Below are 121,896 nucleotides of genomic sequence, written 5' to 3'. Positions count from 1 at the left end.
TCAATAGAATGGCTTGTGGTAGGTTAGAGATCCATATGTGTTGTCCTGAAGTTAGAATTAAGTTAAGTTAGAGTGCTCTCTTTTTATAAGGAAAATTAGGAAAACAGTTGCTTAATAACCACTATTCTAAATTGTCTGACAATGTCATGGTGTCTAAAAAAGATACCCTCTCGATTTAGGGTATTCATGTAATGGTCCGTTTCTACCGTGAAAAAAACACCGTCATGCAGTACAATTTTCGTGTTAATGGGACAATTGATAATGATGCTCTTACAGCAACCTCAACATATTCCTGCCCGAAAAACACACACTGATGACGTAGCTCAGGAAAGCTCCCAGCAGAACGCGCGCGCCCCCGCGGGAGGGGCCGATAGAAAATGGCGAGTCTGTGCAAAAGGCAGCAATGTACCATCCAGAGGCGCGGCTTTCGGCAGGAACTTGACTCATGGCGGCATAAACTAATTCACTGTGTAGGTAAGCTCATTGTACATTTCAAGCAGAAAGGTTCAGAAGGCATGTAGATAGTGTCTGTTTTAAAGATCATAACTGAGCGTGGCTGGGAAAAATCAGTTTCAGCTCTGAAAAAGCGCCGTAGCTTTTTTGTTTGTTTCGCAAAACCGGTGGCCTCACTCTCTGGACCTTATCCGAAATTGCAGTGATTGTAGTACAACACATTAATGCGGTCGATATGTACATCATCAATTATAATACATTTTTGTTGGTATTGTTATTATTTGACGGATATGTTCAAGCGGGCGTGGTCACGTGTAGAGAGGGAATGGTTTAGGGACCAATGAAAACTCAGTCCTTTCGGTTTTCCTCATTATTGTAGGCCTATACTGTTTTTTTAATTAATTAATTAATTTATTTATTTATTTTTGTGGGGGAGGGCTGTTCCATCTATTATCCCAGTATGTAACGTGGTGCGTGTTATTTTTTATGTCCTCAGTTTCGTATAAAAAGGGGCGCACTTTGCTGCAATGGTGAAATATCACTGAAAACAATTGCGGGTTTTAGGGTGTGGGTTGGCAAAGACATGCACACAATTGCTAAGCAACCACTATCTTGCTCTCAGGTCCTTTTTCGAATGCAGTTCCTGCCGAAACAATAACGGTAATTTATGAATGTGAAATATTACTGTTTAAACATCTTGGTCAATGGGTCAGTGTATGTTTTACGTTAGTGCAGTATCTATAAAGACGTCAAATGTCCCACGAATAGCTTGTGATTTGAATATAGTTTACGTGTGTTGGGCTATGATAAAGGTAACGCCTAGGGATTTTTCGATTATGGTTATGGAAGCTTTTTTTATGCTTCCTAAATAAACCTTGGTCTACCCCTCCCACATGGTACGATTTCTTTAGCTTTGTGTAATACATTTACATAGGAATATCAGATGTATTGAAGAAATGCTATTCACGCACCCAAAATCCTCTTTAAACCAAGGTTTTTAACGCCACTTTTCACTTTGAATGTGAAGCCCTTTCCTTAAATCACCATTTAAACTGTTGGTTTAATGATTTACAGTTGATTAGCTTTAATCCATCTGTTTCCAATTAAAGTCAGCATTTGCATGCTTCAGTCGCTGTCCCATTGTTTAAGCGGTCATCCTAATAAGAACAGTTTTAAATATGTCATGGAGTGAAGTGATTCATATAGTGAAAAATACAAAGATGAGATTATACAAAGAGATTAGGTTTTAAGTGAACCCTATAGCTTCCTGATATTTTCACACGAGAGTCAGAATTAGAAGAATTAGATTCACTTTATTTACCATTGTGCTTGCACAGAGGAAATCGTTCTCCACATTTAACAAAGCCCGTGCAGTGAAACACACACTAGTGAACACTAGGGGGCAGTGAGCACACATTCATGGAGTGGTGTGTTTTAAACAGTTATGTGCAAATTCAACTCGGGCTTTGAGTAACACGGATTTCACTGATCTCCATCATTAGTCTTTTCTCTAAAAATGTTTCTTGGGTTTATCACATGATGTGCACAAATCCCGTTTTACTGAAAAGTAGTTTTTCTTTTAAAAAATCCTGCTCTTGCTTTAACCAGTCAGTCTTGTTGTTATAATTTCTATTAATTGTACAGGACCTTATATTGGATGATTGATCATTATAGAGAATAGACCTAAGATTGGTTTCAGTCCCAGAATTGAAATTCTTAATTTTTTCTAGCATTTAGTATTTTTGATATAATTACTTTCGCTGACAAATATGCTGTAAACAAAACATGATATTGGGAAAAAATAAGCAAAGCCTGCAGTCATATGCCAAGGTTTTTTCTTGTTTCATGTATACAAACATATTCTTTACAGACAGTATATTTCAGCACATTTTAAATACAAACTTGTTGTTTATTTACTGAATATTATGAACAGTTTGGAAAGAGGTGGCCTGTGCCTTTATTTATTTATTTATTTTTAATAATAATGTGAAGTACTCAGCTATAAATAGAAATGTACAGATTGACAATTTGTTTTGTGCAACAAACTGATGTAGTTTATAAGTTCTCAGGCATTCTCCCGCCCTGGTTCTTTAAAAAATGGTCAGCTCTGCAGTTTTTATGAGAACATGCACCGTCCCATGCAGGATTATAGTGCTGCACATTGATTTGTGGAATAATAATAGTGCATAACTGGTGTGTTTGTCAGCAGTAGAGTGATCTGTTTGGAACAGTTAATTTAGCTGTTAGTGAACTATTGAAAAATAACACATATTACATAGTGGTCACTATACAGTGCTACATGCTAAAAGTATCCCATGTTTGTAATTGACATTGAGCATGGTGGTGTGGTTGTGAATTCAGTTTGAGTAGCCAAAGAACTAACTAGCTGATTAGCATCAGCTAACAACAACAACATAAATATGATCATAGAGTCTCCCACCCGTTATAATATTATGTATCTCTTTATTTACAGCTAGGGAGGACGAATGGTGATGACATATCCTGCTTTTGTTTAGAAACGGTTAAATGTCGAGTTTTTAGCCTCCTGAGCAGAGTCTGCACACTGAACTGTGGAGATGTGTATGATTTAAAAAATGATACAGATTACATTTTTTTATGATAAGAGAATTGTTTTTCATTGTCTGGGCAGGAAAATAAAAAAATATATATATTATGTGTCTAGTAAAATCTTTCTTTTTATGTATATTTGTATAAGTTGCATACTGTCCATGTATATTGTGTTCTGATAAATATTTTAATGCATTAAATAAGTAGGTCCCAAGCCCCTATTGTAGATTAAAATATTTTCAAGCTTTCCCACTCGGACACAATATTTTTAAGCTCCCCCACTAAGACACAATAATTTAAACATTGTAATTCATATAAAATTGGACCATTTTTTGAACAAAAATGTGACAAATCACCTTTAAAGTGGAATTATTACAAGTGACATGAATTAAATATCTCATTAATTTGCTTTACTTACATTAGCGTTAGCATTAAAAGCCTGTGTTGTATTCATTCCACAATTTTCAGAAGGATAATTTTGACAGTATTACATTTCATTTAGATTAGTTATTGTTATAATATGTTATAACATGTATATATTTTCAATTAAATGTGAACACTTGTTACATTCTTAAAAGCATTTTTACATTTTAGACGTGCTTTCACAAGAAAGAATGAGAGAATAAAAAAGTTATAAAAAATTCCAAATATGTGTATTAATATTAATAATAAGTAAAGGTAACATACATATATAGGGAAACATTTTTCTGGTTTAATTACCTTCAGAAACTTGGTGTCTGATGGAATGGAATGGTAAGTTTGAGGAAGATGTTATTTGTATGTGCATGAATTTGAAATGTTCTGTACATTTTTAATTCTCTGTTTGAATTACAGTGGAAACTCATTTGTAGCTTGAGTTGTTTAGTTTTGTAGCTTTCGGTTAGTGTTTACTTTCATGTAGTTATCCGTCTCCCGAATTTGGAGATTTTTCCACTTTAGGTAATCCAAAACAGCAAAAAATAGTCATTATTACTCACCTATGTAGGAAGAATAAAGTAATAGCCTTATCTCTGCTCTCATTTTGGCATTCACTCTGTTGTCTATAATAAATATAGATGCATTTTCTCTGCCATGAGAAAAGAGGGAGAGAGAGAGAGAAGGCCTACCATACTGATTTTTGTTTTTTTACCCATTTACTCACACCAGGTCTTTATAAACATATTTGACTGGTTTTGAACACACAAACAGACTTGTGAGCTAACAAATATTAACATCCACAGAATTAGAATTAGGCATGGTCAGTATCTGCATTTTTCATATTGTCATACAGTCTCAAAATATTATCACAGTATAAGGTATTACAAGGTGGTAAGTCGAGTTAATGGTTTTCTGAGTGTTTGTGCTGTTTAGCTCAGCACAGCCAGATAGTGCACACAGACACACATGTTGACGATAAAAACTCTGCTTCTGAGAGCAAAATTCAGCGACTGGTGCTGGAGGAACTGAAAGTTGTGAAAAAAGCAAAATAAGATGGCTCTACATTGTTTAGAAGTTGACATTGCTGGCCAACTAACTGTTACTTAGCAGACCAGTTAACAATTACTTAGCACTCAAAGTTTTATGTCAAATAATGTTCACTGTTTACTGATGATGCAGAGCATAGTATGGTTATGATAATGAATTTATTTGACTTGAAGAGTGGAGACACTGTCTGGAGGGGGCCAAACATCCGTTTCTAGCATGGACTGACCATAAAAACCTTTTATATCTCCAGGGGGCCAAACGTTTGAATCCCAGGCAAGCATGATGGACCTTTATTTTTTATTTATTTATTTATTTTTTAAGTCATTTTGACTTCACCCTGTCCTACCGTCCAGGTTCTAAGAACATCAAACCAGATGCCCTCTCAAGACAGTGGGAAGAACCCTCTGTTTTGCCTCACCCTCCTATTCTCCCTCCTGAACACATCATTTCGCTGCTATGGTGGGAGATTGAAGGAATGGTAGAAACTGCACTACAAAAAAATGAACCTGATCCAGGTGGAGGTCCTGTGAGCAAATCATATGTACCCTCTGCAGTCCGAGGTCAAGTTATGCTTTGTGGACATACCAGTCCTGTCTCAGGACATCCATGAAGCACAGACAGAATTCCTGCAAAAATGGTTTTGGTGACCCAACAGGGCAAGAGATGTCCGGCAGTTTGTGACAGGATGCAACAGGTGCTCGCAATAAGGAACCCAGGGTCAAACCAACAGGATTGCTCCATCCTCTTCCTATCCCACATCGTCCGTGGTCCCACTTATCCCTGGACTTCATAACTGGTCTACCTAATTCTAGGGGGTACACCGTTATACTAGTTGTCGTTGATTGATGTTCCAATTCGTCCCGATTTATCCCTCTGCTTAAACTCATCTCAGCCCGTGAAACTGCCCAACTGATCCTCCTACATGTGGTACGTTACCGCGGGGTACCTGAGGACCTAGTGTCAGACAGGGGTCCCCAATTCTAGAAAGCCTTCTGCTCTTCTCTGGGGGCTTCTGTTAGCTTGTCGTCTGGGTATCATCCTCAATCTAACGGTCAAACTGAAAGGGTGAACCAGGACCTTGAATAAACCCTCCGGTGTTTAACATCCACTAACCCTGTATCTTGGGCAGATCACTTATTGTGGGCAGAATATGCCTACAACACTCTCTGGCACTAATCTCTGGGTATGTCACCATTCGAGTGCCAGTTTGGTTATCCACCTCCCTTATTTTCAGATCAAGTCTTCAACACTACAGCCCTGTCAGCCGCCCAGATGCTACATCGCTGCAAGACGCCCGTGCCACTTTGCTTAAGCAATGTAAGGCGCATAAGATTGTGCACCACGGGACCTTCATGTAATGTTCCACCTCCTCCACGCATGGTGGATGCTCCCTGTCCTATACGGTCAACAAGATATTGGACTCCGGCAGAGTACAAGGTTGAGTCCAATACCTGGTTGACTGGGAAGTATATGGTCCCAAAGAACGATTTTGGGTCCCTGCGAATCGTATTCTGGAGCCAGATCTCATTCTGACCTTTTGGCGCGATTGGGCAGCTGGTCTGGGTACTTCCGGAGCCGTCCTTCCGGGGGGGGTCGGGGGTCCTGTAGGGGGTTGTCCACACCGTGGTCCTCCCACTAACGGGACGACCACACCTCAGGACCCGTGTTAATCAGCCCGATTGACAACAGCTGGGGCTTACACTTTATTAAGCCTTCAGTCCGTGTCCTCAGCACAGAGTTTGTAAAAGCCAGACCTTGCCGGTAATTGGTATTTCCTCTTTGCTTAAGCTCTTTGTGCTGTTTAAATGTTGGGTTTAATCTTCCATGATATATCTTTTCTCTGTTCTCCAGTTGTCTGGAGAACACTGCCCTATTGGGACTCTCTATCCCACTGCCCCCCCCCCCCTTTCCTTTTAAAAAAAAAATCCTATTTTTCTCTCTCCTCTCCTTTTCCTTTACATGTGTTATCCTCCACTTTTGGTCCCCACTCTCACCACATCAAACCATCAATATCAATATTTGGTTAAGCCCCAATACATATTTAAGTTAATCTATATGCTTTTGGGTCAGTGCAACAACTATCTGTATTCAGATAGCTGTCCCATTACAAAGAGAGTTTAAACATTTTATACATTTAATAATTTTATATATATAATATCTTTTTTTCTGATTAATGTATCCTATAGTAATTTAGGAATAATAGAATAGACTTTAGATGACCGATACTAGTTTATAAATTTCTTCCTGGTGTAGTACCACCATATTTATCAGGTCTGCTAGAGAACAGAGCAGAACTCTCAGATCTTTAGGAAGTTTAGTAGACTAAACATAGAATCAGCATTTAGCTGCTCTGCCACTTTCAAATGGAACCAATTGACAGAGAACATTAGAATGACTCTGATTTTAGACACTTTTAAATCCAGACAGAAAGCATTTTAGAGTGTGTCACAGCTAGAATTAAAATACTGTTCACTTTAACATTTGTCTTAAATTCTAATTAATTGTCTTTTTGCTTTTTATGCTTTAATTTAAAAAAATGTTCTACTGTTGTGCACTAATAGGCATGTTTTAATTCCTGTGATTTCTAAAAGAGGAGGGTTCATTTAAATACTCCCGTGCACCATAGTTGAAAGGATTTGTTTCATTGAAATGCCTTCTGTTTAATTCCTGTGTTTCCTAAAACACAAGGATTCCTTTGATTATCTATTTGAGTGTTTTACGAAATGCAAATATCTATTCCTATGTCCTGTTCCCTTTATATGTGTGATTATCCATTGTTCTGTCCATGTTTAAGGACAAGACGTTGTTGCTCCAGTTTTGTGTCAGAAGAGAGACGACCCCTGCTTGCATTTGGGGTCTGGGGAATTCAGCTTGAGATGAAAATATTAATTTTTTGGTAAGCTCTTTGCTAGTGTTCCAGTCGGGCACCCACACATTTTTAACTGTGTTTTCTTTTAATGTTAATTTGTTCTTAATGACTTTAAATTAGATTAGTTTAGATTCAACTTTATTGTCATTGTGCAGAGTACAAGTACAGGGCCAATGAAATGTAGTTAGCATCTAACCAGAAGTGCAATATATAACATTATTTACATAATTTACATAAAGCGCAGTTGTGAAATGACATTATGATTATGGAAGTTAAGTAACCATATATACATATTGAAATATAAAAAATGTAAACAAAGTAACATTGTGTAGGTGATGCATTAAGTACTGAGGGATAAATTAAATACAACTTTACAGAAGGTGCAATGTAATGATTGTGAAATGTTTGTTTAAAGTGCCTGAATAGTGTTCATCCTGATAACAGCCTCAGGAAAAAAACTATTACGAAGCCTGTTAGTGCGGGAACGGAGGCTCCTGTAACGTCTGCCAGATGGTAAAAGGCTGAAAAGTCCATGATTTGGGTGGGTGACGTCCTTGACGATGTTTCTTGCCCTGCCCAGGCAGCGTTTGTGGTAGATATCCTCGATGGTGGGTAATTCGGTGCCTATAATGCGCTGTGCTGTTTTTACCACCCGCTGGAGAGCTTTGCGGTCTGCAGCACAGCAACTGCCGTACCACACAGAGATGCAGTTGGTAAGTATGCCCTCGATGGTACAGCGGTAAAAGTTCACTAGTATCCTGGGAGACAAGTGAGCTTTCTTCAGACTCAGAAGAAAATAGAGGCGCTGCTGCGCCTTTTTGATGAGGACGGAGGAGTTCAAGGACCAGGTGAGATCATTGCAAATGTGGAGACCAAGGAACTTGAAACTGGACACCTGATCCACTGCAGTTCCGTTGATGTAAATGGGGGCGTGAGTTTGGTTCCTAGTCCGTCTGAAGTCCATGATGATCTCCTTTGTTTTGAGCGTTTAGTACCAGGTTATTGTTGTGGCACCACAAGGACAGATGCTGTACTTCATCCCGGTAGGCTGTTTCATTATTATCTGTAATCAAGCCTATCACCGTGGTGTCATCTGCGAATTTGACAATGGTGTTTGATCCATAGGCAGGTACACAGTCATGGGTGAAGAGAGAGTACAGAATCGGGCTCAGAACACAACCTTGTGGAACGCCAGTGTTCAAGGTGATGGTTGATGAGTGAAGGCTGCCTAATCTAACAGATTGGGGTCTGTTAGACAGGAAGTCTAAAATCCAGTAGCAGAGTGATGTGCTGATACCCAGTTGGTTGAGTTTGGATATCAGCATAGACGGAATCACTGTGTTGAATGCAGAACTAAAATCGATGAACAGCATTCTCACGTATGAGTTCTGACAGTCCAGGTGGGTTAGTGCAGTGTGTAGTGCTGTTGAGATAGCGTCCCCGGTGAATCTGTTGCTACGATAGGCAAACTGGTGTGGGTCCAGCGTAGCAGGTAGGCAGGATTTCAAGTGGGAAAGAACTAGTATTTCAAAGCACTTGGAAATTATTGGGGTGAGTGCAACAGGTCGAAAGTCATTTAACTCTGAAGCAGTAGAGTGCTTAGGCACAGACACAATGGTGGCAGACTTAAAGATGGATGGTACAGCTGCCTGGGCAAGCGAAACATTAAACATTAAACATTAAAAATGTGAGTGACGACACCCGCAAGTTCCACAGCACAAGCTCTTAGCACACGGCCAGGTACACCATCAGGGCCAGCTGCATTTGGAACAGAGTTGGCTGGTTTATAATCAGTCAGGGTGTGAATTCCCTGCCACATACGCCGAAGGTCAGAGGAGGTAAAGTGCTCCTCAATCCGGCGTTTGTAGCAGTGCTTGGCTATAGCTATTCCTCTCCTCAGGTTAGCTCTGACCAAGCTGTATGCTTCCCTGTTTCCTGATCTGAAGGCAACATCTCTGGCTTTGAGCAGAGTGTGAACCTCTCTGTTCATCCAGGGATTCTGATTAGGGAATGTTATTATTGTCTTTTGAGATGTCACTCTGTCCACACAGTTGTTGATGTGTTTCAGGACAGAGTTAGTGTAGGTGTCCAAGTGGGTATGTGAGCCTGTGGTGGCTCGGGCAGCATACTCACTCCAGTCGGTGTGCTGGAACTGTTGCTGAAGGAAGGAGTCAGCCCCATCCATCCATATCTTTACAGTTCTGGTTGAAGGCTTAATCCTCTGCATGACTGGAGTGTATTTGGGAAGCAGGAACAAAGAAAGATGATCGGAAAGTCCAAGATGGGGGAGGGGTGTTGTTTTGTATGCATTTGCCACATTTGTATAAACTTTGTCCAAAGTTTTTTGTCCCTTTTTGGTGCAGGAGATATTCTGAAAAAATTTTGGTAGTCCGGATTTTAAATCAGAGTGGTTGAAATCTCCTGATACAATAAAAGCTCCGTCCGGGTGTGTATTTTGCAGTTTGGTGATAGAAGCACAGAGACACTCCATAGCCGAGTTAGCATTAGCGTCAGGAGGCATGTAGACTACGGCTGAAACAATACAGCTGAACTCACGGAGCAGGTAGAAGGGTCTGCATTTAATGATCAGGAACTCCAGGTCTGCAGAGCAGTGGGTTTCCACAACAACAGGGTCCGTGCACCACGCTTTGTTTATGTAGATACAGTTTCCTCCACCGCGGGTCTTGCCCGTGGTCACGCTTGACCGGTCAGCTCTGAACAGCGTTCGTCCCTCCATTTCCACCACGCTGTCCGCCACATCGTCCCTCAGCCACGTTTCCATGAAGAACATTAAATTACAGTCCCTGAGCCAGCTCTGTGTGAGGGTCCAGATTTTTAATTCATCCAGCTTACCCGGCAGCGAGTGAACATTCGCGAGAAAAACGCTAGGTAATGCCGGCCGGTGTGGGTTTAGCCTTAGCTTAGCACGTAAGCCACCGCGCTTACCTCATCTTTGTTTACGCTGGCGTCGCCGATATCTGGTCCTTCCAGTCGGCAAGATTGACTCGCTTGGTCCCGGTGTTCGGGTCATCTCTGATGGAAGCTGGCAGAAGTTGAAATGATGCGTGAATCCGGTGTTTGTGCAGTGAATGTTAATTTCCAAAAGTGTCTGTCTGTCGTAGCTGTAGTTCACAAGAGTTATTTGCGCAAGAAAACTGGAGATAGCTAAATAAATAAGTATAATATTACTAAAACTGGTAAGACGCTGAGCCTCGCGGTGTGATCGCGACGCCGTCTTGGTCTTGCCTGGTTAAATTTATATTTAAATGTTCTGTGACTGATAAATGCCATTTGTCCTCGATAGGTATTCATTTTTAATATTGCCTAACATGGATTTGAAAGCTTGTACAAAATCAATGGTTAAATAAGGCAGTAAGTCATTGCATAAAGCAATGACTCCCAAAACATCAGGCTGGAATGGTACAGGATAATTTATTTAATATGGTCAATGGTCAAATTACTATATTGTTCTATAATATCCTTTTAAAAACACAGATGTATGTTTTGCATACAAGTATACAGTTCACTCAGATGACTTACACCAAGACCACTCCCAAATGTCACCCATGATTGTGAAGCATCAGGATCCCAGGAGAAATCTCAGCCTGTTTAGGGAAAGTATAAAACCAGGGTGAAAAGAGGCTAAACAAAGTATACAAAGAGGTCACCATAATGATATGGCTACATGTGTACTTTAAGTAGAATTGCTCAGTGTTCATATGTCTCTCAGAATGCTTTATTAATGCCTGGATCAGAATACACAATATTTCACTTTGTGCACAACGTTCACTATGTCAGATTAGTGTTATATATTCATGCCGTGTCTTGGTTGGGAGACTGGCAACACTACTCATTTCACACGGCGCCCTTGACGCTCATATTCGGATCTGACACTGGAAATTTGTCAGATACGACAAAGTCATTCCAAAATTGGGCTAAATTTGTGTAGTCTGATCCCAGCATAACACAACTCTTAAAACACTCAACGGTACATTTATTATAACTCTATAATCTTTGTTTATACACTGATCTTTTTTTACTTGACAGCACTAGAAATACTAAGCTTTTATAAATTGAAATGAATAAAGAAGCGAATTATACATAATTATTCGATAATGGTATGTAATTATATTACACACATTGGTAGGTGGCTTGGCGACTCAAAAGTGTGTGTGTGTGTGTTTGTGTGTTGCCCTGTGAAGGTCAGGGTCAATTCCAGGGTGTATTCCCGCCTTGCGCCCAATGACTCCAGGTAGGCTCTGAACCCACCGCCATCCTGAACTGGATAAGCGGTTACAGAAAAACACAGTGACCATCTGTATGGGACACAACTGAGTCAGTTTTGTTCCAAGTTCTTTCTTTGAAGATCTATTTGATTACCAAATATGGTTCTTCTCTGGCTTCATGCAAAGAACATTAATTGGGACACCCAGCAAATGATCTCAGGTGAATGCCTCTTACGAACTTCCTGACTAATCACAATTGTTGTAAATTTCATGTGCGAATGCCACCGGAGACGTGGTGCTGTATGATATAAAATGTTACTCTAATACTGGAGTTGGTTCGAGTACAATACCTTAATATTATTTATAGAATTTTTTCTGTAAAGGATTTATGACTGGAATTCTAGGACCCTGTAAAAATTAGGAATATGGACCTTCATAAAATTTAGTTTTTAAGTCTTATTCCACCCAAAAATAAACGTATAGTTTAAATGCTTATTCCGCCCAAATACTAATTTATGTGACTTTATATATAGAGTGACCAGACGTCCTCTTTTCGAGACCTAAAACATGCGTTAGGTTTCTCCAAAGTCTTCCACAGTCTTCTCCATGTCCCAAATTCTTACAATGAGCCCTAATCCCTTTCTTGAAGTGCACACTTCAATGACATTTGATTACGTTGTTGTAGGTGAGCAAAAGGTGTGCGCCGGGATCAAGAACTCAGAGAAGAAATGGGACACACTTTGCACCGCTTTGTGCTTACGTCACTTTCAGCTGAACTCCACTCCACATTAGTGTTTTAATGTAGCCTCGAACAGAAATGTGTTGCCAAATTGTTAATGTAATTTATCATGTTCTTCGTATTTGGAAGCGTCTCTGTGTCACACGAGCCTTTCACTTTCTGCACTATATTTTAAAAAAGTCCCTATAACGGCACAAATACATGAACACACCTGACCGTTGTTGACTTTCTGACCAGTTAATCAAGTTACATCTGCGCAATTTTTCTGTTTAACATTAACTTTAAAAGAAAACAGGCCAACTCTCCAAATCATTAAAGCTGGAACAGTGGAGAGACTGAATTATAGCTATCACATACAGCACGTTTTATCAGCCAGACCTTATGAAATATAAGTAGTTTTACATAATGTCTGGATCCCAGCGATGCTCTGATCATTTATCAAGTTTATATTACTTCTGGTTGATAAAATGTGGGGCTTTATTTTAGGGATGTTTAAAAAACACAGTTAAAAGGTAAACTCGTCAGTTTCTGTCATGATCATGAGTTTTCTGATGTAAACAAGTCGCTTTAATACAGGGCTTCAATTTTGAAGTTTGGTATGAACAGAAAATAACAGGCTTTCAATGATAATAAACTTTCAAGAAATATGGTTACCCTACCAAATATAACTTGATCTACTTAGTTTAAAGGCTTTTTCCGCCAAATACCATTTTATCTAACTTCCCGTAATTTAAGTTGAAAGGCCTACTCCACCTAATATGCTATATACTTGCTTATAGTTTAGTTTAAAAAAATTTGAAAAATTTTACCTCATGAAAGCCTTTGTCTTTTTGAACATATGTAAACATATGAGCTTCATTTGAAATGTACTGAGAGATTGAGCTTATTTAACTAATCAAATAAAACTGAAGAAATTAATTATAAACATAAGTGGTAAAATGTCATTTTAAAAAATAACATTTATTGTGGGGGAAAAGTTAGGACACCCCACCACCACCACTATATTTTACTATTTAAAATGTCTATATTTAGAATCAGATTAGTGATCGACCGATATATCGCCCGGCCGATTTTGGGCATTTTTTATATAATCTGCATCAGCCAATATATTAGCGCAAGAGGCCGATATTTACACAATGCACACAGGCAATGCTGTTGGTAGCTCCGTCATTTTGGCTGTTAGAGCGCCCCTTGCATCCATTGTAACCTAGAAACCCAGTGTTATTTAGCCTTTTATTTAGCTCATTGGTTGGCGGCGCCTATAAAAAAAAGTCACTCGTTGTTTTATCCTTCAGTATATCTCAAGTAGTACAGGTCCAAAGTCGACAGTTAATGTACCAAATTAAAGCTTAAAGTCACTCATATTCATTGATTTAATCATTTTATATATAATCCCACTCAATAAATAAGTATTTTTGCTGTTGTTGGAAATTGTTATGAAAAAAATATTAGTGACAGTACAGATTTTCAGATTTTTCATGGTGCCATATTTGAGTCAGTGTGTACATATCATACACCAATCGAACGGGCAGACTCTAGGGATCATGAGGATAAACGCTAAAATGTAGGGCTAAGGAATTAAAGCCGAAAAAATAAGATATTCCAAACTTCAGGTTTCTTCCTCATCAATGACAAAGTTACACAAATTTAGCACAGCAGCGCATACGTTAGATAGTCCCCTTCAAAACGAGACTAGATCTGAGTCAAACCTCTCCGTCAAACTATTTGAGTAATCCTCATGTTTGTGTCAAGAGTACTGTTAGAAAATATAGTAGACATTTTCAAAAAATAATTAAAATATGATCCCCATGGCTGCTGCATAGCTTATGCTCTCAGCTTTCCAACGACATGTCAATCAAGTCTGTAGACCAATCAGGGGCAGAGTTATGGCGATGGGCACCCAAGGAAGAGCGACAAACACACAACAGAGCGCATATGTTTTCAGCGCCTAACAGACCCAGACACCGCGAGAGAGACTCAAATTTGGCAGCCACAAGCTCGACAAACAATAATCAAGTCAATAAACATGTTTCAAAGCTTGGATGTCTTTTAGAGAAAGTTGCCTTGCTCTACAGCCAATCAGAGTGCAGCTCTCGCCTTTTAACACATCCGTCATTTAAAGGAACACTGTACTCGGTGAGAAACACGGGTAAACAACAGAAATAAACTCAGTATATCAGAATAAAATGCACCATAACTAAGGGTTTTTACTGTTTGGCACCACATCAGCTGCAAATGATTAGACCATGGTTAAAGAGGACATTGGAGGAGGCTGTCTTATTTAAACCTCAGACATTAGTTTGATTTACCCTTGACTGTTGAAGTGAGTGGTGTCATCATCGCAAGAGCTCTCTGAGGCCTTCAGAAAGAAGGTTATAGATGTATATGAGTCTGGGAAGGGATGTAAAAAAAGATCTCAAAACAATTAGAAATCACCCATACCACTGTCCGGAAAATAATTTACAAGTGGACAACATTTAAACCAACTTTAAACCAGGTTAGGCCATCCTGACAAGTTCAGTCCAAGAGCAGACCATGCGTAAAGAAATCTCCAACAATCCTAAAAAGTGGTTCTTGCCACAGTTGATGTCAAGGTACAGAAATATACCATCAGAAAAAGAGTGCACAAAGACATCAGGGCAAGACTAAAGTTTGCCAGAGAGCACCTAGACAAAGACCGGGATCTCTGGAACAATGTGGCAGATTAATCCAAAGCTGAATTATTTGGGCACAGTAACAGAAGACACAGCATTTCAGCACAAGGACCCCATTTCAACTGTGAAGCACATAGGTGGAAATGGTTTGGGCCTGCTTTGCTGCACCAGGGCCTGGCAAGCTCTCCATCATAGAACCGGGTGCTTGAGGAAAATGTCCAAAAATGGAAGCTGAAGTGGACGTGGACCATGCAACATGACCATGACTCAAAGCATTCCAGTAAATTCACAAGTAATGGCTCAAAAGTAAGAAATTGAGAGTTCTGGAATGGCCAGATCAGAGCCTTGATCTTAATCCTACTGAGATGCTGTGGAGTGATATTTGCATTCAAGAAGCCCTAAAATGTCACACAGCTGAAAGAATTCTGCATGGAGGAATGGGAAAAACTCTCCCCCAGTCGATGTTGGAGACAGGTAGATGATTACAGGAAACATCTAATTGATGTCATTTCAGCCAAATGGGGAAATACCAGCTATTAGAGCATAGGGAATCCTAACTTTTTCACATGACTGATATTGCAGAAGTTGTAGTATAAATATAATATTCCAACACGTAGAGTTTAATTCATAAATGTGAGTTTGTTTAAACACTGAATGTCAGTGTGTATATTCATGATGTCTAGTTATTGCCAATATTATTATATTCTTATTTTTATGACATTATATAGCAATTAGTCAGGTTGCCTGGCAACATATTAAGATAAAAGAGGGCCTTAAACATGAAAAAAAATTGTGAAGACAACAAGAATTTGTGGTTTTCACCTGAAAATACATCCCACATAGTTAAAGTACCTCAGATTTTATTTTGTTACATATATTAATGAAGTGTGCTCTGAAGCAGGAATTAGTACGAGGCTTTAGGCAGCTTGGCTCAGTGAGGCTAAACAAGACATCGATAAGATTAGGTTTGCCTAAGACCTAAAGCTAAAATGCAAGGAAGTTTATTTAAAGTCCATAATTGACCATAACTGTATAGAAATCTTTAAAACTGTGAAAATATCATTTGATTAGATGATTTCACAATTTTAAACATTTCTATAAAATAATACTCTGATTAGGGGTGTTCAAATGTTGGTCCTCTCGAGAGTAGCATTTGACGGCACAGATCTCACGGCTGTTTACATCGCTACAAGAAGAATCTAGCTCACTATTTCCATTATGGACATTATGGCAGAGAGAGCAAGGAGTAGAAAGAGCAGCTGTACATGCTTTAATACTGGACTGAACTTACACAGTAGAGTGAACTGCAACAGTCATGATCAGAGGCATCTGCTGGGGATGTAAAAATCAGGGGCTCAGCCAGTAAATTATATTATTATTATTATTATTATTTTTTGTATAATGCATTGTTTTACTTTTTTATTTAATGGATTTACAAATGAAGTAATCATGATTTTTGCAGGTTTACGTTGAATTTTGCTAACTGAAACAAATTACTGTTAGTTGTTGTCTGTTACAGGTAATTAGCCACAAGCTGCCTTTCATTGAGCGGACAATGCATTTGATTAATGAATTGTGATTTGGAGACTTGTATTTTTAATTAACTAGCCATCATTTAACTCCAGAAACAATGGCATGAATTTACATGGTTAGTTACCATTACATTTCTTCCTGGAAATAATCAATTTTGGTGATGTGTAGACCGAGGCCCCCCTAGTCGGCCGGAGTTTATTTCCTGAATACAAGTTCACCTGTGTGGACACATTCTATCTGACAAACACACCTTCCTGCGAGTTGCATTCAGACCATTCTGTATTTATGAGGTTAGGGAGGGGCAGTTACTCCACGGCTCCCAAACTGAGAATGCATTTCTCATTGGTTGTCACTTTTATTTAGCCAATCATCTGTCGCTGTTAGCTGTTCATCATTTAGTGCTACAGCCCCACATTGTGCCCACCCACTTTGCACAGGCTCGTCCAAATATCATTTTCTGGCTTCGCAACTGGTGTAGAGGTATTCCTGCTGAAGCGCAAAGATTTCTGCTCAGAAATCAGAAAGGTGCATGCGTGTTGCTCCCTCCTTACCTTCTAGTTCTTGTTTTGACTGTTGTAGTGCCATGGGGCTGGGGTGAAATGTGTACATCCTGTTCGGGGCTCATTAAAAAAAAGTTTCAGGGCTATAGCCCAAGAAGCCCAGGCCAGGCGACACCCCTGGACATGAGTACACAAGTTGGAGTAGTAAGTAACTTGCATTGTAACTTGTGGTGTTTTTTTGTGATAGGTTTTGTTTATGAAAGTGCAAAAATCAGCCTGGCGTGCATTATGCAGGACAATATCATTCACTGTCACAATCTGCTTCTACGGGGTAGGAGAATGGGAGCCCTTCTCCCAACAACTGTTTGCCCATATTCTCCATGAGTTCTACCTGGTAAGCTGAGAGAAGGGAAGAGACATTTAATGCTTGCACTGACAGGGATGAGCCTTTTTAAACAGCTTGATGGACTTAGGCAGAGAACCTGTCCATCGTATTGGGGAGGGAGGGCTTGGGTGGTGCCAGCAGGCCCCACTGAGAGGGGTTGAGGTGTCTGGCTATGGAGGGCTCAGTAGTTGGGGCGTCTCCCATGCCCACCCCCGCAATATCTTTGACTTTGAAGTCCTGAGAGACCGTGCTTGAAATAGAGAGGGTCACTCCAGTGCAGTCTCGTGTTTGGCGGATGCTTTGAGGACCAGGAAAAGCTTTTTTCTAGGGCCAGGAGGGGGACCTAGCTTACCATGTTACATGTCTCTCTCCTGAATGGCAGGATTTATGATCCCTAAACCTAGCCAGTCAATGTTGAGACGTGCAGTCGCCCGCTCACACACCGGGCAGCCTATAAACCAGCGAGCATGGGGGGCTAGTGGATAAAACAGCTGACAACCCTAATTACCTGATGAATCATGCCCGGTGGAGGCTGATCCTTAGAGTATGTGTCCTCCAGTGGACAGTTGAATGAAGCGCCAGGAAAAAAGGTTGAGCTGTGAGAAGTAAAACGGGTTGCTAAAAGTGAATGTCAACTGGAGATATGGTGTGAAACTGGGTCCTATTTGCCTGTGGGGGTGGGCAGGGCATCCCTTGGCATTGGATGCGCCCCCCTGTCTGTCAAGCTAGACTTGGTGCAATTGGATGCTTCTATAGAAGTCAGAACGGAAGCCCCTCTCATAGATGGGTCTCGAACATGAGAAGATGAAAGAGAACATAGGTCAGAACGGAATTCCCTCCTATAGGTGGGTCTCGAACATGAGGTGATGAACATGATATAAACAAGCATACACATGAATTATTTAAAGAATTTAGGGAACCTAATTTATAAAAAGGATAATTTAGGGAAAAGTGAGGAAGGAGGGTTTCTAGAATCCTATCCATTGCAAACAGCTGTTTACTTTGAGTTGCTGAGGAAAAATTACTCGTGCTTTAGGAATGCAGTGAGATGTCAGTTTCCTTTTTCTCATTCTCCACATATGGAGTGATAGCCACTACACCTGTAGAAACAGCTGAAACAATGCCATGTTTTCTAGTCTGGTTTTATAATAAAAACATAAAAAACATGCAATGACAATGTATGTATACATTTTTTTTTTGTCAAGCTACTTTTATTTAATTGATTAAAACATTAAAATCACATAGAAAAATTATTACAAAGCATATTATTCTCTGAATACAATATTGGTACACAAGTATGTAAACAAAGTGTAGGTAAAAACTTACAAACCGGATTCCAAAAAAGTTGGGACACTAAACAAATTGTGAATAGAAACTGAATGCAATGATGTGGAGATGGCAAATGTCAATATTTTATTCGTAATAGAACATAGATGACAGATCAAAAGTTTAAACTGAATAAATGTAAAATTTTAAAGGAAAAATATGTTGATTCAAAATTTTACAGTGTAAGTCCAAGCTGGAAGACCAATTAACACTAATTAGGTCAATTGACAACATGATTGGGTATAAAAAGAGCTACTCAGAGTGTCAGTGTCTCTCTGAAGCCAAGATGCCTAGAGGGTCACCAATTCCACCATTGTTGCGCAGAAAGATAGTGCAGCTGTAGTGGAAATAGTATTCACACGTTGCGGTGGCATTTGCTCTACATAGTGGAGTCAATGATAATTATTATTTTATTAATAATTAATTATTTAATTCATTTTGCTAAGCTCAATGTTTGGGAGCCATTAACTAATATGTAGTGTCCTTACCTGTCTTAAGTTTAGCTTAGACAAGTAGGTCATCTTCACATATTATTCAGCAGAATTAGCTAGAATTAACTATTATTAATGAATTATGCTCATTGACCCGTCGTGGGTTCTTGACTCTGAAATGGAATCTGAAGTAGAAGTTATAATTCCATACAAGAAAGGTGCACACACAAACAAATAACCAAGGATTGGTTTTATCACACAACTGGTTTATCAACTGTAATATCAAATAATGAATATTAATTAGACGTTCATATAATAAAATGGATTACAGCGATATATGAGGGAACAGGAAGATTAATATGAGGGAATTTCTCTATGATAATTATTGTCCTAAGTTCTAAGAAAGGTTATTGTTTATCCCAGCAAACTTTCAGTACCAACCCATGAGCCATGAGAGACATGAGACCATGTGACCTTACGTATCCGGAGATCGATAGGGAGCTTGCCACTGACGGTGCCTTCCGGCACGACTTCCTGGAGAATTGCAGATGTGGGCCTTGTAGGTTGCAGCCGCGGGCGTTCATTTTCACCGGAGGCTTCCAAACGCAGCCGTCGGAGCTGGTGGTGTTCTGAAGGTCTCTGTGGGGATTCTTCGTCATTGCTGATCTACCACCTTGTGAGAGAGAGACATGTCCATGCAAGTCTCTCCTGGGCAGGTTTCCGCATCTCAGAAGATCATTCAGAGGGTGCGTGCAGCAGTTCTCTTCGTGGCGTTGTCGTCGTTTGGAGGGTCAGAGGTCTAAGGTTTCCTTCATGCTCTGGGTGTGGCATTGAAATTTTGCTAGGGTTAAACTATAGCTTTTCTTAATCTGTAGTTTCTATCTGGACCACGCTTTAAAGGTCCAAGACTTTTTAAGGAAGCCATGAGTCTGACGCCTGCAGAGTAATTTCCAAAACTCAGGTCATTTTACTCTTTTAGCCTTGAAAAAGCTAAAAGGGACAACACCCCAAGTGTCTGGAGGCTTGAAGTGAAGAGTTGAACATCGGAGAAAAAGGGGCAGAAGCCCAAAAAGCTCAAAAAGCTTGAAAAAGCTCAAAAGCTGGAAAAAGCTTGTGTCATTTGGCGTCACAGGTTTTTAACCAGAGTTTAGAAAACCCGCCCCGAATACCTGATTCGTCCTCAATGAGGGAGAATTGGAGCCTTTCTTGTTCCTGATTGGCTGTTTCCTGTACCTTGGGAGTGGCATCACATAGAATTTATGACACTTGACAAGACAAAGACTTGACCATCCCTGAGTGAATACTTTGTAATATTAAAGATTGTGTTAACACAAAGTAATATCGTTAAGACAAAGACAACCATGTTCTATATAATTATTAACCAACTAAACACATAGTATGTGGCTACCTTCTACATAAATTCATATAAAACAAAAATGACTTTAAATACATGTAAATTAGTTCCACCTATTTTGATTGTCAAAACAGGATTAATCCCAAACAGTTGTGCACATATGTAACTTCAAATTGTTTTAAACCAATGGGAATTAAAGTTTGTGATTGTTTTGTTTAACAATCTTTCAAAAGGTGTGAGAGAACAGTTTTAATCAAATTTGAGTCTGTTTGTCTCTCTGCCCTTTGCTGAGATTCTCCTCTTGACCCTGGGACCTTGGGTCGTAAACGTCCTGGAGTGAGGTTTTACGAGCCTGCTCTGGATGCTAATCTTACATTCCGATCTTTGTTGGAGATGTCTCTCAAAACTAGCGAAAACTTGGGTATTTAAAATCACATCTTCAGAAAGTCAAAATTTCTTATTAGAAATTAATACACATCATATCCACTACATATCCCCCCTTTCAGATCATGCTTTCTTTCTAGAAGCATTGAGCTGATAATGCAGAGATGAATGTGAACAACAAGGTCAGGAATCATTCATTCATACACTCAGGGTTGATACCTTTCTGGGATCATTTAATATGAGAATAAACCTTTATTGGACTTGATCCATTATGCTGGTATGAGTGTTCCTCTTACTTTAAAAGTGTCTGTTAACTAGGAAATATTTTTTTTATCAATTATGCATGAAGTTATTCATGCAAATACTTAAAAACATATCATTGCCTTAGTGAAAATTACTGGATAAGCAGGGTGTTCCTCTATAGTTAAGCTAACTACTAAGAACTCTGATTTAACATGACTAGTGGGCATAGGCCTGTTAGGCATTGAATGTGAGCATTATCACCTTAGATTGCTGAAGAAATAAAGAAAAATAAGTTTTCCAGAGGAAAGAACAAAATTTAAAACAGTATTGTGTGCTGACTGCGTCACCACCCTTTTGAATAGTTCGTCGTGGCTTAATGAATAAGCTGTGCGTAGTGATGGACAGCGATACACAAGTTAGAATGGAATACAATGCTTGAAGTAGAAATTAGAATTTTTAATTCTAGATTTATATACCACGGATTACTTTATCAGGTGGGCACAACGTAAGTACAGATGAAAGTTTGTTTGTTTGTTTTTTATATATATTCGGTTGTGGAAGATAACGATTAATACCATTAAAGGTCTTCTGGGTGTCTGCTGCTCTTTTATGACTTAACAAGGGTGTTGTTTTTCCCTACACGTCTCATGGTGATTTGGTGAGGTTCCATCTGGTTGTGAGGAACCCATTTGAAGTCAGCACTTTGCTGACCTTTATTCACATTCCTGAACAGAGGATGACTGGTGGGGGAAAGATTTAGGACCCTGTGTGGGTCTGACTCATGTGTCAGGAGATTGTGAGCCTGCTTCTCACCTTTCATGAACATTTGGGCCAGTTTAACTGAGTTGTACTTTTGCAACTTGTCCCGCCTTTTCAGCCTTTTCAGGTCATAACCATTTTTGCATCCCCTTTTTTCTCTTTTCCAGTCTCTGCTGGCTGACTGCAAATGCGGCTCTGAGGAGTTTTGCAAGCTGCCCTTATCTTGTTGTGTGTTGTACGTATTTTGCTGGACTATGTGATGTTTCACTTTAATTCCTTTTTGTCCTGCACTTGAGAATTGAATGGAATCAAAATCATATGGGAGGTTTTTGTGGTTACCCCGGTTTGTCAGGTCTTTTAATTTATTTCTTTCTGGAGGCCATTTGGGATCCAAATGGGTGTTAGCAAAAGGGACTGTTATTGTGTGGACAGTCATTTGTTCATCATGAGCTGAGATTCTCTGGCTCATGGCATCCTTTGTCATTGTTGGAGTGTGAAAGGTGTTAGTAGTCTCTGTAGACCTGGTGTTTAGGTGACAGGACTGAGCTTCAAGGTGATGTTAGTGTGAGATGGGCAGGGGTTTGTGAACCTGGGCCCAGATCTTCAAACACTTGAAGTCAATCAGTGGCTCAAGCCTGTTGAGCAGGTCCTTGCCAATAAGGAAGGGAATGTTTTCAATAGGAGACACATATAGAAGATGAACCAGACTTATGGGTCCTATTGTTACGAGCACTCTTGCCACAGACCTTATGCTGATACCAGTGTATGAATAAGGCAAAATTTGGAGGGAACAGTTTTGTAACTGTAATCTCCGTGGGGCATGGTCTGCTGCAGCCCACACTTCATCAAAGAGTGTGGATGACATCAGAGTGATGTCTGATGCAGTGTCCAAGAGAGCTTCTTGTACAAGCTTCTTTTCCAAGACTGTGGTCAGGTTTACTCTATGAGCACCCCCCTTTTCTGTTAAATGGCCAAGGAACTGTGGTGCAGGTGGATCACATTGAACAAGCGTGACATTAAGAGGAGTCTGATTTTCACCCCCCCTTATTAAACTGGTCAGACGTGCAAGTTTGAATTGCAGGGGTCCTTGGGACATGCTCAGTTTCACCTGAGGTGTCTGAGAAGAGGTCAGCTGTCTGACGCTCCTCTTTACACAGGTGCGAAAACACCTGTTCAGCGGATACTGGAATTTCTGTGCTAATTCCGGATACTTCAGACTCATTCGCATCATCTGAGCTTTCACACTGGTGCCAGTTCTCATCCCTGTCTTCGTTAGTCGAGTTAGGACAGGGGCTTTTGTCAGGAAGATTAATATATGAGGGAATTTCTCTTTGATAATTATTGTCCTAAGTTCTAAGGTTATTGTTTATCCCAGCAAACTTTCAGCCAAATGGGTTACCAACCCATGAGCCATGAGAGACATGAGACCATGTGACCTTACGTATCCGGAGATAGACAGGGAGCGTGCCGCTGACGGTGCCTTCCGGCATGACTTCCTGGAGAATTGCAGACGCAGGCCTTGTAGGTTGCAACCGCGGGCGTTCATTTTCTCCCGATGCTTCCAGACGCAGCCGTCGGAGCTGGTGGTGTTCTGAAGGTCTCTGTGGGGATTCTTCGTCGTTGCTGATCTGCTGCGTTGTGAGAGAGAGAGAGACATGTCTATGCAATTCTCTCCTGGGCAGGTTTCCGCATCTCAGAATATCATTCTGAGGGTGCGTGCAGCAGTCCTCTTCGTGGCGTTGTCGTCGTTTGGAGGGTCAGAGGTCTAAGGTTTCCTACATGCTCGGTGTGGCGTTGAAATTTAGCGAGGGTTAAACTATAGCTTTTCTTAATCTGTAGTTTCTATCTGGACCACGCTTTAAAGGTCCAAGACTGTTTAAGAAAGCCATGAGTCTGAACTTCTACTTCTAGAATGCATTGTCAATGAACACAATCCACCGTTGCCAGCTGAAACTCCACAGTGCAAAGAGGAAGCCATTTCTAAGCAAGCTCCACAAGCTCAGATGTTTGCAGTGGGCGAGGGCTCTTTTAAAATGGAGTGTGGCAAAATGGAAGACTGTTCTGTGGTCAGATGAGTCACGATTTGAAGTTCTTTATGGAACACCGGAACGCCATGTCATCCGGACCAGAGAGGACAAGGATACCCCAAGTTGTTATCAACGCTCCGTTCAGAAGCCTGCATCACTGATGGTATGGCTTTGCATGAGTGCTTGTGGCATGGGCAGCTTGCATGTCTGGAAAGGCATTATTAATGCAGAGAACTATGTTCAGGTTCTAGAACAACATATTCTCCTATCTGGACGTCATCTCTTTCAGGGAATACCCTGCATTTTTCAACAAGATAATGCCAGACCACATTCTGCAGCAATCACAACATCATGGCTATGTAGGAGAAGGATCCGGGTACTGAAATGGCCAGCCTGCAGTCCAGATCTTTCACGTATAGAGAACATTTGGCGCATCATAAAGAGGAAGGTGCGACAAATAAGGCCCAAGACGATTGAACAGTTAGAGGCCTGTATTAGACATGAATGGGAGAGCATTCCTATTTCTAAACTTGAGAAACTGGTCTCCTCTGTTCCCAAACGTCTGTTGAGTGTTGTAAGAAGAAGGGGGGATGCCACACAGTGGTAAAAAATGGCCTTGTCCCAACTTTTTTGGGATTTCTTGACGCCATGACATTTTAAACAACATATTTTTCCCTTAAAATGATACATTCTCTCAGTTTAAACTTTTGATCTGTGTTTTGTGTTCTATTCTGGATATAATATTAGATGTTGGCACCTCCACATCATTGCGTTCAGTTTTTATTCACAATTTGTTTAGTGTCCCAACTTTTTTGGAATACGGTTAGTATTTACAATTTAATGGCTGCTTTGTTAAACTGAATTTCAGCATTAAAAAGTTCATGCAAACATAGTTAATTTCTAAATAGTTTGTATATATTGCAGATGGTCATATTCCTTCCCTACTTCTCTTTGTATTCACTAGAATTAAAAAAAAAACTCATGTTAGTAGAGTGTGCTTAATATTCATGGTCATGCCTAATGTAATTATTATACTGCCTAGATAAAGGGTTACACAATTTCTTGTGTTATTGAATCCATACAAGGACACATTTATTAACAAACAACATATAAGAGCAAGTTTGTCCAGAATAATATTTTATATTTTAACTGTTTATTTATGGAGGACAAACATACATCAGTAAATAAATGCACCAATAAATCATGAAATAAACAAAGTAATAGATATTACTTAGTTTCTATATTTATTATTTTATCTTTTCTTTGTATATTTATATTTCCACATTTATATCATACATTTGGAATTTAAATAAGTAATTTAATTGTACATTACTAGTGTGTATGTGCATTAGTAATATCTACAGTTTATTTATTAATTAAATTATTGAATGCACAATGAAAGCGAAGACTGGCAAAAGAAACTTCAAATGAAAACTAGAGGGTGAAATTTCAAGAACGTGAATTTGGCTTGTCACGTATTGCTAGCATCGTTGCCCCATTAGCTTATATGCTGCTTAATAGTTATGAGTAAAAATGTATAAAACCTTTAAAATATCACCAGCTTAAAGAGACTGCCAATATACTTTGACTGACACCTTGCTAAAACTTCCAGTTTAAAATAAATCCCATTTAAATTATTTAATCCCCATTTATTTGATTTCCACCTCAAAAAAATGACCACTTCAAATAACCCTTAAAACGACCGCTAAAACATTTTGATTGCCACCCTTAAAAACATTCCACCTTAAGAAACCCACAATTTCATTAAGACATCCACCTTGAAAACAACAACGGTATTTGGATTTCCACCTTAAAGATGACCTTTAAAATCTTAAAGAATGCCTATGTATTCCCCTCCCCCTCCCCCTCTCTTTCTCTCTCATACACGCAAGCAGACACACAGCCAAATCCAGAATTCAATTCATTTCTAGGGGGTCCACCCTCCAAACAAATGCTTATAGCTTAAAACTTTTTCTTGCTCATTTTATAAACCAAAAATATGACAAGGACACTCTGGGGATTGATATGGTGTAAAAAAAAAAAAAAAAAACCTCCCTAGTGTATTTTGTTTTCAAATTTGCAGGTGCTAGAAAGGGGAAATTTCTCTACTAATGTAGAAACTAAATTAAACTAAATTTTTAAATGTCTCTAGCTGAAAGGCTGAAAGTGTAATGAGGTTATGGGGAAATGTTTGGCTGACAATGGAGTAGTTAAATGGGTTCAGAGATATTAATTTCAGTGCATTCTTATGGGAGTGTACACACCCTCCAAACAAATGCTTATAACTTGGAAAATATATTCAAAATGGCTTAACTGAATATAGTGTTACGACAATGACACTGGGGTTCAATTTGGTGTAAAAAATTAGTATTTTGGGCAAGAATTGCTTGCGTCATGACGAGTTAATCACAAATTTTTGAAACTGCGTGCTGAGCCGCTCTGAAAATACATTCAACTCTATGGAATCCGAAACCCTCCCTAGTGCCAAACAAATATTCATAACTCAGGAACTGTATTTTCAAATGACCTCAAATGTACAGGTGCTGGAAAGGGGAAATTTCTCTACCATTTAAATTTTAAATGAAGTCTCTAGATGAAAGTATAAGGAAGTTATGGGGAAATGTTCAGCTAAAAAGTGAAAAAAGGCTTTCTGGGCAGAGGAGCTAGAGTGTGATGACGTCACGAACTCTAGCCATTCCCCATTGAAGATTATAAATGTTATTTTGGACTGTTCTCAAAGTAATTAAAATTTAAAAATATTCAAAAGGTCCAAAATACACCCCCCACACACGTGCTCGTTCCGGGAGCTTTGCAAAACCAGTCGAGTGAAGTTCAAAGCAAATCAAAGTATTTATTGGATCCAAGAGAACTAATACATGAAAAGAGTCTAATGGCCTCCCCAGTAGAGTTCTGAGGTCTTCTCCCATCTGACTCCACAGTTATACCCCAGATGACGTATAGCCTGGTGGTGAGGCGTTTCTAGCTGATTAACGTATATTAATATGCATAATAAGACATGTTAGTACTCAACTTTCTCGCGTGCAAGTTTCCCATGCACCTGTGACCCCAAAACACTCATCATGCCCTTCTGACAAGTACCTTTTCCTTTCCCAAGCCTCCTTTTCTGTCACCAAAATTTAGAGGAGTCACTAATGCACTTCAGGTCAAAATGGCCCTAAAGTTCAGCTGTCCTAGCTAACACTTGTAATTTATATGTGTTTCCTAAAAGCTTGGTAAAAGCCTAAGTGCAGATCTGTTCAATGTTAGAAGTCTAAGAATTTAGAAAGGTGTAAATACTGAGTCAACATGCCAGTTAGTGTGCAGATTCTAAACTGTTTAAATGCATGGTTAAATACTGGTTAATCATTCATATGAGTACATATAAGATACAAGATTTCACACAATTATAAATGCTTAATTTTAACTAATCATTTAAGGATATTTGTCCACTAACACAAAGTAATAAAATTATTTTCTACAACACCATTCAAGTGAATGGAGGGATAAAAACGGGACGGATGAGTGTGAGAAGTCCAATGTGATGAGTCTTGGTGTGCCCAGGTCTGACATCTCATGGCTGTAGCTTCAAAATTGACAACAAAAGGTTGAAATTTCAGCCAATGCATTCCTATGGGAAAAATTCCCACTTTGGAAGCTTGTATTCCGGAATCCGTAAGTCGGATCACTCCAAAAAGCACAAGCAACCCGAGTTGGCATAGGATCTATGACCATTTGAAGTTTCGCGGCTGTAGAATGAAAACCCTAGGAGGAGTAGCATTTTACATTTTGTGCGTAGAATAATAATAAGAACTAGAGGGGGAAAGTTCGTGAACGAACTTTGAATTTGGCTTGTCACGTATTACTAATATCGTTGCCACATTATCTTATATGCTGGTTAATAGCTATGACGTTAAAATTTATAGAAACTGTCACATAAGAATAAATACCACATTAAAAAAGATTCCCATTACATTTTGCAGAACACCTTGAAAAATTCCACCTTAAAAAAACAGCCTTTATATTTAGACTTCCACATTAAGTAGATGACTTTGGCAAATAAATGGTCACCTTAAAAAGACCCTACCATCTTAAAAAGACTTTCATTAGACTACTTTGTTCAATAAACTGCTGCTGGAATTTTAAATTCCACCTTAAGAATCAATCCACATTTATCTGTGACTTCCTTAAGTGAGTGAGATATGCTGTTATTCCTGTATGAAAATTAACCATGTATCAATTGATTTGGTGCAGGAACTGTGTAGATTGAGCAAGAATTGTTGGTGTTATGGCAGTGTAAAAACACAAAAACATTTTAAAGAAAAGTGTGGGTACCCAGTCAAGAAATATACTGATGTCTATGGGGGCCTGGGACACTCTCTACTGCGGAACAAACACTCAGAACTCAAAATCTGTACCGTGAAATGATTTCATATTTATAGGTGTTAGAAAGGTGAAAGAAAAAAAATTCCACCTTAAAAAAATTCCTATTTAAATTAGACCTCCACATTAAATAAATGACCACTTCAAATAACTCTTAAAACCTTAAAAAGACCACCAATACATTTTGATTGCCACCTTAAAAAATTCCACCTTAAGAAACCCTGGATAATTAAGACGTCTCCCTTAAAAATGACCTTTAAAGTGTTAGAGACTGGCTGTGTCCTCTGCCCCTCCCCCCTCTGTCTGTCTCTCACACGCACGCTCACAGAACACAACTGACAGACTCAGGATTCAATGAATTTCGACCGGTGGGGCACCCTCCAAAAAACCTCAAATATCTCAAAAACTTTTCCAGGTCCAAAAATGAACGAAACATACCGTAGCGACAAGGAGAGTCTGGTGCTCGAGATGGTGTAAAAATCTTTGCACTTTGAGCGAGAATTGATGGTGTAATGACGAGTTAAATACGGTCAAAGTTTTGAAAATCTGCGTGCCGACCCGCTCTTAAAATACATTGAGTTCTATGGGAGGAAACCCTCCCAAGTGTCAAACAAAAATTAATAACTCAAAAACGGTATTCTCAAATGGTCTGATACAAGTTTGAGAAAGGGGAAATTTCTCTAGCATTTAAAATTTAAATGAAGTCTGTAGGTGAACGTATAAGGAAGTTATGGTGAAATGTTCGGCAGAAAATTGAAAAAGAAAAAAAAATCATTTCAATGGGTTCCTATGGGAGCGTACCCACCCTCCGAACAAATGCTTATAGCTCGGAAATATTTCCCCACATCACTTAACCGTATATACCGTTGCAACATGGAGAGTCTGGGGATCAATATGGTATAAAAAATATGCAGATTAAGTAAGAATTGAGCATGTTATGACGAGTTAAAAACAGGAGAAAAATTTAGAAACCGCACTCTGAGCCGCTCTAAAAATACATTGAACTCTATGGGAGCCAAAACCCTCCCTAGTGCCAAACAAAAATTCATACCTCAAAAACCGTATTATCAAATATTCTCATATTAACATGTGCTAGAAAGTGGAAATTTCCCTACCATTTAAAATTGGAATGGAGTCTCTAGGTGAAAGTATAAGGAAGTTATGGGGAAATGTTCGGCTGAAAACTGAAAAAAAGGCTTTCCTGGCCAGAGCCAGAGTGACGATGATGTCACGCACTCTAACCATCTCCCATTCAAGTGAATGGAGGGATATTGAAGGAGTGATTAAACAGAACGGATGAGTGTGAGAGGTCTGATGTTCGACGTGGTGGGTCTCGGTGGACCCAGGTCCGACCGTCTGAAATCCCGTGTCCGTAGCTTCAAAATTGACCGAGTTAGAGCAGGTTGAAATTTTGGCCAATGCAATCCTATGGGAAAAATTCCCACTTTGGAAGCTCGTATTCCGGAATCCGTAAGTCGGATCGCTCCAAAAAGCACAAGCAACCCGAGTTGGCATAGGATCTATGACCGTGTGAAGTTTCACAGTTGTAGCATGAAAACCCTAGGAGGAGTAGCATTTTACATTTTGCGAATAGAATAATAATAATAAGAATAATAAGATTTCGAAGAACAATAATTTGGCTTTGACAAGCCAAATTAATAATAAGATTTCGAAGAACAGTAATTTGGCTTTGACAAGCCAAATTAATAATAGGATTTCGTAGAACAGTAATTTGGCTTTGACAAGCTAAATTAATAATAATAAGATTTCGAAGAACAGTAATTTGGCTTTGACAAGCCAAATTAATAAGATTTCGAAGAACAGTATTAATAATAATAATAATAATAAGATTTCGAAGAACAGTAATTTGGCTTTGACAAGCCAAATTAATAATAAGATTTCGAAGAACAATAATTTGGCTTTGACAAGCCAAATTAACTAGAGGGGGAAAGTTCGTGAACGAACTTTGAATTTGGCTTGTCACGTATTACTAATATCGTTGCCACATTAGCTTATATGCTGCTTAATGGCTATGACGTTAAAATTTATAGAAACTGTCACATAAGAATAAATACCACATTACAAAAGATTCCCGTTACATTTTGCAGAACACCTTGAAAAATTCCACCTTAAAAAAAACAGCCTTTATATTTAGACTTCCACATTAAGTAGATGACTTTGGCAAATAAATGGTCACCTTAAAAATCAAATCAAATTTATTTATATAGCGCTTTTCACAACTGATGTTGTCACAAAGCAGCTTCACAGAATTCCAGTAAGACTAAGATTTGACATGAAATGTAAAAACAAATGTAAAACCCTCAAGTGAGCAAGCCAGGGGCGACAGTGGCAAGGAAAAACTCCCCCAGCTGAGGAAGAAACCTTGGGAGGAACCAAGGCTCACAAGGGGTGACCCATCCTCCTCTGGTCAATCTACTGGTGATGATAGTTAGTAGTCCATGAGAACTTCAGTGTAGGGACAGCTTCAAGGCACTTGGTGGTTGCTGGAGCGTGGGCAGCTGGTCTGAAGCGTGGAGGAGGATCTCGACAGTCATCCATCAGTGTCCAGACAGACAGGTGGGCAGTCGTTTACTCGGAAAGATGTAAAGGGATGGAATTAGTTTTGAACTGTTTTGTGTTTGTAAAGTAGAAAATATGAACATATCCAGAGTGTGGCTAATGACTCCGGCAGATCTGACTATGACAGCATTAACTAAAAGGAGAGAACCAGGAGGACACACAGACACGGGAGCATCCTGAAACACTGGCATCCCTCCGCTCCACCGTCAACAAACCTGAGTGATCGCGAGAAGCGGCGGGACGACAGCACCAGCGTCTCAGTATACTATAATTCCCTGTGTCCATGGACCCCCCGGATCTGCCGCCTTTATCTATGGGGGAGCATTAGCTACCAAATGATAAACTAAACACCTACATTTAGCCTACATTTGAAGATTGCGACTGTGTCTGAGTCCCGAACATTTTCTGGAAGATCATTCCAGAGTTGGGGGGCTTTATAAGAAAAGGCTCTTCCCCCAGCTGAGGCCTTCTGAATTCTGGGAACAATTAAAAATCCAGTATTCTGTGATCTGAGTGAACGTGGAGGCTCATAATAGGAAATTGTATCTTGAGGATATTCAGGAGCAAGCCCATGTAGAGCTTTATATGTTAATAACAAAATTTTGTAGTCAATGCGGAATTTAACAGGCAGCCAATGAAGTGATGATAAAACTGGGCTGATATGTTCAAATTTTCTAGTTTTAGTGAGGACCCTAGCTGCAGCATTTTGAAGTTTTCTTAAATTGCTGCTGGTGCATCCTGACAGTAGTGCGTTACAGTAGTCAAGCCTTGAAGTAATAAAGGCATGTACTAATGTTTCTGCGTCCTGGAGGGATAAGGCATTTCTAATCTTAGCAATATTGCGAAGATGTAAAAAAGCTGTCCTAGTGATACTACCTATGTGTTGATCAAATGATAAATCCGGGTCAATTATGACACCAAGATTTTTTGCTGCTGAACCAGGTTTAACTGGAAAGTTAGCTAGATTTAAAATTAAGTCTGATAATTTATTTCTTGTCACTTTTGGACCCAAAAGCAGGACCTCTGTTTTGTTGCTGTTTAGAAGGAGGAAGTTACGCAACATCCAGCCTTTCACGTCTTTCACACAGTCCTCTATTTTCTTTAATCTGTGTTTGTCATCGGGCTTGGCTGAAATATACAATTGTGTGTCGTCTGCGTAACAGTGAAAGTTAATGTCATGGTTTCTTATAACTGTGCCTAGCGGTAACATGTATAATGTAAATAATAATGGTCCTAAAATAGAGCCTTGTGGAATTCCAAATCTTACTTTAGAATAATTTGAATTTAGATTGTTTACTTTTACGAATTGATAACGTTCCGTTAAGTAAGATTTGAACCATAATAGGGCTGTCCCTGTGATTCCAACCATGTTTTCTAACCATTCTATGAGAATATTGTGGTCTATTGTATCGAAGGCTGCGCTTAGGTCAAGAAGCACCAACAGGAATACGTGGCCTTGATCAGAGTCAAGAAGAAGATCATTTGTTATCGTGACTAGAGCTGTCTCTGTACTATGATGTTGCCTGAATCCAGATTGGAATTTTTCATATATATGATTCTTATGTATATATGAACTTGTTGGGCCACAGCTTTTTCTAAGATCTTAGACAGAAATGGCAAATTAGAAATAGGCCTGTAATTAGACAGTGTACTAGCATCAAAATTTGGTTTCTTGATCATAGGTTTAATAACTGCTAGTTTAAAAGCTTTGGGTACATGGCCCAGACTAAGCGATGAGTTTACTATAGTTAAAAGAGGATCAATAATAGCTGGTAGTACTTCTTTGAGCAACTTTGTGGGAATTGCATCAAGTGTGCAAGTTGTACAGTTTGCGGAGGTGATAATCTTCTCTAGTTCTAATTGTGGGAGTGGGTAAAAGGTTTCAAGTCTTTCTTTTACAGTTATATTATGTTTTATTTCATTCACATCAGGTGGCAGCCAGGATGGATTTGATCTTGTGGCTAGAGTTTGTTGTCTAATATTCTCAATTTTATTATTAAAAAAGTCCATAAAATCTTTACTGGTGAGAGTTGCTGGAATTAGTTGTTCAGAACCTGCTTGATTTTTTGTAATTCTAGAAAACACACTAAACAGTGCTCTCGGATTATTTTTATTATGGGAGATCAGCGAGGCCAGATATGCTGAGCGAGCTTTAGTGAGGGCATTCCTATACTCTATAAGGCTGTCCTTCCAGGCAGAATGGAACACTTCAAGCTTGGTTGATCGCCATTTCCGCTTTAGTTTTCGTAATGTTTGTTTTAAAGTACGGGTCTTATCGTTATACCATGGTGCGAGCTTTTTCTGTCTTATACTTTTATGTTTAAGTGGTGCTACCTTTTCTAAAGTAGATCGACAGGTATTTTCTAGGTAATCAGTTAGTACATCTAGGTCCATTGGGTCTGATGGAGTTGGAACTGGGGTCGATAGTTCTGGTAGGTTTTCTATAAATTGTAGGGCGGTAGATGGTTTTATTATATGCCTTGTAGAATAGCGAGGGTTCTTACATATATTATGGATAAAACGTAGCTCATATGAAATTAAGTAATGATCGGAGATTGCTGAGGATTGCGGTAAGAAATTAATTTTGTCAATGTTAAGACCTAGTGTCAGAACTAAGTCTAAAGTGTGGCTGCAGTAGTGTGTAGGCCCTGTTACATTTTGAGTAATACCAATAGAGTCTAAGATTGAGGTAAATGCCTTTTTTAGTGGGTCACTTTCCTTCTCAAAATGGATATTGAAATCTCCTACAATTATAACTTTATGATTGCACACCGCTAGGTTTGTAGCAAAATCGCTGAATTCTTTCAGAAATTCTAAGTAAGGCCCTGGTGGTCTGTAAATGTTGCATAATAAAAATGCGTCCTTTTTTGTGACCGGATTTGTAATAATAGTGGAGAGAACCTCAAAAGAAGAGAAGGTGTCACATTGTTTAAGACTAATTTCTAGGGTATTTTGGTAAATTACACATACTCCACCTCCTTTGCCTGATATTCTTGGGCTATGTGCATAATTATAGCCTAGGGGGGTGGCTTCATTTAGTGCTAAATATTCATTTGGTTTAACCCACGTTTCCGTGAGACAGAAAACATTGAATTTATGATCACTTATAATATCATTTACGATGAGTGCTTTTGAGTTTAGTGATCTTATGTTGAGTAACCCAAATTTTAGTTCTGAGGTGTTGCTGCTAGGTGTTGTGTATGATTTAATATTGATTAGGTTGCTGAAACAGGCTGATTTTGTTTTTCTACTTTTACATTTAGTTCGGGGGAAAGACACAGTCTCAATACAGTTGAACCTGGGTGACGTCTCAAGACAGTTTGCTGACGGTCGGTTTAGCCTGTCTGTCTGCGGCCTGGTCCCGGCTCTGGATTGTCAGCAGCTATCTACACTACTCTGCTGACTAACTAAAAGACTATGTGCTATACTGCAAGAAAGTAAGGCAGCACCCTCCCGCGTGGGGTGGATACCATCCCTACCTATAAGACCAGGCTTGCCCTCAAAACGTAACCAATTGTCTATAAAGCCCACTTGATTTTCGGAACACCACTTGGACATCCAGCAGTTTAACGCCCAAAGTCTGCTGTAAGCTTCGTCGCCACGCCGCATTGGTATGGGGCCAGAGCAGATTACGGCATCGGACATCGTCTGGGCCAGTTTAATCACCTCTGTAATATTATCCTTAGTTACCTCAGACTGCCGCAGACGAATATCATTGGCCCCTACATGAATGACTACCCTCGAATATCTCCTATTAGCTAACAGTCTAAGGTTGCCACTAATATCCGGCGCTCTGGCTCCCGATAAACAGCTAACTGTTACTGCCGGCGCCCCTAAAGGAGTAGCTAATTTCACGTGCCGAACAATAGAGTCTCCTATAACCAGAGCACTCTTAACAGGCTCCTCAGCGGGTGCTTCGCTGAGCAGGGCAAACCTGTTTGACACGCGAATCGGAGGAGCGTGGTGTCCCGGTGGGCTAGCTTTGGCCTCAGCGTTAGCATCAGCCTTAGCTTTCCGGCTATGACGCCGAGACGTCACCCATTCACCCCGCTGTGAGGGCTCTAAGCCGGAGTCGTGGGGGTGCTAACTCTCCCTAAGGCACCCGGAGTTGCTAACACTGAATCTCGCTGTTTATCCCTCAACAATAATAAGCTCCGGATGCGCACTTCTAGCTGGTCCACTTTATCCACCAGAGAGCTAACTAGCTGACACTTACTACAAATACAACCACTATATTTATCGCTAGAGGTGGAAAAGGGCGTTAAACTAAACATGCCACACTCTGAGCAGGCAAAACAGCCAGTAGTAGCCATGGAATTGCAGGTACTTACCGCTTTTAGTGAATTTTAGTAACTTACACCAAGAACGTTACTCCAGGGTCCGGTGGCAGTTTTAGTGCCTCTGTAATGAATATTCCTGCGGAGACAATCTAAAAGATAGATCTATGGATGGTTAGTAGGTTATAAAAACAGATATAAATATAGAAATAACAATGGAAACGAGTAAACAGGAAAACCCGAGCGATCAAAACAGCTTCCAAACGGGTACAGAAACAGCCAAACGGGTTGCCAGATCTCCACTCAGTGAGCCCCTACCATCTTAAAAAGACTTTCATTAGACTACTTTGTTCAATAAACTGCTGCTGGAATTGTAAATCCCACCTTAAGAATCCAGCCACATTTATCTGTGACTTCCTTAAGTCAGTCAGATATGCTGTTATTCCTATGTAATTAGACTCTGTGGCAGTTAAAGGTCAGTGTTCTCGAAGGTTCTGCCATAGGTGTCTTAGGAGAGGACCATGTCCTGTTTGAAGAAGCGCTTTACTAAGTGTAGGGTTAGTTTGACAAGCCAAATTAATAATAAGATTTCGAAGAACAGTAATTTGGCTTTGACAAGCCAAATTAACTAGAGGCGTTAGCTGCTATCTGCGGGTTCAAGCACTAACTGGCTTAATATGGCAATCAGGTCAAATCTGACAACTCCTGTACTATGAATTGATCGGGAGAGGATGTATTGACATTTGTGGCTATGGCAAAATTGTTAGACATTGAACCAAGTAGGTATGTGCGGTGTTTATTTGTAATAGGTGCTTGTGTTTGTGGCATGTGTTCTACAGTCTCTGAGGTGTGTTTGTTTCTGAGTGATGTGTGTGATGTCAGAGGGCCTTTGTGTGATGTATGTAATGTGTGAGCAGTGCTTTAAACGTCGGACAGACTCCTTCAGAATAGTAATATTGTATATTACTATATGCAATATATACTATAAACTTGTATATTACAGGTGCTGATCATAAAATTAGAATATCATCAAAAAGTTGATTTATTTCAGTAATTCCATTCAAAGAGTTAAACGTGTATATTATATCCATTCAGTACACACAGACAGATATATCTCAAGTGTTTATTTCTTTTAATTTGATGATTATAACTAATCAGGAAATACCCTTTGTTATGGTTTGTTTTATTCTGATGTACTGAGTGAGGGTAAATGGCCACTTGAAGAGGTATAGGTGACTTTATAATTTTTAACTATAATAAATATTCATATTCATATGGTATGACCATTGACGTGTGCAGGTGAAAAGGATCTTAACCTCCATATAGATCAACAAAACAATATTTAGTTTTGTAGTTCTATCTGGTGGTGAAAGGATGTACTACTGTAACATAGTGTTGCTAAGAAAGTTAGTCTTTCATGTTAGAAATGCACATACAGGACTATTTAAGGGAGTACTACTCTATGGATATTTTCCTAACATGTACATATGTGGTATCAGCTGAATCCCAAAGACCTGACCTATAATAATTATCAAATATAGCCGCAAGCGGCAATGAGATGGTCCTAACACGAATGGGCCTAATTGGCACTTTTGGCCAGTCTGAGAGGTCAATGAGGCCTTAGGACACATGGGCCATTTAGGCCAAACAAGGCAAAAATGAATCTAAGATATTGTTATATCTTCAACTAGCAGCTATCATTATGAAATGTCTCATGTACTTAGGAAGTGCCCCATAGACACTCTGTAAAAAGTTCTTTATGTTTGGGCCTTGTTAAGACTATCAAAGAGCTGCTGAAACATCAGTGGCCGATGGCAGCCATTGTGTATAGTAAATATCAACAACAACATGGAATCTGATTAAGTACATCACTCACTAATTGCATGTCACGTGTCGATGAGGTGTCCATTAAAGCAAGGGTCTGCACAATGAGGCCTTAGTGTTGGTGTAATGAACATCAGCACAGAGAGATCATAAGCAGTTTTGGCCAGTGAGGCTTCACGAGTGCTAAACTAAAACACATGATTCATTAGCAAAGGACATGATATGACTGGTGAGCACCATTTTTAATGAATTAACAAAAAATTATATTTTTGTTCATATGTTATGACCTTTGACCTGTACAGAGAAATAAGATCATGAATGTGGGTGAACAAAACAATATTTGGTCTTAGAGTGCCACCTGCTGGTGAATCAGTTTACTACTGTCCCATCGTGGAGCTGAGCTGTTACAGATGCACATGCAGACATTTTATTCAGCTACTGCTCTGTGGATATTTAACTTGTATGGACATGTGGTATCAGAGGAATCCTAAGGACCTGAACTTTAATAATTAATAAGAAAATGTGGAACTTTCCTCAATATGTGGCTTACAGGCCCCTCCCACTTACAGAAATCCAGCATGAACACAGAAACTGCATATGACATGTAATTGTCTAATTAGCTCTTCCTTTTGATGGATTTGTGTCATATTATACATGCTCCTTCAAGGTAAGACTGTACATATTTATGTAAAGTGTAGTCTTGATTGGGCTTCATGTGTTTGAGTTACAGCTGAAAGAATGTAAAAACTCAGCACGCTTCGACTAACAGTTTGTCCAAATGTTGTACTTTTTTGGATAATTATTTACCTACAGACTCTGCAGATTCCAACAAAGTCAATTGTTTTGGAATAGAGCCAAATTCCATGGACTAGTTCGAAAAAGTTCAATTTTGAACAACTGGTTATTGAGGAAAAAACAATGCATTTTTTGACAACACTTGCAATTACAAAGTTGTTAGGCCCTCTGCAGAGTATACAAAGCAGCAAACAGCGTGTCGATACACTTAATTTTTGCTTAGATATATCACATTTTCTTGATATAGCGTCACCTACTGGCTATCGTTACATAACTTTTTATGCACTTAGGAAGTGCCCCCAGGAACATACCAGTCAAATTCCATGATAATTGGACCTTGTTAAGGTAGTCAAACAGCTGCTGAAATCTAATTGGCCAATGACGATCACAATTTTGCCCGAATCGCATTGTCCATAATTTTCCTCTTATAGCCTTGCTGATAGAAGCAGCATGCCAACCGGCGATCTGGTCCGCCTCACGGATTCTGAGATATAAACTTGTAGCCTTTACAGCACCCCCTATAGGTATATTGGCTCCTCCTTAGAATTGGTACCTCATAATCATGCCTGTAAGTGGAGTATGCAATTTGAACACATTTGAGTCAAGTATACAATTGTTATGAATTTTTAAGTAAAACAGACAAAGAGCCGAAGAGGTTCATTTGCATATGGCGGCCATCTTGAATCCGAATTCTAACATTTTTTGGACAATTATTACCCTCCAGACTCTTACGAACAATTTGGCACCATGCTCAAGAGAATTGGACAAAAATCCATGGACTAGTTCACAAAAGTAAGTTTGGCTAATTATGCAAATTAGCAAAAAAAATTCAGGGGCGGAACTAAATGGTCAAATTTGCAAAATAGTTTGTCTGAATCCAAGGAATCAGGGAAAAAAATTACGTCTCTATGCCTCACGGTATAGGAGATATAAACAAAAACGCGTTTTGCTGCTCTATAGTGCCACCATTAGGTCAAGCAGTGTAGTTTTTCTTGGCTGAGTCATTTAACAGGATCCCTATCAGTCTGCCAAGTATGGTGTTTCTAGCCTTTACGGTTTCTGCTCCACGTTGCGTTTTAGCCGAGAAAAAGAATAATAAATATAGCCGCAAGCGACAATTCCCGGGGTCCAAACTTGTATTCGCTGGTAGAAGAACAATGCGCTAGCATATGAGCTGTCCTGAGATAGTAGGGGCTTTTTGGGGAAGTTTGAGTAGTGTTTGTAAGGTGTTCCATGCTGTCCTGGCATCTCTTTGGAGGTGTAGCGTGAGATGGAGGAGTAGCGGATGACAGAGACAGCATAGAGCACAGAAGTCACTCTGGAGTTGCACTCTGGTTTCTCACCCTAATGTTCAGGACCCCCAAACAGCAGATATGATGTGGAGTTGCTTGTACTCGAGTCCGTCATCAGTGGACACAGGACACTCTCTGCTGGATATGTTTGGTTGTGGACTATTCTCTGTCCAGCAGTGATGCTGAGGGATTTACAACTCCAACACCTGAGTCATACCTGATGTATGGGTGTCCTGACCATTGAAGAGCAGGGTGAATGCGAGCAGTCTTTGCAGAGCAAGAAGGTAGCATATGACATTTCCTGATACAGGAGCCACCCTTTAAGATAGATTTTGTAGTGCTTTTAAATGTGATGATTGGTGTTCTAGTGTCTCAGCAGAGTAGGATTGTAAGAGGAAGGGGTAGTGGATGAGTGGGTGAATTTCTGGTCTGCAGACAGGTGAATGAGTGGCTTGGGTTTTAGAGAGAGCACATAAGTCAATCTGGAATTTCACCCTGGATTCTGACCCAATGTTCAGGACCTTCACAAAGCAGATATGATTTGGGTGGTGGATAATTCTTAGCACAGCAGTGACACTGACCATTGAAGAACATGTGAAAATGAGCAATGAAAGTATGCAGAGCAAGAGGTGCACCCCTCTCTGTAGTTTTAGATCTACAAAGTGCTCCTGTGGACAGTGGAGCTGAAAACACGGAAACTGAAAGTAAAATGAGGTGGTCATGATGGTATTGTTGATTTGTTTAGATCTGCTTTCAAATGTCTGTGTCCTCTGGCCCTCTCTGACTGGCAGGGGGGAGGGGAGGGGGAGAGGTGACTGTGTGTGTGTGTGAGGAGGAGAAGGAGGGGCTGAGGGAGGATTCTGCATAGAGAGAATCTGCAGGATGAGATGTAACAGACATATATTTGATCATGAACTAGTGCTTGGATCAAAAGCCAATATGGACATGTGTGGTATCATGAGATTCATAAGAACCTGAATTTGAAAAATTATCAACAAAATGTGGAACATTCATTACTGTGTGATTGCAGCCTCTGCTTAAATAGAGATGTGTAGCTGGCCTTCGAAACATCGCATAACAAAGAGCTGTAACTCAAAAATGCTTTAGCCATAAGTTCTGAAAATGTTCAAGCTCTTTTCCCATGGTCTTCAGAGGTGAGGTGACAGTCTGTATTCACTAGTAGAAGAAGAAAGCACTAGCATACGAGCTGTTCTGAGATAGAAGGGGATTTTTTGGGAAGTTTGTGTAGTGTTTGTAAGGTGTTCCATGCTGTTCTGGCATCTTTTTGAAGGTGTAGCATGAGATGGAGGAGTAGCGGATGACAGAGACAGTATAGAGCACAGACGTTCTAATGTTCAGGACCCCCAAACAGCAGATATGAGGTGGAGTAGCTTGTACTCGAGTCCGTCATCAGTGGACAGAAGACACTCTCTGCTGGCAGTGTTTGGTTGTGGACTATTCTCTGTCCAGCAGTGATGCTGAGGGATGTAAAACTCCAACACCTGAGTCATACCTGCTGTATGGGTGTCCAGACCATTGAAGAACAGAGTGAAAGCGAGCAGTCTTTGCAGAGCAAGAAGGTAGCATATGACATTTCCTGATACAGGAGCCACACTTTAATATAGATTTTATAATGCTTTTAAATGTGATCCTTGGTGTCGTGGTGTCTCAGCAGAGTTGGATTGTAATAAGAAGGGGTAGTGGATGAGTGGGTGAATTTCTGGTCTGCAAATGGGTGAACGTGTGGCTTGGGTTTTAGAGACAGCACAGAGCACAAGAAGTGGAATTTCTGGAATTTCACCAAGGATTGAGACCCAATGTTCAGGACCCCCTCAAAGCAGATATGATTTGAGTAGTGGATAATTCTCAGCATTGCAGTGACAATGGCAGTGTGTGTAGCGCTCTTATGAGTGGATAACACACAGCAGTGCTGCTGGAGAATTTTAACTCACTGTTCACACTGAGATACACATATTTTATTGGTCCAACTTTAGATATGAATTCAGAGACAGTTTCTCATACATTCTCAGCACTGTAGTAACAATGGCAATGTGATGATATGGCAGTGTGTACAGTTCTTTTATGAGTGGATCAGACAGAGCAGAGCTGCTGGAGATTTTAACACCGGTTTCCACTTACTGTCCACACCTTTAGATACACCTATTTTATTGGTCCACATTATAGATATAAAATCAGAGAAAGTAGCTCATACATTCTCAGCACTGTAGTGACACTGACATAGTGTTGATATGTCAGTGTGTATTGTGCTCTTAGGAGTGGATCAGAAAGAGCAGTGCTGCTGGAGACATTAAAACCTGTGTCCACACACTGCCCACAGCGTTACACACATCTACTATGTTGGTCCACATTATAGATAAAAAAGGCAGAGACAGTAGGTCATACATTTTAAGCATACCTGCTTTGTGTGCATCCTGACCATTGAAGAACCGGGTGAAAGGGAGCATTGAAAGAATGCAGAGCAAAAGGTGGACCCCTTTCTATATTTTTAGACATACAAAGTGATCTTGTGCGCAGTTTAGCTGAATACATGGACATTGAATGTAGAGATAATGAGGTGGTCATAATTTTAGTGTTTATTGCTGTATATCTGCATTTTTGTGTCTGTGTTCTCTGGCCTTCTCTGACTGGCAGGGGGGGAGAGGATGGGAAAATGTGTGAGGAGGAGAGGGAGGGGCTGAGGCGGGAATCTGCAAAACAGAATCTGTTTTGCCCATCGGCATGTAGCCGACATATACTTGATCAAGAACTAGTCCTTGGATCAAAACCCAACATAGACATATGTGGTATCAAGAGAATCGTAAGAACCTGAGCTGTAATAATTATCAAAAAAATGTGGAACTTTCATTACTGTGTGATTGCAGCCTCTGCTTAAATAGAGATGTGCAGCGTGCCTTCGAAACATCGCCTGTCAAAAATGCTTTAGCCATAATTTGTGAAAATGCTCAAGCTCCTTTCCCAAGGTCTTGGGAATATATCTATTTCATGTTGCTGGTACTGCATCTCTAGGTGGCGGTGTAATCAATTAATAACCTATATAACCAGTTGCTGTCTAATATTAGCGCCCCCTTTCTGTGCAATGTGGTCACATTTGGCACACTACTTCAGAGTAATGACATACATATGTGTACCAAGTTTTGTTCGATTTGGGCAAAGTATGTTTGAGTTATATCTCAAAAAGTGCATCAAGGCCCGCCCATGCATATTTGTTTAATAACTACCGCAACAGCGTGTCAAAAGTTCCAACTTTCTTAAATAATTATTGACCTACAGTCTATAGAGATTTGAAAAATACCAGTTGTTTATTGATAAGACAAATTTCCAGGGAGGAGTTCGAAAAGCTCCATTTTCACATATCTGACTATTGTGAATAAACTATGCATTTTTTGACAATAGTTGTAAGACACTATGCAGAGTACGCAATAAAGCAAACTGATTGTCAATATGTTGATATTTCGCTGATATATTCCATATTTGCATGTTGAAAAATCGAAATGCACCCCCTAGAGACTATCGTAATAAATTATGTGCTCAGGAAGTGGTGCAATGCACATACCATGCAAGTGTCATGAGGATAGGACCTTGTTAAGGTCATGAAACTGCTGCTGAAATTTGATTGGCTGATGGTGGCCATGTTTTTTCGAATATTTCTTCATCGTCATAGAATCTGGTCTGACCTGAGGAACTAGGGGGAAAAAAAGAATTTCGTCTCTACGCTACAAGGGGTATGAGATATAAGAATCGACGCGTTCTGCGTCGCTATAGCGCCACCATCAGGCTGATCGGGCTGATTCTTTGCGCCTAAGTAGCGGGAGGGTTTACTACCAGTTGACCAAACGACAAGTCTGTAGAACCTACGGTTTGTGCTGCCCATTGCGTTTCATCGGAGAAAAAGAATAAAAAAATATAGCTGCAAGCGACTATTCCCAGGGTCCAAGCTGGTATTCACTGGTAGAAGAACAAAGTGCTAGCACATGAGCTGTCCTGAGATAGTAGGGGCTTTTGGGGAAGTTTGTGTAGTGTTTGTAAGGTGTTCTATGCATATGAGCTGTCCTGAGATAATGGGGGCTTTTGGGGAAGTTTGTGTAGTGTTTGTAAGGTGTTCCATGCTGTTCTGGCATCTCTTTGGAGGTGTAGCATGAGATGGAGGAGTAGCGGATGACAGAGACAGCATAGAATACAGAAGTCACTCTGGAGTTGCACTCTGGTTTCTCACTCTAATGTTCAGGACCCCCAAACAGCAGATATGATGTGGAGTTGCTTGTACTCGAGTCAGTCATCAATTGACAGAAGACACTCTCTGCTGGCAGTGTTTGGTTGTGGACTATTCTCTGTCCAGCAGTGTTGCTGAGGGATTTAAAATGCCAACACCTGAGTCATACCTGCAGTATGGGTGTCTAGACCATTGAAGAGCAGGGTGAAAGCAAGCAGTCTTTGCAGAGCAAGAGTGTAGCATATGACATTTCCTGATACAGGAGCCACACTTTAAGATAGATTTTGTAGTGCTGTAAAATGTGATCCTTGGTGCTCTGGATTGTAAGAAGAAGGGGTAGTAGATGAGTGGGTGAATTTCTGGTCTGCAGACAGGTGAACGTGGGGCTTGGGTTACAGAGAAAGCACAGAGCACAGAACTGACTCTGGAATTTCACCCTGGATTCTGACCCACTGTTCAGGACCTCCACAAAGCGTATATAATTTGGGTAGTGGATAATTCTCAGAACTGCAGTGGCACTGACATTGTGGTGATATGGCAGTGTGTGTAGTGCTCTTATGAGTGGATAAGACACAGCAGTGCTGCTAGAGATTTTAACATCTGTGTCAAGTCACTGTCCACACTGAGATACATATATTTTATTGGTCAAACTTATAGACGTAAATTCAGACACAGTTGCTCATACATTCTCAGCATTGTAGTGATATTGACATTGTGGTGCTATGTCAGTGTGTATTGTGCTCTTATGAGTGGATCAGACAGAACCGTGCCTGCTGGATAATTTTAAAGCCTGTGTCCACTCACTGTCTACACGGTTACACACACATACTCTGTTAGTCCACATTATAGATAAGAAAGGCAGAGACACTAGGTCATACATTTTCTGTATATCTGCTTTGTAGGTGTCCTGACCATTGAAGAACATGTGAAAGGGAGAAATGAAAGTATGCAGAGCAAGAGGTGCACCCCTCTCTGTAATGTTAGATCTACAGAGTGCTCCTTTGGACAGTGGAGCTGAAAACTATAGATAGTTAGATATGCTTTCAATTGTCTGTGTCCTCTGGCCCTCTCTGACTGGCAGGGGGGAGGGGAGGGGGAGAGGTGACAGTCTGTGTGTGAGAAGGAGAGGGAGGGGCTGAGGGGGGATTCAGCAAAAAATAGAAGACTCCAGGCAGATGAGTGGGAGGAGACATATATTTGATCAAGAACTAGTCCTTGGATCAAAACCCAATATAGACATGTGGTTTCATGAGAATCATAAGAACCTGAACTTTAGTAATTATCAAAAAATGTGGAACTTTCATTACTGTGTGATTTCAGCCTCTGCTTAAATAGAGATGTGCAGCTTGCCGTTGAAACATCACATAAAAAACAGCTGTAACTCAAAAATGCTTTAGGCATATGTTATGAAAATGCATAAGGGGCTTTTCCATGATGTTCAGAATATATCTATCTCATCTTGCTGTTACTGCATCTCTAGGTGGTAGTGTAATCAATTAATAACCTGTGCAACCAGTTGGTGTCTAATTGTAGCGTCCCCTTTCCGTGCAATGTGGTCATATTTGGCACACTACTTCTGGAAGTCTGGAAGCCGAGCAGAGATGAAATTCCAACTTTTTTTGAATAATTATTAAAGTTCAGGTTTTAGGATTCTGCTGATACCACATATGTCCATATTGGGTACATTTCCAGAGACTAGTTCGCGGTCAAAAATTTGTGTGATTTTGCACATTATGCAAATTAGCTCAAAATCTAAGTAGGCGGAGCTTATGGGTTCTTGAGGCTTTTTTGTAGGGTCTGACCTGAGGAATCTGGGGAACAAAGAATTTCGTCTCTACGCCACACAGGGTAGGAGAGATAGGGAGTGACGCGTTATAGCACCACCATCAGGCTGATCGGGCTGATTCTTTGCGCCTGAGTAGCGGGAGGGTTTACTACCAGTTGACCAAATGACAAGTCTGTAGGACGGTTTGGGTTGCCCATCGCGTTTCATCCAACCCCTCGAACCCCTAATAAGAAAAATCCTAACAGTTAAAATATGGCCCTACACTACGTGTTAGGACCATAATAAAATGTTGAACTTTTATCACTATGTGGCTTATAGGCCCCTCCCAATAATAGAGATCCAGCATGAATCATGAATGCAACTATTACTCAAAAACACTTTCCCCAAAAATTTCAAAACTGCGCATCAGTATGAGGATCAGATGACATGATTAAATTGTGGTGCCGCTGCAATCCTAGATGGCGCTATAGCACATAAAAGCCCATTTTTTAATCAGTTATTGGCCAAGTGTAGCGCCCCCTTTTTCGGAGATACGAGCCATCTGGGTTTTTTTTGTTTTTGCTTTAAGCCAAGATCTGAGTTATGAGTGAATGAGCTTATGCCACCCACCACTAGCAAGCATTCAGTTCACTTGGTTATCTTGCTGTGCATCTTTGTCGTGTCCGAGTTTTTTGTAGCATTAAGTGTAAGTTACGTTATGTGATAGAGGGAAAAAAAAAAAACAACAACTCCAATCTCCTCCATCCCTGCAGCATCTTCATCTGATATTCAAGGTAAATACACGTAATAGAACCAGTTTATTTCTTTACTTTTTTTAATTATGTATTATTCTTTTTTATACATTATTTATTATTTATAAATTACCTTTCATTTTTCTTATTTAAAAACACAAAAAATTGTTGTGGTTTTTAAGGGGACTGGAACTTGTAAGTCAAGGTATTGCTATATGTTTCCCCTGTTTTGAAATTACATTCACAGCTTTCTGCTCTTGATTCTAAAACTTTGGCTTGCAGATTTATTTTTGCTTTGTGGAACTTTTGACACAAAATTCACTCTATTAGCTTCCAAGTAGACTATTTAAGCAGTGCACTGTAAGAAAATGTCAGAAAAGAGATAAGGCTATGTAAAGTTGAGCACCATCCTTCTGGGACCAGTTGCCCAATGTTTTAATTTAGTATTTGTATCCTGTGCAGCGTTGTGATGGCAACAATATGAAGTATGAAGAAAAATTAAATGTATAAGTAAATAAGTGCACAAATTATCTAAATTAACTAACTAACTAAATTAATAGTTTTTTTGTTATGGAAAGTATGTAATTATTTATGTATTGAATTGATTTCTGTATTTCTAAAATTATATATTTCTATTGGGTATGGATGATATGGGCCTAAAATAATATCACAATATTTCAGGGTATTTTGGTGACATGAACATAACACAGAAAAATTGTTTTATTAACTTCAAAAACACCATTTTAAAATGTATTAAATTAAATATATTTGAGATATGGTGTTTCTGCCTGAGGAGGTTAAACACATTAGTGGTGCTCCCGCCTTCTGCTGGTTTAGGCTTCTTTAATTTCTTACAACCGCGACCCGGAAATGGACAAGCGAAAGATGATGATGATGATGATTTCTTACACAATACCATGGTACATCTGATATTTTGTAACCAAACCCCCTCCACACGACAGAAGTCACTCCTGTTTTTTTGAAGGATATTCTTTCAACTCCGAGCCACTTTCCACTAGGGCTAAAAGAAATGGTTATATATGATACAATATTATGAAAACCATAACAAAATATAATGTCAAAATATGAATGTTTATTTTTAACTCCAAAAAGAACATGCTGCATTATCTAACAGTAATTATCAACTCTATGTCTAAGAAATAGTGATGCCCTGATCCTGATTCGAGTATTTGATACTGCTCTGATCCTTAGATTTTCCTAGATAGTATTGTTACACAGTGCACACTTCAAATAAACTCAGCTCAGTGTATCTGCTTGACACTGAATATTTCATTTTAAGAAACAAACTGCTTTAAACTGCGGTTTAATTTTTCAGATTCAGAAATACTTTATAGATCCCAGAGGGAAATTGCTGTTACAGTTGCAATCGTTTATGCAAAGAATAAACACTCAAAAAAGAGAAAAAAATTTAAACAAAAGAGAAATTTCCAATATGTACACATTTACACTTTTAAAAATACAGTAAAGTGGCATAGGCTGTGATAATAAATCTAAATTATATTGTATTATTGCACCTCTGAATTATTGCACACATTAATAAAAATTAATAACAATTATTATTGTACATATGAACATTATATTGTGGTACTGATTATTGCACGGATGAACCATGGTGTCACACCTCTCCGACACTGCCAGCCGCTGTTCAGCTCCACACCCTCAACATCAACGGCCTTACGGATCAGTTTGTTAAGTCTGTTGGTGTTTGTTGCCCTCAGCCTGCTGTCCCAGCATGCAACAGCATATAGGATAGCACTTGCCATCACAGACTCTTAGAAGATCATGGGCATAGTCCGGCAGATGTTGAAGGACATTAGGCGCCTCCGAAAATAAAGACTACTTTGGCCCTTCCTGTAGAGGACTGTTCTTAGCCAGTGAGAAGCCTAAACAGAGAAGTGCATTCTCTTTTTAGGAGCTGTTGAGTATCTGCCCCTTCCTCCGGCTGAAGGAGAACAGCGTGTTTCAAACACATTATGTTAACAAATCTTTTTTTTTTTTTTTTTTTTTTTTTTTTTTTTTTTAATTAAAGCTTTGCCACTGGTTTCATTTTTATCCATTGTTGACTCTCAGTTATCAGAGATGTAGACCTGAGTGCATGCGAAATGGCAGGACAGTGTGGTGTGTGTGTATCTGTGTGTATGCAAGCATGCGTAGATGGGTGCGCGCGACAGAGAAAAAGCAGAGAGCTGAATGGGACATTTGTGAACTATAATGTAAAATGTAAATGTAAAAATGGAAACATGCTTATCCTTGGCATACTCTGTATAACAAATATGGTAATTTTCAAAATAATGTAAAAAATACTATGAAATGTATAGATATTTGTGATATATCCCCCAGCTCTAGCTTGAGCTCAAGTCAGGTCAGCACCTGTGTTAGAAGCTCGTGCTTACATCACAATATCGCAATATGGCAAAAGTCTTTTATCGAATTAAAATACATATCGTTATTATCATGAACAATATTATATCGTCCACCTCTACTTTCCACCATACTTCACTGTGCCTGAATGTAGGCCATATTATGCATGACGTCATTATTTAAACAAGTCAGAATATCACTATCTTCACGATACTGGTTTTTTGTATTTTTTTTTTTATTGTTTTAAAAATGATGACGATATTATACTAACAATACAATATGGCACAGCCCTAATTTCTCAGTTATTTGTTTTTATATCTTCACATTTCTACATTTGTTCATCTATATGTTAATTTGATGTGCTCCTAATCTCACACTACAGTAGATTAATTCCAGATTTTCTTTGTTAACCTCAGTATTATTTAAATAAGCACTATAAAATTGCACTATATAATATTATTTGCACAAATGTGGATTTTTCAGGTTTTAGCTTATTCTTTCCCCCTGATATTTTCAGTAAGTTGTCTGATTTTGAATATTAGACAAATAGAGGTCACGGTCACATTTCCTGTCTCTGTGTAATAAATGGTTGTTAATGACATTTAAATTATTTACAATCAAATTAATTACCATGTAATAAACAGACTTTTAAATCATTTATTAACCTTTGTGTAGTTTCGTTTGAAAGTGGTACCATAATAAGTATAGAAAATAAGAAACATCAGATGTTTTGTATTATATTAGTAAACTCGTTAATTCATTTTTAATGGGGTGTGTTCGTGTTGTAAAATTCCATACATTAAAACACCCCTGCAGGTGCTAAATATGCATTGTCTCTTTTTCAGGTTTTGAAAGCATTTTGGAAGGGCTGTTTGGGCCAGGGCTAGTAAAAGATTTGACTGTTTTTGAAGGTAAGGATAACTTCATTCATTCATTTAAAAGTCGTTATTCACATTTTTTTTTTTTACTTTTTTGTGTTTAATATAAATCATGGGCTGGGATTATTTTTATAATTAAATAGATGAGTTTGTGTCTTTTTATTTTGAGGTCACACATTGTTTATTAAATCAGCATCATGGCATATTTAGATCATTTTTGATCATTTTTGCTTTTGCGGTTTGTTTGCAGTTAAAGCTCTGAGCTAAAGCGGTGCCTTGAATTCCAATATGTGCCTATGCGCCCACACAAACACACACACCACAAACATACCCTCTCTCTCTCTCTCTCTCTCTGTCTGTCTTTTTTCTGTGAGTTTGTGGAACTTGTTGTGCTGTTTGCGATGTTGGCAGAATGGCCCAGTTTTTATACATGCAACCCTTTTCATTTTCTGTACTGGTATTACGTAAGGACAGAAATTGTTGACTTTTAGAATGACTTTGCAAGACCTTTACACATTTTTTCTAATTGCTTTTGCTACATAAGGAACAGATTATTGCTCAGTGTATCTTTTTTAATTTTTTTTTTTTTCTTTTTCCCCCTCTCTCCATAGTTTTGGCCATTGTTAATAGCCTTGAAATATAAGTGCAATTAATAAGTGCTTGTGAAATAAACACACAACAAATAAATTGAATTACTCTCAGACATAACACCAGTTAATAAAGTATGGTTAAAACAGTAATATAAGTGCAGCTTGTCTAGGAGGGACTTTGATTCCATTGGCTGCAGCACTGAATGATGGCTACTGATTGGCTAAGTAAATGACGACCCATGAGAAGTGGGTTCTCTCATACAGTAGAGTATTAGCCCTTCCCTCTGGCTGTCTTAACAGTTTCACCTCAGAAATATGGAATAAAATGCCTCCAGTATCGGTTCCAAACAGAGCACAGCTTTTAGTGTCCAAATCCCTGGGAAAATATGGAAATGTGTGTTTGTGTCCGCGGTCGTTAACTCGTACTCGGGGAATTTGACTGCGGTTAAACCAGCTTACATCCAAAATCCCCATATTTTAAAATGTTTAATTGTTATTCAAGTTCCATGCTCCATAAAATTATTTCTAATACAGTAATCCCTCGCTACTTCATGGTTCATCTTTCGTGTGTTTTTTCAAGGGTGCTTTTTTATTATTTACATGTATTAGGCTAGGCCTGTAGGTGAAAATATAAATATATTATTTACAAGTATTTCTTATGTACAGTACATGAATTGTTCATGTCCTCATTCGAGTGAAATTTATTTATGATAAATCACAGCTTATGATTACTCTATTAGTAGTTCCAGCTGAAAAACATTATAGAATGACAAAGGATGGATTGGTAACAGTACAGGGAGGGTTTTAAAAGTCCAAATACTCGTTAAATACATTAAAAAAATATATCTTTCCTCTACTTCACGGAAATTCGTTTTTAGCTGGTGGTCTTGGAACGCTTCCCCCACGAAAAACGAGGGATCACTGTAGTCCACAAAACCCACAGATATACATTCAGTGTTTACCATACTATGTACCTATACAATTATTTTACTGTATAGTTTTGGGTAAATGACATTCAGATTCCCCATAATTGTCCATTGTTTTGAATGACTTAAGTTTACTGCTTTATAAAATAGTTATTTTGAATAAGTAGTCCACACAATCAACAGATATGAGTTCAGTGTTTGCCATACTCTGTACCTATGAAATATGAAGTGATTTTACTGTATAGATTTTGAGTCAATACCATTCAAACTCGCCATAACTGTCCATTGTTTTTAATGATTTGTCAGATTTCATGCTGCATAAAATGGTCATTTCTAATACGTATATAAGTATCCATACAAGCAACAGATATCAGTTCAGTGTTTACCAAAATCCACAGAATTGTCCATTGCTCTTAATGAATAATGAATTAAGTACTGATTTATAAAATAGTTATTTTTAGATAGATAGATAGAAAGAAAGATCCAGAAGGAACAAACACATCATAGTAGACTTCACTATAGAGGGGATGTTACGTTTACAGGACATGGTAAGCAGATCAAAGTATAAGAGCAACAAAATATCAAATAAAAAGTTAAATAAAATATCCATGCGAGGGCAGAGAATAACATATAAAAAGATGGGACACTATAGTAGCAAGTGCAAAAAATCATGTTTGAGCGAAAAAGACAGTATTTGAGCCTTGAAGCCGCAGATTCAAGCTGATGTATTCATTGACTAATGTTTGTGCTAGACAAATATCCCACGAAAAAAACTAAAATGAAAAAAACATGTATGTAACTCGCATTGCACAGATTCAAATATTGGTTTCTGAATGAGAAACTTCTGTGCACATTTATACAAGTGTGTGAAGGTGTTTTGCACCATATTCACCACTGCAATTCCCTGTGACTTCAAATTTACTGATATTACACGTGTTACTATTTTTTAGAACTACAAATTTCACTGTCACAGATATTCAGGTGTTTTGCCCCAAAAATACCTTCACAGAACTTTATCTTCCATGATGGAGAGAGCAGTTTTTGCAATTTCCTACTATCAGCCACCATATCCACAGAGTCCAACTTCACACCAACCACTGACCCCGCTCACCTGGCCAGCTTTTTCAGATGCATCTAGATTTTTCATCATACTCTGCCCTTTCCTGCAGGATGTCTGTGTTCTCAGACCAGTCCAGTTTGTTGTAAAGCTGCAGCCCAAAAACTTGTAAGAGGTAACCACCTCTACTTAAACACCCTCAACAGAGACTGGTTGCAGGGTTGGGCTGGCCTAAGAAAGTCCATCACCATCTACTTGGTCTTGGAAGTGTTTAGCTGTAAGTTGTTTCTATGACTCCATGACACAAAGACCTCCACTCCTGTACTCCTCCTCCTGTCCTCCTTTTACACATGGCACAATGGCAGTGCCATCCGAAAATATCTGCATGTGGCATATCCTAGTTGTACATAAAGTCTGAGGTGTAGATCATACAGAGAAATATTGAGAGTACAGTCCCCTGTGGTGCTCCTGTGCTGCTGGCTATAGTCTCTGATGTGCAGTCCTTCAGCCTGACATACTGAGGTCTGTCAGTGAGGTAGTCAATGATCCAGTGTGGGTCCATGTGGGACCATGTGTGGGTCCACTTGCATTCTCACTAACTATTCTCTTAGCAGGATAAGTAGAAAAACATTACTCTCACAGCGCTACTACTCTTGTCCAGATGAGAGTGTGTCCAATGTAGAAGGTAGAGGTTGGCATCCTCAACTCCCAACTTTTCCAAATATGCAAACTGCAGGGGATCCAATGCATGTCCAGTCTGGGGTCTGAGAAGGTGTAGGAGGAGTCTCTCCATGGTCTTCATAACATGCAATGTTAATGCGACGGGTCTGAAGTCATTGAGCACACTGCTGCGCACCTTTTTGGGCACAGGTAGTTTTCCAGAGGCATGATGTTTTCCAGAGTGTGGGGACCCTCCCAAATTAGTCAGTAGTTTAGGACACACTTTGCCTGGTCCAGTTGCTTTCCTAGTGTGGAGTCTCCTCAGCTCACCTCCAACCTGATTCACAGTGAGGATGTGTGGAAGCAGCAAACCATTTTAAAATATGGAAAATTTGGATGCTATTTACTCAAACACTATACAGTAAAATCACTTCGTATTTCATAGGTGTAGAGTCTGGTAAACACTGGACTGATATCTCTTGGTTGAATGGACTACTTATTCCAAATGACCATTTTATAAATCAGTAAACCATTATAAATCAGAGGAACTGCAGACACAGAAGAAGAACCTGAGTAAGTGCATGCTTGTGCATTCTGTATTTATTTACCAACTCAACTGATCTTGTGGACTTCCTGTGCTGTGGCTCCAGTCACCTGACTGCAAGTATCAACTGAAACCCATTCTAAAGGTGTTAAGTACCACTACTGATTCAATTAGGGAAACAATCAGCTCGAGGGAGTTTCAGCTGTGACCACTCCCTCAGGCCTTTTGTTCTCTACCAAACTGTCAGTGGGCAGTCTCAGCTGGGACAATCAATCACCAACACAGGACAGCTGTGTGAGATCTCCATTACAAAAATGAATGACCCCTCTGAAGCGTCAGCGAAGCGTCAGCCTTTGTGTTCAGCTTTTCTGGTGTAAAGACATTCTGGGGTAAAGACACAACGTGTCTCCCAAGCGAGGCCACCAAACAAACAAACTAAACCTAATTTTCCTCCTTCCACAATGTGTCCCTACCCCATCTCTCCTCTCTCTGGAACTCGCAGGCGCTTCTACTTCCACAGATGGAAACAAAACCTTGATAACCTTCGCTCTCTATATCACACATCCACACCCATAACCAATTCCTTCTCAATAGGTCTATGGAACTGTCAGTCTGCAGTAAAGAAAGCAGACTTCATCTCCGCCTATGCAAACCATCTTTCACTAGACATCCTAGCCCTCACTGAGACTTGGATCAAACCGGAAAACAGCGCTACCCCCACTGCTCTCTCCATCAACTACAGATTCTCCCATACACCACGGCCTGGTAAAAGAGGTGGTGGTACGGGTCTGTTGATTTCCAACACATGGAAATATACCCAGTTCGAATCATCAGTCTCATACAGCTCCTTCGAATTCCATGCCATCCTGATGACTGCACCAGTAAAAATGTATGTGGTCGTTGTATACCGTCCCCCAAGGCAACTGGGTGATTTCCTAGAAGAACTAGACACTCTGCTTTCATCCATCCCTGAACATGACTGTCCCATGCTCATTCTCGGTGACATGAACATCCACCTTGACACTCCGGCTGCTGCTGACTTCTTCTCTCTGACCCACTCCTTTGAGCTACAGCAGGTATGCATCCCCTCAACTCACAAAGCAGGTAATGCACTTGATCTCATTCTCACCAAACACTGCCTAATTAAGTCTGTAAATGTTACTCCTCTACATCTCTCTGACCATTACTTTATTCAGCTAAATGCTTGTCTCCCTCAGCAACCCACTGTGTCCGCTCCCCCTGTCCCCTTCCGGCGCAATCTCCGCAACCTATCTCCCACCCACTTCTCTGCCCTTGTGACTTCTGCTCTCCCACCCCCCAGCACCTTCTCATCTCTTGAGGTCAGTGACGCCACAGAGTCACTCTGCACAACACTGAGCTCCAGCTTAGATCGCCTGTGCCCTCTGACTACCAGACCCGCAAGACCCATGCAGCCCCACCCGTGGCTTACTGACTCCCTTCGATCAATGCGCACTAACCTCAGAGCTGCTGAGAGGAGATGGCGAAAAACAAAAGACCCATCACACCTGACACAACTACAATCCCTGCTTTCAGGCTTCTCAACAAATGTCACCATTGCAAAAAAGAAATTCTACCAAGACAAAATCAACAATGCTACTGACACCCGGAAGCTGTTTTCAACCTTCAAGTCTCTGCTGAACCCTCCACCTCCACCCTCTGCAACCAACCTCACCGCTGATGCATTTGCTGACTTCTTCACCAGCAAAGTTGCTGCAATCAGCAGCCGGTTTTCTGACCCCTCTACACAGCCTCCGGCTCCCCCTTCGAATCCTCCTAAACCTACTGCTTCCTTCCCTTGTTTCACTCCTCTCACAGAAGACGAGGTATCAAATCTTCTTAGAGGTGGCCGTCCCACATCCTGTCCACTGGATCCCATTCCTACCACCCTACTGCAAACCATAGCCCCGTCCATTGTGTCCGCAGCCACTCATGTAATCAATTCCTCACTAACCTCTGGAACATTTCCAAACACCTTCAAGCAAGCTCAAGTAAGACCTCTACTCAAAAAACCTGCTCTTGCTCCTTCTATAGTAGAGAACTACCGACCAGTCTCTCTCCTCCCCTTCCTGTCTAAAATCATTGAAAGAGCTGTCTTTAAGCAGGCAACAAAATTCCTCTCCCAACATAACCTTCTTGACTCGAACCAATCTGGCTTCAAGAGTGGCCACTCGACGGAAACTGCACTTCTGTCAGTAATGGAAGCTCTTAAAGATGCAAAAGTAACAGGTCAATCCTCAGTTCTCATTCTGCTCGACCTATCAGCAGCATTTGATACGGTCAACCACCACATCTTACTAAACAAACTGTCTGACATGGGCTTCAAGAACAATGCACTCTCCTGGTTTGAGTCTTATCTCACTGGACGATCCTTCAGTGTGTCATGGCTTGGACAAACATCAGCGCGACACCACCTCACCACAGGTGTGCCCCAAGGCTCGGTGCTGGGACCCCTCCTCTTTGCCTTGTACACTACCTCTCTAGGCCCAATCATACATTCGCACGGCTTCTCCTATCACTGCTATGCAGATGACACACAGCTTTATTTATCCTTTCCTCCAGGAGACACTTCAGTGGCAACTCGAATCTCTGACTGTCTCTCTGACATATCTACATGGATGAAGGAACATCACCTCCAATTGAATTTATCCAAAACTGAATTACTGGTCCTCCCAGCCAAGCAAGCTATTCTCCACAACATCAGCATCAAGCTAGGGTCCCTATCAGTGTCTCCCACCAAGGTTGTAAGAAACCTAGGTGTCATGGTTGATGACCAGCTGACCTTCGCAGATCACGTTACCGCTGTAGCTCGATCGTGCCGCTTCTCCCTATTCAACATAAGGAAGATTAGGCCATACCTAACTCAACATACAACACAGCTCCTCGTTCAGACGTTAGTAATCTCCCGTCTAGACTATTGCAACGCCCTCCTGACAGGTCTTCCGGCCTGTGCTGTGAGACCACTACAGATGCTCCAGAATGCGGCAGCACGCCTGGTCTTCAACCAACCAAAAAGAGCACATGTCACGCCCCTATTAGTTGAGCTGCATTGGCTACCCTTAGCTGCTCGCATCAAATTCAAATCACTAATGATGGCCTTCAGAGTATTCACTGGTTCTGCTCCCATCTACCTCAATAGACTCTTAAAACCATACGTTAGCGCCCGCCCTCTCCGTTCCTCAAAGGAGCGCCAACTAACACGACCAACCCCCCGTACAGGTCAGCTGAGGCTATTCTCATCTCTGGTACCACGCTGGTGGAACGAGCTTCCAAGCACTATCAGAGCAACAGAAACCCTCTCTTCATTCAAGAAATCATTGAAAACCCAGCTCTTCCGAGAGTATCTTTTGCACTGAATGTCTTTCTTTAATGCACTTATTACTTCCTGGCATATTGCACTTAATGTAAGGTATTTTGTATAATTTGTGCTGTAGTTCGAATGTTAGATCCTCTTTTGTAAGTCGCTTTGGATAAAAGCGTCTGCCAAATGCATAAATGTAAAATGTAAATGTATGTAAACTTGAATCATTATTAGAAACAATGGACAATTATGGGGATTTGAATGTCATTTAATCAAAGACTATACAGTAATATCACTTCATATTTTACAGGTACATATTATGGTAAACACTGAACTGATATCTGTTGTTTGTATGGACTACTTAATAGAAATGACCACTTTATGCAGCACGAAATCTGACAAATCATTAAAAATCATTAAATCATTTTTTTTCATGGATGATGGAGCCTCTCAATATTTCCTGGAAGTTAGCTGTAGACACAAGCAGCACCACAGAGTTACAGCAGAACAGATGCGAGTGTGATGCGCATTTAAAATGTAATGTTTAATAATAATATTTTATACTATCATCAGATCTATGTCCAATTAATTAGTGTGTTAAAGCCTGCTTGTGGATTTTCCCACTAAATTAGTAGGTTTGGGGAAGGTTACCAGTTAATTAGGCTATAGGACATTGAGTAGCATTACAACAAACAGCCTGAAAATTACCTTCTCATAACGTATTTTTATTATTTATTTAATTGGGAATTTAGAAAAAAAATATTCTAGTGTAATGTTTGTCTGGGGACATATTTGTTAAATGTAACTGGGCGAGTGATTGTAGAGTTGTGAGTAGAGAAGATGAAATGAGGTTTCTTTTTTTTTTGGCAATAGAATAAGCTAAAATTATACAAGAGTAAGGAACAGAATTGTTTTATGATTATGTAGAATACCTTAGACCTATTAGATACCTTAGACCTATGTAATATTTCAAAACTAGAAAAGAAAATCTTGTATGATATTCAGATTTGCATTGGAACTATCTACTCTCTGCTGCAGTAAACAGTCCATATCCTTTAAACAAATATATGTATCATGTTTATCTCACATATTTGAAATATCGGATGAATGTATATCTGGTCATGCATTTTATATTCTTTATTTTAAAAATGATAATAATTTGTTTCACATCACAAAATGTCTGAATATGTAACAAAATAATGACTTCACGAAGGACTGGCACCCCCTATAGGGTGTATTCCCGCCTTGTGCCCAATGATTCCAGGTAGGCTCTGGACCCACCGCGACCCTGAACTGGATAAGCGGTTACAAATAATGAATGAATAATGACTTCAAACTTATTTTGGCTCATTACTACATAGACGTGTCAATACGACTGAGCGGTTGATGAAACACATCTAGTGCACACCCTCAGTGCTTCTGTCTATATATTATGTAGATAATAGATTATATAGATAATGCTTCTGTCTATATATTATGTGTACCTTATACTTGGCCCTTTCAAGAATACCCAAAAAACTGAAAAATGATTCAATGCAAATGATAATATGGATTCTTCATCATTTCTCTCTCCTTCTCTCACACAGATTGTGAGCCAAAGCATGTTTCAGATTGGTCGTTTGGTGAAAATTGTCTCTTCTGCTGCTTAAGACGAGAGAAAGCGAAGGTAAATTACTTGCATATTCATAGAGATTTTTTGTGTCTTGATGAGCATTTTTAAGGAGCAAGGCCATTATTATTATTAAAATTATTGTTTTTATTGTTCATGCTTCTATTACTATTTTGCTGTTTTATAATTATTATCGTGATTATGGTTTGTATGAGTCTGTACTGTAGCACGTGGTTCTCTAAAATGTGGAGGATTGCAGTTGCACTCTGGTTTGAGCTGATAGTGATGTCTTTGTTAGTATTTTACAGACATCACTATTGTCATTCTCACAATTTACAGACAGATAGCTTTTCTTTTTTTCTAACTACATTGCTCCATTTGCATTATCCATGCATGTCTTTCCCTTTGAGGGTCACTGATTTGCATTCTTCCTGTTGCACTGCCAAATGAAGAGAGACTGCAACAGAAAAGAACCCCAAGGAGTAATCCTGGTGCCCACTCGATGTGTCACATATGAGAAATGTTATTGACTTTGCTAGATTAAGTTCTTCATGTTAGGTCAACTTAAAAAAAAGAAAAAAAAACATTAAATATTGAACAAATTTAATGAAGCATTCTAATGTTTTTATCATAAATCATTTTAATTTTGAATGGTTTATATAAAAGTTCTATCAAGTGTTGTCATGTCCAGTTTGCTTGTCTTGCCTGGTGTGCATTTTGCTACATTAAGCAAAATTATTTTTTGATCTTTGGTTCACATGATTTTAATGCTGAAATAAAAGCCCATAAAAGTCCATAAATCAACAATAACATTGCACAGGTGGGTAAAATTGCCCAGATCCTAGCTAATTAAGAAGCCTTTAGGGCTCATACAGTTGTGGGTTGAAAGCTGTTTTTGAGATGGATAGTCTGTGTTTTGATGGCTCTGTACAGTAGACAGTAACAGATTGTACAGAGAGTGACCAGCATAGGAAGTGTCCTTAATGATGTTATACACACAAAGTCCGTATGTGAGGGCGCTCTCTATGGAGGAAAGGTAGAAGGACATCAGTCTCTGGGTAATGTTATTTTTCCTGAGGACCCTAAGAAATTGAAGACTCTGCTGAGCCTTCTTTACCAGTTCTGTGGTGTTCACACACCAGGTTAAAGGTTAATATCTATTTTTCCCCAACTAAAATAAATGACCAACTCTTTAGTCGTTGCTGTATTCTGGAGCAGGTCGTTGTCTCTGCACCTCAAAGTCAGATGTTCCACCTTGTTCCGTAGGTGGACACATCACCCCCTGAAATGATCCCCACTATTGTGGTGTCATCTGAACAGTGATGCCATTTGTGTATATACTGGAGGCTCAGCACACAGCCCTGGCTCTGACAGCATCCTGTCTGCAGGTCCTTGATCTATAGACTTGTGGATTAAGGTAGGCCTAGATCCAGCAGTTTGTGTCGGTCTGTTGGGGAAGATGGTGTTAAAAGCCCACCTCTAATCCATAAAGAAGGGACTAGCATAGCTCTCTGGCTGTTCCAGATGGGTCAGCATTGTATGAAGAATAGTGGTTATGGGGGATGATGGGCCTGTCTCCTGATATATTTGCCAAATATGATGTGATTTACAGCCTTCTCAGGCTTCCATTATACATATAAAACTTGGGGGGTGAATTTTGTGAATTGCAATGTGAGATCAAAAATAGTCCTAAATCAATTGCCTGCCATTAAGTGCTGTTTTTGATACCCAGCTTTTTTATTTTCCCAATAAAACTGGATGCAGTCCAAAGAAATTCACATTGAGATCTCACAACCCGAAACTCCAGATGGCAAAAACGTTCTCTGAACATGGTACAAAATAATATGCAGGGTGTTGCAAATGTAGGCAAACACCAATATAACAACCAATGATTAAATTTTAGACAAAAGCTGTGTGGGAATGTCTAAACCTCTTAGGCTGTGATTCCCCCTTCCCTTATCACCACCGCATTGCTTGACAGGATCATGCCATTTGACTTCAAAATTGATGCCAGGCACAACTGAATGTATGAGTGTATAGTTAAAAAAAATAATAATAAATGCATTACTCTAGGCAGTGGTTCTCAAACTTTTTCTCTCATTCCCCACCTCAGACGAAGCGGAATTTCCATGCCCCACCTGTACCTAATACACATGCAAATTTACAATTTTCTAATTTAAGTAACATCAACTTCTATCTCTAAATCAGAAGCGTAACATTATAACACCAGATACAACACTAACATCAATGTTCCAAAATACAGAAAAGGTTTCTCACTTTTCAGTCTGTGCAAAAATGGTCAAAGGCAGGAGCAGGGCATAGGAGTGAGTTTGATATTGGTGAGGGACATATTTGCTGAGTCAAAGCCCACCCCAAACCCATAATATTGGCTATAAGCTGATTCCTATGTAGATAAGGCAGTAAAATACTGCATTTATAATGATGTGGAAAATATGTTTGAGACTGAGGCTTTGTCCCAAACAACACACTATTGAACTTTACATACTACACTACAGAAAACACTGCTAAGGGTGGTGTGTGTGTGTGTGTGTGTATATCCACCCTGTGTCTCACTTGCTGACAAAACACGGTGGTGCATTTTCAAAATAAATGTTTGCGAATAAAAGCATATTTTAGTTCCAGACAAAATTTTTCTGGTGTCCTATCTAAGGTTCTTTATTATAATTAAGGGATATTAATTAATCCATTGGGAGAGGGTACTTTTTACTGAGTAAGCTTTATTGGTAAAACAGAAAGGCATTGATAAAACAGGCTTATTAGCAGTAGCAATAGCAGACTTTGATGAAAAGAATTAGTGATCAAGTGAGGACGATCTCTAGATTATTGTGATTGTTTGACTGTCGACTGGGTCCAACAAGGGCTTTTTTGGAATTCAAAGTCTGTTGGGGACATATCTCACTGAAAGGTCTGTGGTTTGTGTTTTTTCCTATATTAAGACCTTAGGTGTTAATGGGCTTTGATTGGAAGGATTAGTGACTGTAGAAAATATGGACAGCAAAGCATCTCTCAAAAGTGAGGCCATCACAATCTGGTGGCCGTTATGTTTGGTGACAATATAATGTGTAGCTCTGCATACCCCCATGTATTTTCTATGGCTAATGTAATTTTTCTTCTCAAAAATTCTCCAGTGTCTAATTCCTACAGTTTTCCCTGTTCTAATATTGCCACATCTTTTTATTTTTACTGAGAAATCAATTTTAAAACATTGTTCTGCTATATTATAAGAAGGTGAAGTTGCATTAACAGAAACACTGCAGCATGCTTTTTAGAAGTAATTAGAAGACTCCATCTTAAAAGATGCAACAGTTACTGACATTTACCAACTCTCCATTCCAATTGGAATGGGGCAACAATGACATTCTGGACAGAATCAACAGATCTCTCTTCTCACCTGTAAATGGTGCAAGAGTTGTATTCTGTCTCCTGCAGAATATTCAGTTCCACTTTAAAAGAAGCAAAAGTTTTCTGTTGCTTGTAGAACTTTTCATTCCACCTTAAAGAGTTGCATATATAATGTGGCCTTTTTCTTTATTCATCAACAAAAACATTTTACTAAAGTTTTCCATGAAGGGAATGTTAATGGATTTTACATGTTTTTGAAGGCTCTGCTTTTGCTGAGCTACATATTTCTCCCTGAGCACTGAGGTGGTTGCCAGCCACGAAGAATTGCTCACTAGTGTGTGTTTGTGTGTCCGCTACCACCTATAAATACAGATGCAATTTCTCTGAGGGGATTAAAAAAAGTGACTTTTACTATTTAAGGGAGAATGGAAAATTCTCACCCACTGAGCCAATGAGTGAAAAGGAAAAACGTGAGTAATTAATGTTCTTTGCAGCCTGTAAATATCCACTCTGCTCATATGCTACCAGTGTGGTGGTCTGACACATTCTGAGCTTTGTAAGAAGGGGACAGGTCTTATCAAATGAGGAATCATGTCATGTTATGCCTGTCATTTGTTCTGTGCAGTCTCTGGTATCCAATTTTAGAACGTTTGCCTTCATTTCTGTAGAATGGAATGGAAATGGAGCCACGCTGTTCAAGTTTTATTCAGTCATTGGAAAATATATTAAATTGTGCATAGCTGTACTATGCATACTAAAAGTACAAGAGGAGGTTTGAAAATAGATATTATATATATATATATATATATATATATATATATATATATATATATATATATATATATATATATATATATATATATATATATATATACACACACAGGTGCTGGTCATAAAATTAGAATGTCATGAAAAAGTTGATTTATTTCAGTAATTCCATTCAAAAAGTGAAACTTGTGTTCTCTTTTAAAATTTGTTCTTTTGTTCCTGCTTTCGTCGCTGGAAGTTGTTTTTCTGCTGGCAAGTTGTTTCTTGAAAATAGGAGAGGAGACTCGAAAAGTAGAGACGAAAATGAAGTTTATTGGGTGCGCATGGGTCTCTTCCTAAACAAGTCTGAAACTCTCTCTGTACAATACCCTTTTAAGGATAACACAGTGATCCTCCCACCGTTAACCACACCTAATCAATTACCATAACAATCAGGTTAACAGAAATGGAGAACCCCTGCTGTGTTAGGGACATCCAGTCTGTCTTCAGCTTGGCCCAAATGGTTGGAACAAAAGGCACCCCATGGTAATTACATTATACAAAGTCACCAAGGTGGTTGCATCCTGAATTATCTTAGAGTTCATGTGAGGAAGAGAGTGTAAGAAAAATTATTTTCAACACTTGTATAGTATACTCATTCATTACACACAGACTGATATATTTCAAGTTTTTTTTTTTTAATTTGATGATTATGACTGACAACTAATGAAAACCCCAAATCACTCAATCACTCAGAACGAGTGACTGTATCACTCAATCACTCAATACTTAGTTGGGGCTACTTTTGTCTGAATTACTGCAGCAATGCGGCTTCACATGGAGTCATTCAGTCTGTGGCACTGCTCAGGTGTTATAAGAGCCCAGGTTGCTCTGATGGTGGTCTTCAGCTCTTCTGCATTGGTGGGTCTGGCGTATTGCATCTTCTTCCTCTTCACAATACCCCATAGATTTTCTATGGGGTTAAGGTCAGGCGGGTGTGCTGGCCGATTGAAAACAGGGATACCATGGTCCTTAAACCAGGTGCTGGTAGCTTTGGCAGTGTGTGCAGGTGCCAAGTCCTGTTGGAAAATTAAATCTGCATCTCCATAAAGTTGGTCAGCTGCAGGAAGCATGAAGTGCTCTAAAACTTCCTGGTAGACGGCTGCATTGACCTTGGACCTCAGAAAACACTAAACCAACACCAGCAGATGACATGGCACCCCAAACCATCACTGACTGTGGAAACTTTACATTGGACCTCAAGCAACGTGAATCCTGTGCCTCTCCTTTCTTCCTCCAGACGCTGGGACCTTGATTTCTAAAGGAAATGCAACATTTATCTCATCAGAGAACACAACTTTGGACCACTCAGCAGCAGTCCAGTCCTCTTTGGAAGTAAGACGCTTCTGACACTGTCTCTTCTTCAAGAGTGGTCTGACACAAGGAATGTGACAGCTGAAACTCATGTCTTGCCTATGTCTGTGCGTGGTGGTTCTGGAAGCACTGATTCCAGCTGCAGTACAGTCACGGTCACACCCCACTTCAAGCTAACTTTACAGTCCTACCTTACCGTTAAGTACCAACACCCGTAAATCCACACGGGCCTTCCTGGTGACTAAGCTGTACCTAGCCCCACTGGCACCGTTAATGCGTCTTCAGTGCCACCAGTTCCATGTGATGTTTACATGCTACATCACCAACCATCACAACAGAACCTCTGCTGTTGCCGAATTTCACAAGCAGGAATGTGGCAGCCTTGGCTGCAAATCCCCTAACATCTATCTCCACCGGTCTAACATGTGCCTACCAGCCATGTTCCATGGGAACTCTCATCCGCCAAGTCTGCATACTTCAGCTTCTTTCTTTCTAATGCTTTGTCTACTGCATCCTCAGATGGAACTGTTAACTAGGACTGTAAAGGAAGCGTGAAGTGGGGTGGGGCCGTGAAAGAATTTATTTCCTGTCTTGAAGGACATTTCAATAAAGATACCTCTCACACTCCACAAAAATTACAATTTTTTTTATTTGATGATTATAACAGACAACTCATGAAGACCCCAAAAATTAGAATATTGTGAAAAGGTTCTATATTGAAGACACCTGGTGCCAGGTGACCACTGTTCTAAAAGATAGGCCCCCTTACACTTTACTTGCTGGGGAATTCAGATATGTCATTTTCCCTTTTGTTTATGAAATAAAAATGTGTCCTGTGACTTTTGACTGACCCTATACATTTGATTTCAGTTCAGTTTTATTTATATAGCCCTTTTACAATGGGTGTTCTCAGAAAGAAGCTTTACAAAATTGCTGTTCCTAGCCCCATGTGATCAAGCCAGAGCATGAGGAATAAACCTTAAGAGGAAGCAAAGGGGGAGCACATTCTCTGGTCAGCAGTGTATAACCATACAACATTATGAATGAAGAATTACAGAGTTAGTGTACAGTATGTTAACTGGATACTAAAGGGTAGGGATGTGCGATATCATATTGTTTGCCATAATATCACTATTTTTAAAACTAAAAAAGGGTCAGTATCATGATAATAGTGATATTCAGACACATAACATGGCGTACATTCATTACATGAGTCAAGTATGGTGGAAAGTGGTAGAAGAATTTGTTCTGAGAGGAGAGTGATTTCAGTAGTGTGGAGGTTGTTTGGTTACAAAATGTGAGATGTACAATCCACTGTGGCAATTGTAAGATATAAAAGAAGCCTGTAACAACAAAACGGGGAAACAAAACTAATTGTTGCACCACCTCAAGCACCCAGTTGAATATGAGTAAAGTCAAAAACACAGTGAGGAGAATTCAACAGACAATGTAAACTCTAACCCGAGGAGACAGACCACATTGACTCAATGTAGCAACTACACTGTATTTGTTTTCATTCATTCTTTAATTCATTCATTGTCTGAAACCGCTTATCCAGTTCAGGGTGGTGGTGGGTCCGGAGCCTGCCCGGAATCACTGGGTGCAAGGCAGGAACATGCCCTGGAGGGGATGCCAGTCCTTCGCAGGGTGACACACACTCACACATTCATTCACACCCATGGACACTTTTGAGTCACCAATCCACATACCAGCATATGTTTTTGGACCATGAGAGGAAACCAGAGCACCCGGAGAACACACCAAACTCCTCACAGACAGTCACCCAGAGTGGGACTTGAACCCACATCCTCCAGGTCCCTGGAGCTGTGTCACTGCGACACTACATACTACGCCTCCATGCCACCCCTGTATTCGTGTTATTTACTGTAAAGCTTTAAGGGTTATTTTTTTGTACAGTTTTTACGTTTGCTGTTTATATGCATGCACTAAATTGTCTGCACTTTAGTTTGGTGGTAGATTTAAGTGTTATATTATTTATTTTATAAAATGTCACTCTTGGTAAGGTACCGTTGTTTACAAAATAAGCATATTTTTACATATTTTTTGTTGGAAATTTGCAGTTGGTTCTGTATGTTTTTTTTTTTTAAGCAGTGATGCAACATGAGTATGTAGATATCAAAACATTGTTTCCCAAGAAGCACAAAATCCAACCACAAAATCTTGATATTATATGTGTGTTAACGCACACACACACACACACACACATACATATATATATATATATATATATATATATATATATATATATATTTTTTTTTTACCTTCATTTATTTCTCTTATATTATTTCTCTAATAATATTCAGCTAAAAAAGAAAAATGGATATTCTTTTATTTATAAATATTACTTAAAATCACACATTGTGCTGATGAAATAGGTAGTAGTTTAGTCAGATTTTTTTTCTTTTGCAATGCTAGGTAAAGCACAATGTGTAAGTGCAAGCAGACAAATCATACATTTTTACTAATAGTACTATAACACATTAATGATAAACTTTCAGGACAGTTTCTGCAACTGCTTTTTGATGGCATGGATACAGACTCAGAGGCTGAGTGTGCCATGATGAGATTGTACTGTACTATAAATGTGGACTGGAGGAGTAATGAGTTCATGTTGATAATGGATTTAGGCCAGACAGTGAAATTTGGGTGCATTGATAAAAAAGAATGGCTCTCAAGTTTGCCTTGCTTATGCGCCACAAGGTCTTCTCTCATGTTGTTAAGAGTGGAAAAATGCCATTCAAGAAACATGAAAAAGAATAAAGCGGTGATCATAATCTGCAAAAAACAAAAAAACCCAAGTGATATGATATCCCCCACACACTTAGGTGGGCGATATCATATTAAAGATGAATCAGGTTAAAGATGAAGAAGAATTCGCAATGACAACTCCCCAAAGTGTAACACCACATCAAAAAAAGAATGGCTTCACAAAAGACCTGAATCTAATTGCAATCCAATCTGTTAGTGTATTTTTTTTTCATTTATTATTTCCCTGTAAAGCTTTTCAGTTTGTTTTTCAGTTGAACTCTAGTAATACATTTTTTTATTTTTTTTTTCACTTCTATTTGTCATATTTAGGAGAATCTGTCGAATTTGAACAACCAGATCTTACCAGACGTGGATAAGTATAAGCCAGAGCAAGCCACTATCTTCAAATTTGAGAGACAAGCAGAAGACTTCCTCAATGCTGTCTTCTACAGAAGGGGTAAGCTGAAAAGTTAACATAAACTAAAATAATGAGGCCCTTTTGATCCTTCACATACTTATGTTGTTAAAATAAGGGAAAAAAGTGTAGATCATTTATTATTAAATTTAAAGACATGCTTGCTAGTACATAATGCAAGGAGATTTATAAGGAAAGTAATGCTGATTTTGCATATTAAGAATTCATGAATGTGATTAGTTATAGTTTTAATGTTTTCCCCTATTTGCGCTTTGACACAGTCAAATTTTGCTCTGGTTTACAGTAAATTTGTTGAGGAGAAACAACAAATTGTATAGAAAATCTGTAAATCCTACCCCTATTTAACAATATATGTAATCCTACAAAAATAAATATATTAATTTTAGTAGAACAGCAAAGAAAGAGTTTATATTTTAGAGGAAAAGTTGCATATAAATTATTTTCAGCATACTATGTAATTTTTTTTAATCACAAACAGATGCAGTAGGTGTGTTTTAAAATTTGTAATTCTAGTAAAGCCAGATTACTTTGTGGAATTTCCACAGGGATCTAATCTTGGACTGTAATTATTACTTATGTCAAGGATTTTCCTAATGTTTCAAATAATCTATTTCTAATGTTTGCAAATGACACAATTTTGTTTTACATATATCGCGTTCTTGAAAAGCACTTTGTACACAAAATGTATTATTATTATTATTATTATTATACAAATTTCCTTGAGTAAGGATGCTAATGTTGGTTTAACTGCCTATTGTGGATGAGAGAATAAATAGATTGCGTTAGCAGAAAAATGAGTCTATAGGTATAAAAATGATGATTGATAATCTTGTCTACACAAATTCTTCTCTACAAAAATTTTATAGACTAATTTATTCCTATCTTTCATAATATAATATAGTTTATATCATTTTTTTTGTCCTGCAGAAATGTTTTGTTAGGGTTGCAACCTGATCAGTATATACAGGGTGGGCCATTTATATGGATACACCTTAATAAAATGGGAATGGTTGGTGATATTAACTTCCTGTTTGTGGCACATTAGTATATGGGAGGGGGGAAACTTTTCAAGATGGGTGGTGACCATGGTGGCCATTTTGAAGTCACCATTTTGGATCCAACTTTTGTTTTTTCAATGGGAAGAGGGTCATGGGACACATCAAATTTATTGGGAATTTCACATGAAAAATAATGGTGTGGTTTTAACGTAACTTTATTCTTTCATGAGTTATTTACAAGTTTATGACCACTTATAAAATGAGTTCAAAGTGCTACCCATTGTGTTGGATTGTCAATGCAACCCTCTTCTCCCACTCTTCACACACTAATAGCAACACCGCAGGAGAAATGCTAGCACAGGCTTCTAGTATCCGTAGTTTCAGGTGCTGCACATCTCGTATCTTCACAGCAAAGACAATTGCCTTCAGATGACACCAAAGATAATAGTCTAAGGGGGTCAGATCAAGAGACCTTGGGGGCCATTCAACTGGCCCACGATGACCAATCCACTTTTCAGGAAACTGTTCATCTAGGAATGTTTGGACCTGACATCTATAATGTGATGATGGACCATCTTGCTGGAAAAACTCAGGGAACATCCCAGCTTCAGTGCATAAAGGGGAAAACACATCATCTTATAGCAATTTTGCATATCCAGTGGCCTTGACTTTTCGATTGATGAAGAATGTCTCTGTCTTTGTACCCCATATACCACACCATACCATCTAAATGTGCAGCACCTGAAACTACGGATACTAGAAGCCTGTGTTAGCATCAATAATTACTAAAACAGGAAAAGTCAAGGTCAGTATTTGGGTCAAAAAACAAAGATAAGTAATGTATAATTCCATTATTCCAAGCACATTACAGTCTAAAATACGGGTATACCTCAGTAAATAAGAATTTATCCAAAAAGCTAATTTATTTCACTAATTGAATTCAAAAAGTGAAACTCGTATTATATAGATTCATTACAAACAGTGTGATCTGTTTCAAGCATTTATTTATTTTAATGTTGATGATTATGCCTCATATCCAAAAACCAAAAATTCATTATCTTATAAATTTGAATATTATAAAAGCCCAATTTAACAAATGATTTTTAATACAGAAATTTTGGCCTACTGAAAAATATGTACAGTATATGCACTCAAAACTTCGGGCTCCTTTTGCATGAATTACTGCACCAATGTGGTGTGGCATGGAATCGATCAGCCTCTGGCACCGCTGAGGTGTTATGGAAGCTCAGCTTGCTTTGATAGTGACCTTCAGCTCGTCTGCATTGTTGGGTCTGGTGTCTCTCATTTTCCTCTTGACAATAGTTTAGGTCAGGCAAGTTTGCTGGCCAATCAAGCACACTTTTGGCAGTGTGGACTGGTGCCAAGTCCTACTGCATCTCCATGAAATCTGCATCTCCATGCTTCCCTCTGCTGACAAGCTTCATGAAGTTCTGTAAAATTTCCTGGTAGGCTGCAGTGCTGACTTTGGACTTGATATAACACAGTGGACCAACACCAGTAGATGACATTGCTCCCCAAACCATCACAGATTGTGGAAACTTCCCACTAGACCTCAAGCAGCTTGGATTGTGTGCCTCTCCACTCTTCCCAGACTCTGGGAATTTGATTTCCAAAACAAGACTTTAGACCACTGAGCAACAGCCCAGTCCTTTTTCTCGTTGGCCCAGGTAAGATGCTTCTGCCGTTGTCTCTAGGCCCATGCCCTGAATACTTCTGTGTGTGGTGGCTCTTGAAGCACTGATTCCAGCAGTAGTCCACTCCTTTTGAATCTCCCCCAAAACTTTTGAATGGCCTTTTCTTGACAATCCTTTCAAGGCTGTGGTTATCCCTGTTGCTCCTGCGCCTTTTTCAACCACACTGTTTCCTTCCACTAAACTTTCCATTAATGTGCTTGGATACAGCAGGAGAGAGTCAATGACTACCATCTGGACATCTGTCAAGTAAGCAGTCTTCCCCATGATTGTGTAGCCTGCTGAACAAGACTAAGGGACCATTTTAAATGCTTAGGAAACCTTTGCAGGTGTTTTGTGTTAATAATTCTAATTTTTAATTAAACTTAAAATTAAAATGAATGACTTTTGGGTTTTCATTGGCTGTAAGATTACTCTGTTTGTAATTAATCTATACAAGTTTCACTTTTTGAATTGAATTACTAAAATTAATTAACTTTTTGATGATAATCTAATTTATTTAGATGCACCTGTACATATCTTAGCCAGTAACATGTTGCTTTAAATGGAATTTATATTAATTGATAAAATAGAGAAATACATTCAGGTATTTAAGGGAGAACGGGGTTCGGTATGTCAAAACCCATGTTATTCAACTGCATTATAATGCATTATAATAAATACTTACCAAGAATGGTTTTAGATTACATTTGCTGCCATTTAGGACGGGAGACATCTGTTAACATTTAGAAAAGACAATGGTAACTGAGGAACTTAAGGCAAATATTAACATTTATAGTAGGGTGTGTTAGAGTTACAGTACAGAGCTCTAACTAACTTATACACCACCTTGCCAAACCTGTTCAGACCCATACTTCTGTATGTTTGTTTACAGCCAAATAGCAAAGTGATCAAATTATACAATAATTACAATAATATCTCTCAAATAGATCTCCAAACTGGTGTACTTGCAGAAGGAGACAGATGCTTGCATGTGCACATGTCAGAATGTCAAAATGCAGAAATTGTATGTAGAACGTTATATAACGTTCATTTCCCCAATGCGCTATTGGCAAGTTGATAATATCAACACTAGCTTTCGGACTTATTTTAACGTAAGACAACAACTTAAATCTCCCGTTAGCAAATACAACCGATTCTAAGTAACTTTGAGTATCTTAATACTATCAGATCAATCACTTACGTTCATCACTGTTGTGTTGAGACAAGAACAGTAGATTTTAAGCTTGCTAGCAAGTTTAGTTGTTAAAGGATTCACTATGTAGTGGATATGATGAATGTGTATTAATTTCTAATAAGAAATTTTGACTTTTTGAAGATGTGATTTTAAATACCCAAGCTTTCGCTAGTTTTGAGAGACATCTCCAACAAAGATCGGAATGTAAGATTAGCATCCAGAGCAGGCTCGTAAAACCTCACTCCAGGACGTGTACGACCCAAGGTCCCAGGGTCAAGAGGAGAATCTCAGCAAAGTGCAGAGAGACAAACAGAGGCTCCAGATACTTGGGGCGTTATTTCAAGGCTAAAAGAGTAAAATGACCTGAGTTTTGGAAATGACTCTGCAGGCATAAGACTCATGGCTTTCTTAAACAGTCTTGGACCTTTAAAGCGTGGTCCAGATAGAAACTACTGATTAAGAAGAGCTATAGTTTAACCCTAGCAAAATTTCAACGCCACACCCAGAGCTCACTTCTGACCCTCCAAACGACGACAACGCCACGAAGAGGACTGCTGCACGCACCCTCAGAATGACCTTCTGAGATGTGGAAACCTGCACAGGAGAGACCTGCATGGACGTGTGTCTCTCTCTCTCTCTCTCACAAGGCAGCAGATCAGCGATGACGAAGAATCCCCACAGAGACCTTCAGAACACCACCAGCTCTGACGGCTGCGTCTGAAAGCCTCGGGAGAAAATGAACGCCCGCGGTTGCAACCTACAAGGCCTGCGTCTGCAATTCTCCAGGAAGTCGTGCCGGAAGGCACCGTCAGCGACATGCTCCCCGTTCATCTTCGGATACGTAAGGTCACATGGTTTCATGGGTTGGTACTGAAAGTTTGCTAGGATAAACAATAGCCTTTCTTAGAACTTAGGACAATAATCATCATAGAGAAATTCCCTCATATATTAATCTCCCTGTTCCCTCATATATCGCTGTAATCCATTTTATTATATGAATGTCTAATCAATATTCATTATTTGGTATTATTATTAATAAACCAGTTGTGTGATAAAACCAATCCTTAGTTATTTGTTTGTGTGTGCACCTTTCTTGTATGGAATTATAACTTCTACTTCAGATTCCATTTCAGAGTCAAGAACCCACGGCGGGTCAATGAGCATAATTAATTAATAATTAATAATAATTAATTGTTTCATTCTAGCTAATTTTGCTGTATAATATGTGAAGATGACCTATTTGTCTAAGTTAAAATTAAGACAGGTAAGGACACTACATATTAGTTAATGGCTCCCAAACATGGAGCTTAGCAAAATGAATTAAATAATTAATTATTAATAAAATAATAATTAATTATCATTGACCCCGCTATGTAGTGTAAATGCCACCGCAACATGTGCATACTATTTCCACTACAGCTAACGCTATAATTCCCAAATAACCTTGCATTTTCTTACTAAATATCCAGAATCAATCTGATTATAAAGACAGTAAACATTGTAAACATTATATATGTTATTAAGAGTGGCCAATTGGGGGGTCACGTGACGTGCCGAGGGAGATAGAGAAGAGAAGAGCTCACATTGCTTGGTTTATATTTTCCTGGTAATTACATAGTAGGCCGCTTGAGGGTTCACCGTGCTCTTAATACGTGGATTTTGCAAGATGTCAAAACAATCAAAAATTTCAGCTTGTGGTGATATAAATAGGCATCACTTTAGCCAGTAGCGAGCACCAACATCTGAATCGACAATAAAACGATATCGGCAATATCTATGCGGCCCTGAAGAACATTTCGGATATGACTGGTCTGGAAGAAATTAGACACACTACAGTGTCAGTGAAGTCTAAACTCTAAAAAGAGGCAGATAAAGAAGCACAAGCAAACCCACTGGCCACTAAACAGTCAACATGTTGAGGGAGAAGCTGGTAGACATGGAAAACAGCAGCCAGAGAAATGATCTCCGCTTCTTTGGAATCACAGAGGGAGCAGAGTGTATGAATAAGTTCATGGGGGATGTGATATCCGAGTTGATCAATACCACCAGCCAAAAGTTGGAAATAGAACGCGTGCACAGATGAGGAGGTCCATGTCCTGCTCCAGGGGATAACCTTAGACGGGTGATTGTGAGATTTTTGAGGTCGGGAGACAGAGACTACATGCTAATAACCACCAGAGAAAAAAGCAAGATGTGTTGGTCCAACAGTCGTGTTATGGTTTTTCCTGACTTTGCTAAGGCTGCACAAGTGAAACAGGAGCAATTCAAGGAATGTAAGAAGAGTTTTAAGTTGTTTATAATATGTGGGTTTTCACAGGGATTGGATTATGTGCATACTTATTGGAATAAAATGGGCGTATTTCAGTATATAGGGAAAAAAAGACTGGGGGGATACTGGATGTGCTCACACATGTATGTGGTAATAATGGCTTCACAAATGGTTAAGATGAGTCACGCCACTTGGAATGTTAAAGGGCTGGGGAACTATATAAAACGGAAGAAATTATTAACATTGGTGGGATGTAAGGAATATGACGTAGTGTTTCTTCAGGAGACACATTTATCCTCTGGAAAATCTCAAACGTTAAGTCGAGGCTGGGATGGCCAGGTATTTTATAGTGAAGGATCAAGCAAGAGAAGGGGAGTAGCAACACTTATGGATAAACAATTACAGTTAAAATGTCATAAACAAATAAAAGATGAGGAGGGAAGAATGCTTATTATTTTAGCAGATATACATGGACAACATACTATTCTTGTATATATGCTCACAATGGGGATGATCCCACCTTTTTTACAGATCTTGAGGGAAAAATATCAGCCTTGGGTACTCAAGATCTTATTATAGGAGGGAATTTTAATCTGGTGATGGATCCAGTGCTGGAGCAGTAGATTAGTTATATAAAACACAAAAGATATGCTAATGGTATAGCGAATATGTAAAAATGCAAGGCTTTATGGATATTTGGCTTCCATTAAATCCTTCAAGAAAAATATTCCTTTTCTTCACCAGTCCACAAAACGTGCTCGCGGAAAGATTTTTCATTTTTAATATCTAAGTCACTGATTTCTGCCATTTCTAATTGTGCTTGGTAGTATTTTGGTGTTTGATCATGCCTTGGTTACCTTAGAGCTGACTCTTCAAAAGTTGAGAAAACTATCCTATAGATGGCGCCTAAATTCCTCCCTTCTTCAAGAACCTTTGTTTAGAGAGGGTTTGAGCTCATTTATTCATTCATTTATTCGTTCATTATCTGTAACCGCTTATCCAATTCAGAGTCACGGTGGGTCCAGAGCCTACCTGGAATCATTGGGCGCAAGGCGAGAATACACCCTGGAGGGGGTGCCAGTCCTTCACAGGGCAACACAGACACACACACACACATTCACTCACACACTCACGGACACTTTTGAGTTGCCAATCCACCTACCAACGTGTGTTTTTTGGACTGTGGGAGGAGCACCTGGAGGAAACCCACGGGGAGAACACACAAACTCCTCACAGACAGTCACCCAGAGCGGGAATCAAACCCAAAACCTCCAGGTCCCTGGAGCTGTGTGACTGCGACACTACCTGCTGCGCCACCGTGCCACCCTGGTTTGAGGTCAAAGATGCAAAAAATATTAGCACTGGAAAATAAAATTAAACAATTAGAGTTGGAATTGGTGGGATAAATGTCATCGATAAGGCTTAGACATGTCTGAAGTACCAGGTTTTCTCTATTTAGAGCAAGACAAACGTATTTTGAGATGGGAGATAAAGCAGGGAGGTGGCTTTTTTGTACTTTTCCTTAGGTAGAGGTTCCTAAGGTACCTTTTTGGAGATACTTACAATTATGACATTTACTTAGGGGAAGGTTTGGCATTAACCAACATAGCCCACCACCTAATGAGATATTATGCAAAGTAATTCAGGTTTATGGTAGAGGTCATGAGGCCTCAGCATATTATTCCATGCTGGTAAAGAACCTAGCGTAATGGAACTGACTGGGGTATATGAATATGTATGTGATATCCTGGGTTGTCAAATCCTCTTATGTCCTAGGCTGTTTATATTAGGTGACTCCTCTGTCTTGAATATTCAGGACAAAGACTTAAAAAGTTGGATTCAAATCGGCTTAATGATTGGGAGACAAATTATATAAACAGTGGGATCACCTTCATTTCAGGATTGGGCTACAGAGCTGAGTAAAGTGGCAGCATATGAGAAATTGTCATATAGGATGATGGAGCAATTAGATATATATTGGCGGAAGTGGGGAATATATTTGGACTATCTACAGGATTTCTGAGGCTTCTGGAGTGGCGAGACTCGATTTAGTTTAGTTTTTCATTATTATTATTTTTTTTTTTATCTGCAAAAATATGTTGAGAACAATACATGGGTATTGTGTAAAAGTTATAAGCTTGCTGAAAAACAGATATGCCTTTTTTCTTTTCTATTGTATGCCCTAATATTCTGAATCCAGAGGGAAAGGGGGATTAAAGGAAATGAGTTATGATGTTGTTTCTTTGATATTTGTACATCTATACTTTGTAATTGGTATGAAAATGGAAAGTAATAAAACAGTCAATCATAAAAAGAGTGGCCAATTAAATATATTGAGCTTTGAAAAATAGGAATTAAAGTCTTACCGTGTTCTCTCAGGAAACATTGTCATATCATCCACAAATGTCTGCATGTAGAATGGTGAAATGGACACAAAGGGGAGCTCTAACATCTGACATCTAACATCAACTGAATGACGGGGCTTCCTGTGACTGTCTGTAAGAATTTTTAGATAATCGGTCTTGCTTTTTATTCACTTAAAAATGCCTTTTTTTTTTGTAATGAGGCAAGCCTTATGTGATCGTTATTATGCGGTAAAGTAGATCTCTCTACTTTGTCTCTTTCTTCAGCAGACCAGCCAAGCTTCTCAGATCCCCACATACCTCTAGTGGCACGGGAGATCATGCAGCGAATGATTCGACAGTTCGCTGTGGAATATACCTCAAAAACAAGTGCATCTCAGGATATACCTCACCCCCAGTCCCAGCTCAACGGCACCAAGGACCAAAGTCTGCAAAAAGCGCCCTCACCAGACCTGGCTGCCAACTCGCCCACCTGCCTCAGTACGAGCCCTGGCACCAGTGTTGCTGCCTCAGCACAGAACCCTGTCCTTAGCAAGCTTCTCATGGCTGACCAGGATTCTCCACTGGACCTAACTGTTAAAAAGCCAAATGTGGAATCCAGCAACCAAGGTAATGTTCCAAAGTCTTTAAAATTTTTACTTATTTAAAAAAAAAAAAAAAAAAAATATATATATATATATATATATATATATATAAATTAATTCTAAATTCCATTCAAGTTTTGATCATGATGTGTAATACTGTTCTCTCAGTTTCCTCGGGAGTATAGTCCAAGTTTTATGACATTCTCCAGCATTTCTCTAATGCATAAATGCATAAAAAACCCTGGATTTATTGAGCAAAGGGAATATAAGAAAAAAAAAACTTTGTTCTTCACACTTTGAAAAAACCTCTTAGTTTGGGCAAAATTACAAAGAATAGAGTCTTGATGTTTTTACTGGCGAAATTGATTATATTTTTTTATATATATACAGTGTGGGGGTGGTTTCATACACTGCTAATTTTGCTACATATTGTATGATTTTTAAATAATTATTTTGCATTTTATTACATGAAATAAGTATTCGATCACAAACCATCCAGCAATATGTTGGCGCAATTATTATAAAATGGAAGAAACACAAGATGACTTGATTTTCCTTAGTCTGGGGCTCCATGCAAGATCTCACCTCGTGGGGTAAGGGTGATTTTGAGAAAGTTCAGGAATCAACCCAGGACTACATGGGAGGACCTGGTCAATGACCTGAAGACATCTGGGACCACAATCTCAAAGATGAGAGTAACAAAGTATGCCGTCATGGATTAATATCTTGCAGGGCACGCAAGGTCCACTGCTCATGCTAGCAAATATCCAGGCCTGTTTGAAGTTTGCCAATGACCATCTGAATGATCCAGAGGAGGCATGGGAGAAGGTCATGTGGTCAGATGAGACCAAAATAGGGCTTTTTGGTAAACTCCACTCGCCGTGCTTGGCGGAAGAAAAAGGATGAGTATAACCCCAAGAACACCTTCCCAACCGTGAAGCATGAGGGTGGAAACATCATATTTTGGGAGTGCTTTTCTGCAGAGGGGACAGGACGACTGCACTGTATTGAAGGGAGGATTGATGGGGTCATGTATCACAAAAACCTCCTTCCCTCAGTAAGAGTGTTGAAGATGGGTCATGGCTGGGTCTTCCAGCATGACAATAACCCAAAACACCCAGTCGCTGAAACTAAGGAGTGGTTCTGTAAGAAGCATTTCAAGGTCCTGGAGTGGCCTAGCCGGTCTCCAGACCTGAACCCAATAGAACATTTTTGGAGGGAGCTGAAACTCAATGTTGCTGAGCGACAGACCTGAAACCTAAAAGATCTGGAGAAGATCTGCATGGAGGAGTGGGACAAAATCCCTGCTGCAGTGTGTGAAAACTTGTTCAAGAACTACAGGGAAACGTCTGACCTCTGTTTTCTGTACCAAATAAGTTCTGTTTTTCTATTGTATCAAATACTTATTTCATGCAATAAAATGCAAATTAATTATTTAAAAATCATTCAATGTGATTTTCTGGATTTTTTTAATCAGATTCTGTCTCTCATTGTTGAAGTGTAACTAAAATTAAAATTACAGACCTCTCCATTCTTTGTAAGTGGTAAAACTTGCAAAATTATCAGTGTATATATAAATTAATATATATAAATTTTGAATTTGATGCCTGCAACACTCAGTTTACTCAAAACCTTAGTTTTAACCGAATATTTAAGACATTGAGTTAATGTAAATTTAATCAAAGGTTATATGTGGTTTGTGCAGCAGTCTTTCAAGGAGGGGAAGCTCAATTTCGGCCTACATCATAAAATATGTTACCTTGTCATACCAACAAGGGGTCTTTTCCAGGGACTTGACTAGTGTCCTCTCAATGGCCAGCAGAGCTAGGCTGCTTAAACGGCCTTGGCCCATGTGAAGTGTGTCCGCCTGTGAGTGCTTTGTGACAGTGAAGGGGCTCAGCAGCACCCGCTGGACAGAAACTGCGATAGAAGTCAGAAAGAGTGATAGAAGTCAGTCTCCAAACACAAGCAGCTACAAAAAAAAACCCCACCAGAAATAGAAGCTTGATTTGTCGCTAACAAAGAAAATGCCACTAAGAGGATTAAGAAAGTCTCCGGTTCAACTCAGAACAGAATGAAAATGTAATGCTCCCACGGATCTCTACACCAAAGGATCGCTGATTCGCTCATTTCGCTGTCAATCAAAAAGGGATTCAGCCTCAGACAGATCATCCAATCATCATGCAGAAGCTGAGCGTCCAGGCCAGCCGAGGCCAGCCCACTGCCCCATAGACCCCCAGAGACGCTGATCGTCCGATGGGCGGGATAAAGCCCAGCATTTATCCAATGACTCGTCTTGTTTCGCTGCTTTGCTATTGAACTCTGTGGACACTGTTTAAAGCACTGTGAAGCTGCTAAACTAAATTAGTTTTAGTAAGCATTTTACAAATAAATTTAGTTCCACCAAATTAATCATAAACCGAAACATATAATAGTAGACAAATGAATACTTTGAGGAAAATCTACTCAAAAGGTAAACATGTGTCAAACTCAAACACTGCTGGTCAAGATACAATAAAAGTCATTTAATAAAAGTTTTAAAACGTTTATAATATAGACTGCCATCATTCCAAAATCATTATCATTTATTAACATCACAAGAACCTCTCCAATTAAATATATATATATTTAAGTTCTACGTGTAAACACAAGCCTTTCCCACACTGAACACTGTTTATACATGTCTTGAAGGAAAAAAATAAATTTATATATATATATATATATATATATATATATATATATATAAATAACACCGGCTGTGTTAAAAACTGGATATCACAGTGGAATTCTTATCCAATGTCAGGCTTGGTTGAGGTTATTAAAATAATTAATTTGTATAATTTAGTAATTGCCTTTATATACACCGACTAGCCACTTCATAACTAAAACCTAGTTTCTACACTTATTGGTCATTTGATTAGCTCCATTTACCATATATATTCAGTCCCTAATGTGCGTTCCCTCTACGCATGTATGACAGATAGCTAACACACAGAATCCAGAGAAAGTTGAACAAAGGGATGTTATTAAAGTGCTTTACTGAGTTACATGATTACATGACTACTCTCAACATAAAGTATATAAGAGTTTCAACTGGTTATAGATAGCTTCCACTTAGTCTAATGAACTGCATTTAGTTTATCTTAGCATTTTAGCTTTTACTACATGAACAACTGTTCCTTATATTTTGCTCCAAAATAATATATACAACATATGTATTTACATATTATAGAATCTATGAAATAATGAACATACAAGCATAGGCTTTCCAAGGCACAATAAAAGGAAAATGGAGAAGAACCTCTCTGTCTAACCACATGGAGAGATTTCTGACTACTGAAGACTTTTTCTTATTAGCGATTAACCTTAGAGTCACATGGTCTGAATTAAACAATAAGAAAGTAGCTGGAGTTAAATTATTTTACAACAAACCACCACAAGTTGGCGTTAGTAGACAAATGGAAGGACACAGTATATGTGCCATGACAATATAGGACAATATAGTCACAGAGCAGATATGATGTGCGTGGTGGATCATTCTCAACACTGCAGTGACACTGACGTGGTTTTGGTGTTTGCAGTGGTTCAAGTGGATCAGCAGTGCTGCTTGGGTTTTTAAAGCCCTCAGTTGTCACTGCTGGACTGAGAATAGCCCACCAACCAAAAACATTCAGCCAGCAGTATCCTGTGTCCACTGATGAAGGACTGGAGGATGAGCAACACAAACTGTGCTGCAGCAGATGAGCTGCTTCTTCTGTCCTTCTGTCTATAAGGTGGACCAATATAGCACTGCTGTCTAAGCAGAGAAACAGATGTACTACAGACTGTAATTATAAAATAACAAAGAGCTCCTGTATGGCAAGTTGTGATAATATAATGAACAATGGGTTCAGAAATAGGTGTTAATGAAGTTGCCTGTTGTTTATGTACAATGCTTAACATTCATCCAGATTTCACACTGTGAAATTTAAAGAACATTGCAATAAAATCCTGACAAAAAACAATTACAGAACTTTTTTAACAATGAAAAAGTTAAATCTATAACTATAACAATCAACTGCATTTTTAAAAGGCTGCAAACTGTTTTTATTAGGGCACTGCTGTCACTCATGTTAAGGTATGCTATTACCTAACCTGAAGCACATACACTGAGTGGCTTTAGGCTAAGTAATTATTTATTAGAGAATCTGTTGTATTTTATTACAGAAATCTCTTGTATCTGACGTGTCTAATCGAGTGGTCAGTGAATGAACACCTCTGGAGCGCTGCTGTGGCTGATCATTTTGTACAAGTAGAATGCATCAGAGGTGGGCAGTTACAAAGTAAATGTAATTTGTTACTGTACTTAAGTAGTATATTTCATATTTCTGTATTTACTGAAGAATTTCCATTTTGGGCAACTTTTTACTCTAACTCCACTACATTTAAAGTAAAATATCTTACATCTTACTTCACCACATTATGAGAATATATGTGTGAATAAAACCCTAACATGTCTGAACAAATCTCCCAGCTCTGCACAGTTCTCTGCATGGCACCGTTGCCAGGTGATGGACGGATATTCCTGGAGTGCTAAAACAAGTGAACCTAAAGTTTGCCGCCAAAAACCAAGTAATAAGAAAGTTACAATGCTGAAGTTGGCTTCTTGTTTGCCAGCTTCTTATTCGGATTTTCTTTTCCACCTTGGTGGAATGGTGCAGTAAATACATTTTAGCATATGAACATGACTTCTATACCATGGAAATATCACGTTTTTGGCTTAATTCATTAACCATTATCTCTGTATTTTTAAAGTGTCTCAAAAATCTGGCTCACTGAAGACACAGTACTAACAGATTATCAAAATCCTGAAGATTAAGAAATTTTACTGTGGGAATCTTTTGTATTGTTCCTATAAACATAGCATGCAATGTAAGTGTGTGGGGAAATTGCATATTTGACTTGATTTATTGAACAAAATTGCTTTTCAAAGTGTCATACAATTCTGAAAGGCTCATAGAAGATACAATATAACAGACTATCAAAATCTTGAAGATGAAGAAATATTACTGTGAATTTTTTTTGTAATGGCCCTGTAAACATAGTATGCTACAAAAGTGTGTGTCAGGAGTGTCCAAAGGGGAAGTCCAAAACAACAAAACCGAGCGTCAGGCAAAACGTCAGAAAAACTAAAAACGTATTTAAGAAACAAATGGCTCAGAATTGCAGAATTAGCTCCAACAACGGGCCTATTTTGCAACTATGAAGACAAAACATAGAGCTTAAAGGAACGCTTCACTGAGCTGTAGCAGGGAGAATAGAGCCTCTGCCAATGCTAATATTGGCTCAGCACTACAGAAAACACAATTTTGGAGGAGGGTAGGCACATTTTTTCCTGTGTGTTGCTGCTTCAAGTGTTTTTATTTCTGAGATGTCCTATTTTTCCTTTTTAGCATTCTGTGATGTCAAAACAAATGTCTAAGGAAATGTCTGGTGGTGAATTTGCTTCTGTCTGCAGTCTCTGTAGTGTGGAGGATTTTTTTTGGCCTCCTTATTTCAACTTGATCAATGTTCATCTGACTGCAGAGCAATCACAGCCATTGCAGTTTGCATCGATGCGATGCATAGTTAGTTATATTTCTGGAAAGGTGTGAGTCAGCGCTACGGTGTAGGGTTTGGTTCAATAAATCTACCCTACAATGTAGATTTAATGCACAATCATATATTGGGCTTAAAACTCAAGAGACAGCAACCTTTGTTGGTTTGGAGGGAAAACACCTTGGGCATATGTGACAGTTGATATAACATTCATTGTAATTAATCTTTGGCCGTTTCTGTTCTACTCATCAGTGTCAGACTAATTAATGACATTCTATTAAAAGACAGGTGAACTAAGAGTAACCCTATTGTCTTTTCCCCTATAATGCATTGATTAAGCATGAGTCCTGTTACAAAAATTATAACCGGACCATAATAAATCATTGTAGTATCACTTTTGAATACATAAGTACATTTGAAAGTAAATACTTTTGTACTTTTACTCAAGTGGAAATCTAAATCGAGGACTTCTACTTTTAGTGGAGTGGTAATTTAACTTGAGTGGGTAGTTTGTGTACTTTGTCTATTACTGCAATGCATAATAATGCACTGCTGTTAGGTCACTGTATTATGTGGTTGTTTTATAAAGTGTTTTGATAATTGAAGAACAGGGTAAAAGAAAAAAAATGGGCTAACAATAATACAGAAACAGTCTAACTGTAGAACTACAAAGTACACCTATATGACCAGGTGATAAAATGGAGTGTAGAATCAATTGGTGTCTTTAATGGCTTAGTGGATAGCACGTTTGCCTCCCAGCGCTGGGATCTTGGGTTCAAGTCCCATCTGGGTGGAGTTTCCATGTTCTCCCCGTGTCTGCATGGGCTTCCTCCCACAGTCCAAAAACATGGAGGGTAGGTGAATTGGCTTCTGTCTAATAACTGTCCTGCTGTGTGAGTGAATGAGTGTGTATGTGTGAGTGAATGTGTGTGCGCCCAGATATGGATTGGCACTCTGTCCTGGGTGAAATCCTAGTGCCCAATGCAGTCCTCCAGGTGGACGGTCGTTCCTGGTCGAGAGTACGCTGTGCGAATTTGGCTGCCGCTTCTCGCCAGTGTGTGGATTGAGCGTTCTGAGCAGTGTGGATTGTAAAGCGTCCTTGGGTATCTAGAAAGGCGTTATATAAGTGTAATGATACATCACATTGCTTAAAGTGTAGGCCTTGAAGAATTCGAAGCCATCCATGTGCAGGTAGATAGGGAGTGCACAAAGGACCGTAGTTCGTCTTACATTGACATCATTTTCTTCCTTGATTGAGAGAAGTTAGTTCTATTCATACATTTTCTATTGAGCAAAACAAAAAGCCCTTCATTGCAAGTTCACATTAAAATTGTGAACTTGTGCCTTCCCAACAATAATTCCAAAGTGTGCATATGCTTGTGTACAATATTAAAATCTGATTCAAGCTGGGTCAAAATCTGAGTAAAACCACGTATAGTGAAAGGTATATTTAGATGGGTCTATGCAATAATAGTTACGGATAATAGCATAAGCAATTTAGATATTTATAGTGGAGAGGTTTCAGTGCCTAGCCCAGACTTGGTAAATGTGTATCTGTTTTATAAACTAATATTAACCTTAATTTAACACTGCATATTTGTTAGATTTTTTTTTCTTTTTTTTACTCAGCTTAACCATTTGGTTGTGTGCTGCAACACTCAAACATCTGCACAAAATATCATCAACATTGCGCTAATGGCAGTTCCAGTTATCTCTTGAAACACCACTGCTCCTTTGCCTGTCTGCAATGCTTTCTGTCTGAACAACAAAGTCAGTCATGGTGTGTGTCTGTTGAGATCTGCATAGAACTGGTGGCGTAATTTCACAGGAACTCCACAAAGACCTGCAGACACACAAATACATATGTTTACAGAATAATTGTTTCAAGCATCTTACTGGCATGCTATATTACAAGAGATAAATAAGCTATAGTTATGGTTCCTAAAACAAATACATTAAAACATGTTGTTAGACTGAATTTGGGTGGGATTTCATAACAAATGCTTGAGGATGGACAGACTTAAAGAGAACAGACATTACCTGTGCCAGCTTATTGGAAGGCTTATTGGATTTTGCACAGTATCTTTAAGTCCGCATTAAGAAGGCTTATTGGTCTTAGTTTTTCACATTTGTTGCAGGGTTTACCAGGCTTGGGTAATAAAGTTATCAGCACTCCTCTTAATGTGGCAGGGAGAATCAGGTTCCAACCATGCCAAGTAGGTACTAAATGGTGACATGTAAACCATGCAGAGTGCTGATTGGCCAGAGCCATGTCAATCACCAGGAAATGCAGAGCTCATTCAAATCCAGCACAACCTCACCGCTTGTAAAATCTCTTAAGTTACAGCAGCTTTCACATTTTTTTAATTATCTGACTCACAGTGGCAGCTTGTAGCTTTACTTCGAGGTGTGTTGAGGAGGTTTATATGCTTCTTGGGCCAATGGCTAATGAAAATTTGCAGTGAAAGCCAAACATGCAACAAGTAAATCTGATCGGTGAGACCTTAGGCATGTTTAGTCCAAAAAATGAAAATCGCACGCGAATACACGATGAATAAAAAGCACCTAACTTTATTACTGTTGTTGTGGTTTTTAAAGCCAGTGATTTCTGAGAGACAGGTTTTTATGATGTCATCGGTTCCATTTCGCGGGTGAGTCCTGCTAGTGGAAAAGCGATAAGCTTTAAGCATGCAGAGCTGAGACATGTTGAGTCTTGGAGAGCCAGATAAACCAGGCAGAGATTTTCCAACTCTCAGTCCAACCAGGCCTCCAAGTGTTGTTCATCATGCCCAGTTTAAACTGCTGGCACTCAAGCACTTCACACCAAGGTGAATCTACTTCAATTAAGTTGAGCTATAGCCGATATTTTATAAGGCGATATTTTAACAAATTAGGAGTTTAATCCTGCAATGCTCAACAACACACCCTAAGCATGAAAGTGACCTCAGACCTCTGAGCCCTGAAGGTTATAGAACGAGTTTCAGGCCCAAACAGCCTAAGAAAGATGTGCACATGATTTGCCAAAGTACACAGTTTCTGAGATGGAGGACACCACTGGCTCCCACAGAGTGGTTACCTACTAACAATGGATGTGTTGCTACAAGAAGCTCCAGAAAGCCCTGGGCATCTGTGATGTCCTCTGCTTGCCCTCATCTTCAGGGATAAAGTAAGATCATGTGGTTTGTTTCATAACTCAGAGGTTGGGGTTGTGTGTTTCTGAGCTAAACTATAGGATTTAGGATTTAGGAAACCTTTAGGATTTTTTTCCAACATTATCTTTATTGGGTTTCAAAAAAGATTTCCAATAGTATACAGAAACAAGAATGCTCTCACATCAAAGGCAAAAAAATTATTGTCCATTTTCAATTTGTCTTTCCTTGTAAGTCAGGTATTTGAGATATCTTAGAGCAGCTTTTAATTGAAAGTACAGTGTATAAGAAAAAGGAGAGGAAAATAAAACACACACACACACAACCAGAACAACAAACTTTTCTCTATTTTATCAAAGACAGCCCAAGTAAATTCCCTATTTTGTATGGTGCAAAAAATAAAAACTCGAGTATACAATTGACACATAGTAAGGAAGTCCTGTATCCAAAGAGATCAGATTATTGTAGGACAAGATACTGCAGATGATCACTAGTAACTACGCCTCTTCCACCCCACTCCCCCCACCCCTCAGATCCACACTCTCTAAGTACTCCATAAAAGGACCCCAAATGTTCTGAAATAGTGATAGTTTTCCCTTTATTATGTAAGTTATCTTTTCCATAGGTAAAGTTGTGGAGAGTGCTATGACTCTTTTTGCAAGTAGTAAACATATATCCATGGCAGTGATTATTTTCCTGGACATACAATGACTGTCAGGGTATAGACCTAGAATGAACAGCTTGGGGGCAAGAGCTAATTTTATGCCTAGTATAGTCTCTAAGGCTTGTTTAATCTCTTTCCAGAATTGTTGAATTTTATTGCATTTCCAGACACAGTGAAAGAACGTTCCCTTTTCCTCTCCACATCTGATACACCAGTCGGGTATGGCACCATTATAGTTATTAAGCTTTTCTGGTGTAACATATGTTTTCATTAGCCAGTTATATTGCAGTACTTTGAGGCGTGTATTGGTAGTTTGTGTTTGTGCTTCAGCACATGCCTCTTCCCAGTCCTCAGAGGACAAATTCCCCTGTAGATCTTCCCTCCAGGCTTTAAGTTTCCATAAAGAAGACTCAGAAGATCCCTCTGCTAACAAGCTATATAATTTGGAAATAATTCCTTTTCCAAAGCAGTCTTTTTTATTTCACTTTCCAAAGGGGACAGAGGGGACTGACACACACTGATTTTGAGATGATGTGATAGAGTTTCTCATCTGTAGATATTTAAAATAATGTTTGCTTGAAATATCATAACTGGTGACCAGCTCTTCAAATGACATCAAAAACCCACCCTTTGATTCCATTAAATCTCCTATTGTCTTTAGACCTTTTTCAGCCCATTTCCTGACACCAGGGTCTGCCCTGCCAGGAGGGAAATAATTGTTGCCCCTTATTGGGCTGTAACCTGACAGAGAGGAGGATTTGCCTAAATACCTTTTAACTTGAAACCAAATTGAAATCATGTTTCTGACTATAGGGTTTTTTGTCTTTTTTTTTTTTTTTAATATTTTGGCTGTTGTTGAGTATATGTACTGAGGAAGGGGGACAGAACAATTTTCAAAATTCATCCAAGGTGGGACGGACTTATCCATAAATTAATACATCATGGTCCTCAATTGAGCTGCCCAATAGTACCAAAGTGGATTGGGGCACCTGAGGCTCTATCATATGGAAGGTACAGAAGAGATAAACATGGCCTCGGTCGCCTGTTATTCCACAAGAAACGTCAAAATATTCTTTAGGGATGGAAATAGGTTGGCAGGAGGTGGCAGTGAAATATTCTGAAATAAATGCAGAAATTTGGGCATTATATTTAATTTAAGGCCATAATTCTTGCTATAAGCGATAAAGGCATGTGGTTCCATCTATCTATAGAGGACGTAATTGAGTCTAGCATGGGGTTGACCCCGACAATGTCGTTTTTATACATGGTACTAACCTAATCCCCAAATATGTGAAAAACACTACCTTTTTGAGTTGGAAAGTATTCCCGGTTTTTTCTTTTGAGTTGAGTAACATTAATGAAGATTTATCTTTATTTACTTTATATCCTGATATCCTTCCAAATGTGTTTATTAGGTCTAACAAGGCTGGGATAGATTTTTCTATTTTTTCCAGGAAAAGAATGACATCATCAGCAAATAAAACAATTCTGTGTTCCTGTTGGCTTATTGTCAAACCAGTTATATTTTTATGAGACTGCAATGGCAAATTATTTTAAATGATTTAGATATAACTCCATTTGTTAATATTTCATCATAGTGCTCATTATATAGAAGTTTAACCCACCGACAGAAATTGTCCCACAGCCAAATCTTTTTAATATCTCAAATAAATAGGGCCATTCAACACTATCAGAGGCCTTTTCGGCATCCAATGATAGCAAAGCAGTGTCTGGTTTTTCTTCCATATTGTAAAGAATATCCATCACTTGTCTCGCATCATGAAATCCCTGTCTACCTATGATAAACCCATTCTGGTCACAAGAAATTATGTCAGGTAATATTTTCTCTAGTTGTCGAGCCAAGATTTTGCACAGTATCTTTAAGTCCGCATTAAGAAGGCTTATTGGCCTTAGTTTTTCACATTTGTTGCAGGGTTTACCAGGCTTGGGTAATAAAGTTATCAGCACTCCTCTTAATGTGGCAGGGAGAATCCCCTTTTCAAATGAGTCCAGATACATATGAAAGAGAGGGGGTAGCAATTTAACTTTAAATACTTTATAAAATTCTGTTGGCAGCCCATCTGGGCCTGGGGCTTTACTTGTTTTCAAGTGATCTATTGCTGTAGATATTTCCTCCTTAGTTATAGCTACACCAAGGTCTTCACTCGTTAATTCTGAGATATTGGTCATTTGAAGGGTATCTAAGAATAGGTTATGCACTTGTTCCTTATGTGTTATGTCTGAGCTATATATTTTTTCAAAAAAGACCTTAAGGGTTTCATTAATTTCAAGAGGGTCAGTAAGAGTCTGTCCCTCACTGTTTTCAAGTGAGGTAATGTTTTTTTTTTCGTTTTGCAGTTGTCGGAGGCGCCAGGCTAGTAGTTTCCCAGGCTTTCCCCCTTGGTCATAGAATGCCTGCTTAAGACGCAAAAGATGTGAAGCTGCTCTAGAGGCAGACAGGTCATTATACTGTGTTCTTAATAACAAAAGTTTTCGATGGAGGTTGGGGCATAGCGTTTGATAATATTCCCTCTCAAGTAATTCAATCTCTGCTGTGAACTCTTTTGTTTTTTTGATAAGTTTGTTTTGCCTTATAACTTGTAAAGCTAATTATCTGACCTCTTATATAGGCCTTAAAGGTTTCCCACCTTGAAGAGGGTGATGTTTCATCTTTATTTATTTAAAAAAAAAGTCAATTTGGTTATCTATGAAAGATATAAATTCTGAGTCTAGGAGCCATTTCTGTTTAAATCTCCACCTAGGAGGGTCTCTCCTCAGTCTTGGGTGTTCATATATTACTGAATTCAGTGCATGGTCAGATATTAATATGATATCGTATTGGCAGTCCTTAATTTTATGTCTCAAATTGCCAGAGATTAAAAAGTAGTCGATACGTGAATATGATTTATGTGTATTTGAATAACAGGAGTATTTTAGACCCTTGGGATTCATATCCCTCCAAATATCCATCAAATTAAGTTCCATCATAAAGTGTTGAATTGTTTGTCTGGATGGGAATGGTCAATACCTGAACTTCTATCTAATTCTGGGTTAATTGTGCAATTAAAAATCCCCTGCTATAATATAGCTACCAGACAGAGATGAGATTGCGAGGAAGAGATTCTGAAAAAACTTTGGGTCATCAGTGTTTGGAGCATAAATATTAATCAGATTTATTTTTTCTGTAATCAGTGTACCCTGTAGAATAATATACCTCCTAGTCTTGACACATGAAATGGTATGGATTTATGGATCAAGATCATAACTCCTCTTGCCTGAGAAGTAAAGGGTGCCGAATATATACGGCCCTGCCACCTCCTCCTAATCCTTGCCTCTTGACCAGACAAGAGGTGAGTTTCCTGAAATAGCTTAATATCGGCGTGTATAGATTTTACCCTAGTCATTATCTGTTTAACTTTTTTCAGTTTTTGTAATTTTCTGCAGTTCCAAGAAGACATTTTAATTCTTAACCCACCAGACATACTGTATAATATTGAATGGGCTTCCCAGTTCCTTCAAATTATTTACAGGCAAAGAAACTAAAAACACTTGGACGTTAAAAACTACATCCATAACAATGAACACTGAACAGTATACCCCTATTAACTAGAGCTCTGTTACCTACCCTCCTCCCCCCTAGTATACTGGTACCTGTCTAACAGCTAGAGGCTGCTCCACACAAAGGTGAGTATCAGCCGACTGTGCCTGAATACGTTTACCTTCTATCCCACCCCTGCTACGTAAGAAACTGCATTTAAAAATTTGTCTAATAATATTGGCTATAGGTTTCTGGACCAGCGTACCATCAATATATAAGGCTAATTAATTATTCATCCCTATCAATGCACTGCAGTATGATGATATCGTCATTGTCTCAACCAGGTCCCCTTTCTGCTTTCAGAGTGCTTAAAGTTCTCTGCTTCAGCTGGTTGGTTAAAGATGCAAGACGGACCATTATGTGTCACCAGCAGTTGTGCGGGAGGAATCATGTCGTATCGTAACCCCATGGCACGAAGTTGTTGTCTCACGCTGTCAAACTCTTTCTGTTTTTTGTGAAAACCGGTTGCGAGGTCCTCATAAAATCTCACTGGTTGGTTCTTGAAAAGAGTGTGTCCCTTTGTCCTGGTGGCTCTTATCATAGTCATTTTGTCCTTGTACTTTAAGAACTTCATAATAAAGGTCCTTAGTGCAGCGGCGTTTGATGTACTCTTCTGATCCACCCGATGCCCTCTCTCTAGTGTCAGGGAGGTGCGCAACGGTGCCAAGTTTAGAGTCTCCGGCAGCCATTTTTCCAGGAAGGCACACGCATCCTCTCCCTCCGCACCCTCGTGTAGATTAACCAATCTCAGGTTGGATCATCACGATCTGGCCTCCAAGTCCAGCACTTTCCCTTCATGATCTTTGTTTTTATTTCCAGGGCTTGAACCCTGGATTGCAAACTGGTGATGCTATCCTCTGCTGCCGATATCTGGACCTCCGCCTCACCGACCCGCTCGGTACACTCATTAACCTCTTTTTTCACATTCTCTATTGGTGACAGAATACCATCAAGTTTAGAAGAGAAGTCGGATTTCAAATTTGCAGTCGCAGCCAGTACTGCATCTGAGCCAGCTTCGCCCGTCTTTTCCTTCTTATTCGGCTCACAATTTTCCTCCTCCATTGCCTGGTCCGTGCTTGTGCTAGCTTCGCTATTGTCAATACTAGCTTCAGGGCTTATCTTAGAAGTAATGTTGGATAACTTCGACTGAGTCGGCTTACTAATATTTTTAACTTGACTTCCTTTGCGAGAGAGGCATCACAGCTGTCTTTAGACGTTAATCTCCCTCCTCCCTCATGTATTGCTGTAGTCAATTTCATTTCATGAATGTATAATCAATATTCAATATTTGATATTACATTTAATAAACAAGTTGTGTTGATAAAACTAATCCTTGATTATTTATTTGTGTGTGCACTATTCTTGTACAGAATTCATACTTTCTGCTTAGATTCAATTTCAGGGCCAAGAACCCTGAATCAACAATCACAGTAATAATAAATAGTTTACAGCGTTTAAAATGTTTGTCTTGTAAGTTGCAGTGTTTTTGTACATCTCCGTCGTGCATTCACGTCCCGGAACACTCATACAGCCATGAATCCCTGCTTGATGTCGGCAGAAGCTCGTGTTTGCAACTGAGCCCCGAACTCCGGCACCATTACCGACCCACAACGCTGCGTCTTGCCCACAATGGAAGCACCACAAGCGGAGTGAGAAGCTGCAGAAGAGGGGGAAACGCGGAGGTATCAGAGTGAGGCTAGCGGCTAGCCCACACAAGCCAGCCATCCCCACCATGATACTGGCCAATGTACGCACGTTGGATAATAAACTGGACTATATCCGCTTACTTCAGTCAACTCAGAAGACTGTGAGAGACTGTTGTGTTTGTGTTCACAGAAACTTGGCTCAACAACAGCATCCCGGACCACGCCGTTCAGCTCGAGTGGCTAACTTGCTCCCGGGCGGACCGAGTTCTCACTGAAGGTAAATCACGTGGCAGCGGGCTCTGTGTTTATATTAGCGATGCTTGGTGTCGTAACACTGTTGTGGTCTGCAAATACTGCTCACCGGTAGTGGAACTGATGATTATTAAGTGCTGACCGTTCTATCTACCAAGGGATTTTTAACAGCTGTGCTGTTAGCTGCTGTATATCTTCCCCCAAGCTCCACCAAGATCAGGAATGAGGCATTGAATGAACTGTACCAGCACATCATTGAGCAGCAGACAGCCCACCCGGATGCTTTTCTCATCCTGGCTGGGGATTTCAATCACGCAGACCCAAGGGCTGTGTTTTCTGGACTTTATAAACACATAGGCTTTCCAACACGGGGCAACAACATTCTGGACCAGGTCTTCACCACACGGAGAGGAGCTTACAAAGCCCTGCCCCTCCCCCACCTTGGCGCCTCTGATCACCTCACTATTATGTTAATGTCAGCTTCCAGACCACTGGTTAAAGTCATCAAACCAGTTCTAAAGCAGGTACGTGTGTGGCCGGATGGCTCATCAGAGGTACTTCAGGACTGTTTTAGCAACACAGACTGGAATGTGTTTAAAGTGGCTGCTACTTACAACAACTCCACAGATATTCAGGAGTACACAGAAACTGTCTCTGCTTACATCACCAAGTGCGTTGATGATGTAACTGTCCTCAAGACCATCACCATTCACGCCAATCAGAAGCCATGGCTGAGAGGTGAGGTCCAAAAGCTGCTGAAGGTTAGAAATGCTGCCTTCAAAGCTGGAGACCAGACAGGCCTGAAGACAGCTAGGGCCAACCTGTCCTGTGGCATCAGAAAGGCAAAAAGGCAGCACTCCAAGAGGATAGCCCAATCCTTTAGCGACAGCAGAGACACTCAGAGCCTGTGGCAGGAAATTCAGTCCATTACGGATTACAAACTCCCGCCACAGACCTGTGACAGCACCTCCTCTCTGCTGAACGACCTGAATGGGTTCTTTGCTCAGTTTGAGGCACTAAACCACACCCCGGCACATAAATCCACCCCCTTCCTGGAGACCAGGTGCTCACACTGTCCTCGGACAAGGTGAGGAGTGTAGTCAGCAGGATCAACGCTCGGAAAGCTCCTGGACCTGACAACATACCTGGTCGTGTGCTGAAGGACTGCACTGGCGAACTTGCAGAGGTGTATTCTGACATCTTCAACACCTCACTGAGTCAGGCTGTGGTCCCTGTATGCTTCAAAGCCACCACTATAATCCCTGTCCCAAAGAAGTCATCACCCTCCTGTTTCAACGACTAGTGCTTCGAGCTGCTAGTCATGCAACACATCAGCCCCCCCCCCCCCCCCCCCCCTCCCCCCTCTCCCTGGACCCCTACCAGTTTGCATATCGATCAAATTGTTCGATGGATGATGCTGTCTCCACTGCTCTTACTCATCTGGACAAGAAAGACATCTATGTCAGAATGCTTTTTATTGATTTCAGTTCTGCATTCAACACAATCACCCCCCAACAGCTCATTCAGAAACTGGACAGACTGGGACTGAACACATCACTGTGCAATTGGCTGCTTGACTTCCTGACTGGAAGACCACAGGCAGTATGGGTTGGCAGTAACCCGTCCAGCACCATCACTCTGAACACGGGGGCTCCACAAGGATGTGTGCTGAGCCCCCTTCTGTTCACACTGCTAACCCACGACTGCTCTCCATCACACACCTCAAACCTCTTCATCAAGTCTGAGGATGACACAACTGTGGTAGGCCTCATCAGCAACAACGGTGAGTCACATTACAGGAGCGAGGTGAGCCAGCTGGCCTCTTGGTGCAAACAAAACAATCTCTCTCTGAACACTGAGAAGACCAAGGAGATTGTTGTGGACTTCAGGAGAACCCACACACAACATGCCCCTCTATCCATCAACGGGGCTGCTGTGGAGAGGGTGAGCAGCACCAAGTTCCTGGATGTGCACGTCACAAAGGACCTCTCCTGGACCATCAACACAGCATCACTTGCCAAGAAGGCTCACCAAGGGCTCTACTTTCTCCGCAAGTTAAGAAGAGCAAGAGCTCCCACCCCCATCATGATCACCTTCTACAGTGGGGCCATCGAGAGTATCCTGACTAGCTCTTTCACTGCATGGTACGGGGCCTGCACAGCATCTTGCTGCAGAACCCTCCAGCGTATTGTGAAAACTGCTGAGAATATCATTGGTACCTCTCTCCCCTGCCTTCAGGACTTATACAGTTCCTGTCTCCTACGAAAAGCCCTCTGCTTGACAGGTGATCCCACCCACCCGCTACACAGCTTCTTCAGCCTGCTGCCATCAGGGCGGAGACTGCGTAGTCTCAGGGCTAGGACCAGCAGACTGAGGGATAGCTCCATCCATCAGGCTGTGAGAATGCTCAACTCTCTCCCTGCTCTCACCCCCCTCCCACTTTTGCCCCCCCCACACACTACTCAGCAACCTCATCAATTACCACCAATACCCAGCTGTGACTTTGAAAATCAGGCAGGCACTCAACCACTTTAACCAGCCTCCAGGCTTCATATCCCTATATTTGCACACCGGGTCTGTTCATATTGGTACTGTCACTTAAGCTCCTCATCAGACCTAACTGTGACTTTTTCAATAGGTATGAACTTGTTCACTTTATTTAGTTGTTATACGATCATTTGTACTACTGTTTACTCTGCCCTGTACATCCAGTATCCTACCTCCTTCTATTACAATTTTTTGCACTATTGTTTACACTGATTGTACATCCATTATCCTACCTCCAAATCAGGTTATTGTCTTCAGTCAGTGTCATATTGACTGATGTATGTGAGCTGCTGGTATTGTATGTCCTTCACTTGTCTTCTGTTGTCCTGCACTTGTTTTATGTTTGTTCACTTTCATATATTTATATACTTAGCTTAGTTGAATTTAGTCTATTTTTGTTAAATGTTACTGTATCTTGGAGAAGAGAGTAACATAATTTCAATCCTTTGTATGTCCTGTACATATGCAGAATTGACAATAAAACTCTCTTGACTTGACTCTTGATATCCTTGTCCAAGCTGACATTGGAGCGGTAAAGACTACATTGGCAAGGAAGTTAACCTCGATGTCTGACTCTTGTAATATAAGAATAAGGGTGGTCACTCTCAGGGTGGTTTTTGCTCATCTTGACAGTTTCAGTGCATTAAAAGACTGAAAAGTACAAATGCAATGATGATATATACATAGCAGAGAGCTAATTCTTGAATAATGACTATACTGTAAACAATACTGAGTGAATAATTTTGCCCTAGTACCTAAGGGTGCAGAACTGAACTTGCATTTTCACTCCACTGAATGATCTTCACCCTGAAAATATAATACTTTTTGAGAAAACAGGAACTGATTTCAGCATTAGCGCTGCACTAATAGTTCAACACTGTTCAGGCTTATGTTTCAGCAGTGTTTCCCTGTCCCATCAAATGTGTGCAATCACACTTACACAAAGAGGTGTTCTTTGATGTTCTTTTTTTTCCTCAGTACTCAGAACATACCTCAGAAAGCTGTTAAAGCTGATGAAAAAAAATCAGACAATTATTTCCAATGAATCAAATAAATAACAAATTAAAAGTTTGCTGCTGTTATTCTTTATTACAAACCTCATCAAACAAAAGTAATTTCAACATGTTGTAATTAATTTATTCAGCTGCACTTCAAGTGCCACATGTACGAAAGAGTATCTGAATGAAAAACCTTAAGGTAAAAATAAAGTGATATTTTTTATGTTAAATTGCACAAACAAGGACAGTATTAGCTGTCCTGTGCAATTAAGTCTGTCTTCAAACCGATGTTAAGTTATCCACCCATGTTGTGACAAGTTGGATTTAAAAAATGTACCTAGAGCTCTTTTGTCAACCCCTCAGTCGGAAAAATGCTGGTTTTCAACAAAGGAAAACAGAGTGATGTTAACATAAGAGTCACATGTAGTTATCACAATTATATAATTGGCCTAATATTCAGATATACTTTTATTAATTGAGTTATAAATGTTTTTAAATTTCACTGTGACCCTGAAATGGATGAGGAAAACATGATGATAATGATGATGATGTTGCAAACTTAAATCCTGACGCTTTACCCAGCTAAATTTATCAGCCCTTCACTTAAATTACCATGGCTGCCAACAGATAGCATTCATTCATTGTCTGTAACCGCTTATCGATTTCAGGGTCGCAGTGGGTCCGGAGCCTACCTTGAATCACTGGACGCAAGGCAGGAACACACCCTGGAGGGGGGCGCCAATCCTTCAAAGGGTGCCACGTTCACTCACAGACTCTCACCTACGGACACTTTTCAAATAAGAACCCATGTTTTTTTTTGTGGACTGTTTGTATTTTCTGCACAACATAAGCAGAAATGTCTAAAACTCATCAAGAACTTGACATGTACTATAAGCTCAATGTAATGTATGCACCATTTTAAAGTGAAAGGAAAAATTTGAACATGATGACAGGTCTGGAGTGTAGATCCAATCAAACATGATACAAGAAGCATCCCTATGAACGCCAATTAGAACACGGTGTACCCTTCCCGGGAGAGGGTTACCGGAACCTACTCTGGAGCCAGGCCTGGGGGTAGTGTCCGACGGCGAGTGCCTGGTGACGGTGCAGCCCACGTGACCCGGACAGGCTCAGCCCGAAATGTCAAACAACCAAAACTCACAAGATCCAGAATATGGGTGTGGGGCAATGTCCACTGGGCAAAGAGCGGGGGGTGAGGTCCCCAGCTGGCAGCTGTACAGTTGGAGTTTGGAGTTATCACAGGTGGCACAGTGGCACAATAGGTAGTGTCGCAGTCACACAGCTCCAGGGACCTAGAGGTTGTGGGTTCGATTTCCACTCCGGGTGACTGTCTGTGAGGAGTTGGTGTGTTCTCCTCGTGACCCACGCGTTTCCCCCGGGTGCTCCGGTTTCCTCCCACAGTCCAAAAACACAGGTTACCCTGTGAAGGACTGGTGTCCCCTCCAGGGTGTATTGCCGCCTTGCGCCCAATGATTCCAGGTAGTCTCTTGACCCACCGTGACCCTGAATTGGACAAGCGGTTACAGATAATGGATGGATGGAATGTTATCACTTTGAAAAAGTAAACGATTTAGCTTCCAATTATTGTAAAGTAAGATTTGGAATTCCGCAAGGCTATTTTATATATATTATCATTCACTGTTGTGCAGACGACACGCAATTGTATATTTCAGCCAAGCCCGATGACATGAGCTCACTCCTGAATACCTTCAAGATATTATTTCCTATTTTGAGTCTACACAATTACTCAGATCACAGAGTACTGGTAGTTACCAAAAGGCGGCAGATCCACGGGGTCCACTGTCGTTCCGCCACGTCGCATGATCACTCAATTTTGTCAACAGTGGAGTGGAGGGATGCCAGTGTTTCAGGATGCTCCTGCATCGGTGTGTCCTTCTGGCTCTCTCCTTTTAGTTAAAGCTGTCATAGTCAGATCTGCCAGAGTCATTAGCCACACTATGGAAATGTTAATATTTTCTGCTTTACATTCACCCAAACAGATGAAAACTGATTCCATTCTTTTATTTTTTCTGAGTAAATGAGTGCCCACATGTCTGGCAGGACACTGATGGATGACTGTCAAGCTCCTGCTCCACCCTTCAGAGCAGCTGCCCACACTCCAGCCACAACCAATTGCCTTGGACCCATACTACACAAGTTTTCATGGACTACTAACTATTATTACCAGGAGGAGGCTAGGTCCCCCTTTGTGAGCCTTGGTTCCTCCCAAGGTTTCTTCCTCTGCTGAGGGAGTTTTTCCTTGCCACTGTCACCCTTGGCTTGCTCACCTGGGGTTTTTTACATTCTTTATATGTTAACATTTCATGCCTAAACTTTGCCTTACCGTAATTCTCTGCGCTATACGAATAATTTTGATTTGATTTGGTGCCTCCTGGACAGGAGGCAGGGCTAGAAGTGTCTGGTGTGTCAGTTTCCATTCTCTTGGCTGAAGTCACTGAGGTGGTTACAAAGCTATGCAGTGGCAAAGCCCCTAGAGTGGATGAAATTCGCCCACAGTTACTCAAGGCATTCGATACTGTGGGGCTAACTTGGCTGACATGTCTCTACAATATTGCACGGACCTCAGGAACAGTGCCTTTGGATTGGCAAACGGAGGGTGTGGTTCCCATTTTTAAAAAATGGGAACTGGAGAATGTATGCTAATTATCGGGCATCACACTTCTCAGCCTCCCTGGGAATGTCTCTCCCAGTGTGCTGGAAAGGAGAATCTATCCTATAGTTAAACCTAGGATTTTGGAGGAACAATTCAGATTTCATCCAGGCTGTGGAACTATGGACCAGCTCTTTACTTTATCACAGGTGATTGAGGGGACATGGGAGTTTGCTACTCCACAACAAAGAGATTCTGTGGGAGGTGCTGCCGGGGTTGCTCCAGTGAGCCGCACGGTCCTTGTACTCTCAGAGATTGAGTTGTGTTCATACCCTCTGCAGTAAGTCAAGCTTGTTCACTGTGGGCATTCTGCTGTTTGCGGATAATGTTGTTCTTCTGGCTTCTTTGTACGGAGGCCTCCAGCATTCACTTGAGCAGTTTGCAGCTGAGTTTGAAGCGGTTGGTATGCGGATCAGCACCTCCAAGTCTGAGGCCATGGTTATATCCCGGAAACAGATAGCATGCTCCCTTCAGGTAGGGGGTGAGAACCTACCCCAAGTGAACGAGTTCAAGTATCTCTGGGTCTTGTTCATGAGTGATGGTTAGAGGGATCGTGAAGTTGACCATAATTTAGGTGCACCAGCTTCAGTGATGTGGTCACTGTACCGAACTGTCATGGTGAAGAGAGAGCTGAGCCATAAAGCAAAGCTCTCAATTTACCAGTCATTCTACATCCCCACTCTCACCTAAGGTCATGAGCAATGGGTAATGACCGAAAGAACGAGATTGCGGATACAAGTGACTGAAATGAACTTTCCCCCGACTGGTTGCTGGGCATACTCTCTGTGATCAGGTGAGGATCTCAGTGATTAGGGAGTAGCATGGTGAAGAGTTGCTGCTCCTTCGTGTTGAGGTGGTTCAGGCATCCTATAAGGATGCCTCCTGGACACCTCACAATGGAGGTATACCAGGCACGACCAACAGGAAGGAGGCTCTGGGGTAGACCCAGGACATGCTGGAGGGATTATATTTTCCGGTTGGCCTGGGAATGCCTGGTGCTGGTGGAAGTTTCGGGGGACAGAGATGTCTGGGCTTCTTTGCTCGCTCTGTTGCCACCGCGACCCTGATGGATTAAGCAGAAAAGATGATGATGATGATGATGATGAGATGAAGATGGGAGGCCTTTTTTTTTTTTTTCTAATAAATGGATCTGTGTGGACGGGGCCTATGTTTGCACATATCCTTACACCTTTTTTAAATAAAAAAAAAAAAACAATAAAATAATGAAAGTGTTAATTACATTTAAAATATTTTTTCCCATAATTTTACATAACCTCATACTCAGATAATCTTAAAATTCACTTTGGAATTTGTTCTTGTACAAATTTGACACACTGTCTGTAGGGCTCTAGGAATTATGCAAAAATAAATTTAATTTTTATTTTCCTCATGTTTTTCCCCTTTTGTCCTCCCTGAATCAAACATGTAACACTTCTATGTAGATTGTTTATAATATGAATTTATTATATTTGTATTACAGATGAAGTTCTTGATCTCTCAACAAAAAAACACAAGAACAGTAGCAGCATCTCTCTTAAAACCTCCCATGGTTTCTCCCTTGCACCAGCTATTAAGAGGTAAGTGTGAGCATTTGGTTTCATCTCTGTCAACACGTGTTCGTTCTCTGCGTTCATTCTGTCTTATTCTCTCCAAACCTGTTTCTATTTTTAGGTAAGCTATGATTCTTTTTTTCTTTCATTATGTTGGCTTGGAAAAGGCAAATTATAGTTATTTGTAGAAGTATAATAATAATAATAATAATTATTATTATTATTATTACTGTTAATAATAACATCAACAATATTTATAATTTGATTTGACTATGCTAATTTGCTGTTCTGCATTTTGTTCTATAAACTTTTTCTTGTGTCACAGTTTTTGAGCTACAATGATCAATTTTGCCATAATCAGATTTACATTTTCCAGAAAATTCCCTTTCATATCCACATTTTGCCCCATATGTGTTCATTACATAAAATGCTCTAATTCTGTCCTTTTTAAAGCTACATTCAACAAAATTCACATGGCCAGAGATGGGTACACTGGCAACTGTCATGTCATTCAGTTTTCCTACATCATAATAAATGGAAAATTATTAATAAAATAAAGTAGTATGGAATATTAATCCGTACTAGTAATCAGACAAAACTGTTTTATTCCAGGTTTTCTTCTAAAATGTGTATGCTTGCACCTATACACTTCATTTAACTTTTAATGGTTGTAAATAACTACAGTGGTCAGGTTCTGAGCATTTTTTGGCACATGCAAGATTAGAGGCCTCTATAGAATTCATATATTTACTTGAACATATGAGCAGAAGTTTTAGAATTGAGAAACCGTACTTTATAAGATAACGCTGTATTGCTCCGGATGGTAGTGAATCACTGCAGTGTGATAATGTACAGCACATAGTGCACAAGAGGAGACATACAAAATTACAATAAATAGAGCAGAGATATAGAAGTTGGTTACAGAATAAAAAAATAACTGTTTTACAACAATGCTATGAACCTTATTATAATAAAATGGAGGAGGGTCTATATACATATACAAGAGCAGCCTTAGAAGGTATTGCACTAAGAAACATAATTAATTCATTATAATCGTACACAAGATAAGATGTAAAATATCCTATGCCAATCCATTAGAGCTTCACATAGGGCCCATCACACTCTCTTCCTACCTACAGCCTACCTTACCCTTTACCATTAACAACCGTAAATCCACACTGGCCTCCCTGGTGACAAAGGCTGTACCTAGCCCCACTGGCACCGTTAATGCATGCTCGGTGCCACCAGTTCCATGTGAATTTTACATGCTACCTCACCAACATTCCAGTAGCACCTCTACAGTGCATTTGCCCAAGTAATCTGTGCTCTCCTTATCGACAACAACTGACTAGACCTTTCAGCTGTTTCGGATCACTCCTTCACTGCTGCCCTTAGTTTCCGGCCCCTGATGCCAAACTGCACAAGCAGGAATGTGTCAGACTTGGCTTCAAATCCCCTAACACCTATTTCCACCGGCCTTACATGTGCCTACCACCCACGTTCTCTCATCTCTGCTGCCAAGTCCGCGTACCTCTGCTTCATCCTTTCCAATGCTTCGTCTATTGCAACCTCAAACAGAATTATTAACTCTATGAAATAAACTCTCTTTAATTTCAGAATGCAACACCATGTCTGGTCTCAGTGTAGTTAATGCAATGCATACATGGACCTGTAGTTTTTTACCAATGTCCACCAGCAATTTCCAATCTCATGCTTCACGCCATCTACCAATATTTATAGCCTGTGCACACTCTCGAACACATTCCCCCTCATGCACAAACCCAATCTCTTTATTACTACAACCACTCATCAATTAACCTTTAGGCCAGGGATGGGCCTACTTTTCAGCTCAAAGGCCACACTGGGATTTAAAAATTGATAGGTGGACTGAGATTAATTAAATAACTTATGTGAATTTGTATCTTTGTTTCTGCTTGGTGTATCACAGTCTAAACAAAATCTTTTTAAACTAGCATATGGATGATACTACTTATATGTCTCTATGGTCATTTTATGTTTGTATGTGCATTTACATTTTATTGACTTTTTTTTTTATTATCTATTGTACAGTGTCCTTGGGTCACTTGAAAGGCGCTTTCAAATAAAAATGTATTATTATTATTATTAAAATCAATAAAATGATTAAAACATCACTTTCTACAAACGTTAATGGTTTATGTGTGACGTCTTAAACCAACCAAATTGTTAGAACATTCTGGCATGATCGGTGACTCCTGGGGGGTAGCAGCACTTGACTTAATGACAAATGTGACGAATGAATATCTGTAGACCTAACAGACTCTCCTTTAGCAGAGGTCAGTAATGTTTGGTGTATCCTGAATCTAGTGGACTCTAGTGGATATTGCAGGAAAAAGGTGAAATTAAGGCTGTTTTAGGACTATTTTGTAAATACTCAGAGGGCCGGATAAAACCGATAGGTAGGTAGCCCACCACTGCTCTAGATGTTTGCTGTCCTAGATGTTTACTAGCATAAACATGCTATTGCCCTAAGCAAATGATTGTCTCCATGTATACCGACCCTGCGACAAACTAATCTTACAAACTGATAAATATGTTTCAACACGCCAACCACTGTACATAATCTACAATTAGGGTCTTCACCCACCCATGTCCAAGATTGGAAGGATATCGTAAGTTGCTTTCAGGAAAAAAAAATTAATATGACTTGCCTCCATCACCCACAGCTCTTGCCAAGTGACCTTCCGCTTCTTTAGATTCTACCAACAAATCCACTGGCCTGGTTTTGCCTCCTCTTCCTGTTTTCAAATAAAACTAGCCATCATTATCCTTCTATCTATTAATGTAGCCTTACCAAAGGCTTTCCATAAATTACCTGACTCAAGGCCTGCTCTTTCACATTGCACTTGGACAATCACATCCTAAATCTCTAATGAGCTCCTGGCTATCTGCACCGCCATTTGCGGATTCCACTTCCTTCTCGTTTTTGTGACTGGTGCTGCTGCTTTTACCACTGCATCCTTAGATTCTGACATACTCATACTCACTTTTGCACATTTAAATTCCTCAACTAAACTTGAGTGGTAGCTTCAGTACCCCTATATTTTATATGTAAAAGAATGAAACAAATAGAGGTTCCTTTCTTTGAGGTCGTATCGGTGTGGTTCTTCAGAGCGTCTGCACCATCCTTCAGGCAGTTGCCCCTCGTTGTCTTAATCCTGAAACGTATTCCTCTGGATTTTAGAAATTGTACTTGATATCAGTTTAATTGTCACATGAAGTCTCAGAGTTTGGTTAAAATATCCATTCGATGTTGTACATGGAAAAAATGATCATTTTTAATGTTGGTCCATAGTTTGATTTGATCAGAAAGACAAAGGTCATTCTGATAAGCTTAACAGGAGAGGTCTGATAGACTTTCAGACTTCTAGACTTGATCCCTTGCTGATTGCAGTGATTCAAGGTGTGAAAAAAGGTCCTACGTATTCTTTTGTGTTCATGAATATAAATTAAAATACCCCAACTGCAAGGCTGGAGATGTGTGCAGAGGTCCTAAATGGTCTTTGATCTAACAGGTTAGGCTAATCGAAGGGAGTCTGGGGTGCTCTTCTCCAGTCTTGTGAAATATACAAAAATAATTTTGGCATCTGGATCATACTCGACTACAAAAGTGTATGCAAGCAAGATATTCTGCACATGCACTGTCTAAATCGGGCAGCAGACTAAATTAGGAGTCAAAAGGAGTCAAAACCACCCCATAGCCAAAATATTAGCTAGCTATAAGTTGATTCCTTTGTAGGTAAGGCAGTAAAATACTTTGATTGACATTAATAACAACATACAATGGAACTTTACATACTACACAGAAAGCAGTGCTAAGGGTTTTTTTATTTTATTTTATTATTATTATTATTATTTTTTTTGCTATTCACTTACTATTCAATGCAGCATTAGGCCATTTAGGACATGGCCAGACACTAATGTTAACATGCTGCATGTTTAGAGTGCTTTCTCACAACCTGAACACCCTGCCAAAAACGCATTTTCAGCCATGTCTGAGGTGATCTGGCATGCCTTGATATTTTAACAAATTTCACCTACCTAAAAAAGTTTCTTCCCAAAAAGCTACATATGTTAATATACAGCACAAACCCAGCATCAATATTGTGAGACAAGTGACATGTTGTAATATCATCAATGTCTTGATAATGTGGTCCACAAATGTCACTGTGTGGCCTCAAAACATGCCTGCAGTGATTCCACAGCCTCAGATGACCACTTTCTCACAGTCCTGGTGGATGCTGTCTGTTTTGGACCAGGGTTTTGTACTGTGTAGCGTATGTTGATCATACACCGTGATACCTCTGTGAATATATATTTAATATATATATTTATATTTGTGTTTATAGCGTTGACCTTATTCAAACTCTTATAATCTCTGATATTTGACTTACTGATATTAATTAAAGTTTATAATTGGCTTAAGCAATTAAAATGTTAATAATTAGTTTGAGAATGGATAATAATCAAGCTAAGTGAGTTCTTCAGGAATTTTAATGAACAAACTGTACACACTGTAATTTCAAATAATGAGAGTTTTATTAATAAAAGGAGAGAAGATATTTAATTAACATAGCATATTCTTGTAATCTCACGGCATCAACGCAGGGGAAGCCGATTCGACTTTAAAGATAAGCTAGGCTCTCTGGCTTGTGACTAAAGTGTTGCTAACTGAGGTTTAATTAATTGTAAATTATAAAGGGACTTAATCAGGCATCAGCTCCTGGAAAAAATGTGAGAATTGAGCTAGCTTACTCGTTTGCCGTTTCACCGAGCCGTCGCGTCCTGCTGTTTTAACCTCCGTGTTCTGGGGTTGTTTCTCGTCGTTCCCACATCGTGAAAGACAGGCCCGCTTGTGAAGGAGATTCCCTCCCAGTTGAATTAGAAGCTCTCGGCCTCAGGCGGGGCGGCGTCGATCGAGAGTTCCCCTTTTCGGAAAATTGCAGGCGTGGCTGGTTGCTCACCGGAGTGGAGTGGCTCCTTCAGAGTGTTAGCTCGTCTCGTTGCTCGGTTTTCCAGGAGTAATGCCCTCAGAAGTCAGCTTATAACGCTAATATATATATATATACTTTCAACTAACCTAAAAGGGTGATATCTTATTCTGGCCATGAATAAGTTTCACCTACTTTGATCACTCGTGAGATCAAACTTCGATTGGGCGATGAAACATAAACACGATTAAAAGAAAAGAAGATATACAAATCACTCGACGTATTAGTAAGGCTTCATACTCTAGCTAATTCAAGACGTCTCTTGTGAGCTTTTGGTGAAGTCTTTAAGGTTCTTCTTTGTTTCGTTCGTCGACGTGAAGAAGAAAGCGTCTCGCTTTGCAGAGGAGAGGAGGGGGAGTTTGAATCAGCGATTCACAAAGAGTGGAAATTTCGCGTATCGAAATTTCTTATACATTTTAGTAACATATAACAATGAGTATCCTGGATTATTAATATCAAACATTTACATAAGATTTCATCCTGGGTACGTTGTGTTTACGTCCCAGTTACAATGATACGTTAGAAGTATTAATTCTAGTGTTAATTCACTTTCCTAATCAGAGACAGAACTTCTTTTCATGGTTGACAACAGTAATACACATCGTTTCATTAGAAGGTGGACGTTCATCTGAGGATACAGAAAGTGACATTAATACATATTGTTTATACACATTAATCAGAATTTGATTTCATTTCCGTTATTGTTTAGGCGACCACGAGCGAGGCGTAGTTTCACCAGTGTCCATTTGGGGTCGCTGTTGGTCCATGCTGTTAGTCCGTTGCGGATGGTTAATGAGAGGTCAAACCGAGTTCACCCCTGCTAACCATTTGTTGATCCCTGCAAGCGATAATGACGAGACCCTTAGGCGCCACGCCATAAAAAGGGGGCAGTAAAACTCCCCACTCTGTTTGAAGTCTCTGTTTCTTAAAATCATCATGAAAACTTGTTATCTTTAGTTCCTGAGGGGAGGAAGGGTGTCGGGGCCATGTGTCCTGGAAAGTGTCCTTGATGTTAGATTAGGTGTGTGTGGGGGCTGCAGGGTCTTTGCACCCCTGCGGTTTGTGCCTTGGTCGCAGACGAAAGGTCCTCTTCAGAATGGAAAAGTTTTAATTCAAAACTTTTCATTTCTTCATTTTGATCTCGTTATCTCGTTGTCCGGTCCATACTCCACTACAACTGTGTAGTGAGGAGTACAAGGTTGTAGTTGAATCGGCCTAGTGGAGGGAGAGCTGTGGAGTTGTATGCTCTTTTAGCATTAGCATACAAGTCCTTGTGCCTGCTTACTCTTTCCTGCCCTTCACAAACTGACTGAATGTGGGCAGAAACAACATGGCTGAAGTCTCAAGACACTGTGATAGATGCACTGGGACTCTGGTTCTGTGATGGCAATTGTTCTACAGTACAGTACTAAATTTGATCTCTGCATTTAACCCATGTGGGCAGCCTCCCTCAGCAACCATGGAGCATTTTGGAGATTGGGTGCCTTGCTCAAGGGCACTTCTGGCATGGATGTTCCTGCCGGTTGTGGAGATCAAATCAAATCTATCTATTAAGGCAAAGCTACCTGCCTTTTTTTTTTTAGAATGATCTTGTGTTTTTAAACTTTTATAAATATTTGCTTACACAGCTCTTGCACCAAATTGGTCAACAAAGTGCCCTTACCTGAATAATGCCATTAGTGATTTGGTCTTTGAGATTTGAGCATTTGTTTGGAGTGAGGAATATTGACTGTATCAGGCATTCAAGGCATGCATTGGTTTAAGGGTAATGTTTAATGTGGTGTATTTAAAGTATCACTGGATTAAATGTATCAGTTGGTTCAATATATTTAATATAGAAGCGCATTTAAATGGCGATGTTAATAATTGTTATTTAAATTTGCTAGCTCTCCAGTCTGTTTGAGTGCTAGAAACTAGTCTGATGTGTTTACCACTAGAACTACCAAACCACTGCCATTTGGCAGTTATACATATAAATCCCAAAGAACTGCCATTTGGCTGGTGTGAATAGCTCTTCTTGCCTCCAGTGTTATGTAAATGAGCCATCAAAGTCGTTATCATTATCGTTCACGCTATCACCCATCACACCCATCCCTGTTCACTGTTACCTGGTACTTGCATATTTCGATCTAATGGCTGCAACAACAACATTTTTAAAATAAATATAGAACCCAGTTACCTCCATCGTATATATTTGTAATATTGTACTATAGTGAGAAATGTTTATTCTATTTTATTTCACTCAGCATGTAGCCAGATAGGCTATTTATTTTGGTGCAGTTTATTATATAAAGTTTATGCACTTTATTAAAACGTTTTCCTATGTCTGCAGTCATCTTTCTCTTTATTCTAAAACTGACACAAAGATATTATTTGAACTATAATTCCAAAACATCTCAAGTCTAGTTTGTACTAATTTTGGATTGTTTTCTCACTGATGATTGGTCAAAATAGCTAAAGTTCAGATTTTTTAACCATTATTTTAAGTAATTTTTTCTTTTGAAAAACTGCCAATAGGTAAAGATATTTTTACATAAAGTTATACAAAAAATAACAACCCTCGGCTACTTGTAAATAAGACATTTTTACTTAAACTTTTTTAAAACCCAAAGTAAAAGAATTTTATCAGGATGTTTTAAGTCAAAATATTTCACCCCATTGGCAAAAAATGTTTTTTCTTGACAAGTAAATATGACTCAAGTTAAGATAAAATACTATTTTTGAGCAATTTTTACTTAACTGATTTTTTAATTTATATTTTTCAAGGTTTTTGTAGGTTTCACATCAAATAATATTGCATTAGATCAACAAATATAAACTAAAAAGCTTAAATAATTCTTTGTGTGTATTCTAAATAAACAAGTATTATTTCATCATATTTTTTAAAGATTATAATAATAAAAATAATAATAATAATAATTATTATTATTATTATTATTATCGGCAGCTGAGAAAACTGCCAAAGTACCAAAATAATTTTTATTTGTTGAGATATTGTCCATATTTGCCCTGAACTAAATTCCTGAAAGTCTGGGCCTGCTGTGGCTGTCAGAGCTTTATCAGTCATACATCCCAAAGCTTAGAATATCAAAAATATGTCCGCCTGATGCTACAAATTTATTTTGTCACAGTAATATGACATAATAAATTAGCATCAAAATTGCTAACAGACACCTCACACTAACAATCTGTGTCAAGATATCTGATGTGGGAGTATGATTTCAAGGCTGTACATTGAGAAATATGAAAACCTCAAGTGATTACATATTAGAGTAGCAAAGGGTCTTTAGAAAATAAAACAACATACTGAATATGGCTATGTCACATAATTACTGTTTAAATGCAACTGAAAGAGGCACTGAAAAAAAACCTAATAGCAAAATAGCTATATAGAAAGGGTTAAAATCAAGGGTTTTTTGTCAATCTGAGTCAACCCCCCCCCCCCTTAGCTTAATGTACATAACAAAAGATGGCCTAATTACCCCCAGCACTGCCATTTGGCTGTCTCTGGTAGAAGGGGTCATGTGGAAATCCTGGTAATTCTAGTGTTAAAAAGCCCCAGTGTTTGTAAATGTATGAAAAGACAAACATAAAACTGAAAAAAAAAAAAAGTTTGTTCTGGTATGCTAGGCTTTCTCTCTCTGCTCATGCCAGAGGCATATGGATAGAACACCAAACGTTGAAAAAGCATGAATCGACCACCATAGGTGGGTAATGTAGAATTATTTTTGCTGATTCGGATCAGATACGGTCACTTAAAGTCTCCAAACTTGGGAGACAGCTAACTGCATTACTGAAAGTGCTAGAAAAATCAACAACTTGAGTAATGAATGTTTTTCAGTAGAAATTCAAACAGTCAATAAAAACTTCATGGCTTGTTAAACTTCATCTACGTACCAACAGCTGTTGGTTTTTTCCCCTTAAACTCACTGTTCTACCTTAAGAGACGGTTAGCTTCTAAATGTGAACAAGCAGAGAGAACTGGATTACCCAAAATTGTAGATGTTCTCTTTAAGTGGGTTAAAGCAGCAATGGATATAAAATGACCATATGTTTTAGGTAGCTGTTGTTTTAAACAGTTCGGCTCCGATGAACCACTGGTAGTTTCAGAGTTGTAATTTTCACATTCTCTGCTTCATAACTTTATTTTATAAGATATTAGCTTTATGAATGTCTTCTATCCATTGGAGTGGTCTAATTTATGTAAGTATAAAGACAAATAATGAGGAATCTGCCTCAAGCAAACCATGTGTGATCCTTATTTTAAAAAAAAAATCGAAATGCATTTTTCATGGTTATTATAAGGGGCATTACACATTATCATGCAATACCATGCCTAACCATTAATTTAATGCGTTATTCAAGGTAATGGACCACTGTTTGACACAATTTTTGACACTTCGGATTAGTGATCGACCGATAAATCGGCCGGCCAATTAATCTTTGGCATTTTTTATATAATCGACATCGGCCGATATATTAGCGCCAATATTTACACAATGCACACAGGCAATGCTGTGGGCAGCTCCGTCATTCTGGCTTTTAGAGCACCCCTTGCGTCCATTTTGTCATCTTACAGGCAGACATCATTGAGCACAAGTACACGAGTACAAGCCTCCAACCTGTAGCTGCATGCCATCTCATCAGAGAAAACGGTATGAATTATTTTCTATTTTTCAGCTCTCACTATTTGTTACTGGCTGCTCTTTGTAACATACACTTAATAATCTGCTATCATAAACGACTGAGTTGATAGTTGTAACCTAGAAACCCAGCATTATTTAGCCTCTTATTTTGCTCATTGGTCGGCAGTGCCTATAAAATAATAAAAATAAAAAAATCACTCATTGTTATATCCGTCAGTATATCTCAAGTACTACATGTCCAAAGTCGACAGTTAATGTACCAAATTAAAGCTTAAAGTCACTGATTTTCATTTATTTAATCATTTTATATGTAATCCCACTCGATAAATAAGTATTTTTGCTGTTATTGGAAATTGTTATGAAAAAATATTAGTGACAGTACAGATTTTCTGATTTTTCACTGCACCATATTTGAGTCAATGTGAACATATCATACACCAATTGAACGGGCAGACTCTCTGGACTGGACTAAGGACTAAGGAATTAAAGCCGAAAAAATAAGATATTCCAAATTTTAGGTTTCTTCCTCATCAATGACAAAACCGCTGCTGCTTGAAGCCTGAGGGGCCCACAAGCGGCTCACACACAGCGTTAGCACAGCAACGCTTACCTTAGATAGTCCCCTTCAAAACGAGACTAAATCTGAGTCTCTCTGTCAAACCGTTTGTGAGTAATCCTCATGTTTGTGTCGAGTACTGGCCGAAAAAAATAGTACACATTTTCAAAAAATAATTAAAATATGATCCCAATGGACACATGTCATTGCAGCGTTGCTTAGGCGCTCAGCTTTCCAACGACATGTCGATCAAGTCTGTAGACCAATCAAGGGCAGAGTAATGGTGATGCGCACCCAAGGAGGAGGGACAAACATACAACAGAGCGCATATGTTTTCAGTGCCTAACAGACCCAGACACCACGAGAGAGATTCAAATGGTCCTATTTGGCAGCCACAAGCCCCACAAACAATAATCAAGCCAATAAACAGGTTTCAAAGCTTAGATGTCTTTTACTAGTTACATTTCTCCCACTGAGGACATTTAAATGCAGCAGGGGGTGTGGGGGTGGTTGCCTTGCTCTACAGCCAATCAGAGTGCAGCTCTCGCCTTTTAACACATCAGTCATTTAAAGGAACACCGTACTCGGTGAGAAACAAGTGTAAACATCAGAAATAAACTCAGTACATCAGAATAAAACACACCATAACTAAGGGTTTTTACTGTTTATTGAGGGTAAATCGCCACTTGGTGAGGGACAGGAGACGGGTACTTTGAACATTTATTACCCCAATATTTCAAAAAGGACTAATAGTTACTCTCGTAGTAAGTTCATTATTGTTTGTTAGACCCAAATATTGCCCAAAATGGCTTTTCATAGCTCAAACATAAACCATGCAATGTATATTTGTAGTAAGTCATAAAATTATTTATTTATTTTTTAACCAAAAAACAAATTTCATAGTTCAAAAAACACTATTTAGACTTGAATAAGTATCAAAAATAAATACATTTGGAACACTCAGAACATTTTCTGGTAAAGTTCTACAAATAAATCCACATATGTGGATCACAGTTGATGTCTCTAAAGTCATTTACAGTGTAAAAAAAAAATTCTAAATTTAAAAAATATCTAAATTTTTTGCCATTTAGGAGTCAATTAGAAGCATATGTAAACTTTCTTAGGGTCAAACACCACATATGTTTCTACTTTTGTTTCTGTGTCCTTTTACACAAAAATCCAATTATTTTAATTAATTCTAAGTATTTAGAAAGTAATAATCATTCAAATTTAGCCATGTTATTTCAGACAGAAATTCAGAAAAATACCTAGAGGCTAACATGGACTTGTAAGACAGCGGTACATTTTATGTAACCACATATTTAAGGGACCACCCCCCCCCCCCCCCAGTGGGGCTGTTGTTGTTTATTTTCATGGCTCCACTCTCCCTTATTACTTTGCAGATCAATTGGTGTGTTCCAGATGTCAATTATACCTACTTCTTTAACAATACTACTTTGTAATTTAAAAACTAAGTATTTCTTAAACCACTAAAATATTCAACTCTGTATTTTTGTCTTAATCAGGCATTCCCTGTTTGCTGATCAAAACTACCAAGACCTTGATGAGGAAGATAACCCACCACAAAAAATTATGCAGGATGGGAGTTCTGGCTCTGTGTCTGTCAAACCACCACTTGCCCGCTCGCTTCTTATAAAGGAGGAGCTCATGAACCCGAAGCATCTATTCCTTGGACAGCCTTCACCTCTTTCTTTGGCCAATTTGGAAACTGTGAGTCTGCTTAACCACAATCAGACACATCCTGTTGTTTTTCATGATAGCTTGTGGGGCAAACCTCAGTTAGATGATTTATTTAAGCTCAAACAAGCAAGCAGCAACCTCAATAATTTAAAGGACTTGCCACTTTTTTTTGAAAACCATGGCTCACTCACCAAGAGTACCAGTGCCTCACATGGCAAACCTCTTGATGCCATTACAATTAAGAAAGAAGCTGGGAACTCTCCTCCAGTTGACTTGAAAATCCCACAATTTAGGGGCATGGATCTTCCTTGGGATTGTCATTCCAACACCTCTGATCTCTATAGTTGTAGCTCCATGAGAGTGACCAGTGTCCAGTCAGAGAATTGTCTACAAAGGAAGCTTAGGGCTATCCTACCCAAACAGAATCGTAGGGCAGGCTTAGGAGCCCTACTTGATGGAACTGCTGTAGGTGAGTACTGGGGCTCAGATGCTGACCAGTCAACACCTGCACCACAGTATTCAACTTCTGATCCAGAAGCAGATCCAACAGGCTCTAAACAGCCACGGAAGAAAAGAGGTCGCTACCGACAGTACAACAGTGAGATCCTTGAAGAGGCCATTACTGTCGTGATGAGTGGGAAAATGAGTGTTTCAAAGGCACAGAACATCTATGGTATTCCTCACAGTACCCTTGAGTACAAAGTGAAAGAGCGGATGGGCACATTGAAGAACCCACCAAAGAAGAAGCTTAAACAGATGCTGAGGATAGAGGGACAAGACTCTGGGATCACTGCAGAAGCAGAGAACCCATCAAAACCAACTGGTACTCTCAGCACAATGGAATAGGATGTATTACAAGGAATGGGTAACCTACAAATGAATAACATTAAATAAAACACTCAATGTAACAAAGTTACTAACTGAGAACAGGACAGGGCTTTAATTGTGCCAATTTACGTTGCGTTATCAGGGTGAGCACAACTGCAGGGATCAAATAACTGGGGTTTTAAACTGTTTTTTTAGATAACAAATGCTTATGAAAGCCATAAGTGAATCAAATCCTGACATTTTGTTTAAAAAACAGAAGCAGGCCAATTAATTTGCCCTTACTTGCCCTATTCCTATGAACTGAACAATACCATTATTGGACAGTATCCAGTTAAGTTGAACAAAACATATGGAGTGCAAAGGGTGAGCAGAAGGTTTTAAATGAGCCCTTCAAAATCCCTTCAAAACTCCTTTTCTCATTTTCAGAACTCCTCTCTCACACTACTGAGCTTGTGGTAGAATTTACTGAGTATATTTTAAAATATAAGTGTAAAACTAAGTAAGTCAAAAAAAAAAAAAAAGAGAATGTTGATTTCAGTATATATAGCAGGGAGAGAGACACCCTCACACACTATATAATTACTGTCATTAGTTTTAACTATTTATATTCTGCAACACTGCAACTGATTTAAAGTTAGCCATGTTTTTTTTTTTTTTATGGAAATATTGCTTAAAAATAGTAATTCAGGGATGCATGATTGCTTAAAATCTTACTTTAAGAAACTTACTTTTACTTTTGCGCTTTCTTTTGCACTGTACTTTTGGTCTGGTGACTTCCAGACAACAATTCTGCGATAAGACCTTATTACCTCGACATAGTTTGCATTACGCACTTAATATTCTGTGTAGTTATCTTTGTGAAACAAAAAATAGTCACTTATAAATCTCTTTTGGGGTTTTTATTTTGGTTTGTTTTTGCACCCATTTTAAAAATGTCTGCTAATTTTAACCACACTAACAGGAATTTATTTTTTGTTTTCTACATAAGTGTGCACATTTATTTATCCCTTTCCTCATTGCTGCTTTAAAGTCATATATTGACATTAGTATTTATAAAACAGACATTTTTGTTTAAAAGGGGTAAAGACTGGGACTGAAAAACTTAGGAAGGGGGAGCTTATTTTTAAATTATTCTGTTTAAAAAGCCAATCCTGACAGAAAACCAGTTTTTAATCTCTAGATAATTCATTTTCTTTTTTTTAAATTCAGAGCAACTGAGAAAACAATGACTTTGTAAGTATTTAGAAAGAAAAACAGACCATCCCAGTCAAATAATTAACGCATACGATCAGGACAGAAATTTTGTCATTAAATATACAAAATCTTATTAGTATACATAGGAAAAGTGTCATTTGTTGAAAATTCATCAGGAATCCTCTGACAATAGCACTTTGTTATAAAAGGAACATGTTTGGAAATATGAGCTTTTATTAGTTGTTGCAGCAGCATGTCTTAAGAAGATGCATGAAATTAAATGAAGGAAAGTCAATATTAGTGTCTTAACACACTAAAACCTCAGCTCAGATCCAAACATATTCTTTTCTTTCAGTTACCTCTCAATATACCCTGGTTGACAGCTTGAATTCTGTAGTTTTTCTAATATATAGTCACTGTTTGTTGTCCACTTACTCTTGAATTACCTCTTGGCTGATAGCCCAAAACAAAGTAGACTTACATATATATGGAAGAGAAATGTTCATTAAACTGGGTTTGTCTGTTTATTTGTTATCAAATAGTTGCATTCTATGTAATGGAGTTTTTCACTCCATCACTGCCTGGTGCTTATCTAGTCTGTGAGGTTTCTTTCATAATCACACATCAAATTCACATCTTTTTTTTTTTTTTTTTTTAAATCAATGAAGAACACACACATATTGTATTTTATTTAATGCCTTTATTTATTTAATTTTATTCAGTATATTAATGGCATGCACCAATTCAACATGGCTTCTAGTGGTATGGGGAAGATGCCTCATAAAATTTCTTTTAGTACTGGAATTGGAATTGAACTGTAGCGACAATAAGGGTTTTGCGAATCAAGTCATTGCCACTGGAATAATATTACTTTAAGACCATACCCTAAAAATTAATTGGCAGAATTTCAGTAATGTGTGGCTAACCTGTGGGTAACATGCTCAAGTGGCATTGTTTAAACAGTATAATGAGAAGGAGTGCTTGCTAAATATCAGTCTAGCTGTTGCTTGACTGTAGCCAGGAGGCTGCCGATTAATTGTTGAAAAAAATTCCTGCCATGCCGATATTTACTTTACTGATATACAACATGATGTTGAATGTGATACTGCTTTAATGCAGCAGTTGTACTTGTGCAATTTAATGAGTATAATAAGCAACTACAAATTAAGATTGGTTGGTTTGTTAAAGCATTAAATTATTTGTCTTCTCTGAAATAGTTCCATAGCTGAATTGTGGCCAAACAACATACACTTTTTCCATCACACTAGCTTGTAATTAGCATAGGTGTACATAAATGCAAGCCAGCTTTTGCAAATGGAGATGAAGCAGCACAGGTTTTTATGGGCAATATTTATAGATTCAAGTTGAACTTTTTTTCCCTCAAGGGAAATAAACCAGTTTGTTGCAAAATCCATGTCCTGCTATTTTTAGTGAAACCCACTCCAGCATCTCAATGCAGCCCAGGATAGAATCTACTGCTGTAAATCTTACCTGAAATGTCCCTTTCTTGTGTTATTGTTAAGGATTAATAGAACACTGCTGTAAATGTAAATGATACATGTATAGTTAAGCTCCAGTGCTGTTATTGTCTATGTTGACATTCATGAAGTTCCAAAAAAAGTTTATTTATCTTTAATAATTTTTTATTGCAGCTGATTGGCCACCCCACAAATAGATAACCCATTAAATGCACTTACACTTTATTAATGCAAAGCATTTGAAGTGTCTAACTTTGATTCACTTGTGTGTGAAATGGACACACAAGTGAATTCTATACTTTTTTAACACTATTGTATTCCCTAAAACTACTACTTATAAGCAAGAAATAATCTAAATGCCTAATCCTTACAGTTTTTTACAATGCAATTATTATAATTAATGGATATTATTCTTATTTGATAGTCACTTAGAAAACAAAACTGATGTGCTTTGAGAGATTTTGGGCACTTCATTTTTTTTTCTCCTGGTCACAAATAATTGTAATGGAGTTATAGCACTTCATAATTAATCATAAATATTTACGAAGTGTTCCCATAAATAGCGTTCACCACCTTAAGCATTTTTCAGTTAATTTTATGGCCAAGTGGAAACATTAACATTGTAACAGAAAATTTTCACTTAGGATATCATTTGGAATGTGAAAAGGAAGAAAAAAATTATCCCGACAAACCAAAACATGAATGTAATTTTAACATACTTGCCTATGTGCTAGGCTTCCACTAGGGGGCAGACCAGAGGAAAACATGGGTAATTGCAGACTTGGATCTGACACGGCCTTCTTCAAAACTTTCTGCCATTGTGATGCTGCTGTTTGCCTGTATTGTGTATGAGTAGCATTTATTTTCTGATGACATGTATAACCAATGCACCAAACGAACGCAGGATAGTTGAGTCAGCCATGATGCATACACAAACATGTAGTTAACAGGAAGTATATCTCTACCCTTAGAAGCACAATATGTTTGCAAAGATGAAAAATTACAAAGGAAAAATTTTCAGCAGCCAAATCTGAATGTGGTGCATGCCATTTTATTTTATTTTTTATGTATTTTGTAGTTTGATATTTTTGCCTCTGAGTTTGCAGATTCTTTCTGAAGGTCTCATATGAAATTCACTATTTGACTAGTAGATTGGACCAACTGAATTTCAGAAGAACGTATTATGTTGGATAGAACACTTTACTTTCTTACTTTTTAATTGGCTGTTTGTCTGTATCATGCACTCATAGCTTTCAATACAGTACTGTATCTCAAGATAGATTATAGATTCAATTGAGGGGCCAGCATTAGGATGACACAAGCTTAAATATGGTGTGTGTGTGTATATGTATATATATATATATATATATATATATATATATATATATATATATATATACATTTTTTCTAATCTTTGAGAGGGTTGTGTGTCTATATACAACGCACACACACCTTTGGTAAAAGGGTAAAAGTTTTATATATATATATATATATATATATATATATATATTATATTATTGTGAATTAGCATAATCTCACATGGAAAAAAATATAAGTAACAAATTAATTGAATTACATTATTCTGAAATAAAAATCCCTAATCAAAAAAAGCTAAATTTACCACATGCCATCTTTACTGTCACATTTGTATTAATACATTTTTAAACCTACTTTAGCCAATGTTTTTTTTTTTTTTTTTTTTTTTTTTGTATGTGTGTCTTTTTAGTAAATTTTTTATTTTTGTTATTCTCGACATAGATTTTAGATCACTGTTTTGCTGAAATATCCAGTGAAGACCCTTTTTAATTTCTTGGCAGAGGCAGGCATATATTGATTCTTTTCAGAGCGGTCTGGTTATTTTATTTAATTTTTTTATGATAAATCCATCTTGTGTGTTTGTTGCCAGAAAGCTCAGTATTCACTTCCTTTGACAATAGAACGTGTTTTCTGGCTAAGTCCAGATTCCAGGTATATTTATATATTTTTATAATATATACAGATGCTAGTGAAAGATGATTTCATGGATATCTGCTTAATAATTCATAGACAGTCAAAAATCAAATTAACTAAGTAATTAAGTAAATAAAATTAAAATAATATATTAAAATTCTGTTCATTAGAATTACACATAGGGTCTGTCCTTAGTAAGCTGCCTAGGGAGGCACTGACTCCATAGACAGCTGTTTAAGTAGACGGTGTTCTAACAGTTGTCTGTCCTCATGAGGCAGATTGAGATGCTCTAGTTAGAGAGCGATTGCGTCACGACTTGTTCCCGCCCGTGTTACCGCACGCTACCGGTGTTAACTTACCTCTGCAGCTAGCATCTCCTTTGCCTTTCAACATGGTGGATTCTAATTGTCTGGTTTTTATTTAATTATTCGTTTAAATTATTTTTGCTCAGGGAGAAGAGTGAAATGAATGGGAGTTTCCTGGGATTGCCTTCGTGGCTAAGGAAGGGTTTCGATGCTGCCTTAAAATGCGGCCAAATTAAGATATCTTAGTAGACAGCATAATGAGGTATCTAAGAACTAGGACAGCCTACATGCCGGGAGAGTGCACACTATGACATAAAATGTTCTCTAGTTAGACAGCTCACTATGTTTTGGGATAGACCTATAGGGGCCAAACTATTATCTTTACAAATCCTTAAGCATCCACTACCTCACACTTTTTCAAAGCGTAGGCACCTCCCTTCATCTGTGTTTAGCTGAATTAAACCCACCACACCTTTGGACTGCTTAACAGTGAAGTCTGGTTTGTTGGACCCACACGTCCTCTCACTTTATACACAATTTAACCAGCCTCTTATATGTAGTTCCACTTCGGCAACTAAAAGGTGTACCTAGCTCCAGTGGCACCCGTTCCTTATGGTATTTATGCACTTACATCAACAGCTTGCACTCTCAATGAGAGTAAATGAGCCTTCCTTGTGGCTAAGGCCATACCTAGCCCATTGGCATCATTCATGCATGCTCAGTTCCACCAGTTACATGGAAATTTCTACAAATACATATTCAGATCCTGCTAAAGATTCACTGTGATTACCCACAGTGCTACACCTGTTCAATCAATCACTTACACTTCCCCAACCAACCTGTACCCTACTTATCTGTTGACGTGACCTTTCAGCTACCTCACACGATCCTTTCATCCTTAGCACATAGCCAAATTAATTCAAATCCAAATTCATTCAATAAGTATGTGGTAGATTTGCAACAAATCTCCTAATTCCTGTCTCTACTTGCTTAATATGTGCCTCCCATCTTTGCCCTCTCACTCCAGACACCAAATGTTCCTTTTCCGAACCATTTCAGCCCGGATTTCACCCCTCCAATATAAAAATCTTAAAACTTAATAAAGATCAGAAAAGACCACCTTGTTCTAGCATTCTTCTGTTATTTACCCAGAAGAATTTGAGTCATTCAAGTTTCCTATCAGGGCTGCATGATTTGGTTATTAGGGGAAATGCACTGGATTGGTTCAAATCATATCTGACTGACAGAAAACAATTTTTTATGCTTTGTGGCCACAAGTCTCACACGTCTGTTGTCACTCTGGGCGTTCCTCAAAGCTTAGTTCTTTGGCCTCTACTGTTTATCGTGTACATGCTTCCTCTTGGTCATGTAATTTGTAGATTCAAGCTGCTTTCACTGCTATGTGGCTGTCATAGATATCAGTCTTACAAAGTGGTTATGAGTCAGTTGCATGTTTATTTAAGAGACAAAAACCTATTTGATTTACTTTGAGCACATACAGCACATGAATTAACAAATTCATAGACATCCTTAACTAGGGTTGGCCACCAGAATTTGTTTTTGACTAGTTGAAGAGTATGTTGAATCCATGGATGACCTGAGCTGGGAGTAGAATGGACCAAATCTAAAATCCTAGCTCTTATATTATTTGGAACATATTCCTTATCTTTAGGACATTCGGGTGGAGCTGGATCTGTAGCTCTCTCTACCTCAATTTCATCCCCCATCAATTTCAAGTCCCATCTAATTTGCAAAGTTCAGGAGAACCATCATACCTTTCAGGGATGGCAATGTTTACGGAAGAAGGCCCAGTTGCAGCCCTAAACATAGATTGAGATAATGGTTCATTCAAGACTGCTTGATGTTGAGTTTCAGAAGTGATCTTTGTTTGCATTTCTTGCATCAACTTCATCAGTTCTTCCATCATGTGTTCCTGCTTTATTAGCCTATCTTTGAAACCTGCTGACTCCATGATAGGTGAAGTATTCTGTCATAGATATCAGTCTTACAAAGTGGCTAGGAGTCAGTTGTAGGTTTATTTAAGAGACAAAAACCAAGGTAAAAAGACCATGAAGACCGTCAGAGAACTCAACCATAATCCAAAGGGCAAAACGATCAAAGGAATAAACCGAGTCCAAAGCCAAGATTCAAAAACCAGGAAAAGCTATACATATTTACGCTCAGAACTGCAGATCAAACAATACTTCACAACCTGTAGAACAAAACCGTGAGCTTAAATGTTCTACAAATGATTTGACTAATCAGAGACAGGTGAAGAATCCAAGCTAGAAATCAGGAGACCTCTGGTGGTTTGGAGGAGAACCAGCTCGGGGTGGAGACAGAGAGGAGGAGGAGGAGGAGGAGGAGAAATGCTTGGGCTGATGTGACAGTGGCAGACACTCAGAATTATGTTGGCACTAAATTCATTAAGAACCCATCCCTCACTCATCTGGAAAACTGCCTAACAGAAATTAAAATACAACTTCCTCATGCTTAACAGTGTTAAAACCAAGCTCATTCTTATAAGATCCAAACCAACTCTTGCAAAATCTCAAGCAAATTGTCAGTTAGAGGAAAACTGAACAAACAAGCAAGAGACGAGTTTAAGAATTTGCCATAAAAGCTAAGATGAATGTTGTTTGGGAGGCAGATTTTTATCCACAATTTTCTTAGTCAAACAATTTGTTCCACCTTACATTGTCCATTTCACTAGGTTCTTGAATTTTCAGTTCCGCCATAAGACCTGAAGCTTGCGCTATAGCTTTTGAAATTTTTGAAGCAACTGATTTTTGAAGCAACACATTATTCACAATTTTTGTATTCAGGCATTTAGTTCCACCTTAAATGGGTCTGTTTAAGAGTCTTATTTGCCTTTTTCTCTAGCTCAGAGGGGGGGGGGGGTATACTCAAGGAGAATATACTGGACTGGGCACTTCTCAAGGAGAATATACTGATATACTGCTTTAGCAATGCTGTGAGAGGCAGCAGTGTTTCCTTAATCTATGATCACACACCCTTGACATTTTATGACTAAGTACAGTAAATATCCTACAGATTGGTCCTTTAAATGCTGACAATAGTGAGATTGTGTAACCTGCCACGACACCTATCGCCTATAAATGAAAAAAAAAAAAAGCTTCAGTAATTGTTTCTTCTAGGGCTGCTAATATTTGTTGCACATGTGGTTTTGTTAAAAAAATCTTTCTTAAAGAGGGATTTTTCTCAGGGGTTTGTCTCAGAATAAATTTCAGTATATTTCCCCCATATTTTATTCACTGAGAGCATAAACTAGATCACCAAAAGTTACATTTTCTATAACTCTGTTTACACATCTTTACTATGAAGGACTAAGTCTGCCAAAATTAAAAATAAATTTCAGTTATGTTTTATGTATTTATATTTTCAACTTCTGTTTGATTTACTTATTTATTTACTTATTAATTTTTAATGTATTCATTTATTTATTTCTGTTTTTTATTCCTCAATATATGCTAATGAAGGGGGCATGTTTTCACCTTCAGGCTTACTAGTTAAGTCCAGAACAGAGTAGTAGATTCTAATAGAACTATCCGAGAGCACAAATGTCAGGGCGAAGGTTGGTGTCGGATCTGCTCAGAGAGGCAGCTGCTTGACCTCCTGAAATGGAGCAATGTATTTGCTTGTTAAATGTGACACCACGCTATTTCATGGGTCAAATCGCACATTCGGTCCCGTGTCATACATTCATAGACGTGTTTAATTTTTGAGCAAAGCTGAATGTCTTAATTAATCATGTGATCTTAGTTCAGGAGTTCAGAAAAAAAGAAATAAATTCAATGTAAAAAGAAGCAAATGTGTCTTTGGCAGCGCTTTTGGATCTGTGAGAGCTACTGTGCGGATTGACTTTGTTGCCTCATCTCTGGGAGCAATGAATACGTGTAGAGAGAGCAGTGCTTCCAATAGTTCCATCGCTGAGAGTAGAATAACTGAGGGGAGAGAGCTGTCTCTCCTGCACATGGTTACTCCAGGTGTTCTATTGAGTTTTACTATGGGTATATTAAAGGTCGTGGTGTTTATGTCCATGGAGTTCGCCCAGCTTCAGTGTGCATGACATCACATTGCAAGACATATACAGTTCATTTATGACATCGGGCATCAATCAACAAATAAGATTGTTTAGATTCTGTGAAACAGTTGATAGATAGACTCCTTAATATCATATAAATCAAATTGAAATAAAACATATTTGTATAGTGCTTTTTATATAACTGATGATGTCACAAAGCAGCTTCACAGAATTACTGTAAGACAAAGTTTTGACATGAAATGTAAAAATGTAAAAAATCCTTCAGGTGAGCAAGCCAGGGCAACAGTGGCAAAAACTTGATTTGTTCCTTGTGAGGAACCAAGGGGGACGTATCTTCCTCTGGTCAATCTATTAGTAATAATAGTTAGGAGTCCATGAAAACTTCAGTGTAGGGTGGGCAGCTCCAAGGCAACTGGTGGTGGCTGGTGCATGGGCAGCTGGTTTTTAGCATGAAGAAGGAGCTCAACAGTCATCCATCAGTGTCCAGCCAGACAGGTGGGCAGCTATATATAAGAGCAAGGAAATAAATAAATCGGATATAAATGAATGCAAAAAATAAATAGTTTTATTTATATATATATATATATATATATATATATATATATATATATATATATAAATTAATAAACAAAATGAATACACACAAATGAAATAAATAAATTAAAAAAATCAAATTGTTTAATTTATTTTTATATTATTATCCTTATTAGGCGGAAATTATTTTTATTGAGTCATTTATTAATTAATTAATTTATTTTTAATTTTGGCAGGTTTGGTTTTACTTTACCAATGGTACCAAAAATAAAGTAGGAAGTATATAACTATTTATACATATTCAACTATCAACAATTAAAAGTACACACCCAACAATAAACACATTAAAAGTACCTGTTCATTTTAGCAGCTTACCATATAGGTGTGCGTTGCATATTACAATCACAAACTGCATATTTGTCACCATATTACATTTTTTTGGTATTTCACTGAGCATTGCAGTGACAATTACGTAGTGGTGGTGTGTTAGCCTGTGTTGTGCTGTTAGGAGTTAATCCAACACAACAGTGCTGCTTGAGGTTTTTTAAACCTCATTGCTAATGCTGGACTGAGAAAAGACCACCACCAACAGCATCCAGCAAACAGCATCCTCATAAAGAGGACCAACAAGATAGTTGTGTCTTATACACTGGCCAGTGAGTGTGCACAGTGTTTTAAAACTCTTGCAAAAGTGCTGCTGTGTCTCACACAGTCTTACACCACCACCACATCAGTATCACTGGATCAGTGGTCTGATAGTAATCCGCCACCCAAATAATAGAACGTCTGGGAGTGTACTGACAAGTGACAAACAGGGTAAAAGTGTTATATATACTTTATAGATATTCTTTATATCTTAGCATGGTCTATGGCATGTTGCAGATTAAATATCACACTGTGTTTGAGGTATTAAGACAGTAAATGTTTGACCATCTCTTTTTGAACACAAACCATTCCTGGTATTTTCCTTGCCTTCCTGTCTGAGATAAAGGACAGTTTTAACCTATAGATAAAACCATGTCTTTATGTTGTTCAGACTCACAATTAATATACATATATTGCTGTGTAACTCTAACACACAGGACAAAAAAATGAACAACAGCCATAACCTCAATTTCTAAAACAAGTCTTTCTTTTCATGGAAAACCTCACAGATTGACTTTGTTCCTAGGTACGATGACTTTGCTCCGCACTGTATATCCAGTTAACATCATTACCTCAGGTCATTACCTCTCCAGAGCATCTGATTGTACAGTCATTTTACAAATCATGTATTTTACTGTACTATCATTTGTGTTTCTGGGAGCTTAGCTACAACTTGATGAAAGAAGTTTTAAATTATTTTAGGACTTTTCTTCTCTGTTAAA

At 39.1% G+C, this 121,896-nt stretch overlaps 1 protein-coding gene across 5 annotated transcripts; it reads left to right on the top strand.

Annotated features, from left to right (window-relative positions):
- Window positions 1-330: 330 nt before the first annotated feature.
- On the top strand, window positions 331-111,437 carry LOC136676852 (ligand-dependent corepressor-like). 5 transcript variants are annotated; one of them, XM_066654117.1, is made up of 10 exons: window positions 432-470; window positions 7,280-7,381; window positions 49,039-49,104; window positions 57,754-57,833; window positions 59,043-59,193; window positions 66,360-66,486; window positions 75,001-75,119; window positions 75,252-75,593; window positions 98,172-98,268; window positions 110,000-111,437. In XM_066654117.1, the coding sequence occupies exons 7-10, from the start codon at window positions 75,095-75,097 to the stop codon at window positions 111,018-111,020; spliced, it is 1,485 nt and encodes a 494-aa protein (XP_066510214.1). In that variant the 5' UTR covers window positions 432-470; window positions 7,280-7,381; window positions 49,039-49,104; window positions 57,754-57,833; window positions 59,043-59,193; window positions 66,360-66,486; window positions 75,001-75,094; the 3' UTR covers window positions 111,021-111,437. The 5 variants fall into 5 exon arrangements, with proteins under 5 accessions (XP_066510212.1, XP_066510211.1, XP_066510213.1 ...); XM_066654116.1 differs by lacking the exon at window positions 7,280-7,381 and having other exon boundaries at window positions 358-470; XM_066654115.1 differs by lacking the exons at window positions 7,280-7,381; window positions 59,043-59,193; window positions 75,001-75,119 and having other exon boundaries at window positions 331-474; window positions 75,255-75,593.
- The last annotated feature ends 10,459 nt before the right edge of the window (window positions 111,438-121,896 follow it).

This window comes from Hoplias malabaricus, chromosome X2 (genome assembly GCF_029633855.1).
Source record: "Hoplias malabaricus isolate fHopMal1 chromosome X2, fHopMal1.hap1, whole genome shotgun sequence".
Taxonomy (NCBI): Eukaryota; Metazoa; Chordata; class Actinopteri; order Characiformes; family Erythrinidae; genus Hoplias; species Hoplias malabaricus.
Note: the sequence above shows the minus strand (reverse complement) of the source record. Positions and strands in the feature narration are given on the sequence as shown.

Excerpts from the sequence above, each read along its gene's own strand:
- LOC136676852 (XM_066654114.1), top strand. The coding sequence starts at position 378 with ATGGCGAGTCTGTGCAAAAGGCAGCAATGTACCATCCAGAGGCGCGGC. Across the intron at positions 475-49,038 it reads TAAACTAATTCACTGTGTAG|GTTTTGAAAGCATTTTGGAA; the intron begins GTAAGCTCATTG and ends TCTCTTTTTCAG. Across the intron at positions 98,269-109,999 it reads CTTGCACCAGCTATTAAGAG|GCATTCCCTGTTTGCTGATC; the intron begins GTAAGTGTGAGC and ends TGTCTTAATCAG.